The following is a 144,179-nucleotide window of genomic DNA, read 5'->3' on the forward strand; positions in this document are numbered from 1 at the left end:
AATGCATGGGAACATCATCATCTGGAAGTTCCCCTGACTTGGAAATATATCACCGTTCTTTCACTGTTGCTGGGTCAAACTCCTGGAACTCCCTCTCTAACAGCACTGTGGGTGTACCTACACCACATGGACTGCAACGGTTCAAGAAGGCAGCTCACCACCACCTTCTCAAGAGCAGTCAGGGATGGGTAATAAATTCTGGCCCAGCCAGTGATACCCACATCCCATGAGTGAATTTAAAAAAACCCTAATCCTAACCATGACAACTTAACCCCAACTTACTATCCCTAACCATAATATCCTAACACTATCCCTCAGCCTAACCCAAATACCCGTCTGGTTCACTAATGTCTTGGTCTGGCCCACATGTGACTGCAGACCCACAGCCATGTGGTTGACTCTTGAATGCCCTCTGAAATGGCCTAGACAGCCATTCACGGTTGTATCAAACCATTACAAAGTCTAAAAAGAATGAAACTGGATGGCCACCCTGATCTTGGCACCGGAAACGACAATGGCAAACCTAGCTCTAAGCCAGCTGACTCCTGAAGGATATAGCTGCTAGACTGAGTCTGTGGACACCTGAGGGAACCAACAAGAGGGGAAAACATACTTGACCTCATCCTCACCAACCTAACCATCGCATCTCCATCTGTCCATGACAGTATCGTGTCATTGTGGAGATGCATCCCACCTTCACAGTGAGGATACCTTCCATCATGTTGTGTGGCACTACCACCGTGCTAAATGGGATAGATTTCGAACAGATCTAGCAGCTCAAGTCTGGCTTGGCATATCCCCCACTCTACCATTACCATCAAGCCGGAATCAGTCCCGGTTTAATGAAGAGTGCAGGAGGGCATGTCAGAAGCAGCACCAGGCATACCTAAAAATGAGATGTCAACCTGGTGAAGCTACAACACAGGACCACTTGTGTGCCAAACAGCATAAGCCACAAGTGATAGGCAGAGCTAAGCAATTCCACAGCCAACGGATCCAATTTAAGTTCTGCAGTCCTGCCACATCCAGTTGTGAATGGTGGTGGACAATTGAACAATTCACTGAAGGAGAAGGCTCCACAAATATCCCCATCCTCAATGATGGAGGAGCCCAGCACATCAGTGCAAAAGATAAGGCTGAAGCATTTGCTACAATCTTCAGCTAGAAGTGCCGAGTGCATGATCCATCTCGGCCTCCTCCGGAAGTCCCCAGCATCACAGCATCCTCAGCCAATTCAATTCGCTCCACATGAGATCAAGAAACGGCTGAAGGCACTGAATACTGTAAAGGTTATATATGGTTCCCGGCAACATCCCAGCAGTAATACCGGAGACTGGTGCTCCAGAAGCAATCACACCCCTAGCCAAACTGCTCCAGTACAACTAGAACCTTGGCAGCTACCAAACTGAAAAATTGCCCAGCAATGTCCTGTCCATAAAAAGCAGAACACATCCAACCCGGCCGATTGTTGCCCCATCAGTCTACTCTTAATCATTAGCAAAATGATAGAAGGGGTCATCGACAGTGCTATTAAGCGGCACTTGCTTAGCAATAATCTGCTCACTGATGCCCAGTTTGGGTTCCGCCAGGGCCACTCAGCTCCTGACCTCATTACAGCCTTGGTCCAAACATGGACAAAAGAGCTGAACTCTCAAGGTGAGGTGAGAGTGACTGCCCTTGACATCAAGGCTGCATTTGACTGAGTGTGGCATCAAGGAGACCTAGTAAACTGGAGTCAATGGGAATGAGAGGGAAAATTCTCCAGGGAGTCTCTCTCTCTCTCTCTGTGTTGGGCTCTTTTGCTCTGTCTCTTTCTCAATCCTTTTTCTTTGTATTGGGATCTCTTTCTTGCTGACTTTCCATCCATATCAGGGGTTCTCTCTCTTTCAGTGTCACTGTCTGAATTTGGATCTCTCCCCTGTTTGGTAGAGGGATCAGGTTCTTTCTCTTCCCCTGTGCATATTGCTCTCTTCTCCCTCTCTCTTTGTTTTGGGGTCCCTCTCTCCCTCTGTCTCTGCCTGTGTTGGGATCTGTCCCCACCACCCCTCCCCTCCCCGACCCCACTCCCCATCCTTGTGTGTGTATCAGGCTCTCCATCTCCCACCATAGAACCACAGAAAAGTTACGACGCAGAAAGAGGCCATTCAGCCCATCATGTCTGCACCGGCCTAAAAGAGAAAAAAGAAACTAGCTGCTCATTTTAATCCCACTTTCCAGCACCTGGTCTGTAGCCTTGTAGGTTCAAGTGCTTCAGATGCAGATCCAGGTACCTTTTAAATGAGTTGAGCATTTCAGCCTCAACCATCAACTTAACAGTGAATTCTGGACACCCACCACTCTCTGGGTGAAAAGGTTTTTCCTCATGGCCCCTCTAATCCTTCTACCAATTGCCTTACATCTATGACACCTGGTAATTGGCCCCTCAGCTAGGATAAATAAGTCCTTCCTGTCTACCCTATCTGGGCCCTTCACAGTTTTGAACACCTCAATTAGGTCACCCCTTAGCCTCCTCTGTTCTAAGGAAAACAACCTCAGCCTATCCAATCTCTTCTCATAGCTGCAGTTTTCAAGCCCTGGCAACATTCATGTAAATCTCCTCTGTCTCTCTCCAGAGCAATTACGTCCTTCCTGTAATGTGGTGACCAAAATTCCAGCTGTGGTCTGACCAGTGTTTTATACAGTTCCATCATTACATCCCTGCTTTTGTATTCAATACCCTGTCCAATAAAGGAAAGCAGTCCATATGCTTTCTTCACCACCTTGTCCACCTATTATGAAGGGCATAGATAGGGTAGACAGGAAGGAGCTTTTCCCCTTGGTGGAGGGATCAATAACCAGGGGGCATAGATTTAAGGTAAGGGGCAGGAGGTTTAGAGGGGAAATGAGGAAGAATTGTTTCACCCAGAGGGTGGTGGGAATCTGGAACTCACTTCTGAAGGGGTGTTAGAAGCAGAAACCCTCATAACATTGAAGAAATATTTGGATGTGCACTTGCGATGCCATGGCATATGAAACTATGGGCCTAGTACTGGAAAATGGGATTAGAATAGTTGGGTACTTGTTTGACCGGTGCAGACTCAATGGGCCTTCTTCTGTGCTGTAGACCTCTATGACTCTGTGACTCTATGACTATGACCTGTCCTGCCACATTTAGGAACCTGTGAACATGCACTCCAAGGTCTCTCACTTCCTCAACCCCTCTCAATAACTTCCCATTTATTGAGTATTCCCTTGCTTTATTTGCCCTCCCCAAATGCATTACCTCACACCTTTCTGGATTGAATTCCATTTGTCACTTCTCCGCCTACTCAACCAATCCACTGATATAATTCTGAAGTCGACAGCTATCCTCTTCACTATCAACCACATGGCCAGTTTTTGTGTTACCTGCAAATTTCCCAATCATGCCTCCATGTTTAAGTCCCTGTCTCTCTATCCAAGAGCTCCCCTACCCTCGTCTGACTGTCTCTTGCTCTCTTTTATTGAGGTCTCTCCCCCCCACCCACTTTGCATTGCATTTCTCTCCACCTGCCTGTCTCTATCTCTCTCTATATATCTGTCTCTCTATCTCCTCGTCCCTTTCTCTCATTGTCTTTCTGTCATTCTTGCTGTCTCTCTACTCGACTCTCTCTCCCACCCTGTCTCTTTCTCTCCCCCATGTCTATCGCTCTATCTTTCTGTATTGAGGTCTCTCCCCCTGTTGCTCTGTCTCTTTCCCTGTCCCTTTCTCCCACAGTCCCCATCTCACTGCTTTTCTGTCAATGCCTCTCTCTCTCTCTGCTGGAGTCTATCCCCTGTCTCTCTCCCTTTCTCTCCCTCTATCTCTTTCGCTGTCTGTCAATCTCTCTCTGTCTCTCTCCCTGTCCCTCTCTCCCCCATTCCCCCTCTCTGTCTCTGCCTCTCTCACTTTCTCTGTTTCTCTCTGTGGTGGAATCTCTCTCTATCTCTGTCTCTCTCTCTCTCATTCTGTCTCTGTCTGTCTCTCTCCTCCCTCCCTATCCCTTTCTCTGTCGTTCTGTCTGGGGTGTCTCTCTCATTCTGTATTGGGGTCCCTCCCTCTGTACCTCTTCCTCTCTCTGTGTTGGGGTCTATTCCTGTGACTCTCTCTATATATATTGGGGTCTCTCCCTCTGTCCCCCTGTCTCTGTATTCAGATTTCCCCCTCGCTTTATTGAGGTTCCTCCCTCAGTCTCTCTCTCTCGGGGTTTCTGCCTCTATCTCTCTTTTTTTGGGGGGGTCCCTCTCTCTCTCTCTCCCTCTCTGTGTTGGGGTCTCTCCCTCTCTGTCCCTCTATCTCCTTCTCTCCTTCTGTGTATCAGGATCTGTCCCCCTGTCTCTCTGTGTTGGGGTCTGTCCCCCCCCCGCCCCGCTCTCTCTCCCCCCTCCCGGGGGTGGGGTGTCGGGCGGGACGAGTTGCTGACGTGTTGCACTCAGTCTGCGCGGCGAGAGGAGCGGCTCCGGCTCCGGCTCTGCTCCTGGTCCTGGTCCTGCTTCTCGGTCCCGGCTCCGGGATGTAAGTCGCTGCTCCCGCTTCCTCCGCTGGTTCTCAGGCGCCTCGGGATTGCGGCAGCGACTCGGGAATTTTAATTCAAAAGGATCTTGGCGAGAAAGAAATCGAAGGAGAGAAAAAGATCGAAAATCTGGGTGAGTGAGAAAGAGACAGAGAAAGAAAGAGAGAAAGAAAGAGGGAGAGGGAGAGCGGAGAAAGGGGGAAGAGAATGGGAGGACGAGTAAGAGAGAAAAAGGTGCAGCAAAAGGGCTCGAGAAGAATAGAAAGAGGAGAGAGTAAAGAGAAAGGTGAGAAATCAGCTCAGCTTCAACAGCAGCAGGAGCCATGGGAGAGATAATGGAGGCAGAGAGACAGATAGAGAGAGAGAGACAGATAGACAGAGAGAGAAAGAGACAGAGATAGAGACAGACACAGAGATAGACAGAGATAGACAGAGAGAGACAAAGAGAGAGAGAGACGGGTGGGATATCTGGCGAGGGGCTAAAGAGGGAAGGTGAGAGCAGGTAGGAGGAAGAAGCAGAGAGAGAGCTGGGGTCAATGGGAGAAGATTAGGGGACGGGGAAAGTGGAGGAGAGAGAAAAGGGAAAGCGAGCAGCTAGGATGAGAGAAGGGAATTGAGATAAAGAAATTGAGATGGGGAAAAGAGACCTTTTTCTGGAAAACGGAGTAAATGTGGAGTAAAAGGTGGAGAGAGGGGAGTGTTGGGAAGTATATAGTTGTGTGTGTGGCCCCCAGGGGCTGGTGTTGATATTAATTACCTGGACTCAAGTCTAATTGAACATAATTCTAAAGTTTATAAAGAGCTTGGAAGTGGAGGAGAATAGTAATAACAGCCTTAAGGAAAACATTGGCTTGTGAAATGGGCTGAAACATGGGTGGTGAAATTTAACACACAAGTGTAAAGTGATTCATTTTGGAAGAGAAAATGAAAAGAGGCGAAATAAATAAAATGTTACAATTTAAAGGGGGTGCAAGAACAGGGAGAGCTGGAGGGGTAAGTAAGATGTAAATTGTTGAAGGTGGTAGGACATTTTGAGAAGGCTGTGAAAAAGCTTAAGGATCCGTGGCTTTGTAAATAGAGGAATAGAGTAAAATGTAAGGACATTTATGCTAACCCTTTGTAAAACACCACTTATTCATGTGTTTATTAATGGCAGATGATGGGTCAGAAATCTACATATCTATGTTAGCCAGTGATACAAAGATAGGTGGCACTCTGAGCAGTGTACAATGCAAGCATTAAATTACAAAGAGATATTAAGAGATTAAGTGAATGAACAAAACTGTGGCAAATTGAAAGGTGTGAGGTCACATCCACTTTGAACCAAAAAAGGATAGAACAGGATATTTTCTAAAAGGTGAAAATCACAAAAAGTGGACGTCTAAAGAGCCTTGGAGGGCCCAGGTACAGAGATCACCAAGATTTCATGAACAGATAAAGAAAATAATCAAAAAGGTTAATCAAATTCTGGCCTTTATAACTAGAGGATTAGAATACAAGGGGCTGGAAGTCCTGGAGGAGGGTGAAGCAGGTCAGCAATACTGAAGTGAGAGAGCGTGCAGACACAATGGGCCGAAGGGCCTTTTCTGCACTGATTCCGAGAGAAAAAAACACACATGGTGATATCATTGCAAAGCCATGAGTTGATTGGCTGGTGAGTTTTACTACTTTTCCTTTCTTCAAACTTAGGCTTGGTGATCAGAGGGACAGTGAGGGCAGAGTGGGGCTGTCTGCTACCCCCAGGAGGCAGTGAGGGCAGAGTGGGGCTGTCTGCTACCCCCAGGAGGCAGTGAGGGCAGAGTGGGGCTGTCTGCTACCCCCAGGAGGCAGTGAGGGCAGAGTGGGGCTGTCTGCTACCCCCAGGAGGCAGTGAGGGCAGAGTGGGGCTGTCTGCTACCCCCAGGAGGCAGTGAGGGCAGAGTGGGGCTGTCTGTTACCACCAGGAGCCAGTGAGGGCAGAGTGGGGCTCTCTGCCTTCACTAGGAGCCAGTGAGGGCAGAGTGGGGCTGTCTCCCTTCACCAGGAACCAGTGAGGGCAGAGTGGGGCTGTCTCTCTTCACCAGGAGGCAGTGAGGGCAGAGTGAGGCTGTCTGCTACCCCAGGAGCCAGTGAGGGCAGAGTGGGGCTGTCTGTTGCTACCAGGAGGCAGTGAGGGCAGAGTGGGGCTGTGTCCCTTCACCAGGAGCCAGTCTGTAGGTTCAGAGCCCACCCTCAGAGTGAAAAATTGAAGTGTGACATCACAGGGATGCAAGTAGGTGATTTGCTGGTATTTCATATAAATCTTATCTAAACAAGGAAATAAACTGCTGAGCCTTTTCTTTCTTTTTGTTTTAAAGTATGGTTTACTATTTCTGGTAATGTCTATCTTTAGGGTTTATCAGTATTAGTAAGGTTTATTGGCATTGGTAAAGGTTTAATAGCAGTATTGAGGTTTATTAACTGTAGCAAAGTTGTTAATTAACAGATGGAGGAATGGCAGGGCCGCTCCAGCCTCTAGAGTGCATGCTCTGTGCTATGTGGGAACTTCAAGACACTGCCCATGTCCTGGATAACTATCTATGCAGGAAGTGTCACCAGTTGCAGCAGCTGCTGTCACTGTGAGGAATCCATGAGGTTGAGGACTTTGTGGTTAGCAAAGTTTTAGACGATGGTTTTTCTGAGGAGTGCAGCCAGAGCCAAGTCCATGGCACCACTGGTCACCTGAGCTGTACAGGGTGGGTACAATGAAGTCTGGAAGAGCAATAGTGAAAGATGATTCGATAGTTAGGGGAACAGACAGGTGCTTCTGTGGCCACAGACATGAATCCAGGATGGTGTTGCCTCCCTGATGCCAGGGTCAAGGATGTCACTGAGCAGCTGCAGAGCACCCTGAAGGGGGGAGGGTGAATAACCAGCAGTCTTGGTTCACCTCGATACCAATGACTTAGGTAGAAAGAGGGATGTGGCCTTGCAGCCAGAATTTAGGGAGTTAGGTAGTAAATTAGCAAGTAGCATTTCAAAAGTAGTAATCTCCGGATTACTCCCAGTACCAAGCACAAATGAGTATAAAAACTGGAGGATGAAGCAGATGAATGAGTGGCTGGAGAGATGGTGCAGGAGGAAGGGCTTTAGCTTCTTGGGACATTGGGACTGGTGTTAGGGGAGATGGGACCTGTACAGGCTGGGCAGGTTGTACCTGAACAGAGCCAGGACTGAGTTCCTTGTGGGTGATTTGATGGTGCTATTGGGGAGGTTTTAAACTAACTTGACAGGGGTATGGGAACCAGGAGGAATTATCAGAGAGGAATACCAAGGTGCACAGAATACTGGGAGTGACAGCACTAGAGTAGCGAATAGTAAGTTATTAGGTGGAGGTAGAGTAAGGGAAAAAGTAATAACATCTAAATCAGGGTTACTGTGCATGTATGTGAATGCACGGAATATAGTGAATAAGATTGGGGAGTTATAGGCGCAGATTGCCATGTGGAAATATGATGTTGTGGTGATAACAGAGACCTGGCTCAAGGAAGGGCAGAACTGGGTGTTAAATATTCTTGGATACAAGTTGTTCCTGAAAGATAGGAAAAGAAGAAAAGGGGAGGGGTGACGATATTGATTATGAATAGCATTGCAGTGCTGGAAAAAGAGGATGCCCCAGGGAAGCCAAGGACAGAATCTATTTTGCTAGAACTGAGGAACAAAATAGATGCAAATACATTGCTCGGTGTAGTCTATAGGCCACCAACTAGTGGGAAAGATGTAGAGGAACAAATTTGTAAGGAAATTACCGGGAAGTGCAGGAATTATATAGTAATTATAATGGGCACTCTAATTACCTCAATATAGACTGGTACATTAGTAGTGTAAAGGGCAGAGAGGGGCAAGAGTTCCTAGAGCGTGTTCATGAAATTTTCCAACAGGGTTATGTTTCTGGACCAATGAGAAATGAGGCACCTGCTAGACTTGGTTCTTGGAAATGAGGTGGGCTAAGTGGATCAAATATCAGTAGGAGAACATTTAGGGGACAATGATCATGGTATTATAAAGTTTAGATTGGTTACAGAAAAGGACAAAGAACAACTAAGCATAAGAATAATTAACTGGAATAATTAAAAAGGAGGTAATTAATACGCTAGAAGGATTTAAAATTGATAAGGAGAAGGTATTGGATAGGCTGCCTATACTTAAAGTTGATAACTCACTCGGGCTGTTTGAGATACTGAGGGAAGTGAGAGCGAAAATCGTGGAGGCACTGGCCAGAATTTTCCAGCCTTCCGTAGGCTCTGGGGGTGTTCCAGAAGACTGGAGAATTGTGAATGTTACACCCTTGTTCAAAAAAGTGTGTAAAGATAAGCCCAGCAACTACAGGCTAGTCAGTTCAACTTCGGTGGAGGGACAACTTCTAGAAACAATGGGCTGTAACTTCTGAGCTCTGTGGCAGCATATTGTGGGGGGGAGGGGGATGGGGGGGTGGGGGGTGGGGGGTGGAGTAAGGTGGGGTAGTAGTACCCCAAAGATGAGATGGGGAAGCCCGCCCGCCACCACCCAGTACACAGATCTCGCCCAGCCTGAGCCGGAAGGCCAGGCGGGATATAATTGCCTGGATTTCTAGGTAAGTTATTTTGGCAGGAGTGGCAATCCAACTCACTTGCCACTGCACCAGAAGTTATGGCCATTCAGGACAAAATTAATAGTTCAATGGTCAAATGAGGGTTAATTAAGGAAGGTTAGCATGGATACAGTAAACATGGGGGATTTCAATCTACATATAGACTGGGTAAACCTAATTAGTACTGATGTTTTAATTCGTACCTAATTAGTATTAATTCTTGGAAAATATGCAAGATGGTTTTCTAGATGAACATGTTGAGGAACCAACTAGGGAATGGGCAAAAACAAAAATATCTGGAAAAACTCAGCAGGTCTGGCAGCATCTGCGGGGAGGAACACAGTTAACGTTTCAAGTCTGAATGACCCTTCAGCAGAACTAAGGAAAAGAAGAAGTGAGGTGAAATCTAAGCTGGTTTAAGGGGTGGGGGGGGGTGTGGGACAGTTAGAGCTGGATAGACGGCCAGTGATAGGTGGAGATAAGCAAAAGATGTCACAGACAAAAGGACAAAGAGGTGTTGAAGGTGGTGATATTATCTAAGGAATGTGCTAATTAAGGGTAGAAAGCAGGACGAGCAAGGTACAGATAGACCTAGTGGGGGTGGGGCTGGGGGAAGGTATCGAAATAGGCTAAAAGGTAGAGATAAAACAATGGATGGAAATACATTTAAAAATAATGGAAATAAGTGGGAAAAGAAAAATCTATATAAATTATTGGAAAAAAAAGGGGGGATCGGAAAGGGGGTGGGGATGGAGGAGAGAGTTCATGATCTGATATTGTTGAACTCAATATTCAGTCCAGAAGGCTTCCTGTAAGGACTCCATCCCATTCTCTCAGTTCCTTTGCCTCCGTCGCATCTGTTCTGATGATGCCACTTTCAAAAACAGTTCCTCTGACATGTCCTCCTTCTTCCTTAAGCGAGGTTTTCCACCCACGGTGGTTGACAGAGCCCTCAACTGTGTTCGGCCCATCTCCCGCGCATCCACCCTCACACGTCATCCTCCCTCCCAGAAACATGATAGGGTCCCCCTTGTACTCACTTATCACCCCACCAGCCTCCATCATGATGCCACCACCAAACATATCTTCCCTTCTCCCCCCAAACCCCTCCCCGCAACACCCCCCCCCCCCCCCCGCCCCCCTCCCCCACCCCCGGCAGCATTCCGCATGGATCGTTCCCTCCGGGACACCCTGGTCACTCCTCCATCGCCCCCTACGCCTCAACCCTCTCCCACGGCACCTTCCCATGCAACCGCAGAAGGTGCAACACTTGCCCCTTTACTTCCCCTCTCCTCACCGTCTAAGGGCCCAAAAACTCCTTTCAAGTGAAGCAGCATTTCACTTGCACTTCCCTCAATTTAGTCTACTGCATTCGTTGCTCCCAATGCAGTTTCCTCTCCATTGGAGGGACCAAACGCAGACTGGGTGACCGCTTTGCGGAACACCTTCGGTCTGTCCGCAAGCATGACCCAGACCTCCCTGTCGCTTGCCATTTCAACACTCCACCCTGCTCTCATGCCCACATGTCCGTCCTTGGCCTGCTGCATTGTTCCAGTGAAGCTCAATGCAAACTGGAGGAACAGCACCGCATCTTCCGAATAGGCACTTTACAGCATTCCGGACTGAATATTGAGTTCAACAATATTAGATCATGAACTCTCTCCTCCATCCCCACCCCCTTTCCGATCCCCCCCTTTTTTTTCCAATAATTTATATAGATTTTTCTTTTCCCACCTATTTCCATTATTTTTAAATTATTTTATATTTTAAATGTATTTCCATCCATTGTTTTATCTCTACCTTTTAGCCTATTTCGATCCTTTCCCCCCACCCGACCCCCACTAAGGCTATCTGTACATTGCTTGTCCTGCTTTCTACCCTTAATTAGCACATTCCTTAGATAATATCACCACCTGCAACACCTCTTTGTCCTTTTGGTTATCTCCACCTATCACTGGCCCTCTATCCAGCTCGACTTGTCTCACCCCCCCTTAAACCAGCTTATATTTCACCTCTCTTCTATTTTTACTTAGTTCTGTTGAAGGGTCATTCGGACTTGAAACGTTAACTGTGTTCCTCTCCGCAGATGCTGTCAGACCTGCTGAGTTTTTCCAGGTATTTTTGTTTTTGTTTTGAATTTCCAGCATCTGCAGTTTTTTGCTTTTATCTTAGGGAATGGGCTATTTTGGATCTAGTATTGTGCAATGAAACAGGGCTAATTAATAATCTTGTTGTAAAGGAGCCTTTAGAAAAGAGTAACCATAATAATATAGAACTTTACATTAAGCACGAAAGTGATGTTGTTCAATCGGAGACAAGGCCTTAAAGTAAACAAGGGAAACTGTGAGGGAACAAGGGCCAAATTGGCTATGGTAGGTTGGGAAACTATGTTAAAAGGTTGACGGTAGATAGACAATGAACTAATACATAGTTTAGAACAAAAATACATTCCTTTAATGAGTAAAAAAACCAGCAAAGAACGTGTTCCAATCGTGGCTAACAAAATAAATCAAGAATTGCGTTAACTCAAAGGAAGAGGCATATGAAGTTGCCAAAAAAATGGCAAGCCTGAGAACTAGGGGCATTTTAGAATTCTGCAAAGGAGGATCAAGAAAAAGATTAAGGAAGGCAAAATAGAATATGAGAGTAAACTAGCAAGAAACATAAAAACAAACAATAAAAGCTTCTATAGGTACATAAAAAGAAAAGATAAGCAAAGACAAATATGGGTCCATTACAAGTGAAGTCAGGAGAATTTATAATGTGGAATAAAGGAAATTGCAGAGAAACTAAAATACTTTGTGCCTGTCTTCATGGAGGAAAATAATAAAAACCTCATAGAAATCATGGAGGATCAAGGGACTAGTATAAACGAGGAACTGCAAGATATTAATATTAGTAAAAAAAATACTAGAAAAGTTAATGGGACTTAAAGTAGATAAATATCCCTTGGACCTGATGATCTACATCCCAGAGTGTTGAATGAGGTGGCTGTAGAGATAACCGATGCATTGGTGGTTATCTTTCAAAATTCTATAGACTCTGAAATGGTTCCTACAGATCGGAAGGTGGCAAATGTAGTACTATTTTAAGAAATAAGGGAGAGAGAAAATGAGGAACAACAGACCTGTTAGCCTGACATCAGTAGTGGGGAAAATGCCAGAATCTATAATAAAGGATGTAATAACAGGACAATTAGGAAAAAATGGTAGGATTGGGCAGAGTCAACATGGATTATGAAAGGGAAATCATGTTTAACAAAGCTGTGGGAGTTTTTTTGAGCATGTCACTAGCAGAATAGATTGGAGGGAGATAAGCAAGGAGCTAATGGGAGGAAAGATCTTGTAACGATCTCTATCTCTTAGGACAAAGTATTTGACAAGCCAATGGGACTAAAGGCAGACAAGTTGCCAGGACCTGATGGCCTGAATCCAAGGGTTTTAAAGGAAGTGGCTGCAGAGATAGTGGAGGCATTGGTCGAAATATTCTAGAACTCATTGGATTCCAGGAGGGTCCAAGCGGATTGGAAAATCGCTAATGTAACACCCTTGTACAAGAAGGGAGGGAGACAAAAAGCAGGAAACTATAGGCCAGTCAGCCTAACATCTGTCATTGGGAAAATGCTAGAGTCCATTATTAAGGAAGAAATAGCAGGACATTTGGAAAAGTTTAACACAATCAAACAGAGTCAACATGGTTTTGTGAAAGGGAAATCATGTTTGACAAATTTGCTGGAGTTCTTTGAGGATATAACAAGCAGAGTTGATAAAGGGAAGCCAGTAGATGTAATGTATTTGGATTTCCAGAAGGAATTTGATAAGGTGCCACATAAAAGGCTATTGTACAAGATAAGAGGTCACGGTATTGGGGGTAATTTATTATCGTGGATTGATGGTTGGTTAACATACAGAAGACAGAAAGTTGGGATTAATGGGTCTTTTTCAGGTTGGAAAGATGTAACTAGTGGAGTGCCACAAGGATCAGTCCTAGGGCCTCAATTATTTACTAACTATATTAATGACTTGTAGGAGGGGTCAGAGTGTAATGTATCCATATTTGCTGACGATAGGTGGGAGGGCATGTTGTGATGAGGACATAAGGAACCTGCAAGGGGATTTAGATAGGTTGAGTGAGTGGGCAAAAACTTAGCAGATGGAGTTTAATGTAGGAAAGTGTGAGGTCATGCACTTTGGTAGGAAGAATCAAAAGGCAGGCTATTATTTAAATGGAGAGAGACCCCAGAAAAGTGCAGCACAGAGGGATCTGGGTGTTCTTGTGCATGAAACACAAAAAGTTAGCATGCAGGTGCAGCAAGTAATTAAGAAGGTAAATGGAATTTTGGAAACAAAAACAGAATTACCTGGAAAAACTCAGCAGGTCTGGCAGCATCGGCGGAGAAGAAAAGAGTTGACGTTTCGAGTCCTCATGACCCTTCGACAGAACTTGAGTTCGAGTCCAGGAAAGAGCTGAAATATAAGCTGGTTTAAGGTGTGTGTGTGGGGGGCGGAGAGATAGAGAGACAGAGAGGTGGAGGGGGTTGGTGTGGTTGCAGCGACAAACAAGCAGTGATAGAAGCAGATCATCAAAAGATGTCAACAACAATAGTACAATAGAACACATAGGTGTTAAAGTTAAAGTTGGTGATATTATCTAAACGAATGTGCTAATTAAGAATGGATGGTAGGGCACTCAAGGTATAGCTCTAGTGGGTTTTTTTTTTATTTTATATAATGGAAATAGGTGGGAAAAGGAAAATCTTTATAATTTATTGGGAAAAAAAAGAAGGGGGAAACAGAAAGGGGGTGGGGATGGGGGAGGGGACTCACGACCTAAAGTTGTTGAATTCAATATTCAGTCCGGAAGGCTGTAAAGTCCCTAGTCGGAAGATGAGGTGTTGTTCCTCCAGTTTGCGTTGGGCTTCACTGGAACAATGCAGCAAGCCAAGGACAGACATGTGGGCAAGAGAGCAGGGTGGAGTGTTAAAATGGCAAGCGACAGGGAGGTTTGGGTCATTCTTGCGGACAGACCGCAGGTGTTCTGCAAAGCGGTCGCCCAGTTTACGTTTGGTCTCTCCAATGTAGAGGAGACCACATTGGGAGCAACGAATGCAGTAGACTAAGTTGGGGGAAATGCAAGTGAAATGCTGCTTCACTTGAAAGGAGTGTTTGGGTCCTTGGACGGTGAGGAGAGAGGAAGTGAAGGGGCAGGTGTTGCATCTTTTGCGTGGGCAAGGGGTTGTGCCATAGGAGGGGGTTGAGGAGTAGGGGGTGATGGAGGAGTGGACCAGGGTGTCCCGGAGGGAGCGATCCCTACGGAATGCCGATAAGGGGGGTGAAGGGAAGATGTGTTTGGTAGTGGCATCATGCTGGAGTTGGCGGAAATGGCGGAGGATGATCCTTTGAATGCGGAGGCTGGTGGGGTGATAAGTGAGGACAAGGGGGACCCTATCATGTTTCTGGGAGGGAGGAGAAGGAGTGAGGGCGGATGCGCGGGAGATGGGCCGGACACGGTTGAGGGCCCTGTCAACGACCGTGGGTGGAAAACCTCGGTTAAGGAAGAAGGAGGACATGTCAGAGGAACTGTTTTTGAATGTAGCATCATCGGAACAGATGCGACGGAGGCGAAGGAACTGAGAGAATGGGATGGAGTCCTTACAGGAAGTGGGGTGTGAGGAGCTGTAGTCGAGATAGCTGTGGGTGTCGGTGGGTTTGTAATGGATATTGGTGGACAGTCTATCACCAGAGATTGAGACAGAGAGGTCAAGGAAGGGAAGGGAAGTGTCAGAGATGGACCACGTGAAAATGATGGAGGGGTGGAGATTGGAAGCAAAATTAATAAATTTTTCCAAGTCCTGACGAGAGCATGAAGCAGCACCAAAGTAATCATCGATGTACCGGAGAAAGAGTTGTGGAAGGGGGCCGGAGTAGGACTGCAACAAGGAATGTTCCACATACCCCATAAAGAGACAGGCATAGCTGGGGCCCATGCGGGTACCCATAGCCACACCTTTTATTTGGAGGAAGTGAGAGGAGTTGAAGGATAAATTGTTCAGCGTGAGAACAAGTTCAGCCAGACGGAGGAGAGTAGTGGTGGATGGGGATTGTTCGGGCCTCTGTTCGAGGAAGAAGCTAAGGGCCCTCAGACCATCCTGGTGGGGGATGGAGGTGTAGAGGGATTGGACGTCCATGGTGAAGAGGAAGCGGTAGGGGCCAGGGAACTGGAAATTGTTGATGTGACGTAAGGTGTCAGAGGAATCACGGATGTAGGTGGGAAGGGACTGGACAAGGGGAGAGAGAAGGGAGTCAAGATAACGAGAAATGAGTTCTGTGGAATTTTGGCCTGTATTGCTGTGGGGTTGGAATTTAAAAATAGGGAAGTCTTGTTACAACTATACAGGGTGTTGGTGAGGCCACACCTGGAGCACTGTGTACAGTTTTGGTCCCCGTATTTAAGAAAGGACATACTGGCATTGGAGGCAGTTCAAAAGAGATTCACTAGCTGACTCCTGGTATGAAGGGGTTGACTTATCAAGAATGGATAAACAGGTTAGGCCTTTATCCATTAGAGTTTAGAAGAATGAGGGATGATCTTATTGAAATGTACAAGATTCTGAGGGGAATTGACTGGGTAGATGTTGAGAAGATGTTTCCACTAGTGGGGGAATCTCGAACTAGGGGACATAGTTACAGAATAAGGGGGACACTCATTTAAAACTGAGATGCAAAGCTATTTCTTCTCTCATTTTCAGATTGGCAGACTGTGACCAATGGGGTATCACAATGATCAGTACTTGGGCCCCAGCTATTCACAATTTATATCAATGATTTGGATGTGGGGATTAAATGTAACATTTCCAAGTTTGCAGATGACACAGAACTAGTTGGGAGTGTGAGTTGTGTGGAGGATGCAAAGATACTTCGAGGGGATTTGGAGAGATTTGGGGATTTGGGAAAAATTTGACAGATGGAACACAATGTGGAGAAATGTGAGGTTATCCACTTTAGCAGGAAAAACAGAAATACAGAGTACTTCATAAATGGTGAGAGGCTGGGAAGTGTTGAAATTAAAAGGGACTTGGGGGTCCTTGTACGTGAGTCACTGAAATCTAACGTGCAGGTACAGCAAGCAATTAAGGCAAATATTATTGTTGGTCTTCATTACAAGAGGATTTTGAGTATAGGAGTAAAGAAGTCTTACTGCAATTATATAGAGCTTTGGTGAGACCGCACCTGGAGTGTTGTGTACTGTTTCTGTCTCCTTACCTCAGGAAAGATATACTTGCCATAGAGGGGGTGCCCCGAAGGTTCATTAAATTAATTCCTGGGGTGGAGGGATTGTTCTATGAGGAAAGATGGGACATTATTCGATGGGCCGAAGGGCCTCTTCTGCACTGTGATTCTGTGATTATTCTCTGGAGTTTAGAAGAATGAAAGGTAATCTCATTCAAACATACAAAATTCTTACAGGACTCGACAGGGTAGATGCAGAAAGGATGTTTCTCCTGGCTGGGATGGAGTGGCCTAGAACCAGGGGACACATACTCAGAATAATGGGCAGGCCATTTAGGACTGAGATGAGGAGGAATTTCTTCACTCAGAGAGTGGTGACTCTTTGGAATTCTCTGTCCCAGAGGGCTGTGGAGGCTCAGTCATTGAATATGTTCAAGGCCGAGATCGATAGATTTCTACATATTAAAAACATCAAGCGATATAGGGATAGCGCAGGGAAATGTTGTTGAAGTAGAAGATCAGCCATGATCGCATTGAATGGTGGAGTGGGCTGGAAGGGCTGAATGGCCTCCTGCTCCTGTTTCTCATATTCTTATTTGTTCAGGGAAAATCGTGTTCAGCTAACTTTCTGGGGTTTTTTGAAGAGGTAACATAGAGGGTTGATGAGGGCAATGCTGTTGATTATGGACCCCCAAAGTGTATTTGATACAGTCCCACACAGCAGACTCATGAATTAAGTTGTTGCAGTGGAATAAAAGGGACATTAGCAACATGGATACGAAATTGGCTAAGTTACAGGAACAGAGTAATGATTAATGGGTATTTTTCGGGCTGGAGGAAGGTTTGGAGTGGAGTTCCCCAGGAGTCAGTGTTGGGACCCTTGCTTTTCCTGATATATATTAATGACCTGGCCCTTGGGGTACATTTGCAGATGATATGATACTTGGAATCATTGTGAACTGTTAGGAGGATAGTATAGAACTTCTAAAAGGACACAGACAAGTTGGTGGAATGGCTGCATAGGTGGCACATGAAGTGCAATGCGGAGAAGTGTGAAGTGATTCATTTTGGTAGGAAGAACATGGAGAGACAATATAAAATAAAAGGTAAACTGTAAAGGGGGTGCAGGAGCAGTGGGAGCTGGGTGTATATGTACATATATCACTGAAGGTGGCAGGACAGGTGGAGAGAGTGGTTAATAAAGCATACAGTATCCTGGGCTTTATTGATAGGGGCACAGAGTACAAGAGCAAAGAGCTATGTTGAACTTCCATGAGACACTAGCTTGGCCTTAGCTGCAGCATTGTGTCCAGTTCTGGGCACTGTACTTTAGAAAAGATGTGAAGGCATTTGAGAGAGTGCAGAAAAAATTCATGAGAATGGTCCTATCTGAGCACAGATTCAAAATAATGGTTAAAAGGAGTAGAAGTGATGTGATGAAAAATCTTTTCAACCAGAGGGTGGTTGGAGTCTGGGACAAACTTCCTGGAAAGGTGGTGGAGGCAGGTTCAACCAGGATATTCAAAAGGGAATTGGATTGGTACCAGAAAAGAAATAATGTGCAAGGTACGGGGATAAGGCAGGGGAGTGGGACTAGGTAGATTGCTCTTTCGGTGCGGTCAGTGCAGACCCAATGGGCTGAATGGCCTCCTTCTGCATGGTAAAGATTCTGAGAGATTCTATGAGGAACTTCAGTTATGAAGATAGATTGGAGAAGTTGGGACTACTTTATTAGAGAAGAGAAGACTGAGAGGAGACTTGATAGAGGCATTAAAAATCATGAGGTACCCGGACAGAGTAGATAGAGAGAAACTGTTCTCATTCATTTAAGGATTGAGGACAAAAGGGCACAGGTTCAAAGTAACTGGTAAAAGAAACAAAAGCAATACGAGAAAAATCTTTTTAACGCTGCGACTAGTTAAGATCTGGAATGGGCTGCCCAAGAGTTTTTTTTTAATTCATTCACAGGATGTGGGCTTTGCTTGCTGGGCCAGAATTTATTGCCCATCCCTAGTTACCCTTGAGAAGGTGGTGGTGAGCTGCCTTCTTGAACCGCTGCAGTCCCTGTGGTATAGGTACACCCACAGTGCTGTTAGGGAGGGAGTTCCAGGATTTTGACCCAGCGACATGATGTGAAGGTAGATTCAATCGAAGCTTTCAAAAGGAATTAGACTGCTATCTGAAAAGAAAGAACATGAAGGGTTATGGGGAAAAGCTGGGAAAATGGTACCAGTGAATTGCTGGTTCAGAGAAACTGTGCAGGCATGTTGGGGCAAATGGCTTCCTTCTGCACTGTATAAATTCTGTGAAGTCATGTATCAGCTATGCATGATTGGCAGGAAAAACTGTAGCTGAACATTGGGCTACCTTCAAAAATGAATTGGTTCTGGCACAGTCAAGGTATATCCCATCGAAAGGGAAAGGTAGGGCAAACAAATCTAGCACTCCCTGGATGGAAAAGGAGATTGAAATTAAGATAAATAAGAAAAAGCGCACTTATGACAGGTGACAAGTTAGAAAATACAGTTGAGAACCAAGAGGAATACAGAAGGTTCAGAGGGGAGGTGAAAAAGCATATTAGAGAAGCAAAGAGGGATTATGAGAAAAGACTGGCAGCCAACATAAAGGGGATTCCCAAAGTCTTCTATAGACATATAAATAGTAAAAGGGTGGTCAAAGGAGGAGTAGGGCCGTAGCGTTCGGAATAAAACTAATGAGTTAACAGCACAAATAGAGATAAATAGATATGATGTGGTGGCGATTACTGAGACGTGATTACTGGGAGAACAGGTTTGGGAGTTGAATATTCAAGGGTACTCAGTGTTCTGGAAGGATAGGCAGTAAGGAAAAAGAGGTGGTGTAGCTTTGTTAGTAAAGGAAGAGATCAGTGCTGTAGCGAGGAATGATATAGGCACTGGAGAGCAAGACATAGAGTCAGTCTGGGTAGAAATAAGAAATAGCAAGGGAAAGAAGTCCCTGGTGGGAGTAATCTATAGGTCCCCTATACAGTAGTTCAGCGCAGTATAAACCAGAAAATACTGGGAGCATGTAAGAAAGGCACGGCAATAATCATGGATGATTTTAATATGCATATAGACTGGACTAATCAAATTGGCAAGGGTAGCCTCAAGAGAGAGTTCATAGAGTGTATTAGAGATTTTTTCTTGGAGCAATATGTTGTGGAACCAACCAGGGAGCAGGCTATTCTGGATTTGGTTTTGTGTAACGAGATGGAATTAATTAATGATCTTAGAGTAAAGGATCCTTTAGGGAAGAGGGATCATAGCATGCTAGAATTTCAAATTCAGTCCCTTGAGTCCCACACTAGTGTTCAGGAGTTAAACAAAGGTAACTACATAGGCATGAGGGCAGATTTGGCCCTAGTGGACTGGGCAGGAATACTACAAGGTAGGACAGTTGATGAGCAGAGGCAGATATTTAAGGAGATATTCAATTCCTCCCAAGTAAAATATATTCCAATGAGGAAGAAAGATGTTAAGAGGGGGAAAAAGCATCCATGGCTAAGCAAGGAAGTTAAAGATAACATAAAGGCAAAAACTAAGGCAGACCAAATTGCAAAGGTCAGTGTCAGGCTGGAAGATTGGGGAACTTTTAAAGATCAACAAAGGGTTACTAAAAAAAAAATAAAAAGAGCAAATGTAAATTATGAAAGAAAAGTAGGGCAAAATGTAAAAACTGATAGCAAAAGCTTCTACAAGTATATAAAAGGAAAGAGAGTAGCTAAAGTGAATGTTGGTCCATTGGAGGATGAGACTGGGGAGTTAATAGTGGGGAACGCAGAAATGGCAGAGACGCTTAATTAACATTTTGCCTCAGTTTTCACAGTGGAGGACACTGGTACCACCCCAATAGTAACAGGTAGTGCAGAGGATAAAGAGAAGGAGGAACTTAGAACAATCACCATCGCTAGAGAAAAAGTACTGAGCAAACTATTGGGGTTAAAGAGTGACAAGTCCCCAGGACCTGATGGCCTACATCCCAGGATCTTAAAGAAAGTGGTGGTGGAGATAGTGGATGCATTGGTTATAATATTCCAAAATTCCCTGGATTCTGGAAAGGTTCCAGTGCGTTGGGAAAATGCTAATATAACACCCTTATTCAAAAAGGGGGGGAGGCAGAAAGTAGGAAACTATAGACCAGTTAATTTAACGTCTGTCGTTGGGAAATTGTTGGAATCCATTATTAAAGAAGCAGTAATGGGGCATTTGGAAAGTCAAAATGCAATCCATCAGAGTCAGCATGGTTTTATGAAGAGTAAATCGTGTTTGACTAATTTGCTAGAGTTCTTTGAAGATGTGACAAGCAAAGTTGATAATGGGGATCCTGTAGATGTAGTATATCTGGACTTCCAGAAGGCCTTTGATAAGGTGCCGCACAAAAGATTAATACACAAGGTAAGATCACACGGAGTTAGGGGTAATATATTAGCTTGGATAGAGGATTGGCTAACCATCAGAAAGCGGAGAGTCGGGATAAATGGGTCTTTTTCTGGATGGCAAGCTGTAACTAGTGGGGTGCCACAGGGTTCAGTCCTTGGGCCGCAACTATTTACAATCTGTATTAATGACTTGGATCCAGGGATAGAAGGTACTATAGCTAAATTTGCAGATGACACCAAAATAGTTGGGAAAGTAAGTTGCGATGAATAAATAAGAAATTTACAAATGGATATGGACAGGTTAGGTGAATGGGCCAAAATGTGGCAGATGGAGTTTAACGTGGATAAGTGTGAGGTTATCCATTTTGGTCGGAAGAATAAAAAGGCGGCTTATGATTTAAATGGAGAGAAACTTCAGAATGCTTCAGTGCAGAGGGATCTGGGTGTCCTCGTGCATAAATTGCTGAAAGCTAGTATACAGGTACAGCAGGTAATAAGGAAGGCAAATGGAATTTTGGCATTTATTACTAAAGGAGTTGAGTATAAAAATAGGGAAGTGTTGTTGCAACTGTACAAGGCATTGGTGAGACCGCACCTGGAGTACTGTGCACAGTTTTGATCCCCTTACTTGAGGAAGGATGTAGTTGTATTGGAAGCGGTTCAGAGGAGGTTCACTAGATTGATTCCAGAGATGCGGGGCTTGTCTTATGAGGAGAGATTGAGCAGTTTAGGCCTGTACTCACTAGAATTTAGAAGGATGAGAGGAGATCTAATTTAGGTATCTAAGATGCTAAAGGGGATAGACAAAGTAGACATGGAGTGGATGTTTCCCCATATGGGGCATGCTAGAATGAGAGGCCATAGTGTTAGGCTAAGGGGTGGTAGATTTGAATCAGAGATGAGGAGGAATTACGTTTCTCAAAGGGTTGTGAATCTGTGGAATTCACTACCTCACAGTGCAGTAGATGCCGGGACGCTGAATAAATTTAAGGAGGAGATGGACAGATTTTTAATTAGTAATGGGGTGAAAGGTTATGGGGAGAGGGCGGGAAATTGGAATTGAGGCCGAAATGAGATCAGCCATGATCATATTGAATGGCAGGGCAGGCTGGAGGGGCTGAATTGCCTACACTTGCTTCTAGTTCTTATGATTAGGGACCTAAAAGGGAATTTACACATGGACAAAGGGGCCATGGCTGAGGTATTAAATGAATACTTTGCATCCGTCTTTACCAAGGAGGTAGATGCTACCAGGGCCATGGTGACAGACAAGGAAACTCTGTCACTAGTAGGGTTCAAAATTGATAAGGAGGAAGTGTTGAATAGACTGTCAATGCTTAAAGTTGACAAGGCATCGGGACCAGATGAGATACATCCAAAGATATTGGAGGAAGCGAGAATAGAAATTGCAGGGGTACTGGCCATAATCTTTCAGTCTTCCCCAGACTCAGGGGAGGTGCCAGAGGACTGGAGAATCGCAAACATTTTGCCCTTGTTCAAAATAGGTTGTAAGGATAAGCCCAGCAATTACAGACCAGTCAGTTTAACTTCAGTGGTGGGCAAGTTTCTAGAAACAATTATTCGGGATAGAATTAGTAGTCACATGGAAAAATATGGGTTGATAAAGAAGAGCCAGCATGGATTTCTGAAGGGGAAATCGTGTTTAACTAACTTGCTGAAGTCTTTTTTGAAGAGGTAACAGAAAAGGTCGATGAGGGTAATGTTGTTGATGTGGTGTACATAGAGTTTCAAAAGGCATTTGATACAATGCCAAGCAACAGACTTGTGAGAAAAGTTATTGCTCATGGAATAAAAGGGACATTCGCAACATGGATACAAAATTGGTTGAAAAATAGGAGAGTAATGGTCAGTGGATATTTTTTGGGCTGGAGGAAGGTTTGTAGTGGAGTTCCCCAGGGGTCGATATTGGGACCCTTGCTTTTCCTGATAGATATTAATGATTTTGATCTTGGTGTGCAGGGGACAATTTCAAAATTTGCGGATGATACAAAGCTTGGGAGTGTTGTAAACTGTGAGGAGGACAGTGTAGAACTTCAAAAGGACATAGACAAGTTGGTGAAGTGGGCAGATAGGGGGTCAATGACGTTTAATGTGGAGACTTGTGGGGTGATGCATTTTGGTAGGAAGAACATGTACAGACAATATAGAATTAGGGGTGAAATGTGAAAGTGGGTGCAGGAGCAGAAAGACTTGGGTGTATATGTGCAAGAATCATTGAAGGTGGCAAGACAGGTGGAGAGAGCAGTTAATAAAGCATATAGTATCCTGGACTTTATTAATAGGGGCATAGAATACAAGAGCAGGGAGGTTATGCTGAATTTATATAAGACACTGGACAGCTGGAGTATCATGTACAGTTCTGGGCGCCACATTATAGGAAGGATGTGAACACATTGGAGAGAGTGCAGAAGAGGTTTACAAGAATGGTTCCAGAGATGAGAAACTTCAGCTATGAGGATAGATTGGAGAGGTTGGGACTGTTCTCCTTGGAGAGAAGAAGCTGAGAAGAGATTTGATAGAGATGTTCAAAATCATGAGGGGGCTGGACAGAGTTGATAGGGAGAAGCTGTTCCTGCTCGTAAAAGGATCAAGAATGAGAGGGCACAGATTTAAAGTGATTTGCAAAAGAAGCAAACGTGATGTGAGAAAAACCTTTTTCACACAACGAGTGGTTCGGATCTGGAATGCACGGCTTGGAAGTGTGATGGAGGCAGGTTCAATCGAGGCATTCAAGAGGGCATTGGATGTTTATTTAAATAGAAACAATGTGCAGGGGTACAGGGAAAAGGCAGGGCAATGGCACTAGGTCATAATGCTCATTTGGAGAGCCATGCAGGCATGATGGGCTGAATGGCTTCCTTCTGTGCTGTTAAAATTATGTGATTCTGTGAATACACAGGTGAGACTACACCTGGAATACTGGGAGCAGTTCTGGGTACCACACCTTACGAAGGATATCTTGACCTTGGAGGGAACGCAACATAAATTTGGCAGAATAATAACTGGACTCCAAGGGTTAAATTATGAGGAAGGATTACATAAATCGGGATTGTATTCCCTGGAATTTTGCTTAAGGAGCGATTTAATCAGTTTTCAAGATACTAAGGAGAACAGATGGAGTAGAGAAAAACTATTCCTACTGCCTGGGAAGTCCAGGGCAAAGGGACATAGTCCAAAAAGTATCACAGAATCACAGTATCACAGAATCACACAGTTCAGAAAAGGCCCTTCAGCCCATCAAGTCTGCACCGACACGTGAGAAACACCTGACCTACGTACCTAATCCCATTTACCAGCACTTGGCCCATAGCCTTGAATGTTATGATGTGCCAAGTGCTCATCCAGGTACTTTCTAAAGGATGTGAGGCAACCCGCCTCCACCACCCTCCCAGGCAGTGCACTCCAGACCGTCACCACCCTCTGGGTAAAAAAGCTTTTCCTCACATCCCACCTAAACATCCTGCCCCTCACCTTGAACTTATGTCCCTTCGTGACTGACCCTTCAACTAAGGGGAACAGCTGCTCCCTATCCACCCTGTCCATGCCCCTCATAATCTTGTACACCTCGATCAGGTCGCCCCTCAGTCTTCTCTGCTCCAACGAAAACAACCCAAGTCTATCCAACCTCTCTTCATAACTTAAATGTTTCATCCCAGGCAACATCCTGGTGAATCTCCTCTGCACCCCCTCCAGTGCAAACACATCCTTCCTATAATGTGGTGACCAGAACTGCACACAGTACTCCAGCTGTGGCCTCACCAAGGTTCGATACAACTCCAACATGACCTCCCTACTTTTGTAATCTATGCCTCAATTGATAAAGGCCAGTGTCCCATATGCCTTTTTCACCACCCCACTAACATGCCCCTCTGCCTTCAGAGGTCTATGGACACACACGCCAATGTCCCTTTGTTCCTCAGAACTTCCTAGTGTCATGCTGTTTATTGAATACTTCCTTGTCAAATTACTCCTTTCAAAGTGTATCACCTCACACTTTTCAGGGTTAAATTCCATCTGCCACTTATCTGCCCATTTGACCATCCCGTCTATATCTTCCTGTAGACATTCAACCTCACTGTTATCCAGCCGGCCAATCTTTGTGTCATCCGCAAACTTACTAATCCTACCCCCCAACATAGTCATCTATGTCGTTTATATAAATGACGAATAATAGGGGACCCAGCACAGATCCCTGTGGTACACCACTGGATACTGGCTTCCAGTGACTAAAGCATCCTTCTGTCATCACCCTCTGCCTCCTACAACTAAGCCAATTTTGAATCCACCTTATCAAATTACCTTGTATCCCATGTGCATTTGTCTTCTTTATAAGTCTCCCATGTGGGACCTTGTCAAAGGCTTTGCTGAAATCCATATAAGTTACATCATCTACACACCTGGTCACTTCCTCAAAAAATTCAATCAAATTTGTTAGGCATGACCTCCCCCTGATCAAACCTTGCCTCTCCAAGTGGAGTTAGATTCTCTCCTTCAGAACTTTCTCCAATAGTTTCCCTACCACTGATGTGAGACTCACTGGTCTGTAGTTCCCTGGCTTATCTCTACAACCCTTCTTAAATAGCAGAACCACATTAGCTGTTCTCCAGTCCTCTGGCACCTCCCCCATGGCCACAGAGGAATTAAAAATTTGGGTCAGAGCCCCTGCGATCTCCTCCCTTGCCTCCCACAGCAGTCTGGGACACAAATCATCTGGACCTGGAGTTTGTCCACTTTTAAGCCTGCCAACACCTCCAATACCTTGTCACTCCCTATATCAATTTGCTTAAGAACCTCACAGTCTCTCTCCTCAAGTTCGATACCTTCATCCTCATTTTCTTGAGTGAAGGCGAATGTGAAGTTACAGAACTTTCAGGAGTGAAATTAGGAAACATTTCTACACATAAAGAGTGGCAGAAGTTTGGAACTTTCTTCCACAAATGCTCGATCAGTTAAAGCCAGCTCCACAATTCAGTATAACCATGGCTTATCTACTGTCTGAACTCCAGTTTTCTGCCCATTCCCCATATCCCTCTGATTCCCTAAATGATCAAAAATCTGTCTATCCCAGCCTTAAATATATTCAATGATGGAGCATCCACAACCCTCTGGATTGGAGAATCCCAAAGATTCACCCTTTAGGTGAAGAAATTTCCTTTCATCTTTGTCCTAAATGATTGATCCCTTATCCTGAGACGATGTCTCCGTGTCCGAGATTTCCCAGCCAGGGGAAATAACCTCTCAGTTGTTACCTTGTCAAACCCCTTCAAAATCCTGAATGTTTCAATGAGATTAACTCATTCTTCTAAATTCCCAAGAGTGTGGCACAATTTACTCAGCCACTTATTATAGGCCAACTTCTCACCCCAGGGATCAATCTAGTGAAACTTCACTGTACCACCTCCAATGCAGGTGTATCCTTCCTTAAATGTGGACACCAATATTGCGCACAGCATTCCAGGTGCAGTTTCAACAAAACCCTGTACAACTGTAGCAAGGCTTCTTTGTTCTTGTAATCCAATCGCCTTGCAATTAAGGCCAACATGCCATTTACGTTCTTACCTACTTTCAGGACCCACATGCTAAATTTTCTTGTTCCTTGTATGAGTATACCCAAGCCTTTCTGAGCATCAGCACTTAAAAGTTTCATGCCTTTTAAAATATATATTTTTTTATTCTTACTATCAAAGTGAATGACTTCACGCTTACCCATGTTATACTCCATCTGCCACTAACCTGTATATTTCCTTCCTCTTTGTGTCCTCCTCACAGTTTATACGCTCACTTAACTTTGTATCATCAGCAAACATTACTTTCTGCCTCTCATCTAAGCCTGGTTATAGATTGTAAACAGCTAAAATGGAGTTAGATCAAAAATCTCCTATGACATCATTGAATGGCAGCGGAACAGGTTCAAGGGGCTAAATGGCCGCCTCCTGTTCCTGTGTTCCTAAGGTTATTCCTCAGCTGGAGTAATGTGTTCAATCCTGACTCTAACTGAGGAACAGATTCCATAGGCACTGATTCTCAAGGGTGTACAGGTTCCACACATACTGACTCTCTTAGGGAAACGGTTTCAAACCCACTCCCCCTCACTGGGGTACGGGTTGCACACCCACTGCCCCTCATTGGGGTAAGGGTTTCACACACTTCTGCCCATCACTGGGGTATAGGTCCCACACACACTGACTCTCACTGGGGTAATACTGCAGTTGTTTGTAATCTCCTGCTACACCTGTGACTAACAATGGAATAATTTCTTTTATGGACTAGGTGAGATTCTTCGCATGAAGAGAGGAGGTGCAACTTCATTAATTGGAATAATATTGTTTGGAATTATGGGTTTAATGAAGAGGCCCCAGCCTAAATGCAGAAGCATGTTTCTGTGGCTTCACCTTATATCAGGATTGTTGGTTGGATGGTCCATGGCAGGGTCAGATGAACCTCTTGTTCTGCAAATTGATGAGGAGCAGCCACCTTTCACCATCATTGGAGATATCAACGCAGGTCTTCCCCCTGGACATATAACCAGCAGCTTCTTTATTCATGAGACTGATGGCACAGGCATGTCCTCCGATTTAATTATTGATGAAACCACAGGGATTATCAAAACAGCCAGAGTGTTGGATCATGAGTCCAGGGATAAGTACAAGTTTGTTGCAGTAAATTGGGGAGGTGATGCAGTGGAGGTGGTGATAATAGTCAATGATATCAATGATAACTCTCCAGTGTTTCCCAACAGTCAAATGAAGCTGAATGTGCCTGAACAGACACCTGTGGGAACAAGGTTTCGTTTAGATTCAGCAATTGATGCAGATGGAGGTCAATTTAGCACACAGGGATATCTTATTAAAGATGGAAACATTGGGCAAGCCTTTAGGCTTGAAACTAAGAGAGTTGCAGAGACACTGGACCTGGAATTAGTGGTCAATAATCCTCTGGACAGGGAGAAGAAATCCACTTACACTTTGGTGATTGAAGCTTTTGATGGTGGATCTCCCCACAGAACAAGTCAGATGACATTGGATGTCTCCATATTGGATGTAAATGATAATGCTCCAATATTTAATCAGACTCGATACTACACCATGATCTCAGAGAGCTTACATCCCGGCAGCAGTCTTCTGCAGGTCTTTGCCACAGATGTAGATGAAGGGAATAATGGTGTGGTCATTTATGAGATCAACAGGAGGCAGAGTGATCCCAACCAGTACTTTGCCATAGATTCAAAGACGGGTGTGATCAAGTTAAATAAAGGATTGGATTATGAAATGAAGAAAGTTCATGAGCTGGTCGTCCAAGCTAGAGACAATGCCACACACCCTGAAGTAACAACAGCATTTGTAACTGTCCAGGTCAAAGATTACAATGATAACCAGCCCACACTCACCATCATCTTTCTCAGTGAAGATGGCTCACCTCATATCTCAGAGGGAGCTCAACCTGGCCAATTTGTGGCCAGGATTTCTGTATCAGATCCTGACTATGGAGAATATGCCAAAGTCAATGTATCCCTGGATGGTGGTGATGGTAAATTTGGACTCACTACAAAGGACAATATTATTTATCTGATCTGCGTGGACCAGGTGTTAGACAGAGAGGAGCAAGATACTTACCAGTTGAGTGTTATGGCAACTGATTCTGGAACACCACCATTGAGGGCTGAATCCACATTTACCATTCATGTGACTGATGTTAATGACAACCCCCCAGTCTTTGATCACTCAGGATATAGACAGTCAATTCCAGAGGTTCTGTACCCTGGAAGCTTTGTGCTACAAGTAACAGCCAGAGATAAAGATGAAGGCAGTAATGGTGAAATTATCTACAGCATCATCAGCAGCCCAAAGTTTCATTCTGATTGGTTCACCATTGATCAAGCCACTGGCGTTATTACTACAGCTGCAACTTTGGATTATGAAACAGACCCTGCTCCCAGGTTGACAGTGATGGCCACTGATCAGGGAAATACCCCCTTGTCATCCTCCGTCACTGTTACCATAGTGATACAGGATGTTAATGACAATGAGCCCGTGTTCAGCAGCAATTTCTATAATACGTCAATCAAAGAAAATGAACCAATGGGGACTTGCTTCCTCCAGGTAGGAAAATTTGTATTGATAGAGTTATGATTGTTAATAACTTGTAAATGTTGATGAACTTGTAACTCTTTGTATGTTCACTTTAAATGTCCAGTCTCTAGCCTTATGAGGAGGGTGATTGGCTCTGGGGTGCGGTGGGGTGGTGTTTCTGAGGCTGAAGCAACATTTGAGGGTGAGGGGGTTAATTGGGCTTGAGGAGGTGAACACAGTGATGCCATATAGAGTCACAAACCTTCCTTGGAGGAAGAAATTGGAAGACTGGTCCAATTATATGATCCTCTTAGGTACCGTATGAAGCCAGCCCTGCTTGAGGAGAGACTGTTGAACAACCATGAGAAATGCACTCCTGAACAGGGTAAAACTTCACAACTAAAAGCGACTGTTTTAAATTACCCCATGAAATTTTAAAGTTTACTTCGTGGACTTCTACATAATCAAAGTGGCCTATTTTGAGGTGTGGAATACAAAGGGATGGAAGACATGCTACAGTTATATAAAGCTCTGGTTAGACCCCATCTGGAGTAATTGTGTTCAGCCCTGGGCACCAAACCTCAAGGATGTGGAACCAAGGTGGTTAGATAGAGAAGAGGTACAGATCAGCCATTTGTGCAACAGACTCAAGGGGCAAAATGGCCTCCTATTCCTAAGTGCATCATCTTCTTGAGTTCTCTGCCTGAAGGCAGGTCTGACCCACAATGCAATGAGCTCCACCAGGGATAGGGCAAGGAAGTGGGTCCCAAATCCACCTCCGCCAGAATGGGGATCAAATCCCTTGTTGTTGGCACCAGTCTGACCCACATCAGCGTCCAGCCAGCTGGCCCAAGGAGTCCAAGTTGCTATGACAACATGCACTTTTACGTGGATGTTGTAGCCTGGAGCTATGGTTAGTGACATAGAGGCTCCAATTTCATTCCATCACATGCTGACCAGGAATCCCTCCTGCTCTTAGCTGCCATTGGCATATATCGGAAGAATTTGCAGATAGATAATTAACTTATTTGGCCGCATTCTGAACATGCTTTCCATGACCATCAAGTCCTGGAGTGGGATTTGAACCTGGCACTTCTGGCTCAGTGGAAGGGATGCTACCAACTGCACCATAAGAGCTCCTCCTCTGTACATACAGAAAGTAAATGAAATGCTCCTTAAAATTAAGCTAAAAAGGATACATGTGATGCTAAGTAAGAGCTGCCTCAGTTCTTTTGCTCCTCATAATGAGGTCATCTCACAGTAAGAATCATCGATGAGGCAATTTTCCATTAGGTATGTCCAAAGTAGACACTGGGGATGGAATTGTACCGGGGACAGAGCCGGAAAATGCGGTGAGCTGTTCAAAAGTCCATTGACTTCGGCGGGACTGGCAAGTTTCACCGGCAGGAGGGGCCATAAAATTCGGCCCTTGGTATGAATGTGCGAGATAAAAACAATCTGGAGAAATGTTTATACACAGACATACAAGCAACAAGAAAATCTTTATGCTCTAAATGGAATGGTGGCTTGTTGTAAAAACTGTAATTTATATGGTGCAGAAAGAGACCATTTGGCCCATCTTGCTGAAAAAGAGCTATCCAGTCTAGTCTTGTTTTCCAGCTCTTGGGTCTGGATCCTTGTAGGTTCCTTCACTTCAAGTCCCCATCCAAGTGCCTCGACCATCCTTCCAGGCAGAGTCCCAGACCCTCACTATTCTCTGAGTGAAAGATGTCACTCCTCAACTCCCCTCTAATCCTTCTACCATTGACTTCAATTCTGTCATTTTACTTATAAATTTATGTCCCGTGGCTATTGACCTGTTTAAGGAAATAGGCCCTTCCTATCCACTCTGTCTCAGAACCTCTTAATTTATTCACCTCAGTTAAATTCCTTCTCAGCTTCCTTTGTTCCAAAGAAAACAACCCCAGCCTATTCAATCATTCTTCACAGGTAAAACTTTCCATTCCTGGAAACATCCTTGAAAATTGCCAGTTCTGAAGAGTCATGGACTTGAAACATTAACTCTATTTTTCTCTCTCCTCATGCTGCTCGACCTGCTGAGTTTTTGTAGCATTTTCTGTTTTTATTTCTTGCTAATCGCTTCTGTACCCTCTGAGTAATTCCACATCCAGTTTGTAATCTGAGGGTCAGCTTTACAGGTTGACGGAGTAACTGCTTCCCCTCCCCCGCGCAGTGGGCTGTGTTTTAGAGGCTAGTGGGGGAAAATGGGCGGAGGGATGGAGGGATGTTCAATCTTGAGTGAATGCACCCCCGCAAAGGAGGTATTTCCCCCTCATTTCCTGCCTGCCAGCAGATTTGCAGTAAAAGTTGATGGGTTGCTTGCCATTCCCCCGCCTTGCCCAGCCAGATGGAAAATTGTGGTGGGGGCGAATTGAGGCCCTTAAGTGGCAGTTAATTGCCTCAATAGGCCTAAGGGCGAGCGGGCCCCCAAATTATGGTCGACAGGTCGCGAGTGGGTGAGAAGGCAGTAGGCTGGCCACCCACTTTCAGGCAGGGAGGCCATAAAATTTGCCCCATGTTAATCAGAACTGTACGCAATACTTTAGCTGCAGTCTAACTAATGTTTTATCATGATAGCAACCTGAATCTTATCTAAATTTTATCTGGAAAATTTATGGTGGAGATATTCTGCTCTTCCTTTTTTTTAATTAATTCACAGGATGTGGGCTTCGCTGGCTGGGCCGGAATTTATTGCCCATCTCTAGTTGCCCTTGAGAAGGTGGTGGTGAGCTGCCTTCTTGAACCGCTGCAGTCCCTGTGGTGTAGGTACACCCACAGTGCTGTTAGGGAGGGAGTTCCAGGATTTTGACCCAGTGACAGTGAAGGAACGGCGATTTATTTCCAAGTCAGGATGGTGAGTGGCCTGGAGGGGTATTTCCAGGTGGTGATGTTCCCATCTATCTGCTGCCCTTGTCCTTATAGGTGGTAGCGGCCATGGATTTGGAAGGTGCTGCCTAAGGAGCCTTGGTAAATTCCTGCAGTGCATTTTGTAAATGGTACACACTGCTGCCATTGTGCGTTGGCGGTGGAGGGGGTGAATGTGGATGTGGTGCCACTCAAGCAGGTTGCTTTGTCCTGGATGGTGTTGAGCTTCTTAAGTGTTGTGGGAGCTGCACTCATCCAGGCAAGTGGAGAGTATTCCATCACACTCCTGACTTGTACATTGTTGATGATGGACAGGCTTTGGGAGTCAGGAGGTGAGTTACTCGTTGCATGATTCCTAGCCTGTGACCAGCTCTTGTAGCCACAGTATTTATATGGGGCTAGTCCACTTCATTTTCTGGTCAGTGGTAACCCCCAGGTCGTTGATAGTGGGGGATTGAGTGATGATAATGCCATTGAACATCAAGGGACGATGATTGGATTCTCTCTTGTTGGAGATGGTCATTGCCTGGTACTTATGTGGCATGAATGTTACTTGCCACTTGTCAGCCCAAGCCTGGATATTGTCCAGGTCTTGCTGCATTTGGACATGGACTGCTTCAGTATCTGAGGAGTCGTGAATGGTGCTGAACATTGTGCAATAATCAGTGAACATCCCCATTTCTGACCTTATGATGGAAGGAAGGTCATTGATGAAGCAGCTGAAGGTTGTTGGGCCTAAGACACTACCCTGAGGAACTCCTGCAGTGATGTCCTGGAGCTGAGATAACCGACCTCCAAAGCCACAACCATCCTCCTTAGTGCTAGGTATGACTCCAACCAGCGGAGAATTTTCCCCCAGTGACCACCAGCTTTGCCTGGCTCCTTGAAGCCACACTCGGTCAAATGCGGCCTTGATGTCAAGGGCAGTCACTCTCCCCTCACCTCAGCTCTTTTCTCCATGTTTGAATCAAGGCTGTAATGAGATCAGGAGCTGAGTGACCCTGGTGGAACCCAAACTGGGCATCAGTGAACAGGTTCTTGCTAAGCAAGTGCCGCTTGATAGCACTGTTGATGACCCCTTCCATTACTTTACTAATGATCGAGAGTAGACTGATGGGGTGGTAATTTGCCGGATTGGATTTGTCCTGCTTTTTGTGTACAGGGTCACACCTGAGTGTCCACATAGCCGGGTAGATGCCAGTGCTGTAGCTGCACTGGAACAGCTTGGTTAGGGGCACGGTAAGTTCTAGAGCACAAGTCTTCAGTATTATTGCTGAATATTGTCAGTTCCCATAGCCTTTGCAGTATCCAGTGCCTTCAGCTATTTCTTAATATATGATGGAGTGAATCGAATCGGCTGAAGACTGGCATCTGTGATGCTGGGGACTTCCGGAGGAGGCCGAGATGGATCATCCACTCAGCACTTCTGGCTGAAGATTGTTGTGAATGCTTCAGCCTTATCTTTTGCACTGATGTGCTGGGCTCCTCCATCATTGAAGATGTGGATATTCGTGGAGCCTCCTCCTCCAGTGAGTTGTTTAATTTTCATTCATGACTGCAGAGCCTAGGCCTGACCCGTTGGTTGTGGGATCACTTGCTCTGTCTTTTCCTTGCTGCTTATGCTGTTTGGCACGCCAATAGTCCTGTGTTATAGCATCACCAGGTTGACACCTCATTTTTAGATATGTCTGGTGCTGCTCCTGGCATTTCCTCCTGCACTCTTCATTGAACCAGGGTTGATCCCCTAGCTTGGTGGTAATGGTAGGGTGGGGGATATGCCAAACCATGAGGACACAGATTGTGCACGAGTACAATTCTGCTGCTGCTGATGGCCACAGCACCTCATGGATGCCCAGTCTTGAGTTGCTAGATCTGTTTTAAATCTATCCCATTTAGCACGGTGGTAGTGCCACACAACACGATGGAGGGTATCCTCAATGTGAAGGCGGGACTTTGCGGTGGTCACTCCTACTGATACCATCATGGAGAGATGCACCTGCAGCAGGGAGGTTGGTGAGGATGAGGTCAAGTATGTTTTTCCCTCTTTTTTGTTCCTGTCCAGCAGCTATGTCCTTTAGGGCTTGGCCAGCTCGGTCAGTAGTGGTGCTACCAAGCCACTCATGGACATTGAAGTCCCCCGCCCAGAGTACATTCTTTGTTAACTACTCTCTCAATATATTCTGCCATCTTCAAAATTCAATGCCCAGGTCCCTGTATACTCTAGAATTGTGCCGTTAAGTTAATATTGCCTCTCGCGACCCCTTCTGCTAAAGTGCATCACCTCACACTTCTCTGTATTAAATTCCATCTGCCACTCGTTTCCCCATCCTGATAGCCTATGGTCCTCCGGAAGGCTACATTCTCAGAGGTGAGAGAACTCACAACCCCATTCACTGTTTCAGGGATTCTAACTGGGGTAGAGACTCACAGTTTGGGAACTGCTGGTGTAGAGGGAGCTTTACTCTGTATCTAACCCCGTGCTGTACCTGTCCTGGGAGTGTTTGATGGGGACAGTGTAGAGGGAGCTTTACACTGTATCTAACCCCGTGCTCTACCTGCCCTGGGAGTGTTTGATGGGGACAGTTTAGAGGGAGCTTTTCACTGTATCTAACCCCGTGCTGTACCTGTCCTGGGAGTGTTTGATGGGGACAGTGTAGAGGGCGCTTTACTCTGTATCTAACCCCGTGCTGTACCTGTCCTGGGAGTGTTTGATGGGGGCAGTGTAGAGGGAGCTCTACTCTGTATCTAACCCTGTGCTGTACCTGTCCTGGGAGTGTTTGATGGGGACAGTGTAGATGGAATGTAACACTTTAAGTTTTAGTTTATTTGTGGAAATTGGATGGGCACTTGAGGGAAATAAACTGGCCGGGCTATGGGGATAGAATGGGACAGTGGGAATGGATTGGTCTGCAGAGGCTGGCATGGACTTGATGGGCTAAATGGCCTTCTGTGCTGTTTTGACTCTCTAGGATGAATTTCCTTTCTGGGGTCAGGACCTTGTGTTTCTGGTTTCTGAACTTAAGGCTTGCCACCTAATGCCGAATACAATTTTGGACAAAGAGGCCAATTAGTGGCCCGAGTGCAGCTTCATCATTTGATTAAAGATGGAGGAGCCTCCCGAGGCTGGAGTGCCAGTAGGAGGCTGTCCAGTTCCAGAATGTCAGCCGCCCCACCGCTCGAGGTGGGAGCTGCTAATGTATGTAGGAGAGAGAGAATGCCTCAGTATGAAGCTGCCAACTGAAAACTTTTTGAAAACGTAAAATATGAAGAGCCCACTGCTGCCAGGCCATCATTGTGGAGGGGGAGCCCCATCTATCAGTGGTGGCGTGGAGAGAGGTTAAATCAAGCACCGCACTCCACCCTCCCCTCACTGCTCTGGTCTGCCACTGTGAGACCACAACAATCCCTTGGCTATGTTTTGGCCTCAGTAAGTCAAGCCTTCCAACTGGAAAACTGCAGTCAGCATTGCCAGAGTGGCCTTAATATACCCTTAAAGATGTCCAATTGGTTACCCGTTCACAAGTTCAAAAATGGTCCAGATATTTGAAGCATGTTGGAAAACTATCAGGACCCAACTGGTGTCAGGAGAACTGTTGGGGCTATTGGGCTCCAGTCCTCCCTCTTTGTTCCTACGGGTCTGTTTTGACCAGGTTGGATCATTTTCTTTTCTGTTTTTTAGATGGGTCAGTTTTTATTGTGAGGTTGTGACCATTACCTGAATTTTAAAAAGACACTAAATAATCTTTAGGGGGATTTGTTTGCTGTTTATCCAAATCGGGTATTACTCAATTATGTGAGGCTTTGCCTCAAGTGATTTGGAGCAATAACCATTGTGATGAGATAAAGATGATTTTCTGTTATTATCAGGATGTAGAGACACTGTTCCCCACCCCCCCCACAAACTGTGTTTATATCCAGGTGTAGAGACACTGTCTCCACCCCCACCCCACTGTGTTTATATCCGGGTGTAGGGACACTGTTCCCCCCCCCAACTGTGTTTATATCCGGGTGTAGGGACACTGTTCCCCCCCCCAACTGTGTTTATATCCGGGTGTAGGGACACTGTTCCCCCCCCCAACTGTGTTTATATCCTGGTGTAGGGACACTGTTCCCCCCCCCAACTGTGTTTATATCCGGGTGTAGGGACACTGTTCCCCCCCCCCAACTGTGTTTATATCCGGGTGTAGGGACACTATCTCCCCCCCCACAAACTGTGTTTATATCCGGGTGTAGAGACACTGTTCCCCCCCCCACCACTGTGTTTATATCTGGGTGGGGGGGGGACGGGGGCAGAGTTACCCACTGTGTTTATATCTGGGTGGGGGCAGAGTCACCCACTGTGTTTATATCTGGGTGGGGGCAGAGTCACCCACTGTGTTTATATCTGGGTGGGGGCAGAGTCACCCACTGTGTTTATATCTGGGTGGGGGCAGAGTCACCCACTGTGTTTATATCTGGGTGGGGGCAGAGTCACCCACTGTGTTTATATCTGGGTGGGGGCAGAGTCACCCACTGTGTTTATATCTGGGTGGGGGCAGAGTCACCCACTGTGTTTATATCTGGGTGGGGGCAGAGTCACCCACTGTGTTTATATCTGGGTGGGGGCAGAGTCACCCACTGTGTTTATATCTGGGTGGGGGGGGTGGGGCAGAGTCACCCACTGTGTTTATATCTGGGTGGGGGGGGTGGGGGCAGAGTCACCCACTGTGTTTATATCTGGGTGGGGGCAGAGTCACCCACTGTGTTTATATCTGGGTGGGGGCAGAGTCACCCACTGTGTTTATATCTGGGTGGGGGGGGTGGGGGCAGAGTCACCCACTGTGTTTATATCTGGGTGGGGGCAGAGTCACCCACTGTGTTTATATCTGGGTGGGGGCAGAGTCACCCACTGTGTTTATATCTGGGTGGGGGGGGTGGGGGCAGAGTCACCCACTGTGTTTATATCTGGGTGGGGGGCAGAGTCACCCACTGTGTTTATATCTGGGTGGGGGCAGAGTCACCCACTGTGTTTATATCTGGGTGGGGGCAGAGTCACCCACTGTGTTTATATCTGGGTGGGGGCAGAGTCACCCACTGTGTTTATATCTGGGTGGGGGCAGAGTCACCCACTGTGTTTATATCTGGGTGGGGGGGTTGGGGGCAGAGTCACCCACTGTGTTTATATCTGGGTGGGGGGGGTGGGGGCAGAGTCACCCACTGTGTTTATATCTGGGTGGGGGCAGAGTCACCCACTGTGTTGATATCTGGGTGGGGGCAGAGTCACCCACTGTGTTTATATCTGGGTGGGGGCAGAGTCACCCACTGTGTTTATATCTGGGTGGGGGGGTGGGGGCAGAGTCACCCACTGTGTTTATATCTGGGTGGGGGCAGAGTCACCCACTGTGTTTATATCTGGGTGGGGGGGGACGGGGGCAGAGTCACCCACTGTGTTTATATCTGGGTGGGGGGGGTGGGGGCAGAGTCACCCACTGTGTTTATATCTGGGTGGGGGCAGAGTCACCCACTGTGTTTATATCTGGGTGGGGGCAGAGTCACCCACTGTGTTTATATCTGGGTGGGGGCAGAGTCACCCACTGTGTTTATATCTGGGTGGGGGGGTTGGGGGCAGAGTCACCCACTGTGTTTATATCTGGGTGGGGGGGACGGGGGCAGAGTCACCCACTGTGTTTATATCTGGGTGGGGGGGACGGGGGCAGAGTCACCCACTGTGTTTATATCTGGGTGGGGGCAGAGTCACCCACTGTGTTTATATCTGGGTGGGGGGGTGGGGGCAGAGTCACCCACTGTGTTTATATCTGGGTGGGGGCAGAGTCACCCACTGTGTTTATATCTGGGTGGGGGGGACGGGGGCAGAGTCACCCACTGTGTTTATATCTGGGTGGGGGGGGTGGGGGCAGAGTCACCCACTGTGTTTATATCTGGGTGGGGGCAGAGTCACCCACTGTGTTTATATCTGGGTGGGGGCAGAGTCACCCACTGTGTTTATATCTGGGTGGGGGCAGAGTCACCCACTGTGTTTATATCTGGGTGGGGGGACGGGGGCAGAGTCACCCACTGTGTTTATATCTGGGTGGGGGGACGGGGGCAGAGTCACCCACTGTGTTTATATCTGGGTGGGGGGGGTGGGGGCAGAGTCACCCACTGTGTTTATAGCTGGGTGGGGGGGACGGGGGCAGAGTCACCCACTGTGTTTATATCTGGGTGGGGGCAGAGTCACCCACTGTGTTTATATCTGGGTGGGGGGGTTGGGGGCAGAGTCACCCACTGTGTTTATATCTGGGTGGGGGGGTTGGGGGCAGAGTCACCCACTGTGTTTATATCTGGGTGGGGGCAGAGTCACCCACTGTGTTTATATCTGGGTGGGGGGGGTGGGGGCAGAGTCACCCACTGTGTTTATATCTGGGTGGGGGCAGAGTCACCCACTGTGTTTATATCTGGGTGGGGGGGGGGTGGGGGCAGAGTCACCCACTGTGTTTATATCTGGGTGGGGGCAGAGTCACCCACTGTGTTTATATCTGGGTGGGGGGGGGGACGGGGGCAGAGTCACCCACTGTGTTTATATCTGGGTGGGGGCAGAGTCACCCACTGTGTTTATATCTGGGTGGGGGGGTTGGGGGCAGAGTCACCCACTGTGTTTATATCTGGGTGGGGGGCAGAGTCACCCACTGTGTTTATATCTGGGTGGGGGCAGAGTCACCCACTGTGTTTATATCTGGGTGGGGGGGACGGGTCAGAGTCACCCACTGTGTTTATATCTGGGTGGGGGCAGAGTCACCCACTGTGTTTATATCTGGGTGGGGGGGGTGGGGCAGAGTCACCCACTGTGTTTATATCTGGGTGGGGGCAGAGTCACCCACTGTGTTTATATCTGGGTGGGGGCAGAGTCACCCACTGTGTTTATATCTGGGTGGGGGGGTGGGGGCAGAGTCACCCACTGTGTTTATATCTGGGTGGGGGGGGGTGGGGGCAGAGTCACCCACTGTGTTTATATCTGGGTGGGGGCAGAGTCACCCACTGTGTTTATATCTGGGTGGGGGCAGAGTCACCCACTGTGTTTATATCTGGGTGGGGGCAGAGTCACCCACTGTGTTTATATCTGGGTGGGGGGACGGGGGCAGAGTCACCCACTGTGTTTATATCTGGGTGGGGGCAGAGTCACCCACTGTGTTTATATCTGGGTGGGGGGGGTGGGGCAGAGTCACCCACTGTGTTTATATCTGGGTGGGGGCAGAGTCACCCACTGTGTTTATATCTGGGTGGGGGGCAGAGTCACCCACTGTGTTTATATCTGGGGGTGGGGCAGAGTCACCCACTGTGTTTATATCTGGGTGGGTGCAGAGTCACCCACTGTGTTTATATCTGGGGGGGGGGGGTGGGGGCAGAGTCACCCACTGTGTTTATATCTGGGTGGGGGGGTTGGGGGCAGAGTCACCCACTGTGTTTATATCTGGGTGGGGGGGTTGGGGCAGAGTCACCCACTGTGGTTATATCTGGTGGGGGGTTGGGGGCAGAGTCACCCACTGTGTTTTTATCTGGGTGGGGGCAGAGTCACCCACTGTGTTTATATCTGGGTGGGGGCAGAGTCACCCACTGTGTTTATATCTGGGTGGGGGCAGAGTCACCCACTGTGTTTATATCTGGGTGGGGGGGGACGGGGGCAGAGTCACCCACTGTGTTTATATCTGGGTGGGGGGCAGAGTCACCCACTGTGTTTATATCTGGGTGGGGGGCAGAGTCACCCACTGTGTTTATATCTGGGTGGGGGCAGAGTCACCCACTGTGTTTATATCTGGGTGGGGGGGTGGGGCAGAGTCACCCACTGTGTTTATATCTGGGTGGGGGGGGGACGGGGGCAGAGTCACCCACTGTGTTTATATCTGGGTGGGGGCAGAGTCACCCACTGTGTTTATATCTGGGTGGGGGCAGAGTCACCCACTGTGTTTATATCTGGGGGTGGTGGGGCAGAGTCACCCACTGTGTTTATATCTGGGTGGGGGGACGGGCAGAGTCACCCACTGTGTTTATATCTGGGTGGGGGCAGAGTCACCCACTGTGTTTATATCTGGGTGGGGGGGTTGGGGGCAGAGTCACCCACTGTGTTTATATCTGGTGGGGCAGAGTCACCCACTGTGTTTATATCTGGGTGGGGGCAGAGTCACCCACTGTGTTTATATCTGGGTGGGGGGGGTGGGCAGAGTCACCCACTGTGTTTTATATCTGGGTGGGGCAGAGTCCACCCACTGTGTTTATCTGGGTTGGGGGGGGTGGGGGCAGAGTCACCCACTGTGTTTATATCTGGGTGGGGGCAGAGTCACCCACTGGTGTTTATATCTGGGTGGGGGCAGAGTCACCCACTGTGTTTATATCTGGGTGGGGGCAGAGTCACCCACTTGTGTTTATATCTGGGGTGGGGGGCAGAGTCACCCACTGTGTTTTATATCTGGGTGGGGGCAGAGTCACCCACTGTGTTTATATCGTGGGTGGCAGAGTCACCCACTGTGTTTTATATCTGGGTGGGGGCAGAGTCACCCACTGTGTTTATATCTGGGTGGGGGGGTTGGGGCAGAGTCACCACTGTGTTTATATTCTGGGGTGGGGGGAAGGGGCAGAGTCACCCACTGTGTTTATATCTGGGTGGGGGCAGAGTCACCCACTGTGTTTTATCTGGGTGGGGGCAGAGTCACCCACTGGGTTTATATCTGGTGGGGGCAGAGTCACCCACTGTGTTTATATCTGGGTGGGGGGGGACGGGGGCAGAGTCACCCCTGTGTTTATATCTGGGTGGGGGCAGAGGCACCCACTGTGTTTATATCTGGGTGGGGGGGGGTGGGGGCAGAGTCACCCACTGTGTTTATATCTGGGTGGGGGGGCAGAGTCACCCACTGTGTTTATATCTGGGTGGGGGCAGAGTCACCCACTGTGTTTATATCTGGGTGGGGGCAGAGTCACCCACTGTGTTTTTATCTGGGTGGGGGCAGAGTCACCCCACTGGTTTTATATCTGGGTGGGGGGACGGGGGCAGAGTCACCCACTGTGTTTATATTCTGGTGTGGGGGGGGGGGGCAGAGTCCCCACTGTGTTTATATCTGGGTGGGGGCAGAGTCACCCACTGTGTTTATATCTGGGTGGGGCAGAGTCCACCCACTGTGTTTATATCTGGGGTGGGGGCAGAGTACCCACCTGTGTTTAAATCTGGGTGGGGGGGGGGTGGGGGCAGAGTCACCCACTGTGTTTATATCTGGGGTGGGGGCAGAGTCACCCACTGTGTTTATATCTGGGTGGGGGCAGAGTCACCCACTGTGTTTTATCTGGGTGGGGGGGGGGTTGGGCAGGAGTCACCCACTGTGTTTATATCCTGGGGTGGGGGCTAGAGTCACCCACTGTGTTTATATCTGGGTGGGGGCAGAGTCACCCCACTGGGTTTACTATCTGGGTGGGGGGTTGGGGCCAGAGTCACCCACTGTGTTTCTATCTGGGTGGGGGCAGAGTCACCCACTGTGTTTATAATCGGGGTGGGGGGCACGGTGGGGCAGAGTCCACCCACTGTGTTTATTATCTAGGGTGGGGGCAGAGTCACCCACTGTGTTATATTGGGTGGGGGCAAGAGTCACCCACTGGTTTATAATCTGGGTGGGGGCAAGAGTCACACCACTGTGTTTATATCTGGGTGGGGGCCGAGTCCCCCACTGTGTTTATATCTGAGGTGGGGGGGGACGGGGCAGAGTCCCCCTCTGTGTTTATACTTGGTGTGGGGGGCAGAGACTCCCACTGTGTTTTATATCTGGGTGGGGGGCAGACCACCCACTGGGTTAACACTGGGTGGGGCAGAGTCACCCACTGTGTTTAGATCTGGGTGGGGGCAGAGTCACCCCACTTTGTTTATATCTGGGTGGGGGGCAGAGTCACCCACTGTGTTTATATCTGGGTGGGGGCAAGAGTCACCCACTGTGTTTTATATCATGGGTGTAGGGGCAGGAGTCTACCCACTGTGTTTATATCTGGGTGGGGGGGACGGGGGCAGAGTCACCCAACTGTGTTTATTTCTGGGTGGGGGGGGGGGGGCAGAGTCACCCACTGTGTTTATATCTGTGGGGGGTGGGGGCAGAGTCACCCACTGTGTTTATATCTGGGTGGGGGGACGGGGGGCTGAGTCACCCACATGTGTTTATATCTGGGTGGGGGGGGATCGGGGGCAGGAGTCACCCACTGGGTTTATATCTGGGTGGGGGCAGAGGTCACCACTGTGTGTATATCTGAGGTGGGGGGGTGGGCAGAGTCACCCACAGTGTTATATATCTGGGTGGGGGTTGGGGCAGTGTTCACCCACTGTGTTTATACTGGGTGGGGGCGCAGAGTCACCCACTGAGTTTATATCGGGTGGGGGGTGGGGGCAGAGTCACCCATCTGTGTTTATATCTGGGTGGGGGCAGAGTCACCCACTGTGTTTATATCTGGGTGGGGGGGGGGCAGAGTCACCCACTGTGTTTATATCTGGGTGGGGGGGGGCAGAGTCACCCACTGTGTTTATATCTGGGTGGGGGCAGAGTCACCCACTGTGTTTATATCTGGGTGGGGGCAGAGTCACCCACTGTGTTTATATCTGGGTGGGGGGGTGGGGCAGAGTCACCCACTGTGTTTATATCTGGGTGGGGGCAGAGTCACCCACTGTGTTTATATCTGGGTGGGGGCAGAGTCACCCACTGTGTTTATATCTGGGTGGGGGGGACGGGTCAGAGTCACCCACTGTGTTTATATCTGGGTGGGGGCGGTCAGAGTCACCCACTGTGTTTATATCTGGGTGGGGGGGTGGGGGCAGAGTCACCCACTGTGTTTATATCTGGGTGGGGGCAGAGTCACCCACTGTGTTTATATCTGGGTGGGGGGGTGGGGGCAGAGTCACCCACTGTGTTTATATCTGGGTGGGGGCAGAGTCACCCACTGTGTTTATATCTGGGTGGGGGCAGAGTCACCCACTGTGTTTATATCTGGGTGGGGGGCAGAGTCACCCACTGTGTTTATATCTGGGTGGGGGCAGAGTCACCCACTGTGTTTATATCTGGGTGGGGGCAGAGTCACCCACTGTGTTTATATCTGGGTGGGGGCAGAGTCACCCACTGTGTTTATATCTGGGTGGGGGGGGTGGGCAGAGTCACCCACTGTGTTTATATCTGGGTGGGGGCAGAGTCACCCACTGTGTTTATATCTGGGTGGGGGGGTGGGGGCAGAGTCACCCACTGTGTTTATATCTGGGTGGGGGCAGAGTCACCCACTGTGTTTATATCTGGGTGGGGGCAGAGTCACCCACTGTGTTTATATCTGGGTGGGGGGGGGGGCAGAGTCACCCACTGTGTTTATATCTGGGTGGGGGCAGAGTCACCCACTGTGTTTATATCTGGGTGGGGGCAGAGTCACCCACTGTGTTTATATCTGGGTGGGGGCAGAGTCACCCACTGTGTTTATATCTGGGTGGGGGCAGAGTCACCCACTGTGTTTATATCTGGGTGGGGGGGGGGGGGCAGAGTCACCCACTGTGTTTATATCTGGGTGGGGGGGGGGGCAGAGTCACCCACTGTGTTTATATCTGGGTGGGGGGGGGGGCAGAGTCACCCACTGTGTTTATATCTGGGTGGGGGGGGGGCAGAGTCACCCACTGTGTTTATATCTGGGTGGGGGCAGAGTCACCCACTGTGTTTATATCTGGGTGGGGGGGGTGGGGCAGAGTCACCCACTGTGTTTATATCTGGGTGGGGGCAGAGTCACCCACTGTGTTTATATCTGGGTGGGGGCAGAGTCACCCACTGTGTTTATATCTGGGTGGGGGGACGGGGGCAGAGTCACCCACTGTGTTTATATCTGGGTGGGGGGGGGTGGGCAGAGTCACCCACTGTGTTTATATCTGGGTGGGGGCAGAGTCACCCACTGTGTTTATATCTGGGTGGGGGCAGAGTCACCCACTGTGTTTATATCTGGGGGTGGGGGCAGAGTCACCCACAGAGTTTATATCTGGGTGGGGGGCAGAGTCACCCACTGTGTTTATATCTGGGTGGGGGGGGTGGGGGCAGAGTCACCCCACTGTGTTTATATCTGGGTGGGGGGGGGGGGCAGAGTCACCCACTGTGTTTATATCTGGGTGGGGGGGTGGGGGCAGAGTCACCCACTGTGTTTATATCTGGGTGGGGGCAGAGTCACCCACTGTGTTTATATCTGGGTGGGGGCAGAGTCACCCACTGTGTTTATATCTGGGTGGGGGCAGAGTCACCCACTGTGTTTATATCTGGGTGGGGGCAGAGTCACCCACTGTGTTTATATCTGGGGTGGGGGGGGTGGGGGGCAGAGTCACCCACTGTGTTTATATCTGGGTGGGACGGGCAGAGTCACCCACTGTGTTTATATCTGGGTGGGGGCAGAGTCACCCACTGTGTTATATCTGGGTGGGGGGACGGGCAGAGTCACCCACTGTGTTTATATCTGGGGTGGTGGCAGAGTCACCCACTGTGTTTATATCTGGGTGGGGGCAGAGTCACCCACTGTGTTTATATCTGGGTGGGGGGGCTGGGGGCCAGAGTCACCCACTGTGTTTATATCGGGGTGGGGGCAGAGTCACCCACTGTGTTTATATCTGGGTGGGGGCAGAGTCACCCACTGTGTTTATATCTGGGTGGGGGGGTGGGGGCAGAGTCACCCACTGTGTTTATATCTGGGTGGGGGGGTGGGGGCAGAGTCACCCACTGTGTTTATATCTGGGTGGGGGACGGGGGCAGAGTCACCCACTGTGTTTATATCTGGGTGGGGGGGGGGGGCAGAGTCACCCACTGTGTTTATATCTGGGTGGGGGCAGAGTCACCCACTGTGTTTATATCTGGGTGGGGGGGGGGGCAGAGTCACCCACTGTGTTTATATCTGGGTGGGGGGGTTGGGGGCAGAGTCACCCACTGTGTTTATATCTGGGTGGGGGCAGAGTCACCCACTGTGTTTATATCTGGGTGGGGGCAGAGTCACCCACTGTGTTTATATCTGGGTGGGGGCAGAGTCACCCACTGTGTTTATATCTGGGTGGGGGGGGGGGGGGGCAGAGTCACCCACTGTGTTTATATCTGGGTGGGGGCAGAGTCACCCACTGTGTTTATATCTGGGTGGGGGCAGAGTCACCCACTGTGTTTATATCTGGGTGGGGGGGGGGGGGGCAGAGTCACCCACTGTGTTTATATCTGGGTGGGGGCAGAGTCACCCACTGTGTTTATATCTGGGTGGGGGGGGGGGGTGGGGGCAGAGTCACCCACTGTGTTTATATCTGGGTGGGGGGGGGGGTGGGGGCAGAGTCACCCACTGTGTTTATATCTGGGTGGGGGCAGAGTCACCCACTGTGTTTATATCTGGGTGGGGGGGTTGGGGGCAGAGTCACCCACTGTGTTTATATCTGGGTGGGGGCAGAGTCACCCACTGTGTTTATATCTGGGTGGGGGGGTGGGGGCAGAGTCACCCACTGTGTTTATATCTGGGTGGGGGGGGGGCAGAGTCACCCACTGTGTTTATATCTGGGTGGGGGGGGGGGGGCAGAGTCACCCACTGTGTTTATATCTGGGTGGGGGCAGAGTCACCCACTGTGTTTATATCTGGGTGGGGGGGTGGGGGCAGAGTCACCCACTGTGTTTATATCTGGGTGGGGGGGGGGGGGGCAGAGTCACCCACTGTGTTTATATCTGGGTGGGGGGGTGGGGGCAGAGTCACCCACTGTGTTTATATCTGGGTGGGGGCAGAGTCACCCACTGTGTTTATATCTGGGTGGGGGCAGAGTCACCCACTGTGTTTATATCTGGGTGGGGGCAGAGTCACCCACTGTGTTTATATCTGGGTGGGGGGGGTGGGGGCAGAGTCACCCACTGTGTTTATATCTGGGTGGGGGCAGAGTCACCCACTGTGTTTATATCTGGGTGGGGGCAGAGTCACCCACTGTGTTTATATCTGGGTGGGGGCAGAGTCACCCACTGTGTTTATATCTGGGTGGGGGGGGGGGCAGAGTCACCCACTGTGTTTATATCTGGGTGGGGGCAGAGTCACCCACTGTGTTTATATCTGGGTGGGGGCAGAGTCACCCACTGTGTTTATATCTGGGTGGGGGCAGAGTCACCCACTGTGTTTATATCTGGGTGGGGGCAGAGTCACCCACTGTGTTTATATCTGGGTGGGGGGGTGGGGGCAGAGTCACCCACTGTGTTTATATCTGGGTGGGGGCAGAGTCACCCACTGTGTTTATATCTGGGTGGGGGCAGAGTCACCCACTGTGTTTATATCTGGGTGGGGGCAGAGTCACCCACTGTGTTTATATCTGGGTGGGGGCAGAGTCACCCACTGTGTTTATATCTGGGTGGGGGCAGAGTCACCCACTGTGTTTATATCTGGGTGGGGGGGGTGGGGGCAGAGTCACCCACTGTGTTTATATCTGGGTGGGGGCAGAGTCACCCACTGTGTTTATATCTGGGTGGGGGCAGAGTCACCCACTGTGTTTATATCTGGGTGGGGGGGTGGGGGCAGAGTCACCCACTGTGTTTATATCTGGGTGGGGGGGGGGGGCAGAGTCACCCACTGTGTTTATATCTGGGTGGGGGCAGAGTCACCCACTGTGTTTATATCTGGGTGGGGGCAGAGTCACCCACTGTGTTTATATCTGGGTGGGGGCAGAGTCACCCACTGTGTTTATATCTGGGTGGGGGGGTGGGGGCAGAGTCACCCACTGTGTTTATATCTGGGTGGGGGCAGAGTCACCCACTGTGTTTATATCTGGGTGGGGGCAGAGTCACCCACTGTGTTTATATCTGGGTGGGGGCAGAGTCACCCACTGTGTTTATATCTGGGTGGGGGCAGAGTCACCCACTGTGTTTATATCTGGGTGGGGGCAGAGTCACCCACTGTGTTTATATCTGGGTGGGGGGGGTGGGGGCAGAGTCACCCACTGTGTTTATATCTGGGTGGGGGCAGAGTCACCCACTGTGTTTATATCTGGGTGGGGGGGTGGGGGCAGAGTCACCCACTGTGTTTATATCTGGGTGGGGGCAGAGTCACCCACTGTGTTTATATCTGGGTGGGGGCAGAGTCACCCACTGTGTTTATATCTGGGTGGGGGCAGAGTCACCCACTGTGTTTATATCTGGGTGGGGGGGTGGGGGCAGAGTCACCCACTGTGTTTATATCTGGGTGGGGGGGGGGGGCAGAGTCACCCACTGTGTTTATATCTGGGTGGGGGCAGAGTCACCCACTGTGTTTATATCTGGGTGGGGGCAGAGTCACCCACTGTGTTTATATCTGGGTGGGGGCAGAGTCACCCACTGTGTTTATATCTGGGTGGGGGCAGAGTCACCCACTGTGTTTATATCTGGGTGGGGGCAGAGTCACCCACTGTGTTTATATCTGGGTGGGGGCAGAGTCACCCACTGTGTTTATATCTGGGTGGGGGGGGTGGGGGCAGAGTCACCCACTGTGTTTATATCTGGGTGGGGGCAGAGTCACCCACTGTGTTTATATCTGGGTGGGGGGGTTGGGGGCAGAGTCACCCACTGTGTTTATATCTGGGTGGGGGGGTTGGGTCAGAGTCACCCACTGTGTTTATATCTGGGTGGGGGCAGAGTCACCCACTGTGTTTATATCTGGGTGGGGGTTGGGGGCAGAGTCACCCACTGTGTTTATATCTGGGTGGGGGCAGAGTCACCCACTGTGTTTATATCTGGGTGGGGGGGGTGGGGGCAGAGTCACCCACTGTGTTTATATCTGGGTGGGGGCAGAGTCACCCACTGTGTTTATATCTGGGTGGGGGGGGGGGGGCAGAGTCACCCACTGTGTTTATATCTGGGTGGGGGGGGGCAGAGTCACCCACTGTGTTTATATCTGGGTGGGGGGGGCAGAGTCACCCACTGTGTTTATATCTGGGTGGGGGGGTGGGGGCAGAGTCACCCACTGTGTTTATATCTGGGTGGGGGCAGAGTCACCCACTGTGTTTATATCTGGGTGGGGGCAGAGTCACCCACTGTGTTTATATCTGGGTGGGGGGACGGGGGCAGAGTCACCCACTGTGTTTATATCTGGGTGGGGGCAGAGTCACCCACTGTGTTTATATCTGGGTGGGGGCAGAGTCACCCACTGTGTTTATATCTGGGTGGGGGCAGAGTCACCCACTGTGTTTATATCTGGGTGGGGGGGGGCAGAGTCACCCACTGTGTTTATATCTGGGTGGGGGCAGAGTCACCCACTGTGTTTATATCTGGGTGGGGGCAGAGTCACCCACTGTGTTTATATCTGGGTGGGGGGGTGGGGGCAGAGTCACCCACTGTGTTTATATCTGGGTGGGGGCAGAGTCACCCACTGTGTTTATATCTGGGTGGGGGGGACGGGGGCAGAGTCACCCACTGTGTTTATATCTGGGTGGGGGGGTCGGGGGCAGAGTCACCCACTGTGTTTATATCTGGGTGGGGGGGACGGGGGCAGAGTCACCCACTGTGTTTATATCTGGTGGGGGCAGAGTCACCCACTGTGTTTATATCTGGGTGGGGGCAGAGTCACCCACTGTGTTTATATCTGGGTGGGGGCAGAGTCACCCACTGTGTTTATATCTGGGTGGGGGGGTTGGGGGCAGAGTCACCCACTGTGTTTATATCTGGGTGGGGGGTGGGGGCAGAGTCACCCACTGTGTTTATATCTGGGTGGGGGGGTGGGGGCAGAGTCACCCACTGTGTTTATATCTGGGTGGGGGCAGAGTCACCCACTGTGTTTATATCTGGGTGGGGGCAGAGTCACCCACTGTGTTTATATCTGGGTGGGGGCAGAGTCACCCACTGTGTTTATATCTGGGTGGGGGCAGAGTCACCCACTGTGTTTATATCTGGGTGGGGGGTTGGGGCAGAGTCACCCACTGTGTTTATATCTGGGTGGGGGCAGAGTCACCCACTGTGTTTATATCTGGGTGGGGGCAGAGTCACCCACTGTGTTTATATCTGGGGGTGGGGGGCAGAGTCACCCACTGTGTTTATATCTGGGTGGGGGGGTGGGGGGCAGAGTCACCCCTGTGTTTATATCTGGGTGGGGGAGGGCAGAGTCACCCACTGTGTTTATATCTGGGTGGGGGGGTTGGGGGCAGAGTCACCACTGTGTTTATATCTGGGTGGGGGCAGAGTCACCCACTGTGTTTATATCTGGGTTGGGGGCAGAGTCACCCCACTGTGTTTATATCTGGGTGGGGGGGGTGGGGGCAGAGTCACCCACTGTGTCTATATCTGGGTGGGGCAGAGTCACCCACTGTGTTTATATCTGGGTGGGGGCGAGGGGCAGAGTCACCCACTGTGTTTATATCTGGGTGGGGGGGCAGAGTCCACCCACTGTGTTTATATCTGGGTGGGGGGGACGGGGGCAGAGTCACCCACTGTGTTTATATCTGGGTGGGGGCAGAGTCACCCACTGTGTTTATATCTGGGTGGGGGGGTGGGGCAGAGTCACCCACTGTGTTTATATCTGGGTGGGGGGGACGGGCAGAGTCACCCACTGTGTTTATATCTGGGTGGGGGCAGAGTCACCCACTGTGTTTATATCTGGGTGGGGGGACGGGGGCAGAGTCACCCACTGTGTTTATATCTGGGTGGGGGGGGTGGGGGCAGAGTCACCCACTGTGTTTATATCTGGGTGGGGGCAGAGTCACCCACTGTGTTTATATCTGGGTGGGGGCAGAGTCACCCACTGTGTTTATATCTGGGTGGGGGCAGAGTCACCCACTGTGTTTATATCTGGGTGGGGGCAGAGTCACCCACTGTGTTTATATCTGGGTGGGGGGGGGGCAGAGTCACCCACTGTGTTTATATCTGGGTGGGGGCAGAGTCACCCACTGTGTTTATATCTGGGTGGGGGCAGAGTCACCCACTGTGTTTATATCTGGGTGGGGGCAGAGTCACCCACTGTGTTTATATCTGGGTGGGGGCAGAGTCACCCACTGTGTTTATATCTGGGTGGGGGCAGAGTCACCCACTGTGTTTATATCTGGGTGGGGGCACGGGGCAGAGTCACCCACTGTGTTTATATCTGGGTGGGGGCAGAGTCACCCACTGTGTTTATATCTGGGTGGGGGGTGGGGGCAGAGTCACCCACTGTGTTTATATCTGGGTGGGGGGGGGGGGCAGAGTCACCCACTGTGTTTATATCTGGGTGGGGGGGGGCAGAGTCACCCACTGTGTTTATATCTGGGTGGGGGCAGAGTCACCCACTGTGTTTATATCTGGGTGGGGGGGTTGGGGGCAGAGTCACCCACTGTGTTTATATCTGGGTGGGGGCAGAGTCACCCACTGTGTTTATATCTGGGTGGGGGCAGAGTCACCCACTGTGTTTATATCTGGGTGGGGGCAGAGTCACCCACTGTGTTTATATCTGGGTGGGGGGACGGGGGCAGAGTCACCCACTGTGTTTATATCTGGGTGGGGGGGGGGCAGAGTCACCCACTGTGTTTATATCTGGGTGGGGGCAGAGTCACCCACTGTGTTTATATCTGGGTGGGGGCAGAGTCACCCACTGTGTTTATATCTGGGTGGGGGGGTGGGGGCAGAGTCACCCACTGTGTTTATATCTGGGTGGGGGGGGGCAGAGTCACCCACTGTGTTTATATCTGGGTGGGGGCAGAGTCACCCACTGTGTTTATATCTGGGTGGGGGCAGAGTCACCCACTGTGTTTATATCTGGGTGGGGGCAGAGTCACCCACTGTGTTTATATCTGGGTGGGGGCAGAGTCACCCACTGTGTTTATATCTGGGTGTGGGGGGGGCAGAGTCACCCACTGTGTTTATATCTGGGTGGGGGCAGAGTCACCCACTGTGTTTATATCTGGGTGGGGGCAGAGTCACCCACTGTGTTTATATCTGGGTGGGGGCAGAGTCACCCACTGTGTTTATATCTGGGTGGGGGCAGAGTCACCCACTGTGTTTATATCTGGGTGGGGGGACGGGGGCAGAGTCACCCACTGTGTTTATATCTGGGTGGGGGCAGAGTCACCCACTGTGTTTATATCTGGGTGGGGGGGGGGGGCAGAGTCACCCACTGTGTTTATATCTGGGTGGGGGGGGGACGGGGGCAGAGTCACCCACTGTGTTTATATCTGGGTGGGGGGGGGGGGCAGAGTCACCCACTGTGTTTATATCTGGGTGGGGGCAGAGTCACCCACTGTGTTTATATCTGGGTGGGGGGTGGGGGCAGAGTCACCCACTGTGTTTATATCTGGGTGGGGGGGTGGGGCAGAGTCACCCACTGTGTTTATATCTGGGTGGGGGCAGAGTCACCCACTGTGTTTATATCTGGGTGGGGGCAGAGTCACCCACTGTGTTTATATCTGGGTGGGGGGGGTGGGGGCAGAGTCACCCACTGTGTTTATATCTGGGTGGGGGCAGAGTCACCCACTGTGTTTATATCTGGGTGGGGGCAGAGTCACCCACTGTGTTTATATCTGGGTGGGGGCAGAGTCACCCACTGTGTTTATATCTGGGTGGGGGCAGAGTCACCCACTGTGTTTATATCTGGGTGGGGGGACGGGGGCAGAGTCACCCACTGTGTTTATATCTGGGTGGGGGCAGAGTCACCCACTGTGTTTATATCTGGGTGGGGGCAGAGTCACCCACTGTGTTTATATCTGGGTGGGGGGGGTGGGGGCAGAGTCACCCACTGTGTTTATATCTGGGTGGGGGCAGAGTCACCCACTGTGTTTATATCTGGGTGGGGGGGGCAGAGTCACCCACTGTGTTTATATCTGGGTGGGGGGGGGGGGGCAGAGTCACCCACTGTGTTTATATCTGGGTGGGGGGGTGGGGGCAGAGTCACCCACTGTGTTTATATCTGGGTGGGGGGGGGGGGGGCAGAGTCACCCACTGTGTTTATATCTGGGTGGGGGGGTGGGGGCAGAGTCACCCACTGTGTTTATATCTGGGTGGGGGGGGGGGGGCAGAGTCACCCACTGTGTTTATATCTGGGTGGGGGGGTGGGGGCAGAGTCACCCACTGTGTTTATATCTGGGTGGGGGGGTGGGGGCAGAGTCACCCACTGTGTTTATATCTGGGTGGGGGCAGAGTCACCCACTGTGTTTATATCTGGGTGGGGGGGGTGGGGGCAGAGTCACCCACTGTGTTTATATCTGGGTGGGGGCAGAGTCACCCACTGTGTTTATATCTGGGTGGGGGGGGTGGGGGCAGAGTCACCCACTGTGTTTATATCTGGGTGGGGGCAGAGTCACCCACTGTGTTTATATCTGGGTGGGGGCAGAGTCACCCACTGTGTTTATATCTGGGTGGGGGCAGAGTCACCCACTGTGTTTATATCTGGGTGGGGGGGGGGGGGGCAGAGTCACCCACTGTGTTTATATCTGGGTGGGGGCAGAGTCACCCACTGTGTTTATATCTGGGTGGGGGCAGAGTCACCCACTGTGTTTATATCTGGGTGGGGGCAGAGTCACCCACTGTGTTTATATCTGGGTGGGGGGGTGGGGGCAGAGTCACCCACTGTGTTTATATCTGGGTGGGGGCAGAGTCACCCACTGTGTTTATATCTGGGTGGGGGCAGAGTCACCCACTGTGTTTATATCTGGGTGGGGGGGTGGGGGCAGAGTCACCCACTGTGTTTATATCTGGGTGGGGGCGGGGCAGTCACCCACTGTGTTTATATCTGGGTGGGGGGGGTGGGGGCAGAGTCACCCACTGTGTTTATATCTGGGTGGGGGGGGGGGGGCAGAGTCACCCACTGTGTTTATATCTGGGTGGGGGGGGTGGGGGCAGAGTCACCCACTGTGTTTATATCTGGGTGGGGGGGTGGGGGCAGAGTCACCCACTGTGTTTATATCTGGGTGGGGGCAGAGTCACCCACTGTGTTTATATCTGGGTGGGGGCAGAGTCACCCACTGTGTTTATATCTGGGTGGGGGGGGGGGGCAGAGTCACCCACTGTGTTTATATCTGGGTGGGGGCAGAGTCACCCACTGTGTTTATATCTGGGTGGGGGGGTGGGGGCAGAGTCACCCACTGTGTTTATATCTGGGTGGGGGCAGAGTCACCCACTGTGTTTATATCTGGGTGGGGGGGGTGGGGGCAGAGTCACCCACTGTGTTTATATCTGGGTGGGGGCAGAGTCACCCACTGTGTTTATATCTGGGTGGGGGCAGAGTCACCCACTGTGTTTATATCTGGGTGGGGGCAGAGTCACCCACTGTGTTTATATCTGGGTGGGGGCAGAGTCACCCACTGTGTTTATATCTGGGTGGGGGCAGAGTCACCCACTGTGTTTATATCTGGGTGGGGGGGGTGGGGGCAGAGTCACCCACTGTGTTTATATCTGGGTGGGGGCAGAGTCACCCACTGTGTTTATATCTGGGTGGGGGGGGTGGGGGCAGAGTCACCCACTGTGTTTATATCTGGGTGGGGGCAGAGTCACCCACTGTGTTTATATCTGGGTGGGGGCAGAGTCACCCACTGTGTTTATATCTGGGTGGGGGGGGTGGGGGCAGAGTCACCCACTGTGTTTATATCTGGGTGGGGGCAGAGTCACCCACTGTGTTTATATCTGGGTGGGGGGGGTGGGGGCAGAGTCACCCACTGTGTTTATATCTGGGTGGGGGGGGGGGGCAGAGTCACCCACTGTGTTTATATCTGGGTGGGGGGGGGGGGGCAGAGTCACCCACTGTGTTTATATCTGGGTGGGGGCAGAGTCACCCACTGTGTTTATATCTGGGTGGGGGGGGTGGGGGCAGAGTCACCCACTGTGTTTATATCTGGGTGGGGGCAGAGTCACCCACTGTGTTTATATCTGGGTGGGGGCAGAGTCACCCACTGTGTTTATATCTGGGTGGGGGGGGTGGGGGCAGAGTCACCCACTGTGTTTATATCTGGGTGGGGGCAGAGTCACCCACTGTGTTTATATCTGGGTGGGGGCAGAGTCACCCACTGTGTTTATATCTGGGTGGGGGCAGAGTCACCCACTGTGTTTATATCTGGGTGGGGGCAGAGTCACCCACTGTGTTTATATCTGGGTGGGGGCAGAGTCACCCACTGTGTTTATATCTGGGTGGGGGCAGAGTCACCCACTGTGTTTATATCTGGGTGGGGGCAGAGTCACCCACTGTGTTTATATCTGGGTGGGGGCAGAGTCACCCACTGTGTTTATATCTGGGTGGGGGCAGAGTCACCCACTGTGTTTATATCTGGGTGGGGGCAGAGTCACCCACTGTGTTTATATCTGGGTGGGGGCAGAGTCACCCACTGTGTTTATATCTGGGTGGGGGCAGAGTCACCCACTGTGTTTATATCTGGGTGGGGGGGTGGGGGCAGAGTCACCCACTGTGTTTATATCTGGGTGGGGGGGGTGGGGGCAGAGTCACCCACTGTGTTTATATCTGGGTGGGGGCAGAGTCACCCACTGTGTTTATATCTGGGTGGGGGCAGAGTCACCCACTGTGTTTATATCTGGGTGGGGGCAGAGTCACCCACTGTGTTTATATCTGGGTGGGGGCAGAGTCACCCACTGTGTTTATATCTGGGTGGGGGGGGTGGGGGCAGAGTCACCCACTGTGTTTATATCTGGGTGGGGGCAGAGTCACCCACTGTGTTTATATCTGGGTGGGGGCAGAGTCACCCACTGTGTTTATATCTGGGTGGGGGCAGAGTCACCCACTGTGTTTATATCTGGGTGGGGGGGTGGGGGCAGAGTCACCCACTGTGTTTATATCTGGGTGGGGGCAGAGTCACCCACTGTGTTTATATCTGGGTGGGGGCAGAGTCACCCACTGTGTTTATATCTGGGTGGGGGCAGAGTCACCCACTGTGTTTATATCTGGGTGGGGGGGTGGGGGCAGAGTCACCCACTGTGTTTATATCTGGGTGGGGGCAGAGTCACCCACTGTGTTTATATCTGGGTGGGGGCAGAGTCACCCACTGTGTTTATATCTGGGTGGGGGGGGTGGGGGCAGAGTCACCCACTGTGTTTATATCTGGGTGGGGGGGTGGGGGCAGAGTCACCCACTGTGTTTATATCTGGGTGGGGGCAGAGTCACCCACTGTGTTTATATCTGGGTGGGGGCAGAGTCACCCACTGTGTTTATATCTGGGTGGGGGCAGAGTCACCCACTGTGTTTATATCTGGGTGGGGGGGTGGGGGCAGAGTCACCCACTGTGTTTATATCTGGGTGGGGGCAGAGTCACCCACTGTGTTTATATCTGGGTGGGGGGACGGGGGCAGAGTCACCCACTGTGTTTATATCTGGGTGGGGGCAGAGTCACCCACTGTGTTTATATCTGGGTGGGGGGGGGGGGGCAGAGTCACCCACTGTGTTTATATCTGGGTGGGGGCAGAGTCACCCACTGTGTTTATATCTGGGTGGGGGGGGGGCAGAGTCACCCACTGTGTTTATATCTGGGTGGGGGGGTGGGGGCAGAGTCACCCACTGTGTTTATATCTGGGTGGGGGGGGTGGGGGCAGAGTCACCCACTGTGTTTATATCTGGGTGGGGGCAGAGTCACCCACTGTGTTTATATCTGGGTGGGGGGGGGGGCAGAGTCACCCACTGTGTTTATATCTGGGTGGGGGCAGAGTCACCCACTGTGTTTATATCTGGGTGGGGGCAGAGTCACCCACTGTGTTTATATCTGGGTGGGGGCAGAGTCACCCACTGTGTTTATATCTGGGTGGGGGGGGGGCAGAGTCACCCACTGTGTTTATATCTGGGTGGGGGCAGAGTCACCCACTGTGTTTATATCTGGGTGGGGGGGGGGGCAGAGTCACCCACTGTGTTTATATCTGGGTGGGGGCAGAGTCACCCACTGTGTTTATATCTGGGTGGGGGCAGAGTCACCCACTGTGTTTATATCTGGGTGGGGGCAGAGTCACCCACTGTGTTTATATCTGGGTGGGGGCAGAGTCACCCACTGTGTTTATATCTGGGTGGGGGGGTGGGGGCAGAGTCACCCACTGTGTTTATATCTGGGTGGGGGGGGGGGGGCAGAGTCACCCACTGTGTTTATATCTGGGTGGGGGGGGGGGCAGAGTCACCCACTGTGTTTATATCTGGGTGGGGGCAGAGTCACCCACTGTGTTTATATCTGGGTGGGGGCAGAGTCACCCACTGTGTTTATATCTGGGTGGGGGGGTGGGGGCAGAGTCACCCACTGTGTTTATATCTGGGTGGGGGCAGAGTCACCCACTGTGTTTATATCTGGGTGGGGGGGTGGGGCAGAGTCACCCACTGTGTTTATATCTGGGTGGGGGGGGGGGGCAGAGTCACCCACTGTGTTTATATCTGGGTGGGGGGCAGAGTCACCCACTGTGTTTATATCTGGGTGGGGGGGCAGAGTCACCCACTGTGTTTATATCTGGGTGGGGGGGTGGGGGCAGAGTCACCCACTGTGTTTATATCTGGGTGGGGGGGGGGGGCAGAGTCACCCACTGTGTTTATATCTGGGTGGGGGCAGAGTCACCCACTGTGTTTATATCTGGGTGGGGGGGGTGGGGGCAGAGTCACCCACTGTGTTTATATCTGGGTGGGGGCAGAGTCACCCACTGTGTTTATATCTGGGTGGGGGCAGAGTCACCCACTGTGTTTATATCTGGGTGGGGGCAGAGTCACCCACTGTGTTTATATCTGGGTGGGGGGGTTGGGGGCAGAGTCACCCACTGTGTTTATATCTGGGTGGGGGCAGAGTCACCCACTGTGTTTATATCTGGGTGGGGGCAGAGTCACCCACTGTGTTTATATCTGGGTGGGGGCAGAGTCACCCACTGTGTTTATATCTGGGTGGGGGCAGAGTCACCCACTGTGTTTATATCTGGGTGGGGGCAGAGTCACCCACTGTGTTTATATCTGGGTGGGGGGGGTGGGGGCAGAGTCACCCACTGTGTTTATATCTGGGTGGGGGCAGAGTCACCCACTGTGTTTATATCTGGGTGGGGGCAGAGTCACCCACTGTGTTTATATCTGGGTGGGGGGGGGGGGCAGAGTCACCCACTGTGTTTATATCTGGGTGGGGGGGTGGGGGCAGAGTCACCCACTGTGTTTATATCTGGGTGGGGGGGGTGGGGGCAGAGTCACCCACTGTGTTTATATCTGGGTGGGGGGGGACGGGGGCAGAGTCACCCACTGTGTTTATATCTGGGTGGGGGGGGTGGGGGCAGAGTCACCCACTGTGTTTATATCTGGGTGGGGGGGTGGGGGCAGAGTCACCCACTGTGTTTATATCTGGGTGGGGGCAGAGTCACCCACTGTGTTTATATCTGGGTGGGGGGGGGGGGCAGAGTCACCCACTGTGTTTATATCTGGGTGGGGGCAGAGTCACCCACTGTGTTTATATCTGGGTGGGGGCAGAGTCACCCACTGTGTTTATATCTGGGTGGGGGCAGAGTCACCCACTGTGTTTATATCTGGGTGGGGGGGTGGGGGCAGAGTCACCCACTGTGTTTATATCTGGGTGGGGGCAGAGTCACCCACTGTGTTTATATCTGGGTGGGGGCAGAGTCACCCACTGTGTTTATATCTGGGTGGGGGCAGAGTCACCCACTGTGTTTATATCTGGGTGGGGGCAGAGTCACCCACTGTGTTTATATCTGGGTGGGGGCAGAGTCACCCACTGTGTTTATATCTGGGTGGGGGGGGTGGGGCAGAGTCACCCACTGTGTTTATATCTGGGTGGGGGCAGAGTCACCCACTGTGTTTATATCTGGGTGGGGGCAGAGTCACCCACTGTGTTTATATCTGGGTGGGGGGGTGGGGGCAGAGTCACCCACTGTGTTTATATCTGGGTGGGGGGGGTGGGGGCAGAGTCACCCACTGTGTTTATATCTGGGTGGGGGCAGAGTCACCCACTGTGTTTATATCTGGGTGGGGGCAGAGTCACCCACTGTGTTTATATCTGGGTGGGGGCAGAGTCACCCACTGTGTTTATATCTGGGTGGGGGGGGGGGCAGAGTCACCCACTGTGTTTATATCTGGGTGGGGGCAGAGTCACCCACTGTGTTTATATCTGGGTGGGGGCAGAGTCACCCACTGTGTTTATATCTGGGTGGGGGCAGAGTCACCCACTGTGTTTATATCTGGGTGGGGGCAGAGTCACCCACTGTGTTTATATCTGGGTGGGGGGGTGGGGGCAGAGTCACCCACTGTGTTTATATCTGGGTGGGGGCAGAGTCACCCACTGTGTTTATATCTGGGTGGGGGGGGGGGCAGAGTCACCCACTGTGTTTATATCTGGGTGGGGGGGGTGGGGGCAGAGTCACCCACTGTGTTTATATCTGGGTGGGGGGCAGAGTCACCCACTGTGTTTATATCTGGGTGGGGGCAGAGTCACCCACTGTGTTTATATCTGGGTGGGGGCAGAGTCACCCACTGTGTTTATATCTGGGTGGGGGCAGAGTCACCCACTGTGTTTATATCTGGGTGGGGGGGGTGGGGGCAGAGTCACCCACTGTGTTTATATCTGGGTGGGGGGGGGGGGCAGAGTCACCCACTGTGTTTATATCTGGGTGGGGGCAGAGTCACCCACTGTGTTTATATCTGGGTGGGGGCAGAGTCACCCACTGTGTTTATATCTGGGTGGGGGCAGAGTCACCCACTGTGTTTATATCTGGGTGGGGGCAGAGTCACCCACTGTGTTTATATCTGGGTGGGGGCAGAGTCACCCACTGTGTTTATATCTGGGTGGGGGCAGAGTCACCCACTGTGTTTATATCTGGGTGGGGGGGGTGGGGGCAGAGTCACCCACTGTGTTTATATCTGGGTGGGGGCAGAGTCACCCACTGTGTTTATATCTGGGTGGGGGGGTGGGGGCAGAGTCACCCACTGTGTTTATATCTGGGTGGGGGGGTGGGGGCAGAGTCACCCACTGTGTTTATATCTGGGTGGGGGCAGAGTCACCCACTGTGTTTATATCTGGGTGGGGGGGTTGGGGGCAGAGTCACCCACTGTGTTTATATCTGGGTGGGGGCAGAGTCACCCACTGTGTTTATATCTGGGTGGGGGGGGTGGGGGCAGAGTCACCCACTGTGTTTATATCTGGGTGGGGGCAGAGTCACCCACTGTGTTTATATCTGGGTGGGGGGGGGGCAGAGTCACCCACTGTGTTTATATCTGGGTGGGGGGGGGGGGGCAGAGTCACCCACTGTGTTTATATCTGGGTGGGGGGGTGGGGGCAGAGTCACCCACTGTGTTTATATCTGGGTGGGGGGCAGAGTCACCCACTGTGTTTATATCTGGGTGGGGGCAGAGTCACCCACTGTGTTTATATCTGGGTGGGGGCAGAGTCACCCACTGTGTTTATATCTGGGTGGGGGGACGGGGGCAGAGTCACCCACTGTGTTTATATCTGGGTGGGGGCAGAGTCACCCACTGTGTTTATATCTGGGTGGGGGCAGAGTCACCCACTGTGTTTATATCTGGGTGGGGGCAGAGTCACCCACTGTGTTTATATCTGGGTGGGGGGGTGGGGGCAGAGTCACCCACTGTGTTTATATCTGGGTGGGGGCAGAGTCACCCACTGTGTTTATATCTGGGTGGGGGTGGGGGTGGGGGCAGAGTCACCCACTGTGTTTATATCTGGGTGGGGGGGGTGGGGGCAGAGTCACCCACTGTGTTTATATCTGGGTGGGGGCAGAGTCACCCACTGTGTTTATATCTGGGTGGGGGGGGGGGCAGAGTCACCCACTGTGTTTATATCTGGGTGGGGGCAGAGTCACCCACTGTGTTTATATCTGGGTGGGGGGGGGGGGGGGCAGAGTCACCCACTGTGTTTATATCTGGGTGGGGGCAGAGTCACCCACTGTGTTTATATCTGGGTGGGGGCAGAGTCACCCACTGTGTTTATATCTGGGTGGGGGCAGAGTCACCCACTGTGTTTATATCTGGGTGGGGGGCAGAGTCACCCACTGTGTTTATATCTGGGTGGGGGGGTGGGGGCAGAGTCACCCACTGTGTTTATATCTGGGTGGGGGGGGGGGGCAGAGTCACCCACTGTGTTTATATCTGGGTGGGGGCAGAGTCACCCACTGTGTTTATATCTGGGTGGGGGCAGAGTCACCCACTGTGTTTATATCTGGGTGGGGGCAGAGTCACCCACTGTGTTTATATCTGGGTGGGGGCAGAGTCACCCACTGTGTTTATATCTGGGTGGGGGGGGGTGGGGGCAGAGTCACCCACTGTGTTTATATCTGGGTGGGGGCAGAGTCACCCACTGTGTTTATATCTGGGTGGGGGCAGAGTCACCCACTGTGTTTATATCTGGGTGGGGGCGGGGCAGAGTCACCCACTGTGTTTATATCTGGGTGGGGGGGGTGGGGCAGAGTCACCCACTGTGTTTATATCTGGGTGGGGGCAGAGTCACCCACTGTGTTTATATCTGGGTGGGGGGGTGGGGGCAGAGTCACCCACTGTGTTTATATCTGGGTGGGGGCAGAGTCACCCACTGTGTTTATATCTGGGTGGGGGCAGAGTCACCCACTGTGTTTATATCTGGGTGGGGGGGTGGGGGCAGAGTCACCCACTGTGTTTATATCTGGGTGGGGGCAGAGTCACCCACTGTGTTTATATCTGGGTGGGGGCAGAGTCACCCACTGTGTTTATATCTGGGTGGGGGCAGAGTCACCCACTGTGTTTATATCTGGGTGGGGGCAGAGTCACCCACTGTGTTTATATCTGGGTGGGGGCAGAGTCACCCACTGTGTTTATATCTGGGTGGGGGGGCACGGGGGCAGAGTCACCCACTGTGTTTATATCTGGGTGGGGGGGGACGGGGGCAGAGTCACCCACTGTGTTTATATCTGGGTGGGGGCAGAGTCACCCACTGTGTTTATATCTGGGGGGGGGGGGGGGCAGAGTCACCCACTGTGTTTATATCTGGGTGGGGGGGGGCAGAGTCACCCACTGTGTTTATATCTGGGTGGGGGCAGAGTCACCCACTGTGTTTATATCTGGGTGGGGGCAGAGTCACCCACTGTGTTTATATCTGGGTGGGGGCAGAGTCACCCACTGTGTTTATATCTGGGTGGGGGCAGAGTCACCCACTGTGTTTATATCTGGGTGGGGGGGGGGGCAGAGTCACCCACTGTGTTTATATCTGGGTGGGGGCAGAGTCACCCACTGTGTTTATATCTGGGTGGGGGCAGAGTCACCCACTGTGTTTATATCTGGGTGGGGGCAGAGTCACCCACTGTGTTTATATCTGGGTGGGGGCAGAGTCACCCACTGTGTTTATATCTGGGTGGGGGCAGAGTCACCCACTGTGTTTATATCTGGGTGGGGGGGGCGGGGCAGAGTCACCCACTGTGTTTATATCTGGGTGGGGGGGGTGGGGGCAGAGTCACCCACTGTGTTTATATCTGGGTGGGGGGGGGGGGCAGAGTCACCCACTGTGTTTATATCTGGGTGGGGGGGGGGGGCAGAGTCACCCACTGTGTTTATATCTGGGTGGGGGCAGAGTCACCCACTGTGTTTATATCTGGGTGGGGGGGGTGGGGGCAGAGTCACCCACTGTGTTTATATCTGGGTGGGGGCAGAGTCACCCACTGTGTTTATATCTGGGTGGGGGCAGAGTCACCCACTGTGTTTATATCTGGGTGGGGGCAGAGTCACCCACTGTGTTTATATCTGGGTGGGGGGGGGGGCAGAGTCACCCACTGTGTTTATATCTGGGTGGGGGCGGGGCAGAGTCACCCACTGTGTTTATATCTGGGTGGGGGCAGAGTCACCCACTGTGTTTATATCTGGGTGGGGGCAGAGTCACCCACTGTGTTTATATCTGGGTGGTGGGGGTGGGGGCAGAGTCACCCACTGTGTTTATATCTGGGTGGGGGGACGGGGGCAGAGTCACCCACTGTGTTTATATCTGGGTGGGGGCAGAGTCACCCACTGTGTTTATATCTGGGTGGGGGCAGAGTCACCCACTGTGTTTATATCTGGGTGGGGGCAGAGTCACCCACTGTGTTTATATCTGGGTGGGGGCAGAGTCACCCACTGTGTTTATATCTGGGTGGGGGGGGGGGCAGAGTCACCCACTGTGTTTATATCTGGGTGGGGGCAGAGTCACCCACTGTGTTTATATCTGGGTGGGGGCAGAGTCACCCACTGTGTTTATATCTGGGTGGGGGCAGAGTCACCCACTGTGTTTATATCTGGGTGGGGGCAGAGTCACCCACTGTGTTTATATCTGGGTGGGGGGGGGGGGGCAGAGTCACCCACTGTGTTTATATCTGGGTGGGGGCAGAGTCACCCACTGTGTTTATATCTGGGTGGGGGGGTTGGGGGCAGAGTCACCCACTGTGTTTATATCTGGGTGGGGGGGGGGGGGGCAGAGTCACCCACTGTGTTTATATCTGGGTGGGGGGGCAGAGTCACCCACTGTGTTTATATCTGGGTGGGGGCAGAGTCACCCACTGTGTTTATATCTGGGTGGGGGGGTGGGGGCAGAGTCACCCACTGTGTTTATATCTGGGTGGGGGCAGAGTCACCCACTGTGTTTATATCTGGGTGGGGGCAGAGTCACCCACTGTGTTTATAATCGGGGTGGGGGCAGAGGCACCCACTGTGGTTTATATCTGGGTGGGGGGGGTGGGGGCAGAGTCACCCACTGTGTTTATATCTGGGTGGGGGGGTGGGGCAGAGACGACCCACTGTGGTTTATATCTGGGTGGGGGCAGAGTCACCCACTGTGTTTATATGCGGGTGGGGGGGGGGTGGGGGGGCAGAGTCCACCCACTGTGTTATATCTTGGGTGGGGGGGGTGGGGGCAGAGTCACCCACTGTGTTTTATATCTGGGTGGGGTGGGTTCGGGGGCAGAGTCACCCACTGTGTTTATATCGGGTGGGGGGGTGGGGGCAGAGGTCACCCACTGTGTTATATATCTTGGTGGGGGGGGTGGGGGCAGAGTCACCCACGTGTGTTTATATCGTGGGTGGGGGCAGAGCACCCACTGTGTTATATCTGGGTGGGGGGGGGGGTGGGGGCAGAGTCACCCACTTGTGTTTATATCTGGTGGGGGGGGGGTGGGGGCAAGTCACCCACTGTGGTTATATCTGGGTGGGGGGGGGGGGCAGAGTCACCCACTGTGTTTATATCTGGGTGGGGGCAGAGTCACCCACTGTGTTTATATCTGGGTGGGGGGGTGGGGGCAGAGTCACCCACTGTGTTTATATCTGGGTGGGGGCAGAGTCACCCACTGTGTTTATATCTGGGTGGGGGGGTTGGGGGCAGAGTCACCCACTGTGTTTATATCTGGGTGGGGGGGGGGGGCAGAGTCACCCACTGTGTTTATATCTGGGTGGGGGCAGAGTCACCCACTGTGTTTATATCTGGGTGGGGGGGGTGGGGGCAGAGTCACCCACTGTGTTTATATCTGGGTGGGGGGGGGGGGGCAGAGTCACCCACTGTGTTTATATCTGGGTGGGGGCAGAGTCACCCACTGTGTTTATATCTGGGTGGGGGGGGTGGGGGCAGAGTCACCCACTGTGTTTATATCTGGGTGGGGGCAGAGTCACCCACTCGTGTTATAATATCTAGGGTGGGGGGGGGGGGGGGGTGGGGGCAGAGGTCCACCCTCTGTGTTTCTATCTGGGGTGGGGGGTGTCTGGTATGGGTGGGGGCAGAGTCACCCACTGTGTTTATATCTCAGGGTGGGGGGCAGAGTCACCCACTGTGATTATATCTGGTGGGGGGGGGTGGGGCAGAGTCACCCACTGTGTTTATCATCTGGGGTGGGGGCAGAGTCACCCACTGTGTTTATATCTGGGTGGGGGGGGGGGCAGTGAGTACACCCACTGTTGTTTATATACATGGTGGGGGGGGGTGGGGGCAGAGTCACCCACTGTGTTTAAATCTGGGTGGGGTGGGGGGTGGGAGGCAGAGTCACCCACTGCTGTTATATCTGTGGTGGTGGCAGAGTCCCCTACTGTGTTTATATCTGGGTGGGGGGGGGGGGGACGGGGGGCAGAGTCACCCCCCTGTGTTTATATCTGGGTGGGGGGGGCGGTGGGGGCAGAGTCACCCACTGTGTTTATATCGGTGGGGGGTGGGGGCAGAGTCACCCACTGTGTTTATATCGGGTGGGGGGGGGTCGGGGGGCAGAGTCACCCACGTGTTTATATCTGGGTGGGGGGCAGAGTCACCCACTGTGTTTATATCTGGGTGGGGGGGGCAGAGTCACCCACTGTGTTTTATATCTGGGTGGGGGGGGTGGGGGGCAGAGTCACCCACTGTGTTTATATCTGGGTGGGGGCAGAGTCACCCACTGGTGTTTATATCTGGTGGGGGGCAGAGTCACCCACTGTGTTTTATATCTGGGTGGGGGGGGTGGGGGCAGAGTCACCCCACTGTGGTTTATATCTGGGTGGGGGCAGAGTCACCCACTGTGTTTATATCTGGGTGGGGGCAGAGTCACCCACGGTGGTTTATAGCTGGGTGGGGGCAGAGTCACCCACTGTGTTTATATCGGGTGGGGGGGGGTGGGGGCAGAGTCACCCACTGTGTTTATATCTGGGTGGGGGCAGAGTCACCCACTGTGTTTTATATCTGGGTGGGGGGGGTGGGGGGGGCAGAGTCACCCACTGTGTTTATATCTGGTGGGGGGGGGTGGGGGCAGAGTCACCCACTGTGTTTATATCTGGGTGGGGGGGGGGGGCAGAGTCACCCACTGTGTTTATATCTGGGTGGGGGCCAGAGTCACCCACTGTGTTTATATCTGGGTGGGGGGGGTGGGGGCAGAGTCACCCACTGTGTTTATATCTGGGTGGGGGGCCAGAGTCACCCACTGTGTTTATATCTGGGTGGGGGCAGAGTCACCCACGTGTTTATATCTGGGTGGGGGGGGTGGGGGGCAGAGTCACCCACTGTGTTTATATCTGGGTGGGGGCAGAGTCACCCACTGTGTTTATATCTGGGTGGGGGGGACGGGGGCAGAGTCACCCACTGTGTTTATATCTGGGTGGGGGGGGTGGGGCAGAGTCACCCACTGTGTTTATATCTGGGTGGGGGCAGAGTCACCCACTGTGTTTTATATCTGGGTGGGGGCAGAGTCACCCACTGTGTTTATATCTGGGTGGGGGGGTGGGGGCAGAGTCACCCACAGTGTATATCTCTGGGTGGGGGCAGCGTCACCACTGTGTTAATATCTGGGGGGGGGGTGGGGGGCAGAGTCACCCACTGTGTTTATATCTGGGTGGGGGCAGAGTCACCCACTGTGTTTATATCTGGGTGGGCGGGGGGGTGGGGGGCCGAGTCACCCACTGTGTTTATATCATGGTGGGGGCACGAGTCACCCACAGTGTTAATATCCTGGGTGGGGGCACCGAGTACCCACTGTGTTTATATCTGGGTGGGGGCAGAGTCACCCACTGTGTTTCTATCTGGGTGGGGGGCAGAGTCACCCACTGTGTTTATATCTGGGTGGGGGGCAGAGTCCAGCCCCCTGTGTTTCTATCTGGGTGGGGGCAGAGTCACCCACTGTGTTTATATCTGGGTGGGTGGCAGAGTCACCACTGTGTTTATATCTGGGTGGGGGCAGAGTCACCCACTGTGTTATATCTGGGTGGGGGCAGAGTCACCCACTGTGTTTATATCTGGGTGGGGGGGGGGGGCAGAGTCACCCACTGTGTTTATATCTGGGTGGGGGGGTGGGGGCAGAGTCACCCACTGTGTTTATATCTGGGTGGGGGCAGAGTCACCCACTGTGTTTATATCTGGGTGGGGGGGTGGGGGCAGAGTCACCCACTGTGTTTATATCTGGGTGGGGGCAGAGTCACCCACTGTGTTTATATCTGGGTGGGGGCAGAGTCACCCACTGTGTTTATATCTGGGTGGGGGGGTGGGGGCAGAGTCACCCACTGTGTTTATATCTGGGTGGGGGCAGAGTCACCCACTGTGTTTATATCTGGGTGGGGGCAGAGTCACCCACTGTGTTTATATCTGGGTGGGGGGTGGGGGCAGAGTCACCCACTGTGTTTATATCTGGGTGGGGGCAGAGTCACCCACTGTGTTTATATCTGGGTGGGGGCAGAGTCACCCACTGTGTTTATATCTGGGTGGGGGGGTGGGGCAGAGTCACCCACTGTGTTTATATCTGGGTGGGGACGGGGCAGAGTCACCCACTGTGTTTATATCGGGTGGGGGGGGTGGGGGCAGAGTCACCCACTGTGTTTATATCTGGGTGGGGGCAGAGTCACCCACTGTGTTTATATCTGGGTGGGGGGAAGAGTCACCCACTGTTGTTTATATCTGGGTGGGGGGTGGGGGCAGAGTCACCCACTGTGTTTATATCTGGGTGGGGGCAGAGTCACCCCACTGTGTTTTATATCTGGGTGGGGGCAGAGTCACCCACTGTGTTTATATCTGGGTGGGGGCAGAGAGTCACCCACTGTGTTTATATCTGGGTGGGGCAGAGTCACCCACTGTGTTTATATCTGGGTGGGGGGGGTGGGGGCAGAGTCACCCACTGTGTTTATATCTGGGTGGGGGGCAGAGTCACCCACTGTGTTTATATCTGGGTGGGGGGGGTGGGGGCAGAGTCACCCACTGTGGTTATATCTGGGTGGGGGCAGAGTCACCCACTGTGTTTATATCTGGGTGGGGGCAGAGTCACCCACTGTGTTTATATCTGGGTGGGGGCAGAGTCACCCACTGTGTTTATATCTGGGTGGGGGGGTGGGGGCAGAGTCACCCACTGTGTTTATATCTGGGTGGGGGCAGAGTCACCCACTGTGTTTATATCTGGGTGGGGGGGGTGGGGGCAGAGTCACCCACTGTGTTTATATCTGGGTGGGGGGTGGGGCAGAGTCACCCACTGTGTTTATATCTGGGTGGGGGCAGAGTCACCCACTGTGTTTATATCTGGGTGGGGGCAGAGTCACCCACTGTGTTTATATCTGGGTGGGGGGGGTGGGGGCAGAGTCACCCACTGTGTTTATATCTGGGTGGGGGCAGAGTCACCCACTGTGTTTATATCTGGGTGGGGGCAGAGTCACCCACTGTGTTTATATCTGGGTGGGGGGGGTGGGGGCAGAGTCACCCACTGTGTTTATATCTGGGTGGGGGCAGAGTCACCCACTGTGTTTATATCTGGGTGGGGACAGAGTCACCCACTGTGTTTATATCTGGGTGGGGACAGAGTCACCCACTGTGTTTATAGCTGGGTGGGGGCAGGAGTCACCCACTGGGTTATAGCTGGGTGGGGGCAGAGTCACCCACGGTGTTTATAGCTTGGGTGGGGGCAGAGTCACCCACTGTCGTTTGATATCTGGGTGGGGCGGGGTGGGGGCAGAGTCACCCACTGTGTTTATATCGGGGTGGGGGCAGAGTCACCCACTGTGTTTATAGCGGGTGGGGACAGAGTCACCACTGGGTTTATATCTGGGTGGGGACAGAGTCACCCACTGGGTTTGATATCTTGGTTGGGGGCAGAGTCACACACTGTGTTTATATCTGGGTGGGGGGGGGGTGGGGCAGAGTCACCCACTGTGTTTATATCTGGGGGGGGGGGTGGGGGCAGAGTCACCCACTGTGGTTTTATCTGGTGGGGGCAGAGTCACCCACTGTGTTTATATCTGGGTGGGGGCAGAGTCACCCACTGTGTTTATATCTGGGTGGGGGCAGAGTCACCCACTGTGTTTATATCTGGGTGGGGGCAGAGTCACCCACTGTGTTTATATCTGGGTGGGGGGGGGGGGCAGAGTCACCCACTGTGTTTATATCTGGGTGGGGGCAGAGTCACCCACTGTGTTTATATCTGGGTGGGGGCAGAGTCACCCACTGTGTTTATATCTGGGTGGGGGCAGAGTCACCCACTGTGTTTATATCTGGGTGGGGGGGTGGGGGCAGAGTCACCCACTGTGTTTATATCTGGGTGGGGGCAGAGTCACCCACTGTGTTTATATCTGGGTGGGGGCAGAGTCACCCACTGTGTTTATATCTGGGTGGGGGGGGGGGGCAGAGTCACCCACTGTGTTTATATCTGGGTGGGGGGGGACGGGGGCAGAGTCACCCACTGTGTTTATATCTGGGTGGGGGCAGAGTCACCCACTGTGTTTATATCTGGGTGGGGGCAGAGTCACCCACTGTGTTTATATCTGGGTGGGGGCAGAGTCACCCACTGTGTTTATATCTGGGTGGGGGGTGGGGGCAGAGTCACCCACTGTGTTTATATCTGGGTGGGGGCAGAGTCACCCACTGTGTTTATATCTGGGTGGGGGCAGGGGCAGAGTCACCCACTGTGTTTATATCTGGGTGGGGGGGGGGCAGAGTCACCCACTGTGTTTATATCTGGGTGGGGGGGGACGGGGGCAGAGTCACCCACTGTGTTTATATCTGGGTGGGGGCAGAGTCACCCACTGTGTTTATATCTGGGTGGGGGGGGGGGCAGAGTCACCCACTGTGTTTATATCTGGGTGGGGGGGTGCGGGGCAGAGTCACCCACTGTGTTTATATCTGGGTGGGGCGGGGGGGGGGCAGAGTCACCCACTGTGTTTATAATCTGGGTGGGGGCAGAGTCACCCACTGTGTTTATATCTGGGTGGGGGGGACGGGGGCAGAGTCACCCACTGTGTTTATATCTGGGTGGGGGCCAGGTCACCCACTGTGTTTATATCTGGGTGGTGGCAGACGGTCACCCACCTGTGTTTATATCTGGGTGGGGGGAGTGGCGGCAGAGTCACCCACTGTGTTTATATCTGGGTGGGGGGGGACGGGGGCAAGAGTCACCCCACTGTGTTTATATCTGGGTGGGGGCAGAGTCACCCACTGTGTTTATATCTGGGTGGGGGGACGGGGGCAGAGTCACCCACTGTGTTTATATCTGGGTGGGGGCAGAGTCACCCACTGTGTTTATATCTGGGTGGGGGCAGAGTCACCCACTGTGTTTATATCTGGGGTGGGGCAGAGTCACCCACTGTGTTTATATCTGGGTGGGGGCAGAGTCACCCACTGTGTTTATATCTGGGTGGGGGGGGTGGGGCAGAGTCACCCACTGGTGTTTATATCTGGGTGGGGGGGGACGGGGGCAGAGTCACCCACTGTGTTTATATCTGGGTGGGGGGGGGACGGGGGCCAGAGTCACCCACTGTGTTTATATCCTGGGTGGGGGGAGGGTGGGGGCAGAGTCACCCACTGTGTTTATATCTGGGTGGGGGTGGGGCAGAGTCACCCACTGTGTTTATATCTGGGTGGGGGAGTGGGGGCAGAGTCACCCACTGTGTTTATATCTGGGTGGGGGCAGAGTCACCCACTGTGTTTATATCTGGGTGGGGGCAGGAGTCACCCACTGTGTTTATATCTGGGTGGGGGGGGGCGCAGAGTCACCCACATGTTTTATATCTGGGTGGGGGGTGGGGTGTGGGGGCAGAGTCACCCACTGTGTTTATATCTGGGTGGGGGCAGAGTCACCCACTGTGTTTATATCTGGGTGGGGGGGTGGGGGCAGAGTCACCCACTGTGTTTATATCTGGGTGGGGGGGTGGGGGCAGAGTCACCCACTGTGTTTATATCTGGGTGGGGGCAGAGTCACCCACTGTGTTTATATCTGGGTGGGGGGGTTGGGGCAGAGTCACCCACTGTGTTTATATCTGGGTGGGGGGGGTGGGGGCAGAGTCACCCACTGTGTTTATATCTGGGTGGGGGGACGGGGGCAGAGTCACCCAATGTGTTTATATCTGGGTGGGGGGGGACGGGGGCAGAGTCACCCAATGTGTTTATATCTGGGTGGGGGGGGACGGGGGCAGAGTCACCCACTGTGTTTATATCTGGGTGGGGGGAGGTGGGGGCAGAGTCACCCACTGTGTTTATATCTGGGTGGGGGGGGGTGGGGGCAGAGGTCACCCACTGTGTTTATATCTGGGTGGGGGGAGTGGGGGCAGAGTCACCCACTGTGTTTTTATCTGGGTGGGGGGAGTGGGGGCAGAGTCACCCACTGTGTTTATATCTGGGGTGGGGGCAGAGTCACCCACTGTGTTTATATCTGGGTGGGGGGGTTGGGGGGCAGAGTCACCCACAGTGTTTATATCTGGGTGGGGGGGGGGTGGGGCAGAGTCACCCACTGTGTTTATATCTGGGTGGGGGCAGAGTCACCCACTTTGTTTATATCTGGGTGGGGGGGGTGGGGGCAGAGTCACCCACTGTGTTTATATCTGGGTGGGGGCAGAGTCACCCACTGTGTTTTATATCTGGGTGGGGGGGGGTGGGGGCAGAGTCACCCACTGTGTTTATATCTGGGTGGGGGGACGGGGGCAGAGTCACCCACTGTGTTTATATCTGGGTGGGGGGACGGGGGCAGTGTCACCCACTGTGTTTATATCTGGGTGGGGGCAGAGTCACCCAATGTGTTTATATCTGGGTGGGGGGCAGAGTCACCCAATGTGTTTATATCTGGGTGGGGGCAGAGTCACCCACTGTGTTTATATCTGGGTGGGGGGGGTGGGGGCAGAGTCACCCACTGTGTTTATATCTGGGTGGGGGGGGGTGGGGGCAGAGTCACCCACTGTGTTTATATCTGGGTGGGGGGACGGGGGCAGAGTCACCCAATGTGTTTATATCTGGGTGGGGGCAGAGTCACCCACTGTGTTTATATCTGGGTGGGGGGGGTGGGGGCAGAGTCACCCACTTTGTTTATATCTGGGTGGGGGGGGGTGGGGGCAGAGTCACCCACTGTGTTTATATCTGGGTGGGGGCAGAGTCACCCACTGTGTTTATATCTGGGTGGGGGGGGTGGGGGCAGAGTCACCCACTGTGTTTATATCTGGGTGGGGGGGGGGTGGGGGCAGAGTCACCCACTGTGTTTATATCTGGGTGGGGGCAGAGTCACCCCACCTGTGTTTATATCTGGGTGGGGGCAGAGTCACCCACTGTGTTTATATCTGGGTGGGGGCAGAGTCACCCACTGTGTTTATATCTGGGTGGGGGCAGAGTCACCCACTGTGTTTATATCTGGGTGGGGGCAGAGTCACCCACTGTGTTTATATCTGGGTGGGGGGGGTGGGGGCAGAGTCACCCACTGTGTTTATATCTGGGTGGGGGGGGTGGGGGCAGAGTCACCCACTGTGTTTATATCTGGGTGGGGGCAGAGTCACCCACTGTGTTTATATCTGGGTGGGGGCAGAGTCACCCACTGTGTTTATATCTGGGTGGGGGCAGAGTCACCCACTGTGTTTATATCTGGGTGGGGGGGGGGTGGGGGCAGAGTCCACCCACTGTGTTTATATCTGGGTGGGGGGGCAGAGTCACCCACTGTGTTTATATCTGGGTGGGGGCAGAGTCACCCACTGTGTTTATATCTGGGTGGGGGGGGGGGTGGGGGCAGAGTCACCCACTGTGTTTATATCTGGGTGGGGGCAGAGTCACCCACTGTGTTTATATCTGGGTGGGGGCAGAGTCACCCACTGTGTTTATATCTGGGTGGGGGGGGGGGGTGGGGGCAGAGTCACCCACTGTGTTTATATCTGGGTGGGGGCAGAGTCACCCACTGTGTTTATATCTGGGTGGGGGGGGGGGACGGGGGCAGAGTCACCCACTGTGTTTATATCTGGGTGGGGGCAGAGTCACCCACTGTGTTTATATCTGGGTGGGGGCAGAGTCACCACTGTGTTTATATCTGGGTGGGGGCAGAGTCACCCACTGTGTTTATATCTGGGTGGGGGGCAGAGTCACCCACTGTGTTTATATCTGGGTGGGGGGGGGGTGGGGGCAGAGTCACCCACTGTGTTTATATCTGGGTGGGGGGGGGGGTGGGGGCAGAGTCACCCACTGTGTTTATATCTGGGTGGGGGCAGAGTCACCCACTGTGTTTATATCTGGGTGGGGGGGGGGTGGGGGCAGAGTCACCCACTGTGTTTATATCTGGGTGGGGGCAGAGTCACCCACTGTGTTTATATCTGGGTGGGGGGGGGTGGGGGCAGAGTCACCCACTGTGTTTATATCTGGGTGGGGGGGGGTGGGGGCAGAGTCACCCACTGTGTTTATATCTGGGTGGGGGCAGAGTCACCCACTGTGTTTATATCTGGGTGGGGGGGCAGAGTCACCCACTGTGTTTATATCTGGGTGGGGGCAGAGTCACCCACTGTGTTTATATCTGGGTGGGGGCAGAGTCACCCACTGTGTTTATATCTGGGTGGGGGGGGGGTGGGGGCAGAGTCACCCACTGTGTTTATATCTGGGTGGGGGGGGGGGGGGGGGGGGCAGAGTCACCCACTGTGTTTATATCTGGTGGGGGCAGAGTCACCCACTGTGTTTATATCTGGGTGGGGGCAGAGTCACCCACTGTGTTTATATCTGGGTGGGGGGGTTGGGGGCAGAGTCACCCACTGTGTTTATATCTGGGTGGGGGGGGGTGGGGGCAGAGTCACCCACTGTGTTTATATCTGGGTGGGGGGGGGGTGGGGGCAGAGTCACCCACTGTGTTTATATCTGGGTGGGGGCAGAGTCACCCACTGTGTTTATATCTGGGTGGGGGCAGAGTCACCCACTGTGTTTATATCTGGGTGGGGGCAGAGTCACCCACTGTGTTTATATCTGGGTGGGGGGGGGGGTGGGGGCAGAGTCACCCACTGTGTTTATATCTGGGTGGGGGGGGGGTGGGGGCAGAGTCACCCACTGTGTTTATATCTGGGTGGGGGCAGAGTCACCCACTGTGTTTATATCTGGGTGGGGGCAGAGTCACCCACTGTGTTTATATCTGGGTGGGGGGGGGGTGGGGGCAGAGTCACCCACTGTGTTTATATCTGGGTGGGGGCAGAGTCACCCACTGTGTTTATATCTGGGTGGGGGCAGAGTCACCCACTGTGTTTATATCTGGGTGGGGGACGGGGGGCAGAGTCACCCACTGTGTTTATATCTGGGTGGGGGCAGAGTCACCCACTGTGTTTATATCTGGGTGGGGGGGGGGGTGGGGCAGAGTCACCCACTGTGTTTATATCTGGGTGGGGGCAGAGTCACCCACTGTGTTTATATCTGGGTGGGGGGGGGGTGGGGGCAGAGTCACCCACTGTGTTTATATCTGGGTGGGGGCAGAGTCACCCACTGTGTTTATATCTGGGTGGGGGGGGGGTGGGGGCAGAGTCACCCACTGTGTTTATATCTGGGTGGGGGCAGAGTCACCCACTGTGTTTATATCTGGGTGGGGGGGGGGTGGGGGCAGAGTCACCCACTGTGTTTATATCTGGGTGGGGGCAGAGTCACCCACTGTGTTTATATCTGGGTGGGGGTCGGGGGCAGAGTCACCCACTGTGTTTATATCTGGGTGGGGGCAGAGTCACCCACTGTGTTTATATCTGGGTGGGGGGACGGGGGCAGAGTCACCCACTGTGTTTATATCTGGGTGGGGACAGAGTCACCCAATGTGTTTATATCTGGGTGGGGGCAGAGTCACCCACTTTGTTTATATCTGGGTGGGGGGGGAGGGGGCAGAGTCACCCACTGTGTTTATATCTGGGTGGGGGGCAGAGTCACCCACTGTGTTTATATCTGGGTGGGGGCAGAGTCACCCACTTTGTTTATATCTGGGTGGGGGGGGTGGGGGCAGAGTCACCCACTGTGTTTATATCTGGGTGGGGGCAGAGTCACCCACTGTGTTTATATCTGGGTGGGGGCAGAGTCACCCACTTTGTTTATATCTGGGTGGGGGGGGTGGGGGCAGAGTCACCCACTGTGTTTATATCTGGGTGGGGGCAGAGTCACCCACTGTGTTTATATCTGGGTGGGGGCAGAGTCACCCACTGTGTTTATATCTGGGTGGGGGGTGCAGAGTCACCCACTGTGTTTATATCTGGGTGGGGGCAGAGTCACCCACTGTGTTTATATCTGGGTGGGGGGGTGGGGGCAGAGTCACCCACTGTGTTTATATCTGGGTGGGGCAGAGTCACCCACTGTGTTTATATCTGGGTGGGGGGGTGGGGGCAGAGTCACCCACTGTGTTTATATCTGGGTGGGGGGGTGGGGGCAGAGTCACCCACTGTGTTTATATCTGGGTGGGGGCAGAGTCACCCACTGTGTTTATATCTGGGTGGGGGCAGAGTCACCCACTGTGTTTATATCTGGGTGGGGGAGGGGGCAGAGTCACCCACTGTGTTTATATCTGGGTGGGGGGCAGAGTCACCCACTGTGTTTATATCTGGGTGGGGGGACGGGGGCAGAGTCACCCACTGTGTTTATATCTGGGTGGGGGCAGAGTCACCCACTGTGTTTATATCTGGGTGGGGGGGACGGGGGCAGAGTCACCCACTGTGTTTATATCTGGGTGGGGGCAGAGTCACCCACTGTGTTTATATCTGGGTGGGGGGGGTGGGGGCAGAGTCACCCACTGTGTTTATATCTGGGTGGGGGCAGAGTCACCCACTGTGTTTATATCTGGGTGGGGGCAGAGTCACCCACTGTGTTTATATCTGGGTGGGGGCAGAGTCACCCACTGTGTTTATATCTGGGTGGGGGGACGGGGGCAGAGTCACCCACTGTGTTTATATCTGGGTGGGGGGACAGGGGCAGAGTCACCCACTGTGTTTATATCTGGGTGGGGGGACGGGGGCAGAGTCACCCACTGTGTTTATATCTGGGTGGGGGCAGAGTCACCCACTGTGTTTATATCTGGGTGGGGGGTTGGGGGCAGAGTCACCCACTGTGTTTATATCTGGGTGGGGGCAGAGTCACCCACTGTGTTTATATCTGGGTGGGGGAAGAGTCACCCACTGTGTTTATATCTGGGTGGGGGCAGAGTCAACCCACTGTGTTTATATCTGGGTGGGGGGGACAGGGGCAGAGTCACCCACTGTGTTTATATCTGGGTGGGGGGACGGGGGCAGTGTCACCCACTGTGTTTATATCTGGGTGGGGGGGTGGGGGCAGAGTCACCCACTGTGTTTATATCTGGGTGGGGGCAGAGTCACCCACTGTGTTTATATCTGGGTGGGGGGGTTGGGGGCAGAGTCACCCACTGTGTTTATATCTGGGTGGGGGCAGAGTCACCCACTGTGTTTATATCTGGGTGGGGGGACGGGGGCAGAGTCACCCACTGTGTTATATCTGGGTGGGGGCAGAGTCACCCACTGTGTTTATATCTGGGTGGGGGCAGAGTCACCCACTGTGTTTATATCTGGGTGGGGGGGTGGGGGCAGAGTCACCCACTGTGTTTATATCTGGGTGGGGGGGTGGGGGCAGAGTCACCCACTGTGTTTATATCTGGGTGGGGGGGGTGGGGGCAGAGTCACCCACTGTGTTTATATCTGGGTGGGGGGGGGGTGGGGGCAGAGTCACCCACTGTGTTTATATCTGGGTGGGGGGGTTGGGGGCAGAGTCACCCACTGTGTTTATATCTGGGTGGGGGGGTGGGGGCAGTGTCACCCACTGTGTTTATATCTGGGTGGGGGCAGAGTCACCCACTGTGTTTATATCTGGGTGGGGGCAGAGTCACCCACTGTGTTTATATCTGGGGTGGGGGCAGAGTCACCCACTGTGTTTATATCTGGGTGGGGGGTGGGGGCAGAGTCACCCACTGTGTTTATATCTGGGTGGGGGGGTGGGGGCAGAGTCACCCACTGTGTTTATATCTGGGTGGGGGGGTGGGGGCAGAGTCACCCACTGTGTTTATATCTGGGTGGGGGGCAGAGTCACCCACTGTGTTTATATCTGGGTGGGGGCAGAGTCACCCACTGTGTTTATATCTGGGTGGGGGGGTGGGGGCAGAGTCACCCACTGTGTTTATATCTGGGTGGGGGCAGAGTCACCCACTGTGTTTATATCTGGGTGGGGGGGTGGGGGCAGAGTCACCCACTGTGTTTATATCTGGGTGGGGGGGCAGAGTCACCCACTGTGTTTATATCTGGGTGGGGGGGTCGGGGGCAGAGTCACCCACTGTGTTTATATCTGGGTGGGGGGTGGGGGCAGAGTCACCCACTGTGTTTATATCTGGGTGGGGGGGTGGGGGCAGAGTCACCCACTGTGTTTATATCTGGGTGGGGGGGTGGGGGCAGAGTCACCCACTGTGTTTATATCTGGGTGGGGGCAGTGTCACCCACTGTGTTTATATCTGGGTGGGGGCAGAGTCACCCACTGTGTTTATATCTGGGTGGGGGGGGGTGGGGGCAGAGTCACCCACTGTAAGCCAATTTGTGTATGTCTCGAGGGTCAATTTTACAAGACTTTTTCGGAGCCCGAAGTGTTGGTTGAGGCAGCAAATCTTGTTGTGTACTTTAAGTTGTTTGGCACAAAGCCAGTGAATGGGTTGAGGGGCCCTGGTCCCTGTGATTTAAATAAAATGAGAGAACAGAGTTGGAGCTGCTGCCAAGACCTCCAGGTGTTTGTTCTCACCCTGAGTTAATAACTCTGTGCAGTTCCGGATAGTCTGAATAAAGCTCGAGGCCAGCACAGCAACTCAGCTGATCCATCAGCTCACTGCGACTCATCTCATTCCAAACCTTTCTTGGGGGTGGAGTGTTTGTACCTTGAAATTCCCATTGCGTGAGGCCAAATCCATGGAAAATCCATCCTACATCCCTGATGACTTTTGCTGTGTTTCAATTGGATGGTTTGATTTGGTGGGGCAGGATTGGAGATGGGGTTCAGAGTTGGCAGGATTAGAGATTGAGATTTACAGGGAGCTGCAGGATTTTATTGAGTTGCTGCCAACCTGTGATTAATAATGTTTTATCCCAAGTGAAATACTCAGCAAAAAGCGAGGTAGCTTTCCGAGCGCAGTTTAGTTTCACTAATTCAATAACATGCTATTCACTGAGAAATGTATTTCTCAATTTGATTTCTGTTTTTGCCACTTCAAATCACATAACGAGTTTCACTGGTGTACAGTCCTTGTGAATTAGATCATTTCCTTATATGGACCATGTTAAGGATGGTGCAGAGGGGTCCTTAAACCTTAGGCAAGTTCTGACTGTGTTAGTGGCATATTTCTGAAAAGAACAATAAGAAAAGATTATTCAAACTTGTTCCTCCAGAGGCCATTTATACTCTGCATGGAATCAAGCCACAAATTTAATCCAGATACTGAACCCCCACATATACAAGAGGTAGTGGAACATGTACCCCATTGAGAGTCAGTGTGTGTGTGGAACCCATACATGAGTGAGAGTCACAAGAGCAGAAGAAATAGGAGCAGGAGTAGACCATTCAGCCCATCGAGCCTGCTCCACCATTTAATACGATCATGGCTGAACTTGGGCTCCATTTTCCCACCCATTCCCCATATCCCTTAATTCCCTGAGAGGCCAAAAATCTGTCAGTCCCAGCCTTAAATATATTCAACAATGGAGCATCCACAACCCTCTGGGGTAGAGAATTCCAAAGACTCATAATCCTTTTAGTGAAATAATTTCTCCTTATCTCAGTCCTAAGTAATCAGCCCCTCATCCTGAGACTGTGCCCCTGTATTTTAGATTCCCCGACCAGTGGAAACAATCTTTGTGTCCACCCTATCAAATCCCTTCAAATTTTGTAGGTTTCAATGAGGTCACCTCTCATTCTCCAAAACTCCAGAGAATATAGACACAACTTACTCAGCCTCTCATCATAGGACAGCCCCCTCATCCCAAGGACCAAACTAGTGAACCTTCGCTGTACCACCTCCAATGCAAGTATATATTTTCTTAAATTTGGAGACCAAAACTGCACACACTGTTCCAGATGTGGCCTCACCAAAACCCTGTACAATTGTAGCAAGATTTCTTTATTCTTGTACTCCAATCCCCTTGTAATAAAAAACAAGTCATTGCTTTCCTAATCACTTGCTGTGCCTGCATGCTAACTTTCTGCGTTCCTTCTATAAGCACACCCAAGTCTCTTTGAACATCAACACTTACAAGTTTCACACCTTTTAAAAATACTTTGCTTTTCTATTTCCTGACCAGAGTGAATAACTTCACACTTCCGTATATTATACTCCATCTGCCATCTTGTTGCCCACTCACTTAACCTGTCTATATCTCTTTACAGCCTCTCTGTGTCCTCCCCACAGCTTACCTTTCCACCTAGTTTGGTATCATCAGCAAACTTTGATACATTACTCTCTGCCTCTTCACTAAAGCCATTGATCTAGATTGTAAATAGCTCAGTCCCAGCATTAATCTTGCGGCACTCCACGATTCACTGCTTGCCAACTTGAGAATGTCCCGTTTATCCCCACTTTCTGTTTTCTATCTGTTAAGCAATCTTTCTTCCATGCTAATAAAACTCCTTGAGCTCTTGTTTTGCCTTTTAACCTTTTGTTTGGCACCTTATCGAATGGCTTTTAGAAACCCAGGTGTACTACATCTACTGGTTCCCCTTTATTTACCATAGTAGTTACATCCTAAAACTATGTTAACTTCTTCTAATTATAATCTGCTTTTCTAAGTGCATTGTTAAGTCTTCCTTAATAATAGATTCCAGCATTTTCCCAACAAATGATGTTAGGCTAACTGGCATGTAGTTCTGTTTTCTCTCTCATTCCTTTCTTGAAAAGCATAAGACATAGGAGCAAAAGTAGGCCATTCGGTCCATCAAATCTGCTCCGCCATTTAGTGAGATCGTGGCTGATCTGATAATCCTCAACTCCACTTTCCTGCCTTTTCCCCATAACCCTTAATTCCCTTACTAATTAAAATTCTGTCTATCTCAGCCTTGAATATACTTAATGACCCAGCCTCTACAGCCCTCTGTGGTAAAGAATTCCACAGATTTACTACCCTCTGAGAGAAGCAATCCTTCCTCATCTCTGTTTTAAATGGGTGACCCCTTACTCTGAGATTATGCCCTCTGGTCCTAGACTCTCCCACAAGGGGAAACAGCCTCTCAGCATCTATCCCGTCAAGCCCCCTAAGAATCTTATATGTTTCAATAAGGTCGCCTCTCATTCTTCTGAACTCCAATAAGCACAGGCCCAACCCACTCAACCTCTCCTCATAAGAAAATCCCTCCATCCCTGGGATCAACCTAATGAACCTTCTCTGGACTGCCTCCAATGCCAGTATATCTTTCCTTAGATAAGGGGACCAAAACTGTTCACAGTATTCTAGGTGTGGTCTAACCCGTGCCTTGTATAGTTTTAGCAAGACTTCCCTATTTTTATACTCCATTCCCTTTGAAATAAAGGCCAACATTCCATTTGCCTTCCCTATTGTCTGCTGAACCTCTGTGCTAGCTTTTTCGGGTTCATGCACGAGAACCTCCAAATCCCTCTGTGCTGCAGCTTTCTGCAGTCTTTCTCCATTTGAATAATATTCAGCTCCTCTATTCTTCCTGCCAAAGTGCATAACCGCACATTTTCCCACATTATGTTCCATCTGCCACATTTTTGCCCATTCACTTAACCTGTCTATATCCCTCTGTAGACTCCTTGTGTCATCCTCATCACTTGCCTTCCCACATATTTTTGTGTCATCCGCAAACCTGGCAATAGTACATTCACTTCCCTCATCTAAGTCATTAATATATATTGTAAATAATTGTGGCCCCAGCTCTGACCCCTATGGCTCTCCACTAGTTACAGGTTGCCATCCTGAAAATGCCCCCGTATCCCAACTCTCTGTCTTCTATTAGTTAGCTAACCCTCTATCCATGCTAATATACTACCCACAACACCATGGGCTCTTATCTTATGAAGTAGCCTTATGTGTGGTACCTTATCGAAAGCCTTTTGGAAATCCAAATATATTACATTTACTGGTTCCCCTTTATCTATTCTGCTTGTTACCTCCTTAAAGAATTCTAATAAATTTGTCAGCTTCTAATAAATAATAAAGAATTCTAATAAATTTTAAAAAGCAGCATAACATTTACCAACTCTAATCTATTGGGATTGTTCCTGAATCTAAGGTATTTTGGAAAATCATAGCCAGCACATCCACTATCTCTGCAGCTGTCCCTTTTGGAACCCTAGGGTGTAGCCAGCAGGTCCCAGGGATTTGTCAGATTTTAGTCCCTTAAGTTTCTCCAATACTTAGTGGTATTGTCACTGGATGAGTAATCCAGAGACCCAGGGTAATACTCTGGGTACCCAGGCTTGAATCCCGCCAAAGCAGATCTGGAATTAAAAGTCCAATGATTGTTGTAAAAACCCATCTGGTTCACTAATTATAAAAACCTATACAATCCTAACAGGACTAGACAGGATAGAGGCAGGAAGGATGTTCCCACTGGTGGGGGAGTCCAAAACCAGGGGTCACAGTCTGAGGATATGGGGTAGACCATTTAGATGAGATCAGGAGAAATTTCTTCACCCAGAGAGTGGTGAGCCTGTAGCTCTTGGGGCCAAAGGATATGGGGAGCCAGCGGGAGCAGGCTATGACCCCTTTCGCCCCAAGAGCTATATCTAACTCCTTCTTGAAAGCATACAATGTTTTGGTCTCATCTACTTTCAGTGGTAACGAATTCCACAGGCTCACCACTCTCTGGGTGAAGACATTTCTCCTCATCTCAGTCCTAAATGGTCTATCCCACATCCTCAGACTGTGACCCCTGGTTCTGGGCTCCCCCACCATCGGGAACATCCTTCCTGCATCTACCCTGTCTAGTCCTGTTAGAATTTTATAGGTTTCTATGAGATCCCCCCTCATTCTTCTGAACTCCAGTGAATATAATCCTAATCGACTCAATCGCTTCTCATATATCAGTCCCACCATCCCAGGAATCAGTCTGGTAAACCTTCGCTGCACTCCCTCTATAGCAAGTACATCCTTCCTCAGATAAGGAGACCAAAACTGCACACAATATTCCAGGTGTGGTCTCACCAAGGCCCTGTATAATTGCAGCAAGACATCCCTGTTCCTGTACCCGAATCCTCTGGCTATGAAGGCCAACATATCATTTGCCTTCTTTACTGCCTGCTGCACCTGCATGCTTACCTTCAGTGACTGGTGTACAAGGACACCCAGGTCTCATTGCACATTCCCCTCTCTCAATTTACAGCCATTCAGATAATAATCTGCCTTCCTGTTTTTGCTACCAAAATGGATAACCTCACATTTATCCACATTACACTACATCTGCCATGCATTTGCCCACTCACTCAGCTTGTCCAAATCACACTGAAGCATCTCTGCATCCTCCTCACAGCTCACCCTCCCAGCAAGCTTTGTATCATCTGCAAATTTGGAGATATTACATTTAGTTCCCTCATCTAAATCATTAATATATATTGTGAATATCAGTCCCAGCACCGATCCCTGCGATACCCCACTAGTCACTGCATGCCATTCGGAAAAAGACCCGTTATTCCTACTCTTTGTTTCCTGTCTGCCAACCAGTTTTCTATCCATCTCAATACAATTATCCCCAATCCCATGCGCTTTAAGTTTACACACCAATCTCTTGTGTGGACTTTGTCGAAAGCCTTCTGAAAGTCCAAATAAACCACATTCCACAGGCTCACCACTCTCTGGGTGAAGACATTTCTCCTCATCTCAGTCCTAAATGGTCTATCCCACATCCTCAGACTGTGACCCCTGGTTCTGGGCTCCCCCACCATCGGGAACATCCTTCCTGCATCTACCCTGTCTAGTCCTGTAGAATTTTATAGGTTTCTATGAGATCCCCCTCATTCTTCTGAACTCCAGTGAATATAATCCTAATCGACTCAATCGCTTCTCATATATCAGTCCCACCATCCAGGAATCAGTCTGGTAAACCAGGCTCCACCTCATCAACTCTACTAGTTACATCCTTGAAAATTCCATCTGCTTCCTATCCACCCAGTCCATACCCCTCATAATCTTGTACACCTCGTCAGGTCACCCCTCAGCCTTTTCTGCTGCAACGAAAACATCCCAAGTCTATCCAACCTCTCTTCATAACTTAAATGATTCATCCCAGGCAACATCCTGGTGAATCTCCTCTGCACCCCCCCTCCAGTGCAATCACATCTTACTATAATGTGGCGATCAGAATTGCACACAGTACTCCAGCTGTGGCCTCACCAAGTTCTATACAACTCCAACATGACCTCCCTACTTTTGTAATCTATGCCTCGATTGATAAAGCCAATTGTCCCATATGCCTTTTTCACCACCCCACTAACATGCCCCTCTGCCTTCAGAGATCTATGGACAACACACACCAAGGTCCCTTTTTTCCCTCAAAACTTCTAGTGTCATGCCAGTAATTGAATACTTCCTTGTCAAAATACTCCTTTCAAAGTGTATCACCTCCACTTTTCAGGGTTGGTAATTCCATCTGCCACTTATTTGCCCATTTGACCTATCCTGTCCTATATCTTCCAGTAGCCCAAGACACTCAACCTCACTGTTAACCCCCCAGCCAATCTTTGTATCATCACCGCACACATACTAATCCTACCCCCCACATAGTCATCTATGTCGTTTATATAAATGACAAATAATAGGGGATTCAGCACAGATCCCTGTGGTACACCACTGGACACTGGCTTCCAGTCACTAAAGCTATCTTCTATCATCACCTTCTGTCTTCTACATGTAAGCCAATTTTGAATCCACCTTATCAAATTACCCTGTATCCCATGTGCATTTGTCTTCTTTATAAGTCTCCTATGTGGGACCTTGTCAAAGGCTTTGCTGAAATCCATATAAACTACATCAGCTGCACTACCCTCATCTACGCACCTGGTCACCTCATCAAAATATTCAATCAAATTTGTTAGGTATGACCTCCCTCTGACAAATCCATGCTGACTATCCCTGATCAAACCTTGCCTCTCCAAGTGGAGATAGATCTTCTCCTTCAGAATTTTCTCCAGTAGTTTCCCTACCACTGACGTGAGACTCACTGGTCTGTAGTTCCTTGGCTTATCTATACAATGCTTCTTAAATAGTGGAACCACATTAGCTGTTCTCCAGTCCTCTGGCACCTCCCCGTGGTCACAGAGGAATTAAAACTTTGGGGTCACAGCCAATGCAATCACCTCTCTGGCCTCCCTCAGCAGTCTGGGACACCAGCTCAACCAGCGCTTGAGATTTGTCCAATTTTAAGCCTGCCAACACCTCCAATACCTTGTCACTCCCTATATCAGTTTGCTCAAGAACCTCGCAATCTCTCTCCCCGAGTTGCATACCTTCTTCCTCATTCTCTTGGCTGCAGACAGATGTGAAGTATTCATTCAACACTCCGGCAATGTCCTCTGGCTCCATCCATAGATTGCCCCCTTGGTCCCTAATGGGCCCTACTCTTCCCCTGATTATCCTCCTCCCATTGATATACTTATAGAATATCTTGGGATTTCCCCTGCTTTTACCAGCCAGAGCTTTCTCATACCACCTCTTTGCTCTCTGAATTGCTTTCTTAAACTCCACCCTGCACTGTCTGTACTCCACTAATGCCTCCGCTGATTTGCTTCCCTTGTACCTGCTAAAAGCCTCTCTTTTTCTTCTCATCGTAACCTGAATATCTCTGGTCATCCATGCTTCTCTGGGCTTGTTACTCCTTCCTATCATCCTAGAGGGAACATGTTGAGCCTGTACCCTCCCCATTTCCTTTTTGAACACCCCCTACTGTTCCTCTGTAGATTTCCCAACAAGTAGCTCTTCCCAGTCTACCTTGACCAGCTCCTGCCTTATTTTACTAAAATCCACTCTCCCCCTATCCAAAACATCTTTTTGCAACTTGTCAATTTCTTTGTCCATAACAAACTCAATCTGTACCATGTTGTGGTCGCTATCGCTAAAATGCTTCTCCACTACCACCTCAGGCACCTGTCCGGCTTCATTCCCCAGAATTAGGTCCAGCAATGCACCGTCCCTTGTTGGACCCTCTACATATTGACCTAAAAAGTTCTCCTGTACACATTTCAAGAAATCCACTCCATCCAAGCCCTTAACACTAGTCTATCCCAATTAATGTTGGGAAAGTTGAAGTCACCTGATATGATCAACCCTGGTTCAATGAAGAGTGCAGGAGGGCATGCCAGGAGCAGCACCAGGCATACCTATAAAAGAGGTGACAAGCTGGTGAAGCTATAAAACTGGACTACTTGCTTGCCGAACAGCGAAAGCAGCAAGTGATAGACAGAGCTAAGCAATCCTACAACCAACAGATCAGATCTAAGCTCTGCAGTTCTGCCACATCCAATCGTGAATGGTGGTGGACAATTAAACAACTCACTGAAGGAGGAGGCTCCACAAATATCCCCATCCTCAATGATGGAGGAGCCCTTAACATCAGTGCAAAAGACTGGCTGAAGCATATTTCTGAAAAGAACAATAAGAAAAGATTATTCAAACTTGTTCCTCCAGAGGCCATTTATACTCTGCATGGAATCAAGCCACAAATTTAATCCAGATACTGAACCCCCACATATACAAGAGGTAGTGGAACATGTACCCCATTGAGAGTCAGTGTGTGTGTGGAACCCATACATGAGTGAGAGTCACAAGAGCAGAAGAAATAGGAGCAGGAGTAGACCATTCAGCCCATCGAGCCTGCTCCACCATTTAATACGATCATGGCTGAACTTGGGCTCCATTTTCCCACCCATTCCCCATATCCCTTAATTCCCTGAGAGGCCAAAAATCTGTCAGTCCCAGCCTTAAATATATTCAACAATGGAGCATCCACAACCCTCTGGGGTAGAGAATTCCAAAGACTCATAATCCTTTTAGTGAAATAATTTCTCCTTATCTCAGTCCTAAGTAATCAGCCCCTCATCCTGAGACTGTGCCCCTGTATTTTAGATTCCCCGACCAGTGGAAACAATCTTTGTGTCCACCCTATCAAATCCCTTCAAATTTTGTAGGTTTCAATGAGGTCACCTCTCATTCTCCAAAACTCCAGAGAATATAGACACAACTTACTCAGCCTCTCATCATAGGACAGCCCCCTCATCCCAAGGACCAAACTAGTGAACCTTCGCTGTACCACCTCCAATGCAAGTATATATTTTCTTAAATTTGGAGACCAAAACTGCACACACTGTTCCAGATGTGGCCTCACCAAAACCCTGTACAATTGTAGCAAGATTTCTTTATTCTTGTACTCCAATCCCCTTGTAATAAAAAACAAGTCATTGCTTTCCTAATCACTTGCTGTGCCTGCATGCTAACTTTCTGCGTTCCTTCTATAAGCACACCCAAGTCTCTTTGAACATCAACACTTACAAGTTTCACACCTTTTAAAAATACTTTGCTTTTCTATTTCCTGACCAGAGTGAATAACTTCACACTTCCGTATATTATACTCCATCTGCCATCTTGTTGCCCACTCACTTAACCTGTCTATATCTCTTTACAGCCTCTCTGTGTCCTCCCCACAGCTTACCTTTCCACCTAGTTTGGTATCATCAGCAAACTTTGATACATTACTCTCTGCCTCTTCACTAAAGCCATTGATCTAGATTGTAAATAGCTCAGTCCAGCATTAATCTTACGGCACTCCACGATTCACTGCTTGCCAACTTGAGAATGTCCCGTTTATCCCCACTTTCTGTTTTCTATCTGTTAAGCAATCTTTCTTCCATGCTAATAAAACTCCTTGAGCTCTTGTTTTGCCTTTTAACCTTTTGTTTGGCACCTTATCGAATGGCTTTTAGAAACCCAGGTGTACTACATCTACTGGTTCCCCTTTATTTACCATAGTAGTTACATCCTAAAACTATGTTAACTTCTTCTAATTATAATCTGCTTTTCTAAGTGCATTGTTAAGTCTTCCTTAATAATAGATTCCAGCATTTTCCCAACAAATGATGTTAGGCTAACTGGCATGTAGTTCTGTTTTCTCTCTCATTCCTTTCTTGAAAAGCATAAGACATAGGAGCAAAAGTAGGCCATTCGGTCCATCAAATCTGCTCCGCCATTTAGTGAGATCGTGGCTGATCTGATAATCCTCAACTCCACTTTCCTGCCTTTTCCCCATAACCCTTAATTCCCTTACTAATTAAAATTCTGTCTATCTCAGCCTTGAATATACTTAATGACCCAGCCTCTACAGCCCTCTGTGGTAAAGAATTCCACAGATTTACTACCCTCTGAGAGAAGCAATCCTTCCTCATCTCTGTTTTAAATGGGTGACCCCTTACTCTGAGATTATGCCCTCTGGTCCTAGACTCTCCCACAAGGGGAAACAGCCTCTCAGCATCTATCCCGTCAAGCCCCCTAAGAATCTTATATGTTTCAATAAGGTCGCCTCTCATTCTTCTGAACTCCAATAAGCACAGGCCCAACCCACTCAACCTCTCCTCATAAGAAAATCCCTCCATCCCTGGGATCAACCTAATGAACCTTCTCTGGACTGCCTCCAATGCCAGTATATCTTTCCTTAGATAAGGGGACCAAAACTGTTCACAGTATTCTAGGTGTGGTCTAACCCGTGCCTTGTATAGTTTTAGCAAGACTTCCCTATTTTTATACTCCATTCCCTTTGAAATAAAGGCCAACATTCCATTTGCCTTCCCTATTGTCTGCTGAACCTCTGTGCTAGCTTTTTCGGGTTCATGCACGAGAACCTCCAAATCCCTCTGTGCTGCAGCTTTCTGCAGTCTTTCTCCATTTGAATAATATTCAGCTCCTCTATTCTTCCTGCCAAAGTGCATAACCGCACATTTTCCCACATTATGTTCCATCTGCCACATTTTTGCCCATTCACTTAACCTGTCTATATCCCTCTGTAGACTCCTTGTGTCATCCTCATCACTTGCCTTCCCACATATTTTTGTGTCATCCGCAAACCTGGCAATAGTACATTCACTTCCCTCATCTAAGTCATTAATATATATTGTAAATAATTGTGGCCCCAGCTCTGACCCCTATGGCTCTCCACTAGTTACAGGTTGCCATCCTGAAAATGCCCCCGTATCCCAACTCTCTGTCTTCTATTAGTTAGCTAACCCTCTATCCATGCTAATATACTACCCACAACACCATGGGCTCTTATCTTATGAAGTAGCCTTATGTGTGGTACCTTATCGAAAGCCTTTTGGAAATCCAAATATATTACATTTACTGGTTCCCCTTTATCTATTCTGCTTGTTACCTCCTTAAAGAATTCTAATAAATTTGTCAGCTTCTAATAAATAATAAAGAATTCTAATAAATTTTAAAAAGCAGCATAACATTTACCAACTCTAATCTATTGGGATTGTTCCTGAATCTAAGGTATTTTGGAAAATCATAGCCAGCACATCCACTATCTCTGCAGCTGTCCCTTTTGGAACCCTAGGGTGTAGCCAGCAGGTCCCAGGGATTTGTCAGATTTTAGTCCCTTAAGTTTCTCCAATACTTAGTGGTATTGTCACTGGATGAGTAATCCAGAGACCCAGGGTAATACTCTGGGTACCCAGGCTTGAATCCCGCCAAAGCAGATCTGGAATTAAAAGTCCAATGATTGTTGTAAAAACCCATCTGGTTCACTAATTATAAAAACCTATACAATCCTAACAGGACTAGACAGGATAGAGGCAGGAAGGATGTTCCCACTGGTGGGGGAGTCCAAAACCAGGGGTCACAGTCTGAGGATATGGGGTAGACCATTTAGATGAGATCAGGAGAAATTTCTTCACCCAGAGAGTGGTGAGCCTGTAGCTCTTGGGGCCAAAGGATATGGGGAGCCAGCGGGAGCAGGCTATGACCCCTTTCGCCCCAAGAGCTATATCTAACTCCTTCTTGAAAGCATACAATGTTTTGGTCTCATCTACTTTCAGTGGTAACGAATTCCACAGGCTCACCACTCTCTGGGTGAAGACATTTCTCCTCATCTCAGTCCTAAATGGTCTATCCCACATCCTCAGACTGTGACCCCTGGTTCTGGGCTCCCCCACCATCGGGAACATCCTTCCTGCATCTACCCTGTCTAGTCCTGTTAGAATTTTATAGGTTTCTATGAGATCCCCCCTCATTCTTCTGAACTCCAGTGAATATAATCCTAATCGACTCAATCGCTTCTCATATATCAGTCCCACCATCCCAGGAATCAGTCTGGTAAACCTTCGCTGCACTCCCTCTATAGCAAGTACATCCTTCCTCAGATAAGGAGACCAAAACTGCACACAATATTCCAGGTGTGGTCTCACCAAGGCCCTGTATAATTGCAGCAAGACATCCCTGTTCCTGTACCCGAATCCTCTGGCTATGAAGGCCAACATATCATTTGCCTTCTTTACTGCCTGCTGCACCTGCATGCTTACCTTCAGTGACTGGTGTACAAGGACACCCAGGTCTCATTGCACATTCCCCTCTCTCAATTTACAGCCATTCAGATAATAATCTGCCTTCCTGTTTTTGCTACCAAAATGGATAACCTCACATTTATCCACATTACACTACATCTGCCATGCATTTGCCCACTCACTCAGCTTGTCCAAATCACACTGAAGCATCTCTGCATCCTCCTCACAGCTCACCCTCCCAGCAAGCTTTGTATCATCTGCAAATTTGGAGATATTACATTTAGTTCCCTCATCTAAATCATTAATATATATTGTGAATATCAGTCCCAGCACCGATCCCTGCGATACCCCACTAGTCACTGCATGCCATTCGGAAAAAGACCCGTTTATTCCTACTCTTTGTTTCCTGTCTGCCAACCAGTTTTCTATCCATCTCAATACATTATCCCCAATCCCATGCGCTTTAAGTTTACACACCAATCTCTTGTGTGGGACTTTGTCGAAAGCCTTCTGAAAGTCCAAATAAACCACATTCCACAGGCTCACCACTCTCTGGGTGAAGACATTTCTCCTCATCTCAGTCCTAAATGGTCTATCCCACATCCTCAGACTGTGACCCCTGGTTCTGGGCTCCCCCACCATCGGGAACATCCTTCCTGCATCTACCCTGTCTAGTCCTGTTAGAATTTTATAGGTTTCTATGAGATCCCCCCTCATTCTTCTGAACTCCAGTGAATATAATCCTAATCGACTCAATCGCTTCTCATATATCAGTCCCACCATCCCAGGAATCAGTCTGGTAAACCAGGCTCCCCCTCATCAACTCTACTAGTTACATCCTTGAAAAATTCCATCTGCTTCCTATCCACCCAGTCCATACCCCTCATAATCTTGTACACCTCGATCAGGTCACCCCTCAGCCTTTTCTGCTGCAACGAAAACATCCCAAGTCTATCCAACCTCTCTTCATAACTTAAATGATTCATCCCAGGCAACATCCTGGTGAATCTCCTCTGCACCCCCCTCCAGTGCAATCACATCCTTCCTATAATGTGGCGATCAGAATTGCACACAGTACTCCAGCTGTGGCCTCACCAAGGTTCTATACAACTCCAACATGACCTCCCTACTTTTGTAATCTATGCCTCGATTGATAAAGCCAATTGTCCCATATGCCTTTTTCACCACCCCACTAACATGCCCCTCTGCCTTCAGAGATCTATGGACACACACACCAAGGTCCCTTTTTCCCTCAGAACTTCCTAGTGTCATGCCGTTCATTGAATACTTCCTTGTCAAATTACTCCTTTCAAAGTGTATCACCTCACACTTTTCAGGGTTAAATTCCATCTGCCACTTATTTGCCCATTTGACCATCCAGTCTATATCTTCCTGTAGCCCAAGACACTCAACCTCACTGTTAACCACCCAGCCAATCTTTGTATCATCCGCAAACTTACTAATCCTACCCCCCACATAGTCATCTATGTCGTTTATATAAATGACAAATAATAGGGGATTCAGCACAGATCCCTGTGGTACACCACTGGACACTGGCTTCCAGTCACTAAAGCTATCTTCTATCATCACCTTCTGTCTTCTACATGTAAGCCAATTTTGAATCCACCTTATCAAATTACCCTGTATCCCATGTGCATTTGTCTTCTTTATAAGTCTCCTATGTGGGACCTTGTCAAAGGCTTTGCTGAAATCCATATAAACTACATCAGCTGCACTACCCTCATCTACGCACCTGGTCACCTCATCAAAATATTCAATCAAATTTGTTAGGTATGACCTCCCTCTGACAAATCCATGCTGACTATCCCTGATCAAACCTTGCCTCTCCAAGTGGAGATAGATCTTCTCCTTCAGAATTTTCTCCAGTAGTTTCCCTACCACTGACGTGAGACTCACTGGTCTGTAGTTCCTTGGCTTATCTATACAATGCTTCTTAAATAGTGGAACCACATTAGCTGTTCTCCAGTCCTCTGGCACCTCCCCCGTGGTCACAGAGGAATTAAAAATTTGGGTCACAGCCCCTGCAATCACCTCTCTTGCCTCCCTCAGCAGTCTGGGACACAGATCATCCAGAGCTGGAGATTTGTCCAATTTTAAGCCTGCCAACACCTCCAATACCTTGTCACTCCCTATATCAGTTTGCTCAAGAACCTCGCAATCTCTCTCCCCGAGTTGCATACCTTCTTCCTCATTCTCTTGGCTGCAGACAGATGTGAAGTATTCATTCAACACTCCGGCAATGTCCTCTGGCTCCATCCATAGATTGCCCCCTTGGTCCCTAATGGGCCCTACTCTTCCCCTGATTATCCTCCTCCCATTGATATACTTATAGAATATCTTGGGATTTCCCCTGCTTTTACCAGCCAGAGCTTTCTCATACCACCTCTTTGCTCTCTGAATTGCTTTCTTAAACTCCACCCTGCACTGTCTGTACTCCACTAATGCCTCCGCTGATTTGCTTCCCTTGTACCTGCTAAAAGCCTCTCTTTTTCTTCTCATCGTAACCTGAATATCTCTGGTCATCCATGCTTCTCTGGGCTTGTTACTCCTTCCTATCATCCTAGAGGGAACATGTTGAGCCTGTACCCTCCCCATTTCCTTTTTGAACACCCCCTACTGTTCCTCTGTAGATTTCCCAACAAGTAGCTCTTCCCAGTCTACCTTGACCAGCTCCTGCCTTATTTTACTAAAATCCACTCTCCCCCTATCCAAAACATCTTTTTGCAACTTGTCAATTTCTTTGTCCATAACAAACTCAATCTGTACCATGTTGTGGTCGCTATCGCTAAAATGCTTCTCCACTACCACCTCAGGCACCTGTCCGGCTTCATTCCCCAGAATTAGGTCCAGCAATGCACCGTCCCTTGTTGGACCCTCTACATATTGACCTAAAAAGTTCTCCTGTACACATTTCAAGAAATCCACTCCATCCAAGCCCTTAACACTATGTCTATCCCAATTAATGTTGGGAAAGTTGAAGTCACCTGATATGATCAACCCTGGTTCAATGAAGAGTGCAGGAGGGCATGCCAGGAGCAGCACCAGGCATACCTATAAAAGAGGTGACAAGCTGGTGAAGCTATAAAACTGGACTACTTGCTTGCCGAACAGCGAAAGCAGCAAGTGATAGACAGAGCTAAGCAATCCTACAACCAACAGATCAGATCTAAGCTCTGCAGTTCTGCCACATCCAGTCGTGAATGGTGGTGGACAATTAAACAACTCACTGAAGGAGGAGGCTCCACAAATATCCCCATCCTCAATGATGGAGGAGCCCAGCACATCAGTGCAAAAGATAAGGCTGAAGCATTTGCTACAATGTTCAGCCAGATGTGCTGAGTGGATGATCCACCTTGGCCTCCTCCGGAGGTCCCCAGCATCACAGATGCTAGTCTTCAGCCAATTTGATTCACTCCACGTGATATCAAGAAACAGCTGAAGGCACTGGATACTGCAAAGGCTATGGACCCTGACAATATTCCGGCAATAGTGGTGATGACTTGTGCTCCAGAACTTGCTGTGCCCCTAGCCAAGCTGTTCCAGTACAGCTACAACACTGGCATCTACCCGGCTATGTGGAAATTTGCCCAGTTTTGTCCTATACACAAAAAACAGGACAAATCCAACCTGGCCAATCAGTCTACTCTCGATCATCTGTGAAGTATTGGAAGGGGTCATCAGTGGTGCTACCATGCAGCAATTGCTTACAATAACCTGCTCATTGACGTCCAATTTGGGTTCCACAAGGGCCACTCAGCTCCTGACCTCATTACAGCCTTGGTTCAAACATGGGCAGAAGAGCTGAACTCCCAAGGTGAGGTCAGAGTGACTGCCCTGGACATCAAGACTGCATTTGACCGAGTGTGGCATCAAGGAGCCCTTGCAAAACTGGAATCAATGGGAATCAGGGGGAAAACTCTCTGCTGGTTGGAGTGATACCTAGCACAAAGGAAGATAATTGTGATTGTTGGAGGTCAGTCATCACAGCTCCAGGACATCACTGCAGGAGTTCCTCAGGGTAGTGTCCTCAGCCTAAACATCTTCAGCTGCTTCATCAAAGACCTTCCTTCCATTATAAGGTCAGAAGTGGGGATGTTCACTGATGATTGCATAATGTTCAGCACCATTCACAACTCCTCAGATACCGAAGCAGTCCAATGTCCAGGATTGGGCTAACAAATGGCAAATAACATTTGCGCCACACAAGTGCCAGGCAATGATCATCTCCAACAAGAGAGAATCCAACTATCGCACCTTGGATGTTCAATGGCATTATCATCATTGAATCCCCCCCTATCAATGTCCTGGGGGTTACCATTGACCAGAAACTGAATTGGACCAACTATATAAATACTGTGGCTACAAGAGCAGGTCAGAGGCTTGGAATCCTGCGACGAGTAACTCACCTCCTGACCCCCCAAAACCTGTCCACCATCTACAAGGCACAAGTCGGGAGTGTGATGGACTACTCCCCACTTGCCTGGATGAGTGCAGCTCCTACAACACCGAAGAAACTTGATACCATCCAGGACAAAGCAGCCCCCTTGATTGGCACCACATCCACAAACATTCACTCCCTCCAGTGCTGTGCACAGTAGCAACAGTGTGTACCATCTACAAGGTGCACTGCAGGAATTCACCAAGGGTCCTTCGACAGCACCTTCCAAACCCCTCACTACCACCCAGAAGGACAAGGGCATCAGATAGATGGGAACACCACCACCTGGAAGTTCCTCCCCAAGCCACTCACCGTCCTGACTTGGAAATATATCGTCGTTCCTTCACTGTCACTGGGCCAAATTCCTGGAGCTCCCTCCCTAACAGCACTGTGGGTGTACCTACACCACATGGACTTCAGCAGTTCAAGAAGGCAGCTCACCACCACCTTCTCAAGGGCAACTAGGGATGGGCAATGAATGCTGGCCCAGCCAGCGAAGCCCACATCCCATAAATGACTAAAAAAAAAGGAAATTAACTTGCAGGGTTATGAGGACCAAGCAGGGCACTGGGACTGACTGGAATGTTCTGTGGGAGCCAGCATAGCCTCAATCAGCTGAATGGCCTCCTTTTGTGCTGTAAATGACATTATGGTGTCAGATGGGTACATTACTATCTGCAGTCAGAGCTCCCCCAGTGGTGCTGTTTGCAATTCACAGCTGCCTGGCTGACAGCTTGTGTGGGGCTGGGATTTCTGCCCTTGGCACCCATAACCCTGGTAAAAGCCCGTCACTGATCATTTAAGTGCCTGATGGGTACTCAATTCGGCAGGCCTTCCTGAAAGGAGCTGATGTGGGGCCCCAGCTGGCTGGAAAGCTGGCGGGCAAGACCCTGTGTGAAATACAGTCCATAGCGTGACTTACAGTACAGAAGGAGGCCGTTCCACCCATCAAGTCCAGGCCAACTCTTTATGGAGCAATCCAGTCTGTTCCACTCCCCCAATCGATCCCCAAAGTTCTGCAAGTTTATTTCCTTCAAGTGTTCATCCAATTCCCTTTTGAAATAATTGACCACCTCTTGCTTGCGCCACCCTCATGGGCAGTGAGTTCCAGATTATTGCTGCTCACTGTATCAAAACCTTCCTCCTCACATTACCCCTATATCTCTTGCCCAAAACCTTAAACCTGTGTCTACCTAGTTCTTGCACCATCATAATCTTGTATACCTCTATCAAATCTCCCCTCAATCTCCTTTGTTCCAAGGAGAACAACCCCAATGTTTTATCAGCATAACATCCTGTCTAGGTTCCTCATAATTTAATACACATCTTTCATTATACAAATATCATAAAAATGTTCCACAGTTCAACCCATATAGCCTCATTTGATGATCCATTTACCATATCACGCCTCTTCACGGCTATAATTGTTTCTTTAATCACTATTGTGAAGTCTCCTTTTTTATCTCCCTCCCTATCCTGTCTGAAAACTCCGTGTAACCAGAAATGTTGAGCATCCCTTTCTGCTCTTCTTTCAACCATGTTTCTGGAAAAGCTATATATCTATTTGTGCCCTTAGCTCATCTGCCTTATTCAAATGGCTCCTTGCATTGTATATACCAATAATCACTGAACAAGTCCTTTGTTGTCTGGCTTCTAATCTTGTCCTGGTCTGTCTCTCTGACCCCTCATGGTCAAAGAGGCAAGGTCACACAGAGTAGAGTCACTCTGAAAGGTTTTAACAGTGAGTTCCAAACTGTGTACATGTTGGGCGGGGGTTTGGGAATGTGGTCACACATTCATAGAATCATTTACTGCACAGAAGGATGTCATTTGGCCCATCAAGTCCATGCTGGCTCACTGTAGAGCAATCCAGTCAGTCCCATTCCCCGGCTCCATCCCTGTAACCCTGTGAGTTTATTTCCTTCAATGCCCATCCAATATCCTTTTCCAATCAGTCACTGTCTCCGCTTCTACTGCCCAAGATTGAGGGCCCTCTATAGACTTAAAAACAAAAAGAGGCCACAGCTGCCAGGCTGTCATTGTGGAGGGGGAATCCCAGGGGTGAATCTGTGACCATCTTGGTATATCAACAATGAGGGTTGATGTGGGTTTAAATTGATGCTGGAACACTGACCACCACACCCCACCTCCATTCATTGGCCAGGATGTGTCCACCAGGGGGGGCCTGCTGGTCGCCTGGAAAATTCCAGTGAGCCTCAGCACTTTGGTCTTAATAGGCCCTTTTTTATTCTTTCATGGATGTGGGCAACTTGGCTATAGACCAGCATTTATTGTCCATCTCTAGTTGCCCTGGAGAAGGTGGTGGTGAGCTGCCTTCTTAAGCTGCTGCAGACCATGTGGTGTAGGTACACCCACAGTGCTGTTAGGGAAGGAATTCCAGGATTTTGACCCAGCGACAGTGAAGGAACGGCGATATATTTCCAAGTCAGGATGGTGAGTGACTTGGAGGGGAACTTCCAGGTGGTGGCGTTCCCATGTGTCCATCTAGATGGTAGAGGTTGTGGGTTTGGAAGGTGCTGCTTAAGGAGGCCAGTCTTTCTGATGGAGTCAGTATGAGGTTGGAAGCTCAGTTCAGGGTCAATTCATTTGTAACCATTCCCTAACCCTCTCCTCCTTTAGAAGATGCCACAGCTCAGCGAACCTTTGTGTCTGGGCAGTGTTGTATGCCGTTCTATATGTGTGATTAAGGATTGTAAACAGGAGGCTGGGATGTTCGGAGCTCCTGCTTGACTTTTATTTGTTTCTTTTCATGTTAAATCAACCCGACTTAAACAGGCCCAAGAGCTGTTTAATTGCTGCTGAGGTTGGAGGTAGGCAGAAAAAGTGTTTAATGTGGAGTCTTTGGGGAGATTGATGGGGAAAGTGCCACTCAGAAGAGGTCCCTTTAGCAGTCACATTGAAAGAAAGCACTGTGTTAGTCCTCGACTGCAAAACTACTAGGATTTCCGTTACTATGGAGACACAGCCAGAGGCCCAGGAAGCAGAAGGTTTATTTAAATAAATGCAAGGTACCACTGTGACCCTGCCATGAATGAAAAGCACAACTTAGTGTTTAAATTTTTGTGTGAAGCAAATCTTGACTTCGATGGGACATTGGATTAGGGACCTTTTTCCCAATTGGGGCTTCAGCCATGAGTCACGTTGCAGGAGGAGGTTTGGTCAGAGTAAATCCGAGAGGATTTATTTGCAGGGATGGGTCAACAGTTGGGTGTCTGCCCTCTCTGGATCCAGGAGAGCACATGTTTAAATTGCTGTTTGCTGTTTCCTAGGCAGTTCCATCCCAGCAGTTATGCACCAGATTTTCAACAACAGACGAGATTCCCACTGAGGGGTTGGTTGCCATGATGATAGGAAATTAGTTTATGGGTGGCAGGGGCCCCTCCCCCCATGATTTAGGGCCTCCCTCTGGGATTCTCCACCTCCCCATTTTTTCTCCCAGGCTGCTGAAACCTGCAGAGGATGAAAAGGCTGATTGGCTGGGCTCATTCTCCCAACTGTTTCCCTTCTTTCTGCAGGTTTGTATCAAATAGGCCCCTCCCCCTCTCCACAGGGCCCCCTCCCCAAAACACCCACCCTCCACCTCGGCTGACAGTTACCTACTGTTGCTCCTGTAAATTACCCCCCAGTTACCCCTGTAAATTACCCCGTTACCCCTGTAATTTATCTCCAGATACTCCTGTAAATTACCCCAAGTAACGTCTATAAATTATCCTCAGTTGCCCCTGTAAATTATCATCATTTACTCCTGTAAATAATCCCCCATAACTCCTGTAAATTACTCCTAATGACTCCTGTAAATTACCCCGTTACTTCTTTAAATTACCCCCAGGTCCTCCTATAAATTATCCCCAGTTACTCCTGTAAATTACCCCCCAGTTACCCCTGTAAATTACCCTGTTACCCCTGTAATTTATCTCCAGTTACTCCTGTAAATTACCCCAAGTAACGTCTATAAATTACCCCCAGTTACCCCTGTAAATTACCATCATTTACTCCTGTAAATAATCCCCCATAACTCCTGTAAATTACTCATAATTACTCCTGTAAATTACCTCCAGTTACTCCTGTAAATCACCCCCAATTACTCCTGTAAATGACCCCCAGTTACCCCTATAAATTATCCCAGTTACTCCAGCAAATTACCCCCAGTGACGTCTGTAAATTTCTCCCAGTTCCTGCTGTAAGATTCCCCCAGTTACTCCTATAAATTATCCCCAGTTACTCCTGTAAATTATCCCCAGTTACTCCTGTAAATTACCCCCAGTAACATCTGTAATTTACCCCCAGTTACTCCTGTAAGTTACCCCCAGTTGCTCCTGTAAATTACCCCCAGTTACTCCTATAAATTACCCCCAGTAACATCAGTAAATTATCCCCAGTTACTCCTGTAAATTACTGCCAGTAACACCTATAAATTTCCCCCAGTTACTCCTATAAATTACCCGCAGTTACTCCTGTAAATTATCCCTGGTTGCTCCTGTAGATTACACCCAATTAGTCCTGTACATTATCCCCAGTTAGTCTAGTAAATTACCCTCAATGATATCTGTAAATTACCCCTAGTTCCTGCTGTAAATCACCCCCAGTTACTGCAATAAATTATTTCCAGTTACTTCTCTAAATTCTCCCGTTACTCCTGTAAATTACCTCCAGTAACATCTGTTAATTACTCCCAGTAACGTCTGTAATTACCCCCAGTTACTCCTGTAAATTACTCCGAGTTACTCCCGTAATTATCCCCAGTAAAGTCTGTAATTTCCCCCGTTACCCCTGTAAATGACCCCCAGTTAGACCTAAAAATTACCCACAGTTACTCCTGTAAATTATCCCCAATTACTCATGTAAATCACCCACAATTGGTCCTTTGCATTATCCCTAGTTACTCTGGTAAATTACCCAGTGACATGTGCAAATTATCCCCAGTTATTCCTTCAAATTACCCCCAGTTACTCCTGTAAATTACCCCCAGTTACTCCTATAAATTACCCCCAGTTATTCTTTTACATTATCCCCAGTATCTCCAGTAAATTACCCCCTTGGGAGAATTTTCTCCCTGTCTGGTGGGGGGGATGGTGCTGTGTGACGCGCACCTGGAAGCGCTGAGCACTCCCTGTGCGGGTGGGGGGAAGGAGGCTGAATCGGGGCCTGTGCTCTTTTGAACATGTGTGTGAAAGAGCGCGGAAATCTCCCTGAGGCATTCAGGGAGCTGACTCAGAGAGTTTAATTTCATGAGGAAAAATTTCAATGAAGAGAAAAAAAAAATCAGAAATGTTCCCTTATGTGATAGTGTCACATGAGCTGGGACATGTCAATGAATTTTAATTAAAACATTTATTTGATTTATAAATCCTTCATGGAACCTCATCCCACCCGTGGATGATGTTTCATGGAAAATACGAAGGCCGCCTGGGCTCTTCGCCTGCCCACTGACCTTAAGGCTGGACGGGCAGCTCCGTTAATTGTTTTAATTAGTTTTTAAATGGCCTCGACAGGCCCGCCGAACTGAAGATCGGAAAAGTTTGCGGTGACATTGGAACGCACGCCCGACGTCACTGCGTGTCATTAATGCGTTGGTGCACGGGACCTGCCTCTACACACTGGCCAGAAGATCTGGCCCCAGCGACGTCTGTAATTTATCCCCAATCACTCCTGGCAATTATCACCGGTAACGTCGGTAACTTACCCACAGTTACTCCTATTAATTACTCCCAGTAACCTCTGTAAATTACCCTCAGTTACTCCTGTAAATCACCCCCAGTTACTCCTGTATATTACCCAAGTAAAGCCTGTAAATTACTCCCAGTTACTCCTGTAAATTAACCCAGTTGCTCCTATAAATTACCCAATTACTCCTGTACATTATCCCCAGTTACTCCTGTAAATTACCCCCAGTAATGTTGGTAATTTACCCACAATTATTCCTGTTAATTACCCCCAGTAACCTCTGTAAATTATCCCAGTTACTCCTGTAAATTATCTCCAGTTACTGCTGTAAATTATCCCCAGTTAGTCCTGTAAATTACCCCGTTTCTCCTGTAAATTACCCAGTTTCTCCTGTAAATTACCCCCAGTTACTGCTGTAAATTACCCCCAGTTACTGCTGTAAATTAACCCCAGTTAGTCCTATAAATTATCCCCAGTTACTTCTGTAAATTACCCTCACTAACAGCTATAACTTAGTCCCAGTTACTCCTGTACATTATCCCCAGTTCGTCTGGTCAATTACCCCCAGTGATGTCTGTAAATTACTCCCAGTTCCTGCTGTGAATCAACCCCAGTTACTCCTATAAATTATTCCCAGTTACTCCTCTAAATTGTCCCCAGTTACTCTCATAAATTACCCCTAGTAACATCTGTAAATTACCCCCAGTTATTCCTGTAAATTACCCCCAGTTACTCCTGTAAATTACCCCAAGTTACTGCTGTAAATTACCCGCAGTAATGTATGTAAATAACCCTCAGTGAATCAGTGCTATACCTGCTGTTCTCCAACTCTGTCCCACCTGCTTCTCCATGGAATTTCTGACTGGCCAATTGAAGCATTTGGATGGACTGGCCAATCAGGATTCTGGAAGGTAGAAGCTGCCCGATGCCAGGAGGAATGATTTCATTCTCTGTGCAAGATGGAGGTCCTGGTACAGCACCTTAACGTCAGGAAGTGGGCAGCATTTCGATTGACAGGATGCAGCGCATTGAGAAGAATTGTTTTTGGGTCTGCCAACTATAAATGGAACGCAAGGGGTGGGTTAAAGAGAGGGGACCCAGTGAACCTGAAAACCCCGACATTTGAGCAATATGGAGAAAACTGTTAGACACTCACTGGGGTACGGGTCCCACACACACTGACTCTCACTGGGGTATGAGTCCCACACACACGGACTCTCACTGGGGTACGGGTCCCACACACACAGACTCTCACTGGGTATGAGTCCCAAACACACTGACTCTCACTGGGGTACGGGTCCCACACACACTGACTCTCACTGGGGCACGGGTCCCACACACACTGACTCTCACTGGGGTACGGGTCCCACACACACTGACTCTCACTGGGGTACGGGTCCCACACACACTGACTCTCACTGGGGTACGGGTCCCACACACACTGACTCTCACTGGGGTACGGGTCCCACACACACTGACTCTCACTGGGGTACGGGTCCCCATCCTGCTGAGAAATGATTAGCAAATATGAGAAAAAATTGATTTAATTTACTTTTTATAAAAGCTAAACACATTGCTGTGGCTGCTTGGATGAACTTAGGCACCATTTGAAGGGTGAAGATTCAAAATGCAGCAAGGCTGAACCAGACCGCTGGGGATTGTCATTGGGATTGACCTGCCCATCTCACCTGATCTTCCTTTCTTGCTGCCCAAGGTGAGCCTGGTTTAATTTACGATGCTTCAGCATTTCTTGGCTCCCTGTGTTGTTCGATGGTGGCTCTCAGGCTTTGAGGCACGCTAGGCCTCTCTGTGAGACGCCACTGGGTCTTGTCAGGAAGCTTGAGGAAAGTCAGCTGTCTGTAAATCTCCTCATCATTACCATGGCAACCAAGCTAAGGAGAACCTGAGACAGCGCAATATAACATTCATCTGGAGCACATTGGAACCAAAAATATTTTGCTAACAGCTTGAAGTTTTATATTAGAGCTGAGGAGCTGGGCTGCTGGCTGTCTGGGTAGTATTGTAATAAACAACAGCTGGTTTCAATTTTTTTTAGAGATGATTGTGAGGTTTAATTTATTTGCTAGCTGTGCCCTCTGACCCCAGCCTGCCGTGTGTCCAGTTTGATTGGCCACTTTCCCAGTGTAAAATCATTCATCCTCTCTCTGCACAGCCTTCAGTTTGGTCAGCAGGGTCAGTTTGGTCAGCAGGGTCAGTTTCATGTCCACAACTGCAGAATGGGCCCTGGCAGCCTGGGGGGTTGAATAGAGATGGCAGGATTGTGGAGGGAGGGCAAAGGTTACAGCTCTGGTTCGGAGGTAGGATTGGAGGGTAAGGACACAGAAGGACAGGTCAGACTTGGGTCCAGGGCTATGACAGGCAGTGGGTGTGAGACTGAGCTGATTGGTAAAAGATGGAGAATTGCATAGAATGGAATAGAAATTGGTATTTTTTAAATTCATTCTGTGTGTGTGGATATCACTGGCTGCGAAGAAGGGGCATACGGACTCGAAACGTTAACTCTGTTTCTCTCTCCACAGATGCTGTCAGACCTGCTGAGTTTTTCCATCATTTTCTGTTTTTGTTTGATTTCCAGCACCCGCAGTATTTTGCTTTTATTTAAGATTCTGATCCATTGGTTGTGGAAGCGCTTAACTCTTATCACTTGCTGCTTATGCTGTTTGGCAAGTAGTTCTGTTTTGTCACTTCACCAGGTTGACACCTCATTTTTAGGTATGCTTGGTGCTCCTCCTGGCATGCCCTCCTGCACTCTTCATTGAACCAGGGTTGATCCCCTGGCTTGATGGTAATGGTAGAGTGGGGGATATGTTGGGCCATGAGGTTACAGATTGTGTTCGAGTACAGTTCTGCTGCTGCTGATGGCCCACAGTGCCTCATGGATGCCCAGTCTTGAGTTGTCAAGGTCTGTTTGAAATCTTTCCCATTTAAGCCTATTGCCTTGTAATAAGGGTAGCAGTCTGATAAAATGGAACAGGATTAAGGTTTATTTTGATTATCAGCTGGAAAGAAAATTGGATTAGCCTCAGGGTTGGGATTGGATGGGGTTTGGTTGGGATTGGGATCACATTACCTTGCCTCGTTTAAAATAAAAGATTTAAAGATTGGCTTAAGGACGGGAAGCAGTGAGTCGTGGTAAATGGTTATTTCTTTCAGGCTGGAAGATTGTAGACAATGGTGTTCCACAGGGGTTGGCGCTAGGACCACTGATTTTTAAAAATATATGGAAGACGTGGGGCAGCATTTCCCCATCGGCGAGCAGGGGCCGGGACCTGTTCACCGACGCGCGGTGACATTGGGCGGGTGTCCAGACATCACCGCACATCATTCAGATATTCAGTTGGTGGGCACACAGCTGCACGCCTGCCGAACTGTCAAAAGCCTATTAAAAAGTAATTAAAGCAATTAATGGAGCTGCCCGTCCAACCTTAAGATTGGGGGGCAGGCGAAGAACCCCAACGAGCTTCACATTTTTCATGAAACATCATCCACATGTGGGATGAGATTTCATTTGAAGGGTTTATTATTTAAATAGAAATTTTTGAAATAAATAAAGGATATGTCCCAGTTTATGTGATAGTTTCACATGAGGGGACATGTCCTTAATTATTTTTCCCACCTTTATTCAAATTTCCATAAATTAAACAAATCTCCCTGAGGTGCCACCATGCTTCAGCAAGAGATCTGTGCTCTTTCGCGGGCAGAGAATCCACCCCCTTGCCCACACAGGGAGCGCTCAGCGCTTCCAGGCAAGCATCACGCTGGGCGGGCCTTAATTGGCCCGCCCACATAAAATGGCGACGTGGACCTGATCGGGGGAAAACTTTCTGAAGTTTTTTGATGAGGTAACAGATGAGGGTAATGCTGTTGATGTAGTATACATAGATTTCCAGAAGGAATTTGATAGAGTGCTGTGCAACAGACCTGTGAGCAAAGTTAGAGTTCATGGAATAAATAGGACAGTAGCAACATGGGTATGGAATTGTCTGAGTGATAGGAAACAGAGCAGTAAGAGCGCCTGTTTTTCGGACTGGAGGAAGGTTTATAGTGGGGTACCTCAGGGGTCACTGTTCAGACTACTGATTTTCTTTTTTTAATTTATTCATTCACTGGATGTGGATGTCATTGGCTAGGCTATCGTTTATTGCCCATCCCTAATTGCCCCTGAGAAGGTGGTGGTGAGCTGCCTTCTTGAACCGCTGCAGTCCTTGTGGTGTAGGTACACCCACAGTGCTGTTAGGGAGGGAGTTCTTTTGACCCAGCGACAGTGAACTGCCTTCTCGAACTACTGCAGTCCGGCTTGAAATATGTTAATGACCTAGACCTTGGTGTACAGAACACAAATTCAAAATTTGTGGATGATACAAAACTTGGAAACATTGTGAACTGTGAGAAGGATAATGTAGAGCTTGAAAAGGACATAGACAAGTTGGTGGAATGTGTGGACAAGTGGCAGATGAAGTTCAGTGTGGAGAAATATGAAGTGATTCATTTTGGTAGGTGTAACATGGAGAGACAGCATAAGATAAAGGGTACAATTCTAAATGGGGTGCAGGAGCAGAGAAACCTGGCTATATATGTGCACATACCATTGAAGGTGGCAGGACAGGTTGAGATGTCAGTTAATAAAGCATGTAGCATCCTAGGCTCTATTAATAGGGGCATAGAGTACAAGTGCAAGGAAGTTCTAGTACAATTGTACTAAACACTGGTTTGGTCTCAATTGGAATATTGTGTCCAGTTTAGGAAGGATGTGAAGATCTTAGAGAGGGTGTAGAAAAGATTTGCGAGAATGGTTCCAGAAATGAAAGACTTCAGTTGCATGGATTAGGGAAGTGGGATTGTTTCCCTTGGAGAAGAGGTGGTTGAAAGGAAATTTTACAGAAATATTTAAAATCATGAGGGTAGATAGGACAGAGTTGATAGGGAGAAACTGTTCGTTGATGCAAGGATTGAGAATCAGAGAGTACCAATTTAATGTAAAAACAGAATTACCTGGAAAAACTCAGCAGGTCTGGCAGCATCGGCGGAGAAGAAAAGAGTTGACGTTTCGAGTCCTCATGACCCTTCGACAGAACTTGAGTTCGAGTCCAAGAAAGAGTTGAAATATAAGCTGGTTTAAGGTGTGTGTGTGGGGGCCGGAGAGATAGAGAGAGAGAGAGGTGGAGGGGGAGGGGGGTGTGGTTGTAGGGACAAACCAATTTAATGTGACTGGCAAAAGAAGCAACAGTTTAGCTGCAGAGATAGTGGATATGCTAGCTATGATTTTTGAAAATTCCACTGAACAACAGGTCAGTTAGCCTAACATCAGTTGTTGGTAAATTCTGGAATTTATTATTAAGGAAGCTTTAACAATGAACGTAGAAGAGCATAATATAATTAGAAATCCTATTTGACAAATTTATTAGCGTTTTTTCGGGATGTAACTAGCAGGGTAGATAGAGGGGACTCCGTGGATGTAATTTACATGGATTTCCAAAAAGCATTCAATAAGGGTTTTTTTTAATTCATTCACGGGATGTGGGTGTCACTGGCTGGGACAACATTTATTGCCCATCCCTTGTTGCCCTTGAGAAGGTGGTGGTGAGCTGCCTGTGTGAACTGCTGCAGTCTGTGTGGTGTAGGTACACCCACAGTGCTGTTAGGGAGGGAGTTCCAGGGTTTTGACCCAGCGACAGTGAAGGAATGGTGATATATTTCCAAGTCAGGATGGTGAGTGACTTGGAGAGGAACCTCCAGGTGGTGGTGTTTCCCATCTATCTGCTGCCCTTGTCCTTCTAGGTGGAATGGTCGTGGGTTTGGAAGGTGCTGTCGAAGAAGCCTTGGTGATTTCCTGCAGTGCATCTTGTAGATGGTACACACACTGCTGCTTCTGTGCATCAGTGGTGGAGGGAGTGAATCTTTGTGGATGTGGTGCCAATCAAGGGGGCAGCTTTGTCCTGGATGGTGTTAAGCTTCTGGAGTGTTGGGAGCTGCACACATCCAGGCAAGTGGGGAGTATTCCATCACACTCCTGACTTGTGCCTTGCAGATGGTGGACAAGCTTTGGGGAGTCAGGAGGTGAGTTACTCATCGTGCGATTCCTATCCTCTGACCTGCTCTTGTAGTCACAGTATTTATATGGCTACTCCAGTTCAGTTTCTGGTCAGTGGTAACTCCCAGGATGTTGATAGTGGGGGTTTCAGTGATGGTAATGCCATTGAACGTCAAGGGGCGATGGTTAGATCCTCTTTTGTTGGAGATGGTCACTGCCTGGTGCCTGTGTGGCACGAATGTTACTTGCTGCTTGTCAACCAAGCCTGGATATTGTTCAGGTCTTGCTGCATCTGGACATGGACTACTTCAGTATCTGAGGAGTCATGAATGGTGCTGAATATTGTGCAATCATCAGCGAACATCCCACTTCTGACCTTATGATGGAAGGAAGGTCATTGATGAAGCAGCTGAAGATGGTTGGGCCGAGGACACTATCCTGAGGAACTCCTGCAGTGATGTCCTGGAGCTGAGATGACTGACCTCCAACAACCACAACCATCTTCCTTTGTGCTAGGTATGACTCCAACCAGTGGAGAGTTTTCCCCCTGATTCCCATTGACTCCAGTTTTGCTAGGGCTCCTTGATGTCACACTCGGTCAAATGCAGCCTTGATGTCAAGGGCAGTCACTCTCCCCTCATCTCGGGAATTCAGCTCTTTTGTCCACTAAGGCTGTAATGAGGTCAGGAGCTGAGTGGCCCTGGCAGAACCCTAACTGGGCATCAGTGAGCAGGTTATTGCTAAGCAAGTGCTGCTTGACAGCACTGTTGATGATCCCTTCCATTACTTTACTAATGATCGTGGTTAGACTGATGGGGAGGTAATTGGTTGGATTGGATTTGCCCTGCTTTTTGTGTATAGGACATACCTGGGCAATTTTTCACGTAGCCGGGCAGATGCCAGTATTGTAGCTGTACTGGAACAGTTTGGTTAGGGGCTTTGCAGGTGAGAGGCATTGGTGTAGTGTTATTGTTGCTGGATTAGTAACCCAGAGACCCAGGGTAATCCTCTGGGGACCTAGGTTCAAATCCCACCAAGGCAGATGGTAGAATTTGAATTCAATTAAAACTGGAATTAAAAGTCTGATGGTGACCATGAAACCATTGTCAATTGTTGTAAAAACCCATCTGGTTCACGAGTATCCTTGAGGGAAAGAAATCTGCTGTCATTACCTGGTCTGGGCTAGATGTGACTCCAGAATCTCAGGAATGTGGGTGACTCTTAAGTACCCTGAACAAAATTATCTGTAAGATATGATTCCATGATGATGACTATGTTAGGCTGTTGCTTGACTAGTCTGTGAGACAGCTCTCCCACTAGCTCCCAGATGTTAGTAAGGAGGACTTTGCAGGGTTGACAGGGCTGAGTTTGCTGCTGTTGTTTCTGGTGTCCAGGTTGATGCTGGGTGGTCTGTCTGGTTTCATTCCTTGTCTGAGACTTTGTAGCGGTTTGATACAACTGAGGGGCTGGCTTGGCCATTGGTGCCATGCAAGACGTTAATAGGTAAGATAAGGGCTTATGGGGCTGGGATAATATACTAACATTGATAGAGGATAGGTTAATGGTTAGAAAACTGAGAGTGGTATAGATGGGGCTTTTTCACGTTGGCAGGAGTGAATAGTGGAGTGCCACAAGGATCAGTGTCCGGGTCTCAGCCTTACCATGGGAGGCAGTGGCCTAGTGGTATTGTCTTTGGATTGGTAATCTAGAGACCTAGGGTAGTTCTCTGGGGACCCAGGTTCAAATCCCACCATAGCACGTGGTAGAATTTGAATTTAATGAAAAAAAAATCAGGAATTAAAAGTCTGATGGTGACCATGAAACCGTTGTCAATTGTTGTAAAAACCCATCAGGCTCACTAATGCCCTTTAGGGAAGGAAATCTGCCGTCATTACCTGGTCTGGCCTACATGTGACTCCAGACCCACAGCAATGTGGTTGACTCTTAAATTCCCTCTAAACAAGGGCAATTTTAGGGATGGGCAATAAATGCTAGCCTAGCCAATGACAGCCACATCCCAAGAACAAATAAGAAAAGCGAAAAAAGTTATATTAATGACTTAGAAGAAGAGACAGAGAATAATGTATCTAAGTTTGCTGATGATATGGTTGGCAGTACAGAACTGCCGTTGGTAGTATTGCTGAAAAATAAAGACATTTTGTTTCAAAGCTTCTCGTCTTGCACTCATCAGGACAATTTGCAAGAAAATACCAATCGGGGAAGCAGCATATTTATACTGTGTGAGAAGAGACTGCTGATTCATTGGCAAGTGGACTGTTATTGGTAGAGGCATTGCCATGGAGAATGCACCAGTTGATAGTGACTGCCAGTTAACTGCCAGCATTGTTTGAAATTTAAACCAGGCAGCTTGACTCTGATTGGTCAAAACATTGCCCTGGGGAATGAACCAGTAAAAGACTGTCACTTATTTTGTTTAGCTGAAACAGGCACATTGTGTGTACATGTTCTTTCTGTCTGCGATGAACAGGGCCCTGTGTATTAATACATGTAGTTTTCAGTGCACGCAAATGTACCACACTGCGAGCCAACTAACTTGTTTGTCAGTGTAATTCTTAACACACTGAGGATTATTTAGCAAATGTCCAATTGCAGAATTACATCTAATGTTGGACACTGTGTTTTGAGCTTTGCAAGCCCAGGCTGGTCGGGTACAGTCTGTCCCCTGCCCATTGCGAACAGCGGCTGGGACAAGCTGTTTGATATGATTTGCCAGTTGTGGCAGGATTGTCGGGTTGGTGCAGTGGGCAGGCCTGGGAGTGGCCCACCACCTGTCTTTAGCCCCCGACAGCGATTTCATGCTGGCTGGCCAATTAAAGGCGCTGAAAGGCTTTGTGGCGCTGGGGTGGGGGTGGGCGCTGATGTCAGTGTGGGCGTGGGAGAGCGGGCAATGAAAACTCCCTAAAGGCAGAGAGCTACCTCAGGGAGCTGAAGAATTTAAAACCAAGAAATAAGGATGTAAAAATGCAGAAAAAATGTCCACACTTCGGACTCACTCACCTAAACATACAGATAATAAAAATTCTGTCCAAACATTTTTATTTTTTAAAATTGATATCGGAAACCTCATCCCACCCTTGGATGAGGTTCCCTCAAAAATCCGAAGGCTGCCTGGCTGATTTATCTGCCCGCCAACTGGAATGTTGGATGTAAAAACATACCTGACCTCATCCTCACCAACCTGCCTGCCATAGATGCATCTGTCCATGACAGTATGAGTAGGAGTGAGCACCGCACGGTTGTTGTGGAGATGAAGTCCCATCTTCACATTGAGGATACCCTTCATCGTGTTGTGTGGCACAACCACCGTGCTAAATGGGATACATTAAAAACTCAAGACTGGGCATCCATGAGGTGCTGTGGGCCATCTGCAGCAGCAGAATTGTAATCGAACACAATCTATAACTTCATGGCCCAGAATAAGACCATAAAACATAGGAGCAGAAATTAGGCCATTCGGCCCATCGGGTCTTCTCTGCCATTCAATCATGGCTGATAAGTTTCTCAACCCCATTCTCCTGCCTTCTCCCCGTAATCTTTGATCCCCTTACCAATCTTGGTCTTAAATACACTCAATGACCTGGCCTCCATAGCCTTCTGTGGCAATGAATTCCATAGATTCACCACTCTCTGGCTAAAGAAGTTTCTCCTCATCTCTGTTCTAAAAGGTCTTCCCTTTACTCTGAGGCTGTGCCCTCGGGTCCTAGTCTCTCCTAGTAATGGAAACATCTTCCCCACGTCCACTCTATCCAGGCCTTTCAGTATTCTGTAAGTTTCAATCAGATCCCCCCCTCATCCTTCTAAACTCCACTGAGTAGAGACCCAGAGTCCTCAAACGTTCCTCATATGTTAAGCCTTTCATTCCTGGGATCGTTCTTGTGAACCTCCTCTGGACCCTCTCCAGGGCCAGCACATTCTTCCTGAGATACGGGGCCCAAAATTGCTCACAATATTCTAAATGTGGTCTGACCAGAGCCTTATAAAACCTCAGCAGCACATCCCTGCTTTTATATTCTAGTCCTCTCAAAATAAATACCAACATTGCATTTGCCTTCCTAACTACAGACTCAACCTGCAAGTTAACCTTAAGAGAATCCTGGACTAGGACTCCCAAGTCCCTTTTCACTCCAGATTTCTGAATTCTCTCCTAATTTAGAAAATAGTCTATGGCATATCCCCCACTCTACCATTACCATCAAGCCAGGGGTCAACCCTGGTTCAATCAAGAGTGTAGGAGGACATGCCAGGAGCAGCACCAGGCATACCTAAAAATGAGGTGTCAACCTGGTGAAGCTATAACACAGGACTACTTGTGTGCCAAACAGCATAAGCAGCAAGTGATAGATGGAGCTAAGCGATCCCACAACCAACGGATCAGATCTAAATTCTGCAGTCCTGCCACATCCAGTTGTGAATAGTAGCGGACAAGTAAACAACTCACTGGAGGAAGAGGCTCCACAAATAGCCCCATCCTCAATGGTGGAGGAGCCCAGCACATCAGTGCAAAAGATAAGGCTGAAGCATTTGCAACAATCTTCAGCCAGAAGTGCCGAGTGGATGATCCATCTCGGCCTCCTCCGGAGGTCCCCAGCATCACAGATGCCAGTCTTCAGCCAATTCGATTCACTCCACATGATATCAAGATTTGGCTGAAGGCACAGGATACTGCAAAGGCTATGGGCCCTGACAATATTCTGGTAATAATATTGAAGACTTGTGCTTTCGAACTTGCCGTGCCCCTAGCCAAGCTGTTCCAGTACAGCTACAACACTGGCATCTACCCGGCTATGTGGAAAATTGCCCTGGTGTGTCCTGTACACAAAAAGCAGGACAAATCCAACCCAACCAATTACTGCCCCATCAGTCTACTCTCGATCAAGAGTAAAGTGATGGAAGGGGTTATCAACAGTGCTATCAAGCAGCACTTGATTATCATTAACCTGCTTACTGACGCTCAGTTTGGGTTCTGCCAGGGTCACTCAACTCCTGACCTCATTACAGCCTTAGTTCAAACATGGACAAAAGAGCTGAACTCCCGAGGTGAGGTCAGAGTGACTGCCCTTGACATCAAGGCAACATTTGACCGAGTGTGGCATCAAGGAGCCCTAGCAAAACCGGAGTCAATGGGAATCAGGGGGAAAATTTTCTGTTGGTTGGAGTCATACCTAGCACAAATGAAGATGGTTGTGGTTGTTGGAGGTCATAGAGTTATACAGCACAGAAACAGGTCCTTTGGCCCATGGTGTCTGTGCTGGCCATCAAGCACCTATCTATTCTCATAACATTCTCCAGCTCTTGGCCCGTAGCCCTGTATGCTATGGCATTTCAAGCGCTCATCTAAATGCTTCTTAAGTGTTTTTTTTATTTTTTTGTTCATTCATGGGATGTGGGCATTGCTGTCTAGGTCAGCATTTATTGCCCATCCCTAACTGCCCTTCTTCAGAGGGCGTTTAAGAGTCAACCACATTGCTGTGTTTCCTGCCTCTACCACCCCCTCAGGCAATGAGTTCCAGATTCCAACTACCCTCTGGGTGAAAGAAAAATCATCCTTTAATCCCCTCTAAACCTCCTGCCTCTTACCCTAAATCCATGCCCTCTGATTATTGACCCCTCCACCAAGGGGAAAAGTTCCTTCCCATCTACTCTATCAAGCCCCTCATAATTTTGTATACCTCTATCTGGTCCTCCCTCAGCCTTCTCTGCTCTAAGGAAAACAACCCCAGCCTATCCAGTCTCTCTTCATAGCTGAAACGCTCCAGCCCAGGCAACATCCTGGTCAATCTCCTCTGCACCCTCTCCAGTACAATCACATTCTTCCTATGGAGTGGTGACCAGAACTCCAGCTGTGGCCTAACTAGCGTTTTATATAGTTCCAACATAACCTCCTGCTCTTATATTCTATGCCTCGGCTAATAAAGGCAAGTATCCCATATGCCTTCTTAATGACCTTATCTACTTGTGCTTCTGCCTTCAGGGATCTATGGACATGTACATCAAGGTCCCTCTGATCCTCTGTACTTCCTAGGGTCCTACCATTTATCGTGTATTCCTTTGCCGTTTTACCCTTCCCAAAATGCATCGCCTCATACTTCCATTTGCCACTGCTCTGCCTATCGTACCAGCCCATCTATATCATCCTGTAATCTAAGGCTATTTACCACACCACCAATTTTCATGTAATTTGCGAACTTACTGATCATATATTCACGTCTAAATCATTAATATACACTACAAACAGCAAGGGACCCAGCACTGATTTCTGTGGTACACCACTCGTCACAGGCTTCCAATCACAAAAACAATCTTCAATCATCACCTTTTGCCTCCTGCTACTAAGCCAATTTTGGATCCAATTTGCCAAATTGCCCTTGATCCCATGGGCTCTTACCTTCTTGACCATTCTCCCATGTGGGACCTTGTCAAAAGCCTTACTGAAATCCATGTAAACCACATAAACTGCACTATCCTCACCTAGTCACCTCCTCGAAAAATTTAATCAAATTTGTTAGACATGACCTTCCCCTGACAAAGCCATGCTGACTATCCCTGACTAATCCCTGCCTCTTCAAGTGGAGATTAATCCTGTCCCTCAGAATTTTTCCAATAGTTTCCCTAACACTGATGTCAGACTCACTGGCCTATAATTACCTGGTTTATCCCTACCACCCTTCTTGAATAATGATACATTTGCTGTCCTCCAGTCCTCTGACACCTCTCCTGTGGCCAGAGAGGATTTGAAAATGAAAAAGGTCAATCATCTCAGCTCCAGGACATCACTGCAGGAGTTCCTCAGGGTAGTGTCCTTGGCCCAGCCATCTTCTGCTGCTTCATCAATGACCTTCCTTCCATCATAAGGTCAAAAGTGGGGATGTTCACTGATGATTGCACAATGTTCAGCGTCATTCGCAGTCACTCAGATACTGAAGCAGTCCATGTCCAAATGCAGCAAGAACTGGACAATATCCACACTTGGGCTGAAAAATGGCAAGTAATATTTGCACTACACAAGTGCCAGGCAGTGACCATCTCCAACAAGAGAGACTCTAACCATTGCCTCTTGACATTCAATGGCATTGACGCTGGGGGTTACCATTAACTCGAAACTGAACTGGACTAGCCATATAAATACTGTGGCTCCAGGAGCAGTTCAGAGGCTAGGAGTCCTGTGGCTAGTAACTCACCTCCTGACCCCCCAAAGTCTGGATGAGTTCAGTTCTAACAACACTCAAGCTCAACACCATCCAGGACAAAGCAGCCCGCTTGATTGGCACCCCATCCACAAACATTCACTTCCTCCACCACCGACGCACAGTAGCAGCAGTGTGTACCATCTACAAGATGCACTGCAGAAACTTACCAAGGCTCCTTAGCACTTTCCAAACCCACAACCACTACTATCTACAAGGGTAGCAGGCACATGGGAACACCACCACCTGGAAGTTCCCCTCCAAGTCACTCACCATCCTGACTTGGAAATATATCACCGTTCCTTCACTGTTTCTGGAACTCCCTTCCTAACAGCACTGTGGGGGTATCTACACCACATGGACTGCAGCTGTTCAGGAAGGCAGCTCACTGCCACCTTCTCAAGGGGCAATTAGGGATGGGCAATAAATGTTGGCCCAGCCAGCAATGCCTTCATCCCATGAATGAAAATAGAAAATCACTGTCCTCCAAGTGTTTTTTTGCCTCCTGGCACTTGATCCACTTGGCCTACCTCCTTCCGCAAGAATCAGGTCTTGCAGTGGGTGCTTCCTTTTTGGTACCATAAAGCTGTAGAAAATTTTGCCCTCTCTGCCCTTTACATCACTACTATCCCAGTCTATATTTAGATATTTTAAGTTCCCCATTATAACTCTATAATTCTTGTACATTGCTGGAATTTCCTTGCAAGTTTTTTCCTCTACTTTCTTGCCACTAGTTGGCCTATAGACAACAGTAGCGATGTCATCACACCTTTTTTTGTTTCTTAGCTCTGGTGTTAGAATCATGTCTCTCAAGACTGAATTTTTCTTTTGCAATTTGGAGGGATTCGGCATGATCTGGACATGTGGATGTTAACCTAGGATTTTTTTTAAAGAAGGACATAAGTTCACCTTGGAACTGTCAGCAAGCAGGCCTCTTCCAAGAAATCACCTCATCTTTATGGTACCTGAGGAGGAGTTGTTTGTTTGTGTTGAACTGCAAAGCTCTTTAATTAATGAAAAGCTGGGAGACAAAAAGGCAGTCAAATTTCAGAGGGAAAAACCCTGAGCTGTGAACCTGCTGATTTGGAAGGCAGTTGTTGGAGAACAAGCTGAGGAAAGAAGGCAGCCTTGACTGGCTCCCTCTCTCTGCCTTACATAAAACTGTGTGGGGCTGTCAACCTGTAGCCAGAGAACACTCATCTGATTGTAACCAGACTGCATTTGGACCTGCAAAGCTGAGACCAGTGGTGAGAACTTCCAGACGTCCACCAGGACCACTGGCCCATCTTCACAGGAGGGAAGTCCAGGTCAACAGCATCGAAACCTATGGACTTTATCCTTTATTCTATAACACCCACCCTCCAAAACCCATCTCTGCAGAGAGACTCTATCTGTTTGTCCATCTGTGTGTGTGTGCGTGTTTGTTTGTGTGCGTGTGTGTGTGCTGGTGAATTCTTCAGGGAGAGATAAATTAGTTTTACTTCCCGATTACAACTGTGTGTTAACCAGTACTTGCAACTTGTTAAAAGAAGTTTTGTTTTAAAATAAATGAATCATTCTGAGTTTTTGAAAGGAGTCTGGTCGGAGTCTCTTTTCTTCTGGGTACTAGAGGTATAGGTAAACAATTGGCTGTTTCGGTGAGAAAATTAAACATTTAAATTAACGGTACAGCCTGTGGAGTAGTGGGACTTGAGAATTCGTGCACTCCCCCCCTCCCGGTCGTAACACTAGCCAAATGGATTCTGTCCTTGACTCTCCTGGGAAATTCTCTTCCTCCAACACTTCAATGCTCTCCATTATCAATACCGCCCCTCCCCCTTTTCTTCCTTTCTTGTCTTTCCTGAACAGTGTGTATCCAGGAATATATAACCCAGTCCTGCCCTTCTTTGAGCCAGGTCTCTTATAAACACAACAACATATTTCCACATGACAATCTGCGCCTGTAACTCACCAATCATATTAAACATGTTCCATGCATTCACATAAATGCACAGTAACCCTGATTTAGACATTATTACTTTTTCCCTTACTCTGACCCTACCTAATAACTTACTATTCCTTATTCTAGTGCTACAGGAACATAGGAACATAAAAAAAATAGGAGCAGGAGTAGACCATTTGGTCCCTTGAGCCTGCTCCACTGTTCAATTAGATCATGACTGATCATTTACTCACACTACCTCCATATCCCTTGATGCCTTTACTATGTAGAAATCTATCAATCTCTGTACTGAGCATTCTCAATGACTGAGCCTTCATAGCCCTCTGAAGTAGAGAATTGCAAAGATTCACTACCCTCTGCGTGAAGAAATTCCTCCTCCGCTCAGTCCTAAATGGCCTACCTCTTACCCTGAGTGTGTTCTAGACAACCCACCCCAACCCCCATCCCAGCCAGGGGAAATATCCTTCCTGCTTTGTTGAGCCCTGGTAGAATTTTATAAGTTTCAATGAGATCACCTCTCATTCTTCTAAACTCCAGAGAATAAAAGCCCAGTCTCCCCAATCTCTCCTCATAGGACAATCCCACCGTCCCAGCAATCAGCCTGGTGAACCTTTGTTGCACTCCCTCTATGGCAAGCAGGCTCAAACGGTTGAATGCCTCCTCCTGCTCCTAACTTGTATGCCCATATGTACAATGTTCCAGGTGTGGTCTCACCAAGGCTCTACACAATTGCAACAAGACATCTAAAGTAATACCAGGAATGGGCAGGTAGGCTTATGAGGAAAGGTTGAATAGCCTAGGCTTGTATCTACTGGAGTTTAGAAGAGTAAGAGGTGACTTGATTGAAATATAAAGGATCCTGAGGGGTCTTGACAGGGTTGATGTGGAGAGGATGTTTCCTATTGTGGGAGAATCTAGAACTAGGGGTCACTGTTTGAAATTAAGGGGTCGCCCATTTAAGACAGAGATAAGAAGAATTGTTTTCTCTGAGGGTCGTGAGTCTTTGGAACCCTCTTCCTCAAAAGGCAGTGGAACCAAAGTATTTGAATGTTTTCAAGGCAGAGGTAGGTAGATCCTTGATGAACAGGGAGTGAAAGGTTACTGGGGTTAGGTGGGAGGTTACAGCCAGATCAATGATCTTATTGAATGGCGGAGCATGCTTGAAGGACCAAGTGGCCCACTCCTCCTACTTCATATGTTGTATCTTTACTCCTGTACTCAAATCCTCTTGCAATAAAGACCAATATACCATTTGCCTTCCTAATTGCTTGCTGCACCTACATGCTAGCTTTCGATGACTCACGAACAAGGACTCCCAGGCCCATTTTGATATCAATACTTTCCACTCTCACCATTTAAGAAATACTCTGCATTTCTGTTTTTCCTTCCAAAGTGGATAATTTCACATTATATTCCATCCGGCCATGTTCTTGCCCACTCACTCACTCAGCCTGTCTAAATCGCCTTGAAGCCTCAATTCATCCTCCTCACAACTCATTCCCACCAAGTTTTGTGTCATCAGCAAACTTGGAAATATTACATTTAATCCCCACATCCAAATAATTAATACAGATTGTGAATAGCTGAGGCCCAAGTAATGATCCTTGTGATACATCACTAATAACAGCCTGCCATTCTGAGAATAACCCATTTATTCCTACTCTGTTTTGCTCCTGTTAACCAATTCTCAATCCATGTCAGTATACTACCCCAAATTCCATGTGCTCTAATTTTATTTACTAACCTCTTATCCAAAACCTTTTGAAAGTCCAAATACACCACATCCACCGCTTCCCCCTTATCTATTCGGCTTGTTACATCCTCAAAAACATCCCAACAGATTTGTCAAACATGCTTTCCCTTTCGTAATCCATGTTGACTCTGCCCAACCTCATCATTATTTTCCATGTGTTCAGTTAGCATTTTCCCTTTTATTCATTCACGGGATGTGGGCTTCGCTGGTTGGGTCATTATTTATTGCCCATCCCTAGTTACCCTTGAGAAGGTGGTGGTGAGCTGCCTTTTTGAGCCGCTGCAGTCCATGTGGTGTAGGTATACCCACAGTGCTGTTAGGAAGGGAGTTCCAGGATTTTGACCCAGTGACAGTGAAGGAACGGTGATGTATTCCCAAGTCGGGATGGTGAGTGACTTGGAGGGGAACCTCCAGGTGGTGGTGTTCCCATCTATCTGCTGCCCTTGTCCTTCTGGGTGGTAGTGCTCGTGGGTTTGGAAGGTGCTGTTGAAGGAACCTTGGTGAATTCCTGCAGTGCATCTTGTAGATGGTACACACTGCTGCTACTGTGTATCAGTGATGGAGGGAGTGAATGTTTATGGATGTGGTGCCAATCAAGCGGCTGCTTTGTCCTGGATGATGTTAAGCTTCTTCAGTGTTGTAAGAGCTGCACTCATCCAGGCAACTGGGGATATTCCATCACACTCCTGACTTGTGTCTTGTAGATGGTGGACAGGCTTTGGGGAGTCAGGAGGTGAGTTACTTGTCGCAGGATTCCTAGCCTCTGACATGCTCTTGAAGCCACAGTATCTATATGGCTAGTCTAGTTCAGTTTCTGGTCAATGTTGATAGTGGGGGATTCAGTGATGGTAATGCCATTGAACATCAAGAGGCGATGGTTGGATTCTCTCTTGCTGAAGATGGTAATTGCCTGATACTTGTGTGGTGTGCATATTACTTGCCACTTGTCAGCCCTGGTTGGAGTCATACCTAGCACAAAGGAAGATGGGTGTGGTTGTTGGAGGTCAGTCATCTCAGCTCCAGGACATCACTGCAGGAATTCCTCAGGCCCAATCATCTTCAGCTGCTTCATCAATGACTTTCCTTCCATCATAAGGTCAGAAGTGGGGTTGTTCGCTGGATATTGTCCAGGTCTTGCTGCATTTGGACATGGCCTGCTTCAGTATCTGACGAGTCATGGATGGTGCTGAACATTGTGCAATCATCAGCGAACCTGAGAAATTCCTGCAGCTGAGATGACTGACCTCCAACAACCATCTTCCTTTGTGCTTGGTATGACTCCAACCAGAGATAGCCATCAATGTATCCACTATCTCTGCAGCAAACTCTTTCAGCACTCCGGAATATAGATCATCAGGCCTGGGAGATTTATCAACTTTTAGTCCCATTAATTTCTCCAGTGGTACTTTTTTACTAATACTTGATTCTTTCAGTTCCTTTTTCCACTAGTCCCTTGGTCCTCTGGTAGGTATTTTGTTTCTTCCAGAGTATTTGTTTAGTTGCTCTGCCACTTCCTTATTTCCCATTATAAATTCTCCTGTCTCTTGTCTATAATGAGCCCACATTTGTCTTTTCAATCCTTTTTTGTGACTTTTTAGCAGTTTGTTAGTTTAGCCATTTCAGAGTCAACCACGTTACTGCAGATTTAGAGTCACGTGTAGGCCAGACCAGGTAAGGACAACAGATTTCTTTTCCTAAAGGGAATTAGTGAACCAGATGTGTCATCATTAGACTTTTATTTCCAGATTTTTATTGAATTCAAGTTCCATCATCTGCTGTGGTGGGATTTGAACCCAGATCCCCAAAGTATTACCCTGGGTTACTGACAATACCACTATGCCACTGCCTCCCCTTAGCCTATCCAATCTTTTCCTATAACTAAAATTCTCCAAGCCAGGCAGCATCCTCATAAATCTCCTCTGTATCTGCTCTAGCATATCCTTCCTATAATGTGGTGACCAGAAATGAACACAGTACTCTAGCTCTGGTCTAACTCTTGCCTTGTTTGTCCTCCCCAAATGCATCACCTCACATTTGCCACTTCTACCCACCTGACCAGTCCATTGATATTTTCCCACAGCCTTCAGCTTTCTTCCTCATCATCAACCATACAACTAATTTTTGTGCCATCTGTTTATTCTGAATCATGCAACCTGCATTTATGTCTTAATCATTGATACATACCATAAAACAGATGATGCTGGGGGATTGCAGGGGAACTGACATGTGCATATAGTTCCTTAAGGTCAAAGGTTTAATGTCAGGGAACTGATGTTACAAATAATGATGTTTAGAGTAAGCAGCAAATTGGGAAACAACTTCACCTAAAGAAGCATCTAGTTGTGGGTTGCTCTACCTCACCAGCGCCTCTCATGACTCCTCTGCTGTTGTTGAATTATCAGACTGCTTATATGACATATACTGGATAAGCAGAAATTTCCTCCAATTAAATATTGGAAAGGCTGGAGCCATTGCTTTCTGTTCCTGCTCCAAACTCCATTCCGTTGCCACCTACTCCAGCCCTTTCCCTGGCAACCCTGGACCAGTCTGCTCATAACCTTGGTGTCATATTTAATCCCAAGATCACTCATTTTAACATCTAGAATTTTTTTCGCCTCTGCCCCTGCCTCAGCTCATCTACTACTGAAATCCTCAGTCACGCCTTTGTTCCCTTGATGTGATTGTTTCGAAGTGCTCCTGGCTGTCCTCCCACATTCTACCCTCTGTAAGCTTGAAGGTATTCAGAATTATTGGATATTGTTCAGTAGGTCTTTTTGAAGTATTCATAGTCTTGAGTAGCTTAACTGTATGAATTTTTAACTGAAAGAACTATGTACATATATACAGTAGGAGCTGTCTTCATGCTTGCTTGTTCACACAGCCCTGTCCAACACTAGACTGACCCCTAGGGTCATGCGTTCTCTCACATTACTGTGTGGGCGATACTGTACATAGTCTCACATTAACTCTATATGTGCCAGACCCTTATACTACACCTACCCCAAGGGCAGAATTTTCACCCGGGGTGGGCAGGCACATGCCAGAGCTGGCAGCGCACCCACCAACAATTAAAAGACCTGTTAAGGCCATTAAGTTAGCAATTAACGTAAATTTTTCGCTGCCTGTCCAACCTAACGATTGACAGGTAGGCAAAAAGACCAAGTGGCCTTGGCACTTTTTTGGAAACCTCATCCATTGGGGTTGGGGGGGGGGATTGTGGGGGCGAGGAATGAGGTTTCCAAAAGCAAATAAAAATAAAAAAACTTGATTTTTTCATTTAAAAACATGCTGCTCATGTGACAGAGGGGACAAAGCCACATGAGGGGACATGTTTCATTACATTTTTCTGCTCTTTATTTTTTTTTAATATCTCTTCATCTCCCTGAGACAGGGAGATTAGGCAGCGCTCACTCACGCACATGTGCAAAGTTCATACTTGGCCCACTCACTGTCCTGTCCCCTCCCACACAGGCTGCGCTCAGTGCTGCTGCTCGTGTATCACGCTGGGCGGGACTTAATTGGCCCATCATGGCGCGGTGCCAATTGTGGTTGGCAGTCGGCTTCCCAACCACCCCTGCACACCAAGGACAAAATTTTGCCCCAAGTCTTTCTCCAATATATTTCAAGTTATTCTAATTTACCCATGTATGTATATCATTATTACTACCATACCAATCTCCCCTCCCCATGCCCCCCGCCCCACCTCCTGGCTCCTCAACGCTCTGATTTCATTGGTTCAAGCTGTCTGGAGGCCAATAACTCTTCCATGTCTCGTTCGCACTACTGTTAGAGGAGTGGTGGGCTGTGTTGCTGCAAGTAAGCTCTGTTGATTTGAAGGTTGTCCTGGCATCTGGGTATCTTTTCATCCTCTTTCTCCATTCCTTGGTATTGAACTGCTCTTTGTTGATTTGGCTGTTGTAGTGTTAGGTGGTGATTCCAGAATCATGCTTATGACCGGAAGTCAGATTCCTCCAGGCCTGTAGAGTGGGGCCTCTGTTGTTCGAAGCCAGAGGCCTCTCAGCCACAGTTCTCTGTCCGACAGGGACCATAACACTGGCTCCCGTGTCCAAGTTAATGTTTGTGAGATGCCTGTTAACCAAGATGTCCACATTCCAAGATGAAAATCCTGGATCTTTGAGCTCACCGAAGAAGCATGGTTGTGTGTCCCCTTGATGCACAGCCTCGACTTCAATCATCTTTGGGTCTCCTGTATGTTTAGATGTTTTGGCCTTGCACAGTTTGCCAAAGTGTCCAATTCTGTTACACTGACAGCACTGGGTGGAAATTGTAGGACATTGATTTCACTTGCTTTGTAATTATGGATTTCAATCCATGATTAAAAAATGTTAAAGTGTGGGTTCAGCTTTAAGCAGCTGCTGAAATTGAAGATGGTGCTGCCGTTGGTTTGAAGGGTTTTCCCGTGCTTGCCGGTTTTGACGGGCTCCCACTGTAACAGCCTTCACACTCAGCCTTGAAAAGCCTTTAAACAATGGCTGCTCGGATTGACGAGCTTCAGACTTCTCCGTTTGAGCACAATGCTTTAGGGTCATGAAAGCATCGAATCCTGGCCTTTGCTGGCCTTTAAAGCTGTTTTTCAAGTCGCAATTCTTCTGAATTAATTAATATGTTTTCTTCTCAGAGTGAGATCAGCGGCCGCCTGTTCAGGCGCCGACTCGGGATTCTGGCTGGGCTGCCGCACGTTCAGAAATGCTCTTACTTTTAAAAGACTGAAAATCATTTTTAAACTAGTTCTGGCCAAGAATTTAATTTTTTATCTCACCCCTGCAATGTCCTTTGATTCTGCACTCTGTGGGCATTCAATCCGAACCATCACATGACCTTTCTCTTCTGTCCTCTGGTTCCAGTCCTGCTATGGAGCTTCTCTCAGGTGATCTCCCTCTGTGTTTTCACTTCAGGTGCTTTCAGTCAGGACAGAACACTTCTCCTTTAATTCTCCAGCTGTTGAATTTCTGCTTCAGTTTCTCTGAGAGCTGCCACCACGTTGTAGGGTGTTGGATACTGTTTGGGAGGTCTTAATGAAGGCTTTGTAGCCTTAAGTAGGTTAACTGTATGTATTTATTAATTCAAGAACTATGTACATATATAGTAAAGGATTTAATCTAGGAGCTGTGTCCATGCTTGCTTGTGCACACAGCTCTGTCCAACACTAGACTGACTCCAAGGTGTGGGTCATGTGTTTTCTTACATCACTGTGTGGGTGGTGCTGTACTCAGTCCCACGTTAGCCCTGTATGTGCCGGACCCTTATACGACAGAGTTGAGGCCACAATCAGATCAGCCATGATCTTATTGAATGTTGGAGCAGGTTCGAGGGGCCGAATGGCCTACTGCTCCTAATTTGTTTGTTCATATTTATGTCTGTATGTGAAGTGCCTTGGGATGTTTTAGAATGTTTAACATCCCCAATGATGATTGCACAATGTTCAGCACCATTTGTGACTCCTCAGATACTGAAGCAGTCCATGTCCAAATGCAGCAAGACCTGGACAATATCCAGGCATGGGCTGACAAGTGGCAAGTAACATTCACGCCATACAAAAGTCAGGCAATGACCATCTCCAACAAGGGAGAATCCAACCATTGTCCCTTGATGATCTATGGCATTACCATCACTGAATCCCCCATTATCAACATCCTGGCTCTTACCATTGACCAGAAACTGAACTAGACTAGCCATATAAATACTGTGGCTACAAGAGCAAGTCAGAGGCTAGGAAATGTGCGATGAGTAACTCACCTCCTGACTCCCCAAAGCCTGTCCACCATCTACAAGGCACAAGTCAGTAGTGTGATGGAATACTCCCCACTTGCCTGGATGAGTGCAGCTCCCACAATACTCAAGATGCTTGACACCATCCAGGACATAGCAGGCCTGCTTGATTGGCACCACATCCACAAACATTCACTCCCTCCACCAATGATACACAGTAGCAGCAGTGTGTGTACCATCTACAAGATGTACTGCAGGAATTCACCAAGGCTCCTTAGACAGCACCTTCCAAATCCACAACCACTACCACCTAGAAGGTCAAGCACCACGTGGAAGTTCCCCTCCAAGTCACTCACCATCCTGACTTGGAAATATATCACTGTTCCTTTACTGTTGCTGGGTCAAAATCCTGGAACTCCCTCCCTAACAGCACTGTGGGTGTACCTACACCACATTGACTGTATCAGTTCAAGAAGGCAGCTCACCACCACCTTCTCAAGGGCAATTAGAGATGAGCAATAAATGCTGGCCCAGCCAGCTAAGCCCATATCCTGTGAATAAATTAAAAAAAAGTTTAAGGCTCTGTTCTTGTTGATGAGCTGTCAGGCGAAGAATGGTGAACAGAGCATCAGCAGCTACACAACAATTAGGTTAGTTCAGTTACAAGGGATTCACAGATATGGGGAGAAAGAGGGAGCAAAATTGCTGGCATTAGAGGAATGATGCTTGACACAGTAGATAACATTGCACGGTGTAGGACTGAACCCCAGGGAGCAGGAGAGTCCTGCCCAGAGTGATACTGAGCCCCGGGGAGCAGGAGAGTCCTACCCAGAGTGATACTGAGCCCCGGGGAGCGGGAGAGTCCTGCCCAGAGTGATACTGAGTCCAGGGGAGCAGGAGAGTCCTGCCCAGGGTGATACTGAGCCCCGGGGAGCAGGAGAGTCCTACCCAGGGTGGGACTGAACCCCGGGGAGCGGGAGAGTCCTGCCCAGAGTGATGCTGAGCCCCGGGGAGCAGGAGAGTCCTGCCCAGCGTGGGACTGAACCCCGGGGAGCAGGAGAGTCCTGCCCAGGGTGATACTGAACCCCGGGGAGCAGGAGAGTCCTGCCCAGAGTGAGACTGAGTCCCGGGGAGCAGGAGAGTCCTACCCAGGGTGGGACTGAGTCCCGGGGAGCAGGAGAGTCCTGCCCAGAGTGATACTGAGTCCCGGGGAGCAGGAGAGTTCTGCCCAGGGTGGGACTGAACCCCGGGGAGCAGGAGAGTCCTGCCGAGGGTGATACTGAGTCCCGAGGAGCAGGAGAGTCCTGCCCAGGGTGATACTGAGTTCCGGGGAGCAGGAGAGTCCTGCCCAGGGTGATACTGAGCCCCGGGGAGCAGGAGAGTCCTACCCAGGGTGATACTGAGCCCCGGGGAGCAGGAGAGTCCTGCCCAGAGTGATACTGAGCCCCGGGGAGTGGGAGAGTCCTACCCAGGGTGATACTGAGCCCCGGGGAGCAGGAGAGTCCTGCCCAGAGTGATACTGAGCCCCGGGGAGTGGGAGAGTCCTGCCCAGAGTGATGCTGAACCCCGGGGAGCAGGAGAGTCCTGCCCAGGGTGATACTGAACCCCGGGGAGCGGGGGAGACTTTCCCAGAGTGAGACTGAGCCCCGGGGAGTGGGGGAGACTTGCCCAGAGTGAGACTGAGCCCCGGGGAGTGGGGGAGTCTTGCCCAGAGTGAGACTGAGTCCCGGGGAGTGGGAGAGTCCTGCCCAGAGTGATACTGAGCCCCGGGGAGCAGGAGAGTCCTGCCCAGAGTGAGACTGAGCCCCGGGGAGTGGGGGAGTCTTGCCCAGAGTGAGACTGAGCCCCAGGGAGTGGGGGAGACTTGCCCAGGTTGGGTCTGAGCCCCGGGGAGCGGGATTGATCCTTGCCTATACCAAGAAGAAAAGGTGTTAGTGAATTTTGGTTTGATGGTGCGTTTGGGCTGCATGAACAATCTGCAGAGTATTCCTGCAGGTTATACCTTTGTGTATCATATGTTCATGACCAGTAACTGCAGCTGCTCTCGTTCATCAATTCGAAGCATTGGCAAATTCTGTTTTTTAAATGAGTTTTAAAGCTTTTTCTCTGGCACTCAATGCCATTATTTACAGAGAGTTTCTAACTGTTATGGTGAGCGGTGAGATTTACAGTCACATTTCTCACATTCCTGCATTTGGGCACCAGATGAGAGCAGCTTCAAGGAGGGGCCTCTGTGAGGGGAACATGGAAGAGAACGAGAGGGGGGAAGGAGTTTCTGATTCTAACTGAGCTGGTTTGAGAATCCTGCTGTAACCTCCTTGCACTGACTCCAGCCCAGAATTAATCTCGACATCTGCATTGAGAAGTGGTAGTGATTTCATAGAAAGTATTTCAAAGTGTTACTAAAAATGTGGAATATTTAGGGTTTCTAAGGTGGAGAATAGGGGGGAGTGAACATCACAATCTAATTAAAGGCTGGAGCCAGTAGGATTTGGAGGTGATTAAAGGGCAAATTGTCCATCATTGCCAGAATGCTCAGTGACTGACATCATCAGCTATCATTTCTAGTATTGTGTTAACTGATCTTTTTGAACATTTCTGTACCCCAGTGAGAGTCAGTGTGTGTGGGACCCGTAGCCCAATGAGAGTCAGTGTGAGTGGGACCCGTACCCCAGTGAGAGTCAGTGTGTGTGGGACCCGTAGCCCAATGAGAGTCAGTGTGAGTGGGACCCGTACCCCAGTTCAAGTAAGTGTGTGTGGGACCCGTACCTAAGTGAGAGTCGTTGTGTGTGGGACCCGTTCCCCAGTGAGGGTCAATGTGTGTGGGACTCGTACCCCAGTGAGGGTCAGTGTGTCTGGGACCCGTACCCCAGTGAGGGTCAGTGTGTCTGGGACCCGTACCCCAGTGAGGGTCAGTGTGTCTAGGACCCGTAGCCCAGTGACGGTTAGTGTGTGTGGGACCCATACCCCAGTGAGAGTCAGTGTGTGTGGGACCCGTACCCCAGTGAGGGTCAGTGTGTGAGGGACCCGTACCCCAGTGAGGGTCAGTGTGTCTGGGACCCGTACCCCAGTGAGGGTCAGTGTGTGAGGGACCCATACCCCAGTGAGGGTCAGTGTGTCTGGGACCCGTAGCCCAGTGAGGGTTAGTATGTGTGGGACCCGTACCCCAGTGAGAGTCAGTGTGTGTGGGACCTGTACCCCAGTGAGAGTCAGTGTGTGTGGGACCCGTACCCCAGTGAGAGTCAGTGTGTGTCGGACCCGTACCCCAGTGAGAGTCAGTGTGTGTCGGACCCGTACCCCAGTGAGGGTCAGTGTGTGTGGGACCTGTACCCCAGTGAGAGTCAGTGTGTGTCAGAACCGTACCCCAGTGAGGGTCAGTGTGTGTGGGACCTGTACCCCAGTGAGAGTCAGTGTGTGTGGGACCCGTACCCCAGTGAGAGTCAGTGTGTGTGGGACCCGTACCCCAGTGAGAGTCAGTGTGTGTGGGACCCGTACCCCAGTGAGAGTCAGTGTGTGTGGGACCCGTACCCCAGTGAGAGTCAGTGTGTGTGGGACACGTACCCCAGTGAGAGTCAGTGTGTGTCGGACCCGTACCCCAGTGAGAGTCAGTGTGTGTGGGACCCGTACCCCAGTGAGTGTCAGTGTGTGTGGAACCCGTTTCCTAGCGAGATTTAATTTGTATGGAACCCATACTGCTGTGTGTGTTGAGGGTTCTGTGTTATCTATGCCTTGGTCAACCCTTTTGTTTGTTGAATTTAATACTTTCAAAACATAGATAACTTTCAGAGGAAGAAGCTATCTGCTAGAACCTGGTGCATTCGCCGCATGACCTGAATTGCTTGGTGTCCCTGGTTTTGGTGCTTTGATCTGAACTGGTTTGTAAATGGATCCCATCCTTCTAAGTTTACCAGCAGTGCAGCAGCCTCTGTTTCCTGCTCTTTCCTCCCTCCTTCAACAAATCTCTAATGTAGATTCCCCGCACGCTATTCTCCATCACAAACCACCACAGAAGGACGAGTGTGGGCAGTCACAGTGACAGCTTCAATCAGAAGCAGCTTTTGAAGCCAAGGTCTGTGCAGCAGATCCATCAATTGCATCCTTCAGTCATTTGGAATTGAATTGCGAATCAGCTATACAAGGGTTTTTCTGGATGTTATAATTAATTTAATTCCAATCTCTCATTGATGTGCTAGATTATCTTCACCTGAGCGTAGAAACACAGACGAACTTATGGTACAGAAGGAGGGCTTTTGCTCCATCGTGTCTGTGCCAAGTAAAAGTGAGTTCTCCATTGTAATCTCACTTTGCAGTTTTTGGTCTGTAGTCAATGACACTTCAAATACATATTCACGTATTTGTAAAATCTGAGGAAGATTTCTGTCAGTACCGCCCTTTCAGACAACAATTTCCAGACTCCCTCTTCTGGGTAAAAAGAACTACCCCTCAATTCCCTCATAATTCTTCCACCAATACTTTAATTCCATGCCCCCTGGTTAAGGACCACTCTACTAAGGATAATGGACCCTTCCTTTCCACTCTATCTACGTCAAACCATTCAGTTAGGTCTTCCGTCAGCTTCCTCTGTTGCAAAAAAAAAACCCGAGCCCTTTTCAAAATACGCTTTAAGAGCAAAATTTAAGAACAAAATTACGAACACACGAAATAGGAGCAGAATTTTTAAAATTCCTTTACAGGGATGAGTGTCACTGGCTGGGACAGCATTTATTGCCCATCCCTTATTGCTCCTGAGCAGGTGGTGGTGAGCTGCCTTCTTGAACCGCTGCAGTTCCCATGGTGTAGGTACACCCACAGTGCTGTTAGGGAGGGAGTGATAGCCTAAGCCTCTGGTATTCAGAGGACATTCAGGTACCTAATGAGTCTGAATCAAATGATGAGCCTCTGTGAGTGACCACTGAGACAATGCTGGAGATGCAACAACAGGTGGCAGAACATCAGACAGAGATGTGAGAGCTACTCGGCAGACTGGAGCAAAGGATAGAGGAGTCCGCCCATGTTCTGCCTGATGTCATGGCTCTGACTTCAAACACCTTGAGGTAACCATGGGAAGGGCGGTGACCACTGTAGAGACCTTTGACAAGCAGGTTTTGCTTGATTTGCAAGTGATCCTGAACTCCATGCCTGGACGAGAGGATATTGGTGGGATCTGGGCGAGAGGGGAGCCGGGCACCTTGACCTCCCTCCTGGTGCCCCTTCTCCTCAAAGAGCCAGGGAGGGGCCCTCAGGCACCCACAGGGAGGAGGAGCATCAGTCTGATACACTGTGGTATCCAGGTCAGTCCAGGGGTGCCCAGCTGCTCCAAATTCCGTCTACCTGTGACGCCATCCACTCCAGCTGCTCAGGCCGATGAGGGTGCACCTCCCCCTGAGTAGGATACTCCTAACAGGCTGGGGCCATCCAGGCTTCTGGCCACCAGAGGACGTCTGCCAAGATCATCACAGACATCAGGATGTAGCAGTTGGCAACTGCCTCCACCTCTGCTGTGGATGTCAGGGCTGCACCCAGGGGTAGTGGTAGAGTTTGGAAAGTTAAAGAAAAATTGGTGTCACTTTTGGGCCTCGGGTGTGATATGCAGGTGAAGAAATTGCACTTTTGTGAATACATTTGATGGTTATGTGAATGTCTTAAACAACTGAAGGCGTTGTGCGTATTCATATATGTCAGCCTTACTGAAGATAGTTTCTGGACCATTGTGTGATGTCAGGGAGATGTGCCAAAATCTTTATTGGAAGTCTGTGCTAAATGTGTTTATAACCCATATTGGTTGTGACACACCATTGTATGAGGGAAACTCAGAGGCCTCGAGGGATTAGCGGCAGTTGTGTCTTTTCAGTGATAGTGCCAAAGGATAAGGCCTGGACGAGAGGATATCTCCAAACACGTCCTCATCTCACTGGCCGCTGTAGTTTTTCATTAATGTGGTGACGACTGCATCAGGATCTTTGATGCAGCATTCTTGCTGTTGTGTTGACTTTCACTTCCCAGAGCGCATGCGTAGAGGGTGCACCACTGACCTTCTTTGGGATCATGGCCTGGTCAATTATGAGGCAGGGGCAGGGGGATGGGAACCTGAGCGGAGAAACACAAGAGAGGGAAACAAAGATAGAAATAAAAGATAGAAAAGTAAAAAGCAAAATTGGAAAACAGATGAAATGGGGGCTTAGCAGAAAATAGGGCCATAGTGCAAAAAAAAGTGTAAAAGTGTTAAAAAGACAAGTCTAAAGGCACTGTACCTGAATGCGCAGAGCATTCGCAATAAGGTAGATGAATTAACAGCGCAAATAAATGTAAACGGGTACGAAACAATTCTGATTACAGAGATATGGCTGCAGGGTGACCAAGGCTGGGAACTGAATATCCAAGGGTACTCGATATTCTGGACGGACAGGCAAAAAGGAAAAGGAGGTGGGGTGGGGTTGTTAGTTAAGGATGAAATCAGTGCAATAGCGAGAAATGATATTGGCTCAGAAAATCTGGATGTAGAGTCAGTCTGGGTGGAGCTAAGAAGCAACAAGGGGTGGAAAATATTAGTGGGAGTTGTCTATAGAACTCTAAATAGTAATGGTAAGATAGGGGACGGTATTAAACAGGAAATTAGAGGTGCATGTAACAAGGGTGCTACAGTAATCATGGGTGACTTTAACCTACATATAGACTGGGCAAACCAAATTAGCAATAATACTGTGGTGGATGAATTCCTGGGGTGTGTACGAGATGGTTTTTTAGACCAGTATGTTGAGGAACTAACTAGGAAACCGGCTATCCTGGATTTGGTTTTGTGCAATGAGAAGGGTTTAATTAATAACCTTGTTGTGCTGGGTCCTTTAGGGAACAGTGACCACAACATCATAGAATTCTTCATTAGGATGGAAAATGAAGTAGTCAGATCTGAAACTAGGGTCCCAAATCTAAACATAGGGAACTACGAAGGTATGATGTGTGAGTTGACTAAAACAGATTGGGGAATTCATTAAAAGGTGGAGAGACAATGGCTAATTTTTAAGGAATGAATATATGCATTGCAACAGTTATACATTCTTTTCTGGCCCAAAAACACATCAGGAAAAGCGGCCCAACCAGGGCCTACAAAACAAATTAAGGATAGTATTAGATCCAAAGAGAAGTCGTATAAAGTTGCTAGAAAAAGTAGCAAGTCTGAGGATTGGGAACAGTTTAGGATTCAGCAAAGGAGGATTAAGAGATTGATTAAGAGGAGAAAAATAGAGCATGAGAGTAAACTTACAAGGAACATAAAAGTAGACTGTAAAAGCTTCTATAAGTGTGTATGAAGCAAAAGATTAGTGAAGACAAATGTAGGTCCCTTACAGTCTGAAACGGAAGAATTTATAAGAGAAAACAAGGAAATGGCAGAGCAATTAAAGAACGACTTTAGTTCTGTCTTCATGAATACAACACAAATAACTTCCCAGAAATACTGGGGAACCAAAGGTCTAGTGAGAAGGGGGAATTGAAGGAAATTAGTATTACTAAAAAATAGTGCTGGAGAAATTAATGGGACTGAAAGCTGATAAACCCCCAGGGCCTGATAATCTACATCCCAGGATACTAAAGGAGGTGGCCATGGAAATATTGGATGTGTTGGTTGTGATCTTCCAAAATTCTGTAGATTCTGGAACAGTCCCGGCTGATTGGAGGGTGACAAATGTAACCCCCTTTATTTAAAAAAGGAGGGAGGGAAAAAGCAGGGAATTACAGGCTGGTTAGCCTAACATCAGTAGTGGGAAAATGCTAGAGTCTGTTATAAAGGATGTGATAAAGGACACTTAGAAAATATCAACGGGATTAGACAAAGTCAACATGGATTTATGAAAGGGAAATCATGTTTGACAAACCTACTGGAATTTTTTGAGAACATAACTAGCAGAATAGATAAGGGAGAAACAGTGGATGTGGTGTATTTGGATTTTCAGAAAGCTTTTGATAAAGTCCCACATAAGAGGTTAATGTGTAAAATCTTCTCTTCCTCTATTCTCTGAAAACCCTCAAAAAGCCAGCATTGAGCCCAGGCTCCATTATTGCTTTGCCCTTCTCTCTTTGAAATGATAGATTAAAGACATTAATGAATAACGGGGAAAAACAGTGAAGCTCACAATCACGAACAAAAAGCCACTGTAATGGTCTCAAGCACCTTCTGCTCTACCAGACTTGTCGCTGATGCAGCCTTGTATCTGAGGCACAAACGGACAGATCGAGATGACCAAGATGCCTGAGACTTAAGATCTGAATCCCACAGAGGTTGGAGAAGGATTGAATGGCATGCGCCACCTCCAACCTCAGATATGGCAACTGATTAAGAATAACTTGCTCATGATTAATGGCTGGATGTCCTTTGGCCGGTTATCCATGCCAATTGAGGAAAGCACACGAGAGCCTTTCATTGATGATCTGCCATATATGGAGCAGCTGCGCCTCCTTAACATAGAAACCTAAAAACTAGGAGCAGGAGTAGGCCATTCGGCCCTTCGAGCCTGCTCTGCCATTCATTATGACCATGGCTGATCATCCAACTCAGTAACCTGCTGTCACTTTCTCCCCATAACCTTTGATCCCTTTCGCCCCAAGAGCTATATCTAACTCCTTCTTGAAAACATACAATGTTTTGGCCTCAACTACTTTCTGTGGTAACGAATTCCACAGGCTCACCACTCTCTGGGTGAAGAAATTTCTCCTCATCTCAGTCCTAAATGGTCTACCCCATATCCTCAGACTGTGACCCCTGGTTCTGGACTCCCCCACCATCGGGAACATCCTTCCTGCATCTACCCTGTCTAGTCCTGTTAGAATTTTATAGGTTTCTATGAGATCCTCCCTCATTCTTCTGAACTCCAGTGAATATAATCCTAATCGACTCAATCTCTCCTCATATGTCAGTCCTGCCATCCCAGGAATCAGTCGGGTAAACCTTCGCTGCACTCCCTCTATAGCAAGAAAATCCTTCCTCAGATAAGGAGACCAAAACTGCACACAATATTCCAGGTGTGGTCTCCCCAAGGCCCTGTATAATTGCAGCAAGTCATCCCTGCTCCTGTACCCGAATCCTCTGGCTATGAAGGCCAACATACCATTTGCCTTCTTTACCACCTGCTGCACCTGCATGCTTACCTTCAGCGACTGGTGTACAAGGACACCCAGCTCTCGTTGCACATTCCCCTCTCTCAATTTACAGCCATTCAGATAATAATCTGCCTTCCTGTTTTTGCTACCAAAGTGGATAACCTCACATTTATCCACATTACACTGCATCTGCCATGCATTTGCCCACTCACTCAGCTTGTCCAAATCACACTGAAGCATCTCTGCATCCTCCTCACAGCTCACCCTCCCACCCAGCTTTGTGTCATCTGCAAATTTGGAGATATTACATTTAATTCCCTCATCTAAATCATTAATATATATTGTGAATAACTGTTGCTGCATTCCCAATTTTCACATTACTGTGTATTAATGTTGAAACAGAGCAATTGTTATTTGAAGCCAGTGACTCCTGCCGTTCCTAGTTACTGCATGGCAAAAGCCACCAGCTCCAATGGCAACCTTCTCAAGGAAGTCTCCCTATTTTCTCTCAGCTCTGACTCAAATTCAATCTTGTGCCTAATAAAAGTTTGAGGGTGCCCTGAAGGGGCCCCTTAGTCCAGCAGTGCGCTCCTCCCATATTGCCTCTGACCCCTCTTTTGCGGATTCGTTTCTCGTTTTGATTTCAAACCGCGCCATTACTTTGTGTGTGCAGGTTGGCGGTTCTTCACTTTTATTTTGAGACCAGCTTCAATCCTCCCCCTGTCAGTGTTCAGGCCTCTCCAATTTTCCTGGAACCTCACGATGTGCAGCTACAGCTCCCTCCTGTTATTCTCCAGCCTCCCCCCCGTAATACTGGATCCCATTGTTGTGGCCAACATTCCAACCCTCCCCCCTGTACCCACCACGTGCCCATGCCCCATGTGGACCTCCCCCCCCTCCCCATCTAGAGGCTGTGTGCACATTGACCTTCAGAGGAAACCGCCCATCCTACCCTGCCCCGCCAACAGAGCTTCTAATACACCCTCCCTTATTAGGTTTTATCATCTATAGGCTGCAGATGCCTCTCCTAACCATGACCATCCCACCTGCAGCCCAGTACAGGTCCAGACAAGCCCATGGACACCGACTGTGAACATGCCCTGCATACCAAGCTGTACCTTTACCAGTTGAGTACACAGGCCTTACCCCTCCCTCGAGTGGGAGTACATTGTGCATGCCATGCATAGCCCTATAGCATTGGCCACTGCACCCCAGGATTGTCCTTTCTCTCTCGCTCCTGACAGTGAACCCCCGGACTATCTCTACTCTCTCCCCTCTGCCTGCCATCGTCCCTCTGCCCCCGCCCCATTCCAACACCTTCCTACCCTGTTGCCCTCCATGTGTCCATCTTCATCATCCTTTCACGCCACCCCCGGCTCAATGCTGGCCTCTGTTTGAGTGTATAGCCCTGCCTAAGTGACGATGCACCGCGGTGTCTTCTAGGCTGATGGAGGCATCCAGCAGGAGCAGACCAACCCTACACCCCCAGTAGTGGCACGTTTTCTACTGGCATTGCACTGAGACTGGCACAGTTCAATTGGAGGGAAACTATGAATGTTGCACTCATCTTGCAGCCACGAGCAGAGTGAGTCCTGACCACAGCATGCTGCTCTTTTTCAAATGTGTTTCAGACTGGTGTGAATTCCTGCTGGTGAGTCGCAAGATTGGAAGGCACCAAATAATTCCAGGCAGAAACATGTTTAACGAGCAGTCATGAGATGATAATGAATGCCAATGGCGTTCACGTCACTAATAAGCCAGATACCCAGCCGGTTATCAGGCCGCCGCTAAAGAGATCTCAGGAGAATTGCAAGCTCTTTTCACACCAGTGTGAAAATCCGATTTTTTTGCCCCTCTACAGATTCACCGCTCACACCTGCCATGAAACCCACTGTAAGTAGGGTAGCAAAATTCCACTAGTGTGTGTGGGACCCATACCCCAGTGAGAGTCAGTGTGTGTGGGACCCGTACCCCAGTGAGAGTCAGTGTGTGTGGGACCCGTACCCCAGTGAGAGTCAGTGTGTGTGGTACCCATACCCCAGTGAGAGTCAGTGTGTGTGGTACCCGTACCCCAGTGAGAGTCAGTGTATGTGGGACCCGTACTCCAGTGAGGGTCAGTGTATGTGAGACCCGTACCCCAGTGAGAGTCAGTGTGTATGGGACCCGTACACCAGTGAGGTCAGTGTGTATGGGACCCGTATGCCAGTGAGAGTCAGTGTGTATGGGACCCATACCCCAGTGAGAGTCAGTGTGTGTGGGACCTGTACCCCTGTGTGCAATAATATGCTCAGGAGAGTAGTGTCGAATAATTAAATTCAGAAAGATACTGGAATAATAGTGATTTTGCTGTGAGTTTGATTGTGCCTCGTGTTTATTAACATCTGACAGCTTGAGAGAGTTTATTTACAACATTGGATGAATCATTGCTTAAGCTCACTAGTATATTTTAAACATAGAGATTTGTTTTGCTGTTAGTAATCGGTGAGAAATTCAAAGTCGAAGTCACTACAGGAAGTGTGGAAGTGACCCCCTGGCAATGGGTCAGATTCAACCCGCTCACCATCGGTCAGTTTCAACCTCCAGACCGTTGATCAGTTTCCACCTCATTCTATTCAATCTCTTTTCATAGAAGAGCAGCCTAATGAGTGTGTGACATGGAGCTAAGCAGTATTTACCTCACAAAAACAGATCATTCCTGGTGTTTATTTTCCACATGAGCCTCCACCCATCCACTCTTCAGCTCACGACATCTCCATTTTCTTCTATTCCTTTCTCTTTCATGTGTTTATGTAGTTTCCCCATCTACACTATCCATCTCAACCACTCCCTGTGGTAACAAGTTCCACATTCTCACCACTCTCTGGGTAAAGAAGTTTCATCTGAATTCCCTATTGGATTTAATAGTGACTATCTTATATTTATGGTTCTTAGTCTGGTCTCGCCTGAAATCTACACTATTAAACCCTTTCATAGTCTTAAAGAATCTAGAAAAAAGAACTGTAGTCTGTTCAATCTTTGCTGATTGGTATAATCTCTTAGTTCTGGTATCTTAACCATCCCTAGTGCCCCTCTCTCTCTTTTACAATATAGAGATCAGAACTGTTCAGAGGTACAACAAGGTTCCATGCAAATTTAACAGAACTTAACCACTTTCCAGTTCCATCTCTCTCGAAATGAAGACTTGTGCTTGGTTTTCTTTCTATGACCTTAATAATGCGTGTTGTCAGTTTTAGTGAGTTGCTGATATGTGGCCCCCAGACTGCTCTGCTCCTCGACCCCATTTAGATCCTTAGAGCGGAAATTTCTGGCCCTGTTGTGGTGGGGGGGTGGGGGGGGGGGGGGGGTGGTGGGGCCAGAAAATGGAGCAAGCCAATCAAATGTCCATTCACTTTGGTGGGACCGGAAAATCGCACTGGTGGGAGGCGCCGGAAAATTCCGGACTTTGTTTACAAGGAGGATGTCACCCCTTTATTCTTCATATCAAAATGTAATACTTCAAACTTTCCTATCTCATTCTACACGTGTGTTAATGTTGTAGATCCTATTCTCATTAGCCTGTATCTCGCCAGTTTGGTGCCACCCGCAAATTTAGAAATTGACCTTCTGATTGTTGAGTTTAAATTGTTTATGTAAAATATCAACATCATAGACAAGCTGTCCCTGTCAGCACATAAACCAAGAAACAAACGCTTAAAAACCAAGAGATTTTATATGAATATCATGGTTTTTAAAAAAAAAACATAAAGCTAACAAAGATTAACGATTAGGTAGAGAGATAGACAGACAAGCAGAAAGATAGACAGACAGGCAGAAATATAGACAGACAGACAAAGATTGACAGACAGACAGGAACATAGACACACAGATGGACAGGAAGATAGACGGACAGAAAGATAGACAAAGAGAGAGAGACAGGCAGAAAGATCGACAGACAGATAGAAAGATAGGTCAGACAGAAAGATAGAGGGATAGACAGAAAGATAGACAGAAAGATAGACAGAAAGATAGGCAAATAGACAGAAAGATAGCTAGACAGGAAGATAGACTGACAGATAGATAGAAAGATAGACAGACGGACAGATAGACAAAAAGATAGACAGACAGGCAGAAAGATAGACAGACAGATGGACAGAAAGATAGACAAATAGAAAGACAGACATAAAGATAAGCAGAGAGACAGAAAGGCAGACAGACAGGACAAAGAACAAAGAAAAGTACAGCACAGGAACAGGCCCTTCGGCCCTCCAAGCCTGCGCCGATCATATTGCCCGTCAACTAAAACATTTTGCACTTTCGGGGTCTGTATCCCTCTATTCCCATCCTATTCATGTATTTGTCAAGCTGCCTCTTAAACACCACTATCGTATCTGCTTCCACCACCTCCTCTGGCAGCGAATTCCAGGCACTCACTACCCTCTGCGTAAAAAACTTGCCCCGCACATCTCCTCTATAGTTTTCTCCTCTCACCTTAAATCCAAGTCCCCTAGTAATTGACTCTTCCACCCTGGGAAAAAGCTTCTGACAATCTACTCTGTCCATGCCACTCATAATTTTGTAAACTTCTATCAAGTCGCCCCTCAACCTCCGTCGGTCTAGTGAGAACAGTCCGAGTTTCTCCCTCTCCTCATAGCTAATAACGTCCAGACCAGGCAGCACCCTGGTAAACCTCCTCTGCACCCTCTCCAATGCCTCCATATCCTTCTGGTAATGTGGTGACAGAATTGCACGCAATATTCCAAGTGTGGCCTAACCAAGGTTCTATACAGCTGAAGCATGACTTCCCAGCTTTTATACTCAATACCCCTGCCAATTAAGGCAAGCATGTCATATGCCTTCCTGACTACCTTATCCACCTGCGTTGCCACTTTCAGTGACCTATGGACCTGTACACCCAGGTCCCTCTGCCCGTCGATGCACTTAAGGGTTCTGCCATTTACTGTATAATTCCTGCCAGTAATTAGACCTTCCAAAATGCATTACCTCGCATTTGTCTGGATTAAACTCCATCTGCCATTTCTCCGCCCAAGTCTCCAACTGATCTATATCCCGTTGTATCCTTTGACAATCCTCTTCATTATCTGCAACTCCTCCAACCTTAGTGTTGTCTGCAAACTTACTAATTAACCCAGTTACATTTTCTTCCAAATCATTTATGTGTACCACAAACAGCAAAGGTCCCAGCACTGATGCCTGCGAACTCCACAAGTCACAGCTCTCCATTCAGAAAAGCACCTTTCCACTGCTACTCTCTACATAAAAAACTTGCCAGATAGAACGATAGACAGAAAGATAGACCAGACAGAAGGATAGACAGAAAGATAGATCAGACAGGAGGATAGATCAGACAGAAGGATAGGCAGAAAGATAGATCAGACAGAAGGATAGATCAGGCAGAAGGATAGATCAGGCAGAAGGATAGACAGAAAGATAGATCAGACAGAAAGATAAATAGACAGAAAGATAGACAGATAGGCAGACAGAAAGGTAGGTAGACAGAAAGATAGATAGACTGACAGACAGCCAGAAGGATAGGCAGAAAGATAGACAAAGATAGACAGACATACAGAAAGATAGACAGAAGGATAGACGGACAGAAAGATAGACAGGCAGAAAGATAGACAGACAGGCAGAAAGATAGACAGACAGGCAGAAAGATAGACAGACAGATGGACAGGCAGATAGACAGATAGACAGACAGACAGAAAGATAAGCAGAAAGATAGACAGACAAAGAGAGAGAGAGAGACGGGCAGAAAGATCGACAGACAGAAAGAAAGACAGACAGATAAAAAGATAGTTGACAGAAGGATAGACAGAGGGATAGACAAATAGACAGACATAAAGATAGGTAGAAAGATAGATAGACAGGAAGATAGAAAGACAGGAAGATAGACAGACAGACGGACAGATAGACAAAAAGATAGGCAGACAGGCAGAAAGACAGATGGACAGAAATATAGACAGATAGAAAGACAGAAATAAAGATAAGCAGAGAGATAGAAAGGCAGACAGATAGAACGATAGACAGAAGGATAGATCAGACAGAAAGATAATAGGTTCTTTGCAAAAGTCATCATGGAGGCATGAGCCAGATTATGATGAAAATTCAAATCAAATAAGTAATCATAAATCATAACCAAGTTCTAGACAATTATTAAAAAAATAGAAAGTATAAAATAAGAAAAGGATTGCACAGTTATAATCATTTCTGCATATTAGTAATTAAAATATGTTGCAAAACACTGGTCTCCTTAATTTACAGAATAAAAATTAAGTGGCTTCTGCATTCTGCCTTTTGTATTAAACTCCATAGACCTTCTGCTATCAGGTTGAGTTCATTAAATTCTCAATCCATTACATACTATTTATCAGTTTTATAAAGTGAGAGACCAGGCTGCCTCATACTCTATGTGTTTTATATCTTATTTGTAGAATGGTGTCTTTTCTCCTTAATTGCATCACTCATTTACTTTTATGTGGTTGTGGGGAGAGAGAGTGGCAATGGGAGGTGGAATTCAAGAGTTTTCGAGTGAAGTGTAGACAGAGCCTTTTCTGCCTTTTAGCAAGGAAACACATATTCAGTTTGGTATGTGCTACACGATGTATTTAATCACCTATAGGTCAGAGTCCTTCATAAAAGCTATATTTTTGGTTCTGAAATGCCTTTCGAGAACCTTTTAAAGAACTCTACCTGTAATCCCTGTTGTAATGTGCCTTTAAGGGATAGCAGCATGACATCATGAGAAGGGGTGTCATGTGATCCACTCTTAGTTTCACTTTTCCTTTGAGCAGAGCACTCACACACAGCTCTGCTGCTGGTGTCTTCAAGCTTTCTATCCATGTAGAACAGTTCCCATGTGCTTAGTCTCAATAAATTGTTTACACAGTCCCTTATGAGTGATTGGTGCTTGTATCATTATAACAACATGACATGGTGATCCCAGTGGTAAGACAGGTGGCAGCAAGGTTAAATACAGGTATAACAGGGTGAACAGCCTTAGACCATGCTGCATAGCATGAGATGACCCTCGGCATTTTGGCCAGATCACAACGGAATCAGTTTCAGAGAGTGTTGAAATCACAGCATGGTGACTGCACAGAAGAGCTTTGACGACACAATGCCAATATAGTGCTCAAATAAATAGCTGGTAAGCAGACACATCCCTCATAAGAACGTAAGAACTAGGAGCAGGAGTAGGCAATTCAGCCCCTCGAGCCTGCCCTGCCATTCAATACGAGGCTGATCTTATTTCAGCCTCAACTCCAATTTCCTGCCCTCTCCCCATAACATTTCACCCCGTTACTAATTAAAAATCTGTCTATCTCCTCCTTAAATTTATTCAGCGTCCCGGCATCCACTGCACTCTGAAGTAGTGAATTCCACAGATTCACGACCCTTTGAGAAAAGTAATTCCTCCTCATCTCTGATTTAAACCTACCACCTCTCAGCCTAAAACTATGGCCTCATGGTGAGATTGTATCACAGCCTGTCAATCAGCGAGTGGGACAGTGCAACTAGAGGACCAGTACAGGTCAGCCCTGTCTGGACAGGTGACGGACTAGAGTGTGGGCTGGATCGATAGCTAGCGAGGAAGAGTCAAACAAAAAAACAAAACAAACTGTCAAAAAAATCGGGCCAGGGTAATTGCGATAATAATCGGCGGAGCTTTTGAAAGGTGTGTGAAAGCAGCAAAAGCGACACTGTACTGGCAATAGTGCTGAAGACTTGTGGCCCAGAACTTGCTGTGTCCCTAGCCAAGCTGTTCCAGTACAGCTGCAATACTGGCATCCACCTGGCTATGTGAAAAATTGCCCAGGTATGTCCTGTACACAAAAAGCAGGACAAATCCAACCCGGCCAATTACTGCCCCATCAGTCTACTCTCCATCATCAGTAAAGTAATGGAAGGGGCCACCAACAGTGCTATCAAGCGGCACTTGCTTAGCAATAACCTGCTCACTGATGCTCAATTTGGGTTCCACCAGGGCTATTCAGCTCCTGACCTTATTACAGCCTTGGTTCAAACATGGACAAAAGAGCTGATCTCCAGAGGTGAGGTGAGAGTGACTGCCCTTGACATCAAGGCAGCATTTGACCGAGTGTGACATCGAGTGTGAGCCCTAGCACAACTTGAGTCAATGGGAATCAGTGGAGAAACTCTCCACTGGTTGGAGTCACACTGAGCACAAAGGAAGATGGTTATGGCTGTTGCAGGTCAATAATCTCAGTTCCAGGACAAGTGACGAGTAAAATTCATGTCACACAAGTGTCAGGCAATGACCATCTCCAACATGAGAGAATCTAACCATTGCCCCTTGATGTTCAATGGTATTACCATCACTGAATTCCCCACTATCAACAACCTGGGGGTCACCATTGACCAGAAACTGAACTGGACTAGCCATAAAAATACTATGGCTACAAGAGCAGGTCAGAAGCTCGGAGTCCTGCGGCGAGTAACTCACCTCCTGACTCCCCAAAGCCTGTCCGCCATCTACAAGGCACAAGTCAGGAGTGTGATGGGATACCTCCCACTTGCCTGGATTAGTACAGCTCACACAACACTCAAGAAGCTTGACACCATCCAGGACAAAGCAGCCCATTTGATTGGCACCACATCCACAAACATTCACTCCCCCTACCACCGACGCACAGTAGCAGCAGTGTGTGTACCATCTACAAGATGCACTACAGGAATTCAGTAAGGTTCCTCAGGCAGCACCTTCCAAACCCATGACCACTACCATCTAGAAGGACGAGGGCAGCAGACACATGGGAACACCAACACCTGGAAGTTCCCCTCCAAGTCGCTCACCACCCTGATTTGGAAATATATCACGGTTCCTTCACTGTCGCTGGGTCAAAATCCTGGAACTCCCTCCCTAACAGCACTGTGGGTGTACCTACACCACATGGACTGCAGTGGTTCAAGAAGGCACCTTCTCAAGACCAATTAGGGATGGGCAATAAATGCTGGCCTAGCCAGTGACGCCCACATCCAATAAATGAATTAAAAAAAGCTTGCAAGTGGATCCTTCTTTAACATGTTTGGGGTTTGTAATGTTGTTATAATGATATAAGCATCACTCTTTTTTATTATTTATTCATTCATGGGATGTGGGTGTCACTGATAAGGCCAGCATTTGTTGCCCATCCCTAATTGCCTTTGAACTGAGCTTGCTAGGTCATTTCAGAGAGCATTTCAGGGTCGACCACATTGCTGTGGGTCTGGAGTCACATGAAGGCCAGACCAGGTAAGAATGGCAGATTTCCTTCCCTAAAGGATATTAGTGAACCAAGTGGGTGTTTATAACAATTGCCAATGGTTTTGTGGCCACCATTGCTGAGATTAACTTTACAATCCCAAATTATTAATTTAATTTAAATTTCAGCAGCTGCTGTGTTGGGATTTGAGTCCTTTTCCCCCAGAATATTAGCCTGAACCTCTGGTTTGCTATACAGTGACGTTACCACAATTCACCATCTCCCCATAACCAAGGGATTGGGTAAACACGATGTGGGTTCATTTATTTAGACTAGCACATGAGAACAGATACACATGGATAGAAAGCTTGAAGACATCAGCAGCAGAGTTGTGCGTGTGAGCTCTGCTGAAACTAAGACTGGATCACATGACACATTTTCCTTCGAGTGATGTCGTGCTGATATCCCTTAAAGGCATATTATAACATCCCCCTTTCTTTTTAATGATACTTTCCCCTTCCAAAGGAGTATTACTATTTTCAATACATGTTCATGTTTAGTTACCATTACATAATAGAAATGATGAATCTAAGATTCTCTAAAGTGTAGAAGTAATCTGCTGGTAAACTCAGATCTTGTCATGGTAAACTTGTCTGGATGTTTATTTAATTTGTAAAGAAAATATCTTTCTTTTCCTATTATTACTTATTACTGTGGGATACTGAAGCAGGCTTATGGGGTGTGTGTATGTGTGTGTGTGTGTCTAATTTAATTCAACTGCAGACAGTCAGACTGCAAGGCTGGAATCATTAAAAGGGATAAGGTGTAAAACAGGCATTTGAAATGGCGATGGGATGGAGTCTCCACAGATATGGTGGAATGGAATTTGCACATTTTACCTAAGTTTAGAGGTTTGTTGATTCTCAAAGGGACAGGATAAGATGTTTACAACTGGCAAGATAAATAAAGCAAGGTTATTAAGTTTATTTTTCCCAAAAGTGCTGGTCATAATGACAACATGGAAGATTTTTATATTTTGCGATAAGTAACTTCTAAAGAAACATTGAAACAATGGGATTTACAGATCAAAAGGGAGGAAAAATATTTAAAGTAAGATAGAAAGCTGTGTGGATGTTGCCCTGTGAGACCTTGGAAGATGTACAGCATGAAACAGATATGTGGAAAAAGCCTCTAGTTTCCTGTTCCAGTAACCAAGGTTTTGTTAAAAGCCTTTGGAGTTTCACTGTCGAGTGAAAGGGAGAGAGAAGCTGTGAGAAACCTCCCTTACAGCAACAATGGGCACTTCTGGTAATATTGCTGGACGTTACATAAATTAAGAATCTATTGGGAATGTTGCCTAAAAGGGGTGTGTACTTGGGAGTCTAGTTAGGTAGAAACTCTTTGAGAATTGTTATAAACTAAATGTAACTGTGTAACGGTAACCTTGTGTGTTTAAGTTTTCTTTTCTTTTGTTAATAACTGTTTTACTTTAATCTTTAGAACCTCTAAAGGTGGCAGTGGACTCTTTACTTCTGACTTCAGTGTACAAACCTCATAATAAATACAAATTGTAAAATCATTGTGATAGCTTGGCCAAGATTCCCTTTGGGATTTAGTCAGCCTGGCAAATACCACCTGCCATATCATAATAAATTGCTCGCAGTGATCTGTGGGATTGTCATTCTTAGATGTTGCTCCTGGTTTCATTTGGGATCTCGTCTTCAAGACAATAGGATTGTCTTCTTCCTCGAACAGAGGCCCGAACAATCCCCATCCACCACTACTCTCCTCCGTCTGGCTGAACTTGTTCTCACACTGAACAATTTCTCCTTCAACTCCTCTCACTTCCTCCAAATAAAAGGTGTGGCTATGGGTACCCGCATGGGCCCCAGCTATGCCTGTCTCTTTATGGGGTATGTGGAACATTCCTTGTTGCAGTCCTACTCCGGCCCCCTTCCACAACTCTTTCTTCGGTACATCGATGATTACTTCGGTGCCGCTTCATGCTCTCGTCAGGACTTGGAAAAATTTATTAATTTTGCTTCCAATCTCCACCCCTCCATCATTTTCACGTGGTCCATCTCTGACACTTCCCTTCCCTTCCTTGACCTCTCTGTCTCAATCTCTGGTGATAGACTGTCCACCAATATCCATTACAAACTCACCGACTCCCACAGCTATCTCGACTACAGCTCCTCACACCCTGCTTCCTGTAAGGACTCCATCCCATTCTCTCAGTTCCTTCGCCTCCGTCGCATCTGTTCCAATGATGCTACATTCAAAAACAGTTCCTCTGACATGTCCTCCTTCTTCCTTAACCGAGGCTTTCCACCCACGGTCGTTGACAGGGCCCTCAACCGTGTCCGGCCCATCTCCCGCGCATCCGCCCTCACGCCTTCTCCTCCCTCCCAGAAACATGATAGGGTCCCCCTTGTCCTCACTTATCACCCCACCAACCTCCGCATTCAAAGGATCATCCTCCGCCATTTCCGCCAACTCCAGCATGATGCCACCACCAAACACATCTTCCCTTCACCCCCCTTATCGGCATTCTGTAGGGATCGCTCCCTCCGGGACACCCTGGTCCACTTCTCCATCACCCCCTACTCCTCAACCCCCTCCTATGGCACCACCCCATGTCCACGCAAAAAATGCAATACCTGCCCCTTCACTTCCTCTCTCCTCACCGTCCAAGGACCCAAACACTCCTTTCAAGTGAAGCAGCATTTCACTTGCATTTCCCCCAACTTAGTCTACTGCATCCGTTGCTCCCAATGTGGTCTCCTCTACATCGGAGAGACCAAACGTAAACTGGGCGACCGCTTTGCAGAACACCTGCGGTCTGTCGCAAGAATGACCCAAACCTCCCTGTCGCTTGCCATTTCAACACTCCACCCTGTTCTCTTGCCCACATGTCAGTCCTTGGCTTGCTGCATTGTTCCAGTGAAGCCCAACGCAAACTGGAGGAACAACACCTCATCTTCCGACTAGGGACTTTACAGCCTTCTGGACTGAATATTGAATTCAACAACTTTAGGTCGTAAGCTCCCTCCCCCATCCCCACCCCCTTTCTGTTTCCCCCCTTCCCCTTTTTTTTCCAATAAATTATAAAGATTTTCCTTTTCCCACCTATTTCCATTATATAAAAAAAAACCCACTAGAGCTATACCTTGAGTGCCCTACCATCCATTCTTAATTAGCACATTCGTTTAGATAATATCACCAACTTTAATTTTAACACCTATGTGTTCTATTGTACTATTGTCGTTGACATCTTTTGATGATCTGCTTCTATCACTGCTTGTCTGTCCCTACAATCACACCCCCCCACCCCCCCCTCCACCTCTTTGTCTCTCTATCTCTCCGCCCCCCACACACACACCTTAAACCAGCTTATATTTCAACTCTTTCTTGGACTCGAACGCAAGTTCTGTCGAAGGGTCATGAGGACTCGAAACGTCAACTCTTTTCTTCTCCGCCGATGCTGCCAGACCTGCTGAGTTTTTCCAGGTAATTCTGTTTTTGAATAGGATTGTACGGTGGTTGAGGAGCTGGAATGAATCTGATTTGTCCTTGATTATGCCTCACCGTTGTGCCATCTGGTATCCGGTCAGAAACATATATGTGAGGTCAGTGACAAACAGAAAAAGACAATGTGATGTGCACAAGTAAGCTACTCTTGGTGATGGACATTGAAGTTCCCATCCAGAGTACATTCTGCGTCCTTGTCCCCCTCAGTGCTTCTCCAAGTGGTGTTCAGCATGGAGGAGCACTGATTCATCAGCTGAGGGAGGGTGGTATGTGGTCATCAGCAGGAGGTTTCCTTGCCCATGTTTGATCTGATGCCAGGAGACTTCATGGGGTCTGAAGTCAATGTTGAGGACTCCCAGGGCAACTCCCTCCCGACTGTATACCACTGTGTCGCCACCTCTGCTTGGCCTGTCCTGCCTGTGCTGTCTCTGGTGCCGAGGTCAATCCCTTTTTGGACCTAAAGACCTTTTTTGTGACTTGCTAGGCCATTTCGGAGTCAACCACATTGCTGTGGGTCTGGAGTCACATGTGGGCCACACCTGATAAGGATGACAGATTTCCTTCCCTAAAGGACATTAGTGAACCAGATGAATTTTTATGACAAAAGCAAAAAACTGTGGATGCTGGAAATCCAAAACAAAAATAAAAATACCTGGAAAAACTCAGCAGGTCTGAAAGCATCTGCAGAGAGGAACACAGTTAATGTTTTGAGTCTGTATGACTTTTCAACAGAACTGTCAACTGCTGGGTTTTTATGACAGTTGCTTCATGTTTTATCATCAGGCTTTTAATTACAGGTTTTTATTGAATTCAAAGTCAACCATGGGTTTTGAACCCAAGTCCCCAAAGCATTACCCTGGGTCTCTGGAATACTAATTTAGCAACAATACCACTATGCCACTATCTCCCTTATATATTTAATGACCCAGCCTCCGCTGCTGCCTGGGGAAGATGATTTTACAGACTAATGACCCTCCGGGAGAGAAAATAAATCTCCTCATCTCTGTCTTAAATGCGAGACCCCTTATTTTGAAACTCTGTCCCCTGGTTCTAGGCTCCCCACAAGAGGAAACATCCTCCCAGCATCCACCCTGTCAAGTCCCCTTAGAATCTTATATGTTTCTGTTGTGAGTATTGGGTACAGTTCTGTAGGTCCGAAGAACTCTTCGTATTCATTTGTAGGCTTACCATAAGTCTTTATTAACTGCTAGAACTACTTACAAACATACAGTAAAGGGTACAAGCTAGGGGATATCTCCTTGATAAAAACAAAAAACTGCGGATGCTGGAAATCCAAAACAAAAACAGAATTACCTGGAAATACACAGCAGGTCTGGCAGCATCAGCGGAGAAGAAAAGAGTTGACGTTTCGAGTCCTCATGACCCTTTAACAGAACTAGGTGAATCCAAGGAAGGGGTGAAATATAAGCTGGTTTAAGATATGTGTGTGTGTGTGTGGGGGGGGGTGGGTGGGTTGGGTGGGGGAGAGAAGTGGAGGGGGTGGTGTGGTTGTAGGGACAAACAAGCAGTGATAGAAGCAGATCATCAAAAGATGTCACAGACAACAGAACAAAAGAACACATAGATGTTGAAGTTGGTGATATTATCTAAACGAATGTGCTAATTAAGAATGGATGGTAGGGCACTCAAGGTATAGCTCTAGTGGGGGTGGGGGGAGCAGAAAACATTTAAAAATATTTAACAATAATGCAAATAGGTTGGAAAAGAAAAATCTATATAATTTATTGGAGAAAACAAAAGGAAGGGGGAAGAAA

At 48.7% G+C, this 144,179-nt stretch overlaps 1 protein-coding gene across 1 annotated transcript; it reads left to right on the forward strand.

The window, feature by feature from the left end:
• The first annotated feature begins 4,577 nt into the window (after positions 1 to 4,577).
• On the forward strand, positions 4,578 to 119,570 carry LOC121284311 (protocadherin-16-like). The gene is made up of 3 exons (XM_041199698.1): positions 4,578 to 4,644; positions 27,019 to 28,847; positions 119,487 to 119,570. The coding sequence occupies exons 2-3, from the start codon at positions 27,033 to 27,035 to the stop codon at positions 119,568 to 119,570; spliced, it is 1,899 nt and encodes a 632-aa protein (XP_041055632.1). The 5' UTR covers positions 4,578 to 4,644; positions 27,019 to 27,032.
• Positions 119,571 to 144,179: the final 24,609 nt, after the last annotated feature.

Source organism: Carcharodon carcharias, chromosome 11, assembly GCF_017639515.1.
Source record: "Carcharodon carcharias isolate sCarCar2 chromosome 11, sCarCar2.pri, whole genome shotgun sequence".
NCBI classification, from domain to species: domain Eukaryota; kingdom Metazoa; phylum Chordata; class Chondrichthyes; order Lamniformes; family Lamnidae; genus Carcharodon; species Carcharodon carcharias.

Bases quoted from the DNA above. Each gene is read 5' to 3' on its own strand.
- LOC121284311 (XM_041199698.1), top strand. From the start codon at position 27,033: ATGAAGAGAGGAGGTGCAACTTCATTAATTGGAATAATATTGTTTGGA. The intron at 28,848-119,486 runs GTAGGAAAATTT...TTTTCTTCTCAG, and splicing joins TGGGGACTTGCTTCCTCCAG to AGTGAGATCAGCGGCCGCCT.